Consider the following 142544-nt stretch of genomic DNA (forward strand, 5'->3'; position numbering starts at 1 on the left):
TCTAGTTGCTCTATTTCCTTGGTATTTTCAGTCTTTTAAATTTTAGTCATCCTGATAGTGATAGTGAAAGTCACTCAGTCATGTCCGACTCTTTTCGAACCCATGGACTATACAGTCCATGGAATTCTCCAGGTCAGAATACTGGAGTAAGTAGCCGTTCCCTTCTTCAGCGGATCTTCCCGACCCAGGAATCGAATCAAAGGCAGGCGGGTTCTTTACCAGCTGAGCTACCAGCAAAGCCCTGGTCATCCAGGAGGCTGTATAATAAAAATAATTTTAGTCCAGCATATCTGAACCCTGAGATTTATCAACTGACCTCTATCCAAGGTGAATTGAATTAAAGGCTCTTGGTAAGCAAGGAGACTGAATGTTGACATTTTGCCTCAGATGCTCTATGAGAAAAGTCCGGTGGAAGGGGATTTACCCAGACTGGTTCCCCCACCAGTAAGCCACTGGATGACTTCTCTAGGCCTGAGCTTCCATATCCATCAAATGAGAGCGTTAGAGTCAGTGCCCTCCAATGGTCTTCTCAGCTAGTCCTAGAGTTTCCTGTGAGGACCGCTGTTGTGGGCCCCTCTCTCCATGGGAAATACAGTAAAAAAAAAACAAAAAAAGTAGAAATGGGGAAGGGAAAGAGTAGCAGCCAGGTGTAAAAGATAGCAGAGGGGGTAAAAAGGCAGAGCAGGAGTAGCCCTGCCAAGCTGAATTAGGAAGGCCGAGGGTTTTATGATAATGCCAGGCAAATGCAAATGCAAATGAAGCATGGTCTGTGCTCTACTTTCCAGGCGAGCCTCCCCAGCCGCCTTTGGCCCAGGGTCACCCCTCCCTCCTCTGGCCACCAGAAGCATTTGCTGAGGGCTTTCTGCGGCTGAAGCACACGGTGGTAGTGGTGTCGTTGCTCAGTCGTGTCCGACTCTCGTGACTCCATGGACTGCAGCCTGCCAGGCGCCTCTGTCCATGGGATTCTCAAGGCAGAATACTGGAGTGGCTTGCCTTTTCCTTCTCCTGGGGATGGAGCATATTCTCAGTACATAAATCTGTACTCCTGCCTTTGGCAAGTCATCACACACATTCTCCTTGTCCAGCGTTTTACAGAAGCTTTTGATATCTATAAGATACTTTGGAAAATGAACTATTGAATTTGGCTGTGCTGTGCCTCACCCAGGATCACCCAACCAGATATCCTTAACCGAAATCAGGTTACTCTATGTAGATGGCACAAAGTTGAGAGGGGAGAGACTGAGTGATCAGCCCAGGCATCTCCTGGGCAACCTGTGCACCCAGTTCATATCCCTGTAACCTCTTAACTATGCCAAGAAGAGGGTGGTGAGCATTGCAGCCAATCATTGCTATAAAAACCTTCCCCTCAACCTGTCAATCCCCAGTTCAGATGACTGGGCAGAGATGCCTCTTTCCTTGAGTGTGGGGAGTGGCCTTTGCACCCTGTCAGTTTGACCTACCTGGTAAGTCTTGGCTTTCTGGGCTGCTCATATGGTTGCTAGGAAGACAGTTGGTGTGCTACCATTTATGGAAAAATAATGGGGTGGAGAGAGGAATACTGCATTTACATGTAAGCATTTGTTTATGGGCAAACCTAGGCAAACTCCAAGAGATGGTGAGGGACAGGGAGGCCTGGCATGCTGCAGTCCATGGGGGTTGGAAAGAGACCGAGACAACTTGTGACTGAACAACAATAAATGTGTGTATTGGGTTGGCCAAAAAGTTCATTCGGGCTTTTCTGTAAGCTGTCACAGAAGAATTTTTGGCCAAGTCAATATCATAAAATGGGCTTCCCAGGTGACCCAGTGGTAAAGAATCCGCCTGCAATGCAAGAGACACGAGATCAATCCCTGGGTCAGGAAGATCCCCTGTCGGAGAAAATGGCAACCCGCCCCAGTATCCTTGCCAGGGAAATCTCGTGGATAGGGGAACCTGGTGGGCTACAGTCCATGGGGTCTCAAAAAAGAGTCTGATACATACACACATTAAAATATTACATAGAAAGTATATGCAAGAATCTAATAACCTCAGTTTCTTGTGGGGAGGGAAACAGTGACTGAAAGACCAGCAGAGGAGAATATTTTTACTATATACCCTTTTATTCAAAAAATTAAACATGAAAATAAAATTAACTGAAAAGGCTCCTTTTTGTTATGGCAGCTTGGTTTGCACTATGCCTCCAAAAGGTACAAAATATAGAGGAAGTGGAAAAACAATCTCTAACCCATCGGATACAATGTAGTCAACTGCTATTACATGCTTGTGATCTATTTCCTCAACTAGGTCAGGGGTCCCCAGTCTTTTTGGTACCAGGGATGGATTTCATGGAAGACAGTTTTTCTACAGACAGGGCAGATGGTTGGGGGATGATTCAATCGCGTTACATTTATTGTGCACTTTATTTCTAATCTAATGCTTTTGATCTGACAGGAGGTACCAGTCCATGGTCCAGAGGCTGGGGACCTCTGAACTAGGTTGCAAACCTCCCTGCAACACAGATTGTCTCCTTTTGGTATCCTGTAGCATCTAGTACAATGTTTTAGAAAGTAAATGCTTAAAATGTGCATGTTGATGATAATGCCCGGTGCTAGAAAAGTTTTAGTGAAATTGGCACACTCATGCTGAGTGTAGCTAAGGGCAATGTGAATTCATGGCATCATTTTGAAAGGCAATTTTGCAAGAGGTAGCAAGAAAAATGGAGATGTTTATGCTGGTTGGCTTTTTAATTACCCTTTGGAGATTTTATTCTAAGACAATAATTTCAAGGAAGAAAGATATATATATATGAAGATGTTTTCAGTGTTACATAGAAAAACATTGGGACTTAAGAATGACCAAATGAATTGTGGTATGACAATTCAGTAGAAAAACTATACAGCCGTAAAATAATAAGAAACTAGCAGTATTGAAAACGTTTATGATAAAAGATAAAAAAATTTTGATTACAACTTTATATAGTGGTAAGATACTAGGGAGTAACTTGTGTTTTTGTTTTCTTCCTTTTTAACCCTTGATCCTTCCCAATAGAGGGAGCTAGCATGAAGCAACCATTGCTTTCTGGGAGTTGTAACTTTGGGGTTAGAAAACAAAGACATCAGATTCTTCTCTTTCAACATCAGTTGAACATTCAAGACAGAAAATATTTGGAGTAATATGCAGACTAAATAAAAATTTTCAGGGCACTCTTTCTGCCACCTCCTGATGTCTATGTCAGAAGCTTTCTCTATCTCCTTTTATACTTTAATAAAACTTTATTAAAAAATTTCCAAGTATAAGAGGGAGGAGAATGTTTACAGATGAGAGAAATAAAAAGAGAGGCCTGATATCCGTCTGTTAGTAAGGAGAGGATCCAGGATGGGAACCCAGGACTGCCTGACTCCAGAAATCCGGGCTCTGACCCATGAGTACCTGAGCAAAAGTACCACTGCCTGAAGATCATGGACTGGTAGATGCAGAAGGACTGGGAGACAGGTTGGTCTCTGAGAGGCCCAGTGTGAAAAGGGGTCAGGTTTTCTAGAACATGAGGTCAGAACTGCAGGTGTTCTCAGTCATGTCCAACTCTTTGTGACCTCCTGGACTGCAGCCTCCCAGGTTTCTCTGTCCATGGAATTTTCCAGGCAAGAATACTGGAGTGGGTGGCTATTTTAGGGGTTCTTCCTGACCCAGGGAAGAACCTACCTCAGGGGAAATAGTTTATTACCTACTTCAGGGTTCTTCCAGGAATCGAACCCTTGTCTCCTGCTTTGCTGGCAGATTATTCCCACTGAGCCACCTGGGAAGCCCAGACTTATGTATGAGGAATTGATTACCTCAAATAGACATGGATTTCAAGATGCAGTCCAGAGACTTCCCTAGTGGCCCAGGGGTTAAGAATCTACTTTCCAGTGCAGGGGACACAAGTTCTATCCCTGTTCTGGGAATAAGATCCTATAAAAGAGGCAAGAGGGGTGCTCGCTTCGGCAGCACATATACTAAAATTGGAATGATACAGAGAAAATTAGCATGGCCCCTGCGCAAGGATGACACGCAAATTCGTGAAGCGTTCCATATTTTTAAGTTTATGGCCTAAATTTGTTAAATAAAACACACAAACTCAAAAAAAAAAAAAAAGAGGCAAGAGGGGCTACTGAACCCCTGTGCTTCTGAACCACAACTAGAAAGAAGGCCACAGGCCACAAGGGGGAAAAAAAAAAGATCCTCCAGGCTGCCGCTAATACCTAACCAACTGATATCTGATGTAGCTAAATTTAAATTTAAAAAAAAATTTTTTTAAGTCACAGCCAGGGTTCCCTGGGAAGGGTTCTCACTTGGCCTTACCACTCTAGCTTTGACTCACACTTACCTGCCTGCTGTCCATTATGTCAGAATATGATTGTTTTATGATGCTTTTTGATTTGTTTTGATCAGCAAGGGTGGATTTGTATCAGCCCCACCATGCTATTTATTCAGACCCTGTGTGCTAGATAACTTGCCTTTTCCTGAGGCGTTTCTAGAGTGTGGCCTACTATGATATAGTTAAGTAGGCTTTGTCAAGCACACACACACAGGTTTGGCAAGGCCCAGACCTGACTGATTCAGCCAGTAAATATACAAGGAGCTAGTTTAGGGACTTCCCTGGCAGTCCAATGGTTAAGAATCCACCCTTCCAAGGCAGGGGTATGTGAGTTCAATTCCTGGCCGGGAAACTAAGATCCCACATGCCATGTGGCATGGTCAAAAAAAAAAAAAAAAAGGGCAAGGAGCCAGTTTAGCCTCAGACGGTTTATTACTTCATATACCACAAAGGGAAGAATGCATCAAGGTGCCAGCTGCCAGGGATCCTTATCCCACATATGAAAAAGTACACTCCTGAAACAAAAGGGGTCAGGTGACCGCAATGTAGGTTCTGGGATAACTGCCTGCTGAGGAGCCAGTTCTAGGCTGCAGCTAAGAGGTTTTTATATTCTCAGCTCTATTCTGGGGGGCTGGGGGGGATAGGGCAGAAAGTCTACAGGGGGGACAAGGTCTTCAGAGGCTTCTGGTCCTCTCCAGTTTCAGAAAAGTCACAAAGCATCCTGCTACAACTCAGGTAAGTATCGGTTTGACCCTTTTACCTGGGAGGGAGGCCTTTGTGGTTACATACAAGGTGGCCAGGGTTCACGAAGATGTTTGCCCACAACTTTCTCAGGGTTAGCGGCTTTTTAAGCCTGCCACGTGTATGTATGCTTAGTCACTCAGTCATGTCCAACTCTTTGCAACCCTTTGGACTGTATCCCACCAGGCTTCTCTGTCCATGGAATTTTCCAGGCAAGAATACTGGAATGGGTTGCTATTTCTTGCTCCAAGGGTCTTCCTGACCCAGGGACTGAACCCTTGTCTCCTGTGTCTCCTGCATTGCAGGCAGATTCTTTACCCACTGAGCCACGAGGGGAGCCTTAACCCTGCCACAGAAAGAGAAAATAAGACTGAAAACAAGAAATCTGAATTCAAATCTAGTTCAGTCCATCATTAGCCATATGACTTCAGAAAATCTTTTACCTCTCTGGAGTGCGTTTGTTTGTTTTGAGGGGGTTGGTGTTTTTCTTTTCTCTGAGCTTTACTGTTAATTTCTTTTCTTTTCTTTTTTTTTACTTTATATTGATATAGTTGATTAACAATGCTGCGTTACTTTCAGGTCTATAGCAAAGTTATACACATACATGTTTCTATCCCTTTTCAAGTCATTTTCCCATATAGCTTATTAAAGAGTATTAAGCAGGGTTCCCTGTGCTACACAGTAGGTCCTTGTTGGTTATCTATTGGAGCTTGTTTTTTTTTTTAATCAATGAAATTATATAGTTTTTGTTTGCTTTTGAGGAGATCTTTGTCCTCTTATTTGAAGGTAAACTGCACAAAGTCCAGGATTTTGCCTACTTTACTCACTATTACAGCCTCAGTGCTTGGAACAGTGGCAGGCACGTGGCGGGGATTCAGTAAACATTTTTGTTATTGTTCAGTCGCTCAGTCATGTCTGACTCTTTGCGACCCCATGGACTGCAGGCAGCTTCCCTGTCCTTCACGATCTTCTGGAGTTTGCTCAAACTCATGTCCACTGAGTTAATGATGCCATCCAACCATCTCATCCTCTGTTGCCCCCTTCTTGTCCTGACCTCAGTCTTCCCCAGCATCAGGGTCTTTTCCATTGAGTAGGCTCTTCACAGCAGGTGGCCAAAGGACTGGAGCTTCAGCATCAGTCCTTCCAGTGAATATTCAGGGTTGATTTCCTTTAGGATTGACTGGTTTGATCTCTTTGCTGTCCAAGGAACTCTCTAGAGTCTTCCCCAGGACCACAGTTCAAAAGCATCAATTCTTTGGCGCTCAGTCTTCTCTATGGTCCAATTCTCACATCCCATGACTACCGCAAAAACCATAGCTTTGGCTATATGGACCTTTGTTGGCAAAGTGATGTCTCTGCTTTTAAATACGCTGTCTAGGTTCATCATGGCTTTTCTTCCAAGGAGCAAGCATCTTTTAATTTCATGGCTGTCCGAAGTGATTTTGGAGCCCAAAAATATAAAGTCTCTCACTGTTTGCATTTTTCCCCCATCTATCTACCATGAAGTGATGGGACTGGATGCCATGATATCTTAGTTATATGAATGTTTAGTTTAAAGTCAGCTTTTTCACTAATGAAATGAAGATGTTTTGTTTATCTTGTTAGCATGTGCATTCAAAGTCCTTTCAGGTGTTTTGTGTTTGTTTTAATTTTTTTGCACAAAATTCATAGAGGAGTCCAGTGAAAAAATGGCTATACTTTTAGGGGAACAACTGAAAAAAAAACTCTGAGTGAACTCACATTTAAGTTCAGGGAGAATAATTATACTGAGGAGTAGAACATGGCACCCAAATGGATCTTTTATTAGGGCTATTACAATAAACCCTCATGACACCTCTGACAAATGGTTCCTTGCAATAATAGAAAATAGGGAAGTCCCAACTTGTCCACTGTTGCATTCTACACCTAGCACTTTCCCAGTCATCTCCCAAGGCTCCCTTTTCCTCTTTCAGCCAATGTGTAGTGCAGAATAGAAAATAAATTACCTGCCAAGAGACCTGCCTCTGGTTCTGCTAAGAGCAAGATCACTCACTTCCCTGCCCTAAGCCCCAGTTTCTTCATCTTTATGTATCTGCATGACACACATGGTTTTCCTTAATTGTAATAAGTGATGGTAGTATATCACTTTCACAGATTAAGAAACCATGGCTCAAAGAGACTAACCCGCTGAAGGTCATTAATTAGTACCAGAGCCAAGCTGTCTGACTCCAAGTTCAGATTTCTTTGTGTGTCGGTTGCTCAGTCGAGTGTCCGACTCTTTGCGATGCCATGGACTGTAGCCCACGGGGCTCCTGTGTCCATGGAATTCTCCAGGCAAGAATACCGGAGTGGGTTGCCATTTCCTTCTCCAGGGGAATCTTTCCAACCCAGGGATCGAACCCAGGTCTCTCACATTGCAGGCGGATTCTCTACCATCCGAGCCACCAGGGACGTCTTTTCAGGTTTCTCTGCACCATACAATGAGACACCTAGAAATCCCCAGGCGGAGGTCCCTTCCGTCTCCATGCCTTCTCCATGAAGGGGCAGGGATTTTTGCCTGACTTGGTCCCTGTTCTAATCTCAGCGTCTACAATTCCGCCTGGCACATAAGAGGCACTCAATATGTATTTGTCGAAAGCAAAAAAAAAAAAAAAAGATGAGACGTGCCACAATTCTTCCTGTAATTTCCTGCAAGTTACTGCCGCTTTCTGGATTTGCTCTGTCCCCCACTCTCGCCGTTTCTTTCCCGCCCCTCGTTCGCTCCTCTGGCCACTAGACGGCACTGTCGGAAGCGAACCCCGTCTAACAGAGAGCGGCGCCCTTCTTGGCCCCGTTGCGCCTTCCCCGGTCGGAGGGCAGCACGCAAGAAACCGGAAGTGCCGGAGCCGCCGCCGCCGCCGTCTTTAAGTGCAGTGTTCACCCCTTCGGTTACTGCGGGCGCCGTCGCCAAGGAAGCCGCTGCAGCCGGGTCTGGAGTGGAGGCGGCGCGGCATGAAGCGGCGCAGGCCCGCTCCTTAGCGCGCGTCAGGACGGTCCGGGCGGGGCCGGGGAGGGGGGAAGGTGCAGTATCCGCCCTCTCTCCTTCCCCTTCGCCCGCGAGGCCTGCGCCCCTGCCCACTCGGGCCTCTCCGCCTCTCGGAGGAGCTGCCCGGCGCATTCTCCCGGTTAGCTCGCTCTGCGGTTTACCCGGCGCGCCGCCCTGCGCGGGCCACAGCCGGTGGTAGAGCCCCAGTTGCCGGAACAGGAAGCCGAGGCGCTCAGATTCCGAGTCAGCCAACGTTCAGTGGGCGCCCCCTGAGCGCTGGGTGCTGGCCGCCGGACTTCCACGTCCGTTATCTTAATTGAGCCTTGCTGGGGTTGGGAGCCGGGTGTTGTCCAGGCTTACAGATGAGAAGCGGAAGTCCTCAGAGGCAAAGGGATTTGCCTAAAGTCCGACTGTGGCAGACCGGATTCGGACTGAGATTTTCTGGTTTCCTAGCTGGTGTTCTTTCTACTGCCCCATTTCTAGGTCGATTCCCTTCCTCCTTGTTCACTGGCCCCTTCTCATTCTATTTCACCCACCAGGGCAGGATAAGTTCTTTTCTTTCCTATTTCAAACCTGTCCGCTCACACATTTTTCTTCTTAAGTCTTGGCACCTTCCCAAGTCCCTTTAATATTCTCTGCTACACTTCTGCTCTTCTTCATTCTAGCTCTCAAGGTCTTTGCCCACTTTGTGATAATAAACCTCTCAACTAGCTGTGGATCCTGGCGAGTGAAATAACTGGGCTTCAGTGAGGCTTGGGGTGTTTTAAGTGGACAAACTGGCGCCTGGATTAAAAGTTAAGGAATGATATTTGAGTGGGCCCAGATTAAAGAGTCCTGTTTTCTAACCTGACATGCTCTTCTCTGAATGAGAGTCTTAGTGCATGAGAAGGTGTCTTGACCTCTTGGTCCTGTTGTTGGCAGCGTTAGCCGAACTTCACTTTTTCCCCTCCCATTTGTCAGTGACCCACAAGTCTCTCCATCACCGGTCAGGGCTATGAAAGCCTCTGATTAAAACCTATAACCAAATAACGGGTGTAATCACAGACTCTGCTGTTTTTCTTTTACTAAGCCAGAATTTCGACAAACTTACCACATCCCTTTTTCAGAGAAGTTACCTAATTCAGTTATCAATATTTTCGGAGTATACATGGAAAGGAAAGAAGCGAAAATGGAGTGCACTGAAAATGGATAGTACATTCTTTATCTTGTGAAAATCTTGATGTTAACAGCATGTTCTCTTTCCACAGAAGTATCCTATTGTTGTATTAATAGTTCTTACTGGTTATTATACTGAATCTGTTCTGGCTCCAATCTGCTAAATATGAATTCTGTAAAATAATACAAATTGATTATTATGTAAAAGACAGAAAAACAGGACCAGGCACAGAGAAATAAATTTTATTATCCATTATCTATCATTTTTAAGAATTTGTAATAGCCACTGAGTAATCTCACATCTGTATGCCTTTTATACTTTTTTTTGTTTTATACTTTTAAAAGAATTTCTATAATTTACCTTTTAATATGTATCCAGATGTCAGGATTAAACTACTGTGTAGATAGTCTTTGGAGTAAATTCAGCTGTACATTTCTAAAGTAAAATCATTTTATAATTTTCAGAAAATGCAGATACAAAATAATCCAGGCATTGTATATTATGTCAAAAAGAATATCAGTTCTAAGTACTATTTGAGACTTTAGGTTTAGTATTTTGGGGGCACATATGATCCATTTTGATAACGATCAACAGGCTTATATCTTATTTCATTATCCTGGTGAGCAGGATTGGATGGTGAGAAAAGGAAAGACTCCTGTGAGAAGAGAACAGGATGAGCAGAGGGATCTATGCTTGAAGTTGAGTCACTTGAAAAAGATCTCTTTGAATGTGGAAGAGATCTGAACAGATGAAAATACAATCAGGTAGGCACCAGGGAAGGGCCTCAAGTGAAGAGGTAGGTGGGGCAGTGAAATAAATGCACAGTACTGAGAATGTGTACTGACCTATTTTCTAATTGTTGAAATTAGAAAACTCTGGTCACATATTTTGAGAATGTATACATAAGGTGTTATGGAAATATGGAAATTAGTTACACATTTGTATATATTACTAAAATCATGTAATCAGGTCTATGCAAGGAAATGCAGAATATACAGTCACCATAAAATGCAGAGGAGTAGTGTCCTTTGAACTGTAGAATGTGTGTGTATGTGAGAGAGAGAGGAGAAAGAAACAGTGAGTGTGGGCTTCTAGTACAATTTAGGAATATCTGATAGTTACACTTAAGTGCAAGGTAATGTAAGTTTTACGTACAAGAGATGTCAGTAGCTCAAGAAGCTGGGCGGTGAGCTTGGGAAGTCTGCTGAGCTTCCCTGTTCGATCCCCATGCTCTATTGTTTAAAGCAGTGATTTGGAGAGGAAGTTCCAAATTTAACACAAGGAGTGGACAAGAATGAGGCCGGTTTGTATATCTCCTTGTTTAACCTGTCCCTCACACTCTTAGGAATCAAACTAGATCCATTTATATATTTGATAGAAAACAGACCTCCACCAGCTTTTAGATGGGCAAACAGCCACTACTGTCATATACTGCTACTTAACATCAGTGTGCTGAGTACCAGCTGAGCTGAATGACTTTTTATTGAGCTGTGTGGATTTTAATCATTAGAGGTAAATGCCCAGTTGTAATAATGTTCCAAGTTGTATACCTATAAAACTCTCAAAATAGGTTTTCTGACTGCGGTTGCTACTGTTATATTGAAAATGGCAGTGTAATTCACTGTAACTTGAAAAAAGACACAGTATCCTAGCCATCCAGTTCTGTTCATGTCACCACCCACCATACCTGATGGAGTAATTCACAGCCTACACCTGCTAGTCTTTTTCTCTGTGGTTGGTCGTTTTTTTACCATGAACTCCTGTTAACCTGTGAAATTAAACCTTAAAAAAGATGTTAAATTTACAGCTGTGTATTGACTTTTGTTGTAGAAGTGGTTAATAATTATGTGAATTGGTTACACAAATGCAGTGTAGTTTATCTCCCAGGTCCTCATGTTTTTGACATTTATTAGTTCAAAAAGAGCAGGTTGCCCCAAATTTTTATGTTGCTTCTTTCTGGTAGTGTTATAAATAATGCATGTCAGAATATCTTAACAGTGGCTTATAATAACACTTCTAGTTATTTTCTCTGATACTTTGCACCTGTTACATCTAAATATTGAACTGGATAGAGAAGAAAATCTTCTGGATTTGTAAAATGAAAGAAACATCATTAGTAGATGAAATGTTAATATTGTTTTGGGGTTGAACTGGTAAATTGGGTTCAGACTTTTGTCAAAATATTGATAGTACAAACATTAAATGTTTTCTGCATAAATTACAACTAAAGCCACTTTCTTCTCTTATTTAACCATGAGAGTAAAAGTTGTGTAATCTGTAATAAGAGTATAAAGTTACACAAGGGATGGTAAAATAATGCTATCTAGGCAAGAGCAAAAGACAAGAAAAACATACCAATCAGTTAGGTCTTTTGGTGTTTGGAGTTCCCATTTAAAAGGAAACTTGGGTAAATGCTCCAGGAAGATAATACAAGTACATTTTTTGCAACAATTTTATTAGTGTTCTAATTGATTGTGATTATTTCTGTTAGCTGAAGAAGTCCACAATTTATCAAATGTATTACTTTTTTAAAGTGCAAAAACACTTCACTCCCTTGGCACATTTAGCTTCACTATTGACATGCTCTTTGAAGGAACATGGCAGCCAATTTGCATATGGCCTGTTTCCTTCCAGTGTGGGAAAGAAGAAGGAATTTTGGCAAGAGATACCTAGGGAGAGCCTTTTATAAAAGTTCCCAAAGAGATTTATAGTCACTGTGAAATAGACATGACCTCAATTTTTTTTTAAATCTCAGTTTCAAACTGAACACAGAGAAGGGGGAGCTATTGCTTTTCTTACTAAGTTTCATTGCAACTGTACTGAAAAGCATTTTTTCCCTCTTTTTGGGGTGGTAGGGGGACCCTAATCAGGCTGTCATTCTGATTAACTAGTAAGAGAGGACAGACCTGTGAACTTCATGTGGCTTATTTATTTATTTATTTTAGGAAAATGCAACATGGCAGCAGCGATGGAAACAGAACAGCTGGGTGTTGAGATCTTTGAAACCGCAGAGTGTGAGGAGAATATTGAATCACAGGATCGGCCTAAATTGGAGCCATTTTATGTCGAGCGATATTCCTGGAGTCAGCTTAAAAAGCTGCTTGCTGATACCAGAAAATATCATGGCTACATGATGGCTAAGGCACCACATGATTTTATGTTTGTGAAGAGGAATGACCCAGATGGGCCTCATTCAGACAGGATCTATTACCTTGGTGAGTATGAAGTCATAGTTTCTGAAAAGAAATGCTTTCTTAATTGAAAATTAGAGGCTAGATGCAACTGGCACTCAAATTTTGACGAATAAATAAGTGAATCAGTGATGGTTCCACTAAAGAGAAAAAAACAATTTGAAGAACTTCAGTTTTGGTACTGTTTTAATTTTTTGTCCCATTAATTTTGTTTTTATTTGCTGATAACAAATCATCTGTTGATCATGATCTTACTTTCAAAGTAAAGATGCCAGATATTACTTCTTCCTAAAGCTAATTTAAAATGACTTTCCTTCAGAATGGTCAGATTCTTTAGGAATGGTGGAAGAGGAACACAAATAATAAAACCAGTAGTTTGTTCCCACTCTCAACAGCTGCTGCTTTCATTTTTTAAAGTCAAGGCTGGTCTTGGTCTCTTCTTTCTGAGCCCATTCAGTCCAGATTTAAGATCTGTCGACATTAAGTATATTATATCACTGATTGACTTTTTTTGTTTCTTTTTTGTTTATACACCTTAAATGCTTTACTAAGATGTTGTGGTAAAAGGAATAGGTAGTAAAGACAGCACCAAGCTTGCTTAGGCACAGCTGATAGCCCAGCTGCTAAAGAATCTGCCTGCAGTGCAGGAGACCCTGGTTCGATTCTTGGGTTGGAAACATCCCCCTGGAGAAGGGGTAGGCTACCCACTCCAGTATTCTTGCCTGGAGAATCCCCAAGGACAGAGGAGCCTGGTAGGCTGCAGTCCGTGGGGTTGCAAAGAATCGGACACAACTGAGCGACTCAGCACAGCACAGCACTGAGAGAGATGACTGATCTTCACACACACAGACCAGGCAGTGGGTGAGGAGGCCACCTCGGCGTCACACACAGAGACCCAGGCAGTGGGTGAGGAGGCCACCTCGGCGTCACACACAAAGACGCAGGCAGTGGGTGAGGAGGCCACCTTGGCGTCACACACAGAGACGCAGGCAGTGGGTGAGGAGGCCACCTTGGCGTCACACACAGAGACCCAGGCAGTGGGTGAGGAGGCCACCTTGGCGTCACACACAGAGACCCAGGCAGTGGGTGAGGAGGCCACCTTGGCGTCACACACAGAGACCCAGGCAGTGGGTGAGGAGGCCACCTTGGCGTCACACACAGAGACCCAGGCAGTGGGTGAGGAGGCCACCTTGGCGTCAGAAGCCCAGGCTCTGGTATCAGCTCCATGGCTGACTTACTGACCTTGTGGGTCTCAGTTTCCTCATCTGTCAGACAAGGATTAATATCGATCTCATAGGATTGTCTTAAGTGTTGAGTTGACCAAAAAGTTTGTTCGGGTTTTTGTATGCTCATATGGAAAAACATGAATGAACTTTTTGGCCAACCCCAGTTTAAACAAATGTTAATAAACACAATACTGTTCTTGTACAACCAAAACAAATTTTACTACGGCTAGTCTGAAGAAGAAAACTAAAAAGGAAAAGAAAAGAAAATTTTTTGTTATGCAATCTCCCAAGCAGTTGTCTGCACTACAGTGTTATTTTTTAGGATTAGAAATAACAGTTGTAAAAAATACATTAAAAAAAAAAGAATAGTTGTAAATTACAGTATGCTACCTGGTATTCACCAACTGGTAATTATTATTTGTACTATTATTAGCTTAAGTCCCAAGAGCCCTTTGATTCGTTCATTGTCAATCATTGAATACATTTATTGAGAGATGGTGCTGAAATATTTAGGTAAGTCATAAGAGTGAAAGTGAAAGTCTTTCAGTCATGCCTGCTGTTTGTGATCCCACGGGCTATAGCCCAAGAATACTGGTGTGGGTAGCCATTCCTTTTTCCAGGGGATTTTCCCAACCCAGGGATCAAACCCACGTCTCCTGCATTGCAGGCAGATTCTTTACCATCTGAGACACAAGGGAAGCCCAAGTCATCTGAGTAGGAAATACATATATATCTTTCTCAAGAAACTTATGCTATGGCTTTATTGGAAGCAGAAAATCAGACTTTCCTTTGATTGGAGAAGCAGTATAAGAAAAGCTCATCCATAATTGCTAAATCAGGCAATTTGGTTGGAAGAGAGTTTGGGCAAAATTAGAGGAGAAGGCCTTATATTTTGTATAGTATTTAAAAATTTTAGCCATACTGACTGTAATTCTTAACAGTAAACAAATGTCTCACAAAACTTTTTATGAATTACCATTAAAAGTGCTTACCAAAAGGGATTTCACCCCTAGTACAGTAGTTGAAATGGGATCCCAAGCCCATAAATTTTGGAGTTCCTTCATGTAGTCCTGCTATGCTATTTCATTTTCCTAAGCCACAGCCTGAGGGAATGGATGTCTGGTTGGTGTTGGTTGGTAGAGTGAGAAAGAAAAGAATGTCAGCGATGAGAACTCTGAAGGAACAGAGGCCCCCGAGTAAACCCCCACAGCTGAGAGTTGGGTGGGAAAGGAAGGGCTGAGGTGAGTCTGAGGGCACTGACCTCCTGATGTGCCTTTGTTTACTAAGTTTTTAAAAATAGGTCTCCTGCCCTCCTCCAAAACCGTTTTTTTTTTTTTTTTAAAGAGATATTCTCTGCATGAGTCCACATTAGTAATTACAGATTTTTTTTAAAAGCAATTTCAGAGTATTCCATTATATAATTGTGCCATATTTTACTTTGAAAGTGAAAGAAAGTGAAAGTGAAGTCGCTCAGTTGTGTCCAACTCTTTGTGACCCCATGGACTGTAGCCCACCAGGCTCCTCTGTCCATGGGATTCTCCAGGCAAGAATACTGGAGTGGGTTGCCATTTCCTTCTCCAGGGAATCTTCCCGACCCAGGGATAGAACCCAGGTCTCCCTCATTGCAGGCAGGCGCTTTAACCTCTGAGTCACCAGGGAAGCCCGACTCAGGCCCCTAATAATGGACATTTAGGTCTTTCTATTGGTATTACAAAAAATGAGGGAGCAAATATCACTGTAGATCATTTTGAACATGTGTGAATTTACTTACTAGGAGTAATTGCAAAGAGTGGAATTACTAGGACAAAAGGTGTACAGGTTCTGAATTCTTATTGATATTGCCAAATTACCCCTCCATGGAGGTTGTAGAGTTTACATCCCTGTCAGCATTGTCTCAGAGTATGTATTTCTCTACCTGTACCAATAGTGAGTGAGCAGACTTTTATCTTTCCCAATCTAATTGGTGAACAGCAATCCCTCACTGTAACTTTTTTAATTTCTTATTTTTTTAATCGAAGTATAATTGACATATTAGTTTCATGTGTACAACATAATGATTCAATATTTGTATACATTGTGAAATGACCATTACAGTAAGTCGAATTAACATCTGTCACATACAGTTAATAAAAAAAATTTTTTCCTTGTGATAAGAACTATTACGACTTATTCTCTTAGCAACTTTCAAATATGCAATATGGTATTATTAATTATAGGCATCATGCTGTACATTATACCTCCATGTTTCATTGTAGTTTTATTCATATTTCTCCTATGAGTGAAGTTGAGCATCCTTTCACATATTTAAAAGGCATTTGTGGTTTTTTCCTGTAACTGATCTGTTTGTAATCACTGTCTATTTTTTATTGGGTTGTGGGTACTTTTCTTGTCAACTTAAAGCATTTTTTGGTACAGTGAGGGAATTAATCCATTGTGATATTTTTCCCTGAAGTTGAATGTTTTTTACCTTTGGTGCCTTTTGCCCTTTTGTAGAGATTTGTGGGGTTTTTTTTTTTTTTGGTAGTTAAATTTTTACTTTTTATGTAGCTTTGTATCCCATCTAGACATCTAGAAAGGCTATCTCAACTCCAGATTGTATTTTTTTAAATCTTTATGTACTTTGGACTTTGTTTTGCTCCATTGATCCGTCTGTCAAATCAAGTGCCAATACTGTGCTACTTTTACTATTATCACTATAACTTTAGATGTTTTACTGTTTGATAGTAAACAAACAGTACTTTTCATTACTCCTTTTCATATTTGTCCTGATTATTTTTGTTTGCTTGTTTTTCTGTGAGAACTTTAAATTAGCTTAAAGCTCCTTTCTCTCAATCCTACTTAAACTGTGTTAGGATTGCATTGTATTTATGGATGAAGTTAGGAAAATGGACAGTCTTTAAAAATCTATTTATTTTTGGCTGTGCTGGGTCATGATTTCTGGGCTTCCTCTAGTTGCAGTGAGCGGGGGTTATTCCTCTTTGCTGTTGTGCTCAGGCTTCTCATTGCAGTGACTTCTCTTATGCGGAGCACAGACTAGTGCTCCTGGCGTCAGTAGCTGCCGAGCGTGGGCTCCGGGGTGCGATGCACGTGTTCAGTTGCCCTGTGATATGTGGAATCTTCCTGGACCACGGATCGAAACCGTGTCCTCTGCACTGGCAGGCTGATTCTTAACCACTGGAGCACCAGAGAAGTCCTCTTTAAAATAATGAGCTTTTCAAGAAAGTTGTATGCCATTTTATTTGCTCAAGTGTTTTATATCTACCTGAATATTAATTTTTTCCATATAAGTTTGTTTAAAAAAAAATTAATATACTTCAGACACCAGTAAGTACTGTTGTGTCAACAAGGAAGAAACAATGGGAAAAGGTCATTCTGTGTTACACAGAACTGGAGTGTGTGTACTTTAGAAGTTTTGTTGGTCTCGGTTGAATCCTGGAAGACATGAAACAGTAGCAGTTTCAAGAGGGGAATGTGAAGGGATTGTGGGCAGTGACTCTCACTGAGGATAGATGCTGCTGCTGCTGCTACTAAGTCGCTTCAGTCGTGTCCGACTCTGTGCGACCCCGTAGACGACAGCCCACTAGGCTTCCCCGTCCCTGGGATTCTCCAGGCAAGAACACTGGAGTGGGTTGCCATTTCCTTCTCCAATGCAGAAAGTGAAAAGTGAAAAGTGAAAGTGAAGTCGCTCAGTCGTGTCCAACTCTTAGCGACCCCAGGTACAGCAGTGGGTTGCCATTGCCTTCTCCGGAGGATAGATGAGAACCAGCTTTATCCTAGTTGCATACTGAAAGCTGTTAGAAGGGAAAGGCTTAAGGAGGATATGATCATATTTTGTAAGATTATGAATAGTACGAATAGGTGGCTACTGTCTTAAGAAATATGTAACAAAGTAACTCTGGAATGTGCAAAGTAGATTTAAGGCAAAACTAAGTGCTGGGTTGGGAAGATCCCCTGGAGAAGGAAGTGGCAACCCACTCCAGTATTTTTGCCTGGAGAGTCCCATGGTCAGAGGAGCCTAGCAGGCTACAGTCCATGGGGTCACAAAAGAGTCAGCCACAACTGAGCGACTAACATTCCCACAAATGCTGAAATAAGTATCAGCTGATAACTAACTTTTTACTCCAAAAGGCAAGACAGACTAAGAAAGGTTTAAGTAAAATTTAGGATAATAAAGGGATACAGGAAGCTGTGGATCTTTGGGGACTCATTCCCAGTCCTTGCAAGGGTTAGCATGGAAGTTAGCATGTCCTTCCACAGACTACCTTCTCTGCTAGTATCAGAAACACAAGGCTGAAGATTTATTCCTCTAGAGAGAGTTTTTGTTCTTCCTGTGTTATTTACTTTCTCTTTCACTCTCCCCTAGCTTTTTTTTGAAAGTGATACCTTTCTGGTAGAGTAGAAGGACTTTATTTTACTATGAGTTTTCTTTGGTTCACCTCTTCATAACCATGTTGCATTTCTGTTACTTCTCTCTGTTATGTAATTTATTCCACACTGCTGTGGTCTTCCTGTTCAGTTAGCGTATGATTTCACAGGATGGACCCGTCTTCTGCTCAGTGTAGACCTGTTTCTTTCACAGTTCCTGAATAAAGGATAGAGACTTTTAGCAGATCAGATATCAGATTCTGTGTTGTTTTACTGTGAATGTCCTTTCATTTGAAACTTATTAGTGATTATAGTGATAGAATATTTATAATGAAGAAAAACTCAAGTTCAGTTAGACCTATGTATATCTCTAAATGAATACTGTAAATGATTCAGAAAAAGAAGCTTAATCATTTGAAGTTGTCACAAAGCACCCCCATTTGAAATCTAGTAAAGTCTGTTGCCAATTTGTAAGACACTAACAATTAAAAAAAACTAAAAATGACACTTACCCTTACAACATCTTATACACTTTTTATGTTTGCTTTGAGAAGGACTAAAATTTGAATATTTTCTGGGAGCCTGGGTTTTATTGAAGAAAATTGCCATGGCGTATGGCATGCGCGTCTCTGCCTTGTTAATATGCATTATAGGTCCCACACAGTACAGCACCCTGCAGTAGGTAAGAGGCATGTGTACTTACTGCTGTGATTGTAGGAAACAGATCGCCAGTTTTTAAAGTAACAAAATATGATTGTCTTCTTTTATAGCTATGTCTGGTGAGAACAGAGAAAATACACTGTTTTATTCTGAAATTCCCAAAACCATCAACAGAGCAGCAGTCTTAATGCTCTCTTGGAAGCCTCTTTTGGATCTTTTTCAGGTAGGATTAAGTGTTGTTATTATTATGATTTTGTGTATGTTTTTAGTATTGCATTTATTTAGGGGCAGAAATTCAATTGGGATCTTATATTTGAAGTAGATATGAATCAAAAGGAATTATGATATATGTTAAAGTAATAATAAAAAATAATTTTAGAAGACCAATAAGCCATAATATAAAAAAAAGAATTAAAACATTTTTATGTTTTTCCATGTATGACCCTGAAATTTCATTTAATTCTCAATATCTGAGACTAGGGATATTAGATGTTATCAATATAATTCAGGTTTTCTTTTTGGCTACCCAGTGTGATGCAGCATGTAGGACCTTAGTTCCCCCACCGCGGATCAAACCCACGCCCCCTGCATTGGAAGCACGGACTCTTTAACTGCTAGGCCACCAGGAAAGTTCCCAGATTTTTTTTTTTTAACTACCTTCTCCCTGTTTAACCACCTTTCCCTTCTGTAAGCTTGCTAGTTACATGGTTCTCACATTTCGGGAGAGAATTGTTCACATAAAAGAAGTAATATATATTTCCTGAAAGCGTTTGTTTAAATCTTTAAATTGAATTTGTAGTTCTAATATTTAGTAACAGTACTAACATAAAGATTAAATAAAGGTAATAAGTCCAGTTTTTGTTTCTGAATAGCATGATTCAATTTAGGGAAAATAAAAGGTTAAGTTTTTTTCCTTCAATATTTTGTCCTTACACAAAATGTAAATGGTTGAAAATATCATAAGAACAAGATCATAGTTTGGGTACAATTGTTTGCCTTTTAGGTTCTCACTTAATATTTTTACATTGAATATTATTGAATGGCATATTTGGGCTAAATGAAGCAAAATGTGATATTTCTCTTAGGAATTAAAAAAAAATAGCTTCCATGACAGCTAACCATTTTGACTATAACTGTTTATCAGGGATCTTGTTTTTCACATTGGTTTGTGACTTTTCTTTAAACAGAAACATTTCTTACTCTAAGAACAGTGTGTTGAACTAAAATAATGGTAGTTTTCATATGGAATAGGTTGTAAATTAGTGAGTCAGAGGTTTTTGTGGTTTTTTTTTTTGAGGTCTATTATGGGAAATTTCAAACCATACAAAAGTAGAATCCTATGTGAACTAGTTTTAACTATGATCACATCTTGGCCATCAGCGTTTCATTACAACTTACCAATCCCCACCCCACTTTTCAGATTATTTTGAAAGAGTTCCCAAATATATCATTTCACTCCTAAATAGATCACGTCTCTAAAGAATAAATATTCTTTTTAGACATTACCACAGTATCATCATATCTTAAAAAAATCATTGATCATTTCTTCATATAAAATGTTCAAATTTTCTTGATTTTTAGATAAATGTTCTCTTTTTTTTTACACTTGATTTGTTAAATAGGGTTGAAATAAGTTTCATATGTTACATTTGATTGTTAGGTTTCTTAAGTTTCTCTTACTTTTAATCCTCTGATTTTCTTTCTGTCCTTTTCTCCCCATTGCGGTTTATCTATTGAAGAAAGAGGATCTGTTCTGCTGATTGTATTCCTATGGTGTTATTTGATACATTCTTCAGTTTCCTGTATTTTCTGTAGATAGAAATAGGTAGTCAGATCTAGAAGCTTGATTAGACACAGGTTTGCTTCCCCTCCCCGCCCAGGAATAGTTTACAGATCAAAAAAGTTGAAAGCAAGGTCTTGAACAAATAATTCTACACCGTGTCCATAGCAGCATTATTCATAATAGCCAAAGTGTCCATGGACAGATGAATGAATAAACAAAATCTGGCATATATATGTGATAGAATATTATTCAACTTTAAAAAGGAAAGAAATTATGACATGCTACAACATCGAGGAACCATGAAGACATTATGTTAAGTGAAATAAGCTAATCAGGAAAGGACAAACGCTGTTTGACTCCACTTATATGGGATGCCTGAAGTAGTCAAATAGACTACCAGAATGGTAGTTGCCAGGGACTGAGGGAAAGAAAAGTGAGGAGGTGCTGTTTAATAAGTTTAATGGATATAGAGTTTCAGTTTTGCAAAATGGTGAAGTTCTGGAGATGGGTTGCACAACAATGTGAATATAATTAACAGTACTGACCAGTACACTTAAAAAACTTGTTAAGGTGGTAAATTATATGTTATATGTATTTACATGTATATATATATATTTGTACAACAATTAAAAAAGTAAAGAATACTTCATCGATAATGTTGTATGCCCCCATCAAAAGTCATATAGAGCTTTAGTTTCTTGTGATGATAGCATTGTTTGATCATTACCTAGATCTATTATAAAACAGTGATTTTTATCATTCCTTCTTCATTAACTGAGAGATTTCTAGAAAGAGAAAAGTGCTATTCAACAATTACTCAGTTATCCTGAGGAGGAGTTCACAATAGAAAGGCAGGATGTTTCTTTCCTTTATTTCCCATTTTTCAAACACAGTCTTCTATGTGTGATAAATTAGGAATTTTGGAGGGTATTTTGTTTTCATTTTTGTATCTTATAAAGTTACAGTGTAAGCCTGTTTGGTATCTTTTGATCCATTGACAGTTGTTGTTCTTATTGTACAAATTATCTTATTTTTGACTGTTAGAATCCCCATCAACTTGACTTATCAAATCGTTTTGACACGATCCTGGTAGTTGGTAGTTCTCTTACTTGGTGGTATGGCGATGTTTCATGATCATCTTTCACCTTGCTTTTCCCATGCTTGGAATCAGCCGTATCTGTCTGCTTCCTTTAGAGAAAAGTGGTATTAAGAGACTTTGATCTGGGTACTAGAGACTGAGGGACAAGCCGTATACATAAGCTTTATTTGTTTTTACATCTCTGTTGTGTTGTACAGACAAATCATATTCAACCAGTTCCCTCTTGATGGACATTTTAGTTATTTTCAATCTCTGTATTATAAATAGTACTGCAGTAAAATGGCTTGGGCATACAACTTTTTACATTTTGCCAGTGTATCTTTAAACTAGATTCCTAGAGCTGAAATCTTTGGACCAAATGGTACATGGTTTTGTAATTTTGCTAGGCATCACATTTCCTTCCATAGGACTTGTGCCATTATGAATTTCCATCAGCAAGGAATAATTGTATCTGTTTTCCCATAGATTCTCCAACACAGTTTGTAGTCAGACATTTGGATTTTTTGCAAATCTGATAGAAATACTATCCCAATTGTAGTTTAATTTGCTATTCTTTTGTATGCAGAATTGATCATCTTTTTATCTATAAACCATTTTTATGTAACGTGGTTCTTTTTTCATTTTTAGAAGCCTTTTATTTCCTGGAGATATTAACCCTTTGTGATATAGTTTCAGATGTTTTCATGAAGTTGTAATTTGTGTTTTTACTTTCTTTATGGTGTGTATGTGTGTGTGTGCGTGCATGTGCTCACACACCACATGAAAGATTTTTGTATGATAAAATGTATCCTTTTAATATTGCTTCCAGAATTTGTCTTCTGTCATAGGACAGTTTTTCTACACTCAGGTTATAAAAGAATTTACCCATGTTTTCATCTAGTGCTTTATATGGTTTCACTTTTTAAAGGTTTATTGAGGTATAATTGCCATATAAAAATTGCAAGTATTCAAGTGTATGGTTTACTAGATTTGGCTATGCATTTATACTTTTATTTATTTTTTTCATTAAAAATGATTTTTTAAAGCAATTTTAGGCTTACCATAAAGTTGAGAGGAAAATACAAAGATTTCAATCCATATGATTATTTTATTACATTTTTATTAGAGTGTAGTTGGCTTACAGTGTTATCTTAGTTTCAGGTATACAGCAGAGTGAATCAGTTATACATTTACACATGCATGCTTTTGTAGCTTATTGTCTCATATAGGCCATTACAGAATATTGAGTGAGTTTCCTGTGGTATAGAGTAGGTCCTTATCAGTTATCTACTTTATACATGATAGTCTGTGTATGTCAGTCCCAATCTCCCAATTTATCCCTCCTCCCACTTACTTGGTATCTATATTTATTTTTAGATTCCACATATAAGCAGTATATATGATATTTGTCTTCGACTTCACTCAATGTGGCAGTCTCTGGGTCCATTCATATTGCTGCAAATGGCATTATTTCATCCTTTTTTGTGGCTGAGTGATATTCGGTTGTACATATGTACCATATCTTTTTTGTTTATTCTTCTGTTGATGGACATTTAGGTTGCTTCCATGTCCTGGCTACTGTAAATAGTGCTGCAATGCATGTTGGGGTGCATGTATCTTTTTAAATTATGTGTTTTTCCAGATATATAAACTTGACTACTTTTAAAGTATTAGTCCTTGAGACGTCCCTGATGGTCCAGTGATTGGGACTCCATGCTTCCACTGTGGGAGACCAAAGTTTGATTGGGAAACTCAAATCCTGCAAGCTGTGGCATGGCTAAATAAAATAAAATAAAGTAATTACTCCTTGATCGCAGAAACCATGTCTGTTTCCCTTATTTATCCCTTTATTTATCATAAAGAGCTCTTAGGGAAGATGTGGATATAAATTCTTTAAACTAGCACTTATTAAATTTGTTTTCTTTATATTTCTTCTTATACATATGAAATTATATATATATATATATCTCAAATAATACTTTTAGTTTGGGAAGGCCCCCTCATCATCATCAGTCATTAATTACAAATATTCTTTGAGGGAGATTTTAACTGTTGCTTTAGGTGGTAAAACAAAATAAGACAGATTCTGCTCTCAAGGTTTTTTTAATTCATTTACTGAAAGACAGTGAAAAACAAAACTATAGCCAAATGAGTAAAAGAGATAGTAACTCTTATATAAATATCAGGAAGCTTTCCTGGCCAGAGTTAAGTTAGGGCTGAGGTTTTGGGATAGCAGTAAAACTCACATGGATAGAAAGAAAAATGGCCTCTCGGTGTGAAGGCAAATGGAACAAAGGCCAGGAGCCAAAACACCACATACTGGGTTTCACATCAGTGATGCGATGGGCCTGACCTGAGGTTTTATTAGAGTAGTGTTAGTGGAGAAGGCAATGCACCCCACTCCAGTACTCTTGCCTGGAAAATCCCATGGGCGGAGGAGCCTGGTAGGCTGCAGTCCATGGGGTCGCGAAGAGTCAGACACGACTGAGCGACTTCACTTTCACTTTTCATTTTCATGCATTGGAGAAGGAAATGGCAGCCCACTCCAGTGTTCCTGCCTGGAGAATCCCAGGGACAGCGGAGCCTGGTGGGCTGCCGTCTGAGGGGTCACACAGAGTCAGACACGACTGAAGCGACTTAGCAGCAGCAGCAGCGAATGTAGTGGAAAGGTGCTGATGTTTGAGAACTTTGCTCTGTCCCAGTCACTGTGCTCATAAACATTTTCCATGCTTTTATCTAAGGTAATCTTCACAGTGCTGAAGTAGGTAGTTTATTACTGCTCTGAAAGCAAAGAAAACTAGTTTTGAAGAAATTAAACTACTTCAGAGTCTCGTCTTAAACGCACGCGGAGCTGCTGCGTTATGTTTAAGTTGCAGGAGATCTTGGGTGCCAAGTCAGAGGGATGGAGCTTAACTCTTGCTCTCTAATGTACGCAGTGTTCATCTAGGGACCTTTTACCAAATTTTTCAGCAGACTTCCCGAAATTAATCTGTTTAAAGCTGTAACAAATTTTGGGCCACTCAAAATGTAAATTCAGTAATACTGTAGATGCTAGAATTTCAGTGCTATTAATAAAAGCAAAAAGCCCGCTTTCAGAAAACCGGAATAGGAGACCTCTCTCTTTCTGCATTAGGCAACACTGGACTATGGAATGTATTCTCGAGAAGAAGAACTATTACGGGAAAGAAAACGCATTGGAACAGTTGGAATTGCTTCTTATGATTATCACCAAGGAAGTGGAACATTTCTATTTCAAGCTGGTAGTGGAATTTACCATGTAAAAGATGGAGGGCCACAAGGATTTACTGTAAGTTGATTTTACTACTTGATAAACTGTTAGGTGTCTTAAAATTATTTGTGTCCAAATCAGAAAGATAGTTAAACTAAAAAGTTCTGCTTACCAGTTATTTACCACTAACTTAGTAGTAAAGAAAATAGGAAATATGGGTATTAATTTCCAAGTTTTAGCTAATAATTTTTCAGTGACATTAGTTATATAATTTTTAAAATACTGAAAACACTTGTTATGTAGGAAGAGTTAGTAAAGGGAATCCGTGTGCCATTTTTTCTGTAATTGCTAAGTTGGATTTTCAAAGATGATGGTATCACAAGACAATCCCTTTTTGGTTCTTCTAAAAGCTTAATTCATCCCAATAAATAGTTTTATTTATTTTTTTATTTATTTTTTTAATTTTTTGTGTAATAAAGTTTTATTAAAGTATAAAGGAGATAGAGAAAGCTTCTGACATAGGCATCAGAAGGGGGCAAAAGAGGACCCCTTTGCTAGTGTTAGCAATGGAGTTATATACTCTCCAATGAATCCAAAGAATGTCTGGAGGTTGCAAAGACCTCACCAGACCCACTCCCATAATTTACATTTTAAGATAACAGAGTTGGCTAGAAGGTTTAATCCAAAGATTGTCCTCAGGCAGGATACATCCTTGTAAAGACCAGACCTACTCCCATAATTTACATTTTAAGATAACAGAATTAGCCAGAGGGTTTAATCCAAAGACTGTCCTCAGGCAGGATACATTATTGTTATATAATCCTAAGGAATGTAGAGGAAAAAAAGTAAAAAAGTTTGTCCTTTCTTCCTCCTTGAATATCCCAGACCTCTCTCTCCTTGGGGACCCCTAGACTTCTTATCAGCCTGCCTAGGAAATGACTCTCTCATTCCCCCCTTTTCTTTTAGGAGAATTATGTTGCCTAGGGAAAAGGGGCGTTCTCATTCCATAACTGCTTCCGAGCTGACAAGGGGCGTTGTCCCTAAATTGGTGAGGCAACATATTCTCCTAATCCTCATAGTGAGGATGTCTGATCCAGGGGCTCCAAGTAATAGTTGGAGGAGGCTGTGGCACTCATAGGAGCTCGGACAACTATCTGTAAATAAAAAGCTTTTAGACGGTTAGAAAACCCCATTATACAGTTACAGATGTAAGGCAAAATAGTCATTAAACCAAGTTAAAATCAAAATGAAAAGTCACATTATGTCCATAGTTACATCAGTCCATCTTAAGGTTGTTAGATGTCATCAGTTTAAGAAGAGGCATCACATGCGATTGTTGAAGGTATTTGCAGACTTGGAGAAAGTCCTTTCCTTGAAGTGGAGATGTCCACCATGGGACGCCTTCCACTGATGAAGAGGGGAGTGCTCCGCAGACCCAGCAGTTAGACCGATTGTGGAATGCACCATAGGAGTGAGCCCAGGACAGGAAGGCGTTGTCTTGAGGATCAAACGGCAGACTCAGGATTTCTGGAGTCAGCAGAAGTAGGCTCACATAGATTATCAGGCCCATCTTGTCCTGAAGGATCCCGGACGAGCCCCCAAGGTGAAAGGTTGTTACTGAACGATGAGATGCGGGATTCTTGGCCTCCGGAGGAGATGAATTCAATCCGGGGCCAGAGACCAGGCTGGATCGCTCAGAGCTTTTGTGTAATAAAGTTTTATTAAAGTATAAAGGAGATAGAGAAAGCTTCTGACACAGGCATCAGAAGGGGGCAAAAGAGTACCCCCTAAATAGTTTTAAATTTTGATTTTATTCCTGGCAGTTTTTCATTTGATATTAGAACTATTCTTCTGATAGAATTGTGATGCTTCTAGCTTTCATTACAATTTTATGAACAAATTATTTTATACTGATAAAATTAAATGGAAACATTTAATAAGTGAAATAGGCATATAAGTTTAATAAAAGTATACAACAAATGATAATTACTCTATTTAACAGGTCTGGTCAACAAAATTTATGAGGTGCTGTTATATTGTCTTTATTTCCGTTCCTGTTATGCTTAGCTTATTAATTCATAGGAAAAAAATGATTCATTTCTTATAAGTTAAGGCATATAAGTTAAGTACAGTTTTCTGGAGAGGAGTTATCCTAGTTGATATTATACTTTGGGATTATTATTCATTTTATAGGAAAGGTGCTGGTAAACACCCAGTATTATATGTATGTAAATACATACGTGTAACCCTGATACTTGCCTTTAAATGTTGTTTACTTTTCTAGCAACAACCCTTACGGCCCAATTTAGTGGAGACTAGTTGTCCCAACATTCGGATGGATCCAAAACTATGCCCAGCTGATCCGGACTGGATCGCTTTTATACACAGCAGTGATATTTGGATATCAAACATTGTGACGAGAGAAGAAAGGAGGCTCACTTACGTGCACAACGGTAATTCAGGTTCTTCAAATCAGTTTTCCTGAAAAGTGTTTTTAAAATTTAATTTGCTTTTGCTTACATTTTGAAATCAAAGCATGCTGGGTGATCTTTATATTTTAAATTTAAATCTTTAAAATTAAAAAAGAAATACAACTTTTTTTATAAACTTGTATGTATCACCTATATAATGCTACTTGTTTTTTTTGAAGTTGATGGCTATGTTTAATGTCTTGATTTTGCTGATATTATAGGTGTCTTCACATGTCCAAAATAATCAAGTATATATTCAATGCATGCACTTTTAATATCAACTATACCTCAGTAACCCTTAGAAAAGGTGATAGTGAAGCTTAAACAACAAAAAGAATACAAGTTTCTGAGAACATTAGATTACATAAAATTTCCAATGGGGGAAAAGAAAGAACTACCTCTACCACCACCAAAAATGAAATAACAGAAACAAAAAGAAGCATTGTAATGCTGGCTTGTTTCAGTGGTTATTTTCGGACAGCACAACAGTAGCACTTCTCTGATTGAAATAAAATTTAATTTAAAAAGTCTTGTTTTTAGGAAAACAAACAAAAACTCAATACACACTGTAAGAACTACTTAAAAATTTATTGTCCCTTTTTGGAGAGCCTGCTTAGTTATTGGAAAAATAAACCTTTCTATGTTGTGGAAATATTTAATTTTTATTGAAGTGACATTAATCATGCTAAGCACTACTAAAAGGGCTTCCCTTGTGGCTCAGCTGGTAAAGAATCCTCCTGCAATGCAGGAGACCTGGGTTCGATCCCTGGGTTAGGCTGATCCCCTGGAGAAGGGAAAGGCTACCTATTCCACTATTCTGGCCTAGAGAATTCCTTGGGCTGTATTGTCCATGGGGTCACGAAGAGTCAGACATGACTGAGCCACTTTCACTAAAAGCACAGAAATGATGTGGATTTTTTCCTTTTTCCTCTGAAGCTTTTATATAAATGAAAGAATGGAAATGGTGTATTTTTTTTTAACATGGAAACAGACCTTACGGTTAAGCTCCATGGTGAAGGACAGTCGCTCTAAAAATTTATTGTCCAACTTTCCCATAATTTGATGGTCACGAAACTGATTTATTGGGCATGGGCATCTTCCTTAGTAAATTATTTTAGAACATCATAATGTATTGGCAACAGTTTTTTCATCATTAGGATAGTCAGTGTTATAGAAGAAGCCTTTTCCCGAACAACTTACACTGATTTAAAAAAGCACTGAATTAGAAGTCAAGAAATCTGTTCTAACCATTGTCAGTCAACAAAGATATATCAAGTTCCTGTGTGCCAGACAATGTGGCAGGAACTAAGAATACAGAATTGAATAAGACATAGTCCTGGCCCTAAAGGAAACTTTATAGAGAGAGAGCAAAACAGAATGATAAGCAGCAAGCATTGGGCGTTAAAAGAGTACAAGCAAGGGTAGTGGTCCCAGAAGGTTACCTGGAGAGATGAGACTTGAACTGCTCTCAGATAGTGACTGTACATTAGCCAGCACACTCCAGGCAAGGGGGCAGCCTGGAAAGGCCTTGATGCAGAAGGCACCACAGTCTGTATGGATTAGAAGCAGGCTTAGGCTCCCAAAGCATGAGGTATGAGTCCAGATACAGAGGAAGGTGAAGCTGGCACATACGGGCAAGGAGAAGGGTGGACTATTTCTTATGTAAATGAATATGGCCTTCAATCATGATGGGGGGTTCACTGGAAAAAGTTTTTAGCAGTTGTATAGTGTGGTCAGAGTCATATTGTAGATAAATTGTTCTGAATACTTTGTAAAAGTTATATTTGAGAAGTGCACATCTAGAGACAGGGCAAAGCTTAACTAGTGTAAATACTGTAAATACCCAGGTCTTAACAACCTAAAACTAGAGTGTAGAATAGAGAAAAGGGGGTGGAGTAGGGAAATTTTTAAGTAAAATGTCCATATTTTGGTGTTTAGTGAGTCTTCATCTGGAGTCAGGAAATCAGGACAGCTACCACTGGCAAAGCAAAGTTTAGGTTAATAGTTAGTAAATCTGGGATGCAAATCCTAGCCATTTGTTCATGGTTTCAACAAACGTTAGAGACTGACTATGTACTAGTTATTGTGCTTGAGGCTGGGACTGCTTTGACAGTGACTTTAGAAATAAGGCATGTTTTTAGTCTGTATATTCTTTCTTTTGGTAGAATTGTTTTCCATAAAGGATTATTGTGAAAATTGGCAGAATTTAAAGTAGAAACCACTGAAATCCTGCTTGATGTGTGTGTGTGCTGGTTGTGTGTGTGTGTTGGAATTTATTCTATCAATCTGTGAAGTGATTCTCTTGTGTGACGTTTTCCTTTGTGACAATTTTATTTCTGTCTGGCTGTGCTGGGTCTTGGTTGCTGCGGAGGCTTTTCTCTGGTTGCGGCGAGTGCCGTGTGGAGGCTGCTTAGTGTGGAGGCTCTTCTGTTGCAGAGCAAGGGCTGCGGGCACGCGGGCTCGTATTTGGGGCTCACGGGCTCTAGAGCAGACTCAGTAGTTGTGGTGCGCAGACTTAGCTGCTCCGTGGCGTGTGGGATCTTCCCAGACCGGGGATTGAGCTTGTGTCTCCTGCATTGGCAGGCAGATTCTTTACCACTGAGCCACCAGGGAAGCCCGCTGTAATACTGTTTTTATTCATTTCTTTTCTGTGCATGTAGGTATGTTGTTTATTTTCAGGGTTAGTGTAGTAGTTAAAAATACAGTCTAGAACTGGAGTATCTAGATTTGAGTCTCATCTACTGTTTTTTACTTCTGTTCCTTTGAGTAAGTTGTTTAACCTATCTTTGTTTTCATATCTCTAGAAAGGTAAATGAATAGTATGTCATCATAAGGTTGTTATTGAAGTTTTAATATTTGCGAAGTGTTTTAGACAGGGTCTGAAACACAGTAAGTACTGTTTAATTTGTTTACTTAGAAAAGTAGGTAGAGAGTAAGCATCATCACTTTTATTTCTCTTATCACAGTAAGTTTCCAAGTGAAAGTCTTGTTTTGCATGGGTTTATTAGTTGCTCAGCATGTGCATTTGCTTATTCTCCACCTTGTGTAAGAGAGAGACTTAATGTAATACCGACCTTTACTCTCAAAGGACATATCTTATTGGGAGAACAAGGTGATACCATTTATTCATCTAATTAATCTTAGTAATTGAGGTCATCACCAGAGATGCCTGTAATAAGTGATAGAGAGATATAAATGAGTGATATGTATTCTCACATCTACAGGAGAACAAAATATAAAACAGAATGGGAGGTATAACTTGGGAGTCGTTGACCGATCCAAGAAAACTGAGCACTGATGGCTACATCTTTAATTACAAAATTCAGAAACCCTGAAAACGGAGCTTAGTTTTGATTAAGTTGGTGCTAAAACTTCTTTGGTGGCAAGATGTGACCTGAACTGACCTGAGGATATTTATAGTCTTAGTCCTACTTAGTTTGCCTATTCCTAAATTTGCTGCAAGAATATTAGTGTATTTGATTACAAGGTATTTGATTACCCTGCTGTGGAGATATGACATAATTGTGTGTTGATATATAAACATGAAAAGAATTCCCCAGATTCTGTGTTTTGAACACTTCTGGACTCAAAATTTTGTTGTTGTTTTCTAACTTGATTTTTATTTTATATTATAGTTGATTTACAGTGTTGTGTTAGTTTTAGGTGTATTGCAGTGATTCGGTTATATCTATTCTTTTTCAAATGATTTTCCCATTTAGATTATTACACAATATTGAGTAGAGTTCCCTGTGATTTACAGTAAGACCTTTTGGGTTATCTAATATTTTATATATAGTAGTTTATTTGTGTTAAGAGTGCCAATTTCTTTTCTTTTACATATGTGTATAGAAACCAATATTTGTTGTTTAGTCACTAGTGATATCCAACTCTTTTGCCATTTCCTTCTCAAAATTTTTTGGTAAGTGGCAATTGGTTCATATTACACATTCTTTTCAGGCAATATATAGAAAATATAGATAAGAAAAAATAATACATTGAAACTTACCTATAAAATTAAAATCACTGTGAAATATCACTATACACCCATTAGAACACCAAATATTGGAGAAGAATTTTCATACATTGCTGGTAAGTGTATAAAATAATACAGATACTTTGAAAAACTTATGTGGCAGTTTCTTATAAATTTAAACATAAAATTATCACACTACCCAAGCATTCCACGCCTAGGTTTTTATTCAAAGAAATGAAAACACATGTTCACAAAGATTTTTATACAAGAATGATTTCTGTTGAGCTCTTAGAGATTTTGGTCTGTTGGCTAAATGCACATAGCTTAGCTAACTGTTAGAATTGGATGAAACCTATGAATATAATAAATATCAGAAGACGTATAAGTATTTAACCTATCATTGTATATCAGAGTTTCCATCGGGATAATTCAAACTTCTGTCAGTGTCCTGACTGATCAGAAAACTTGAATGAAAATCAGAAATCTCAGGGAAAAACACAAAAACCTTTTCTGCACAGTAAACTTTAAACATCAAATAAGATTAGACTAAAATCTTATATTTTTGTAAATTGATAAATGACATTTTAAAATAAATAGTTTGCTTCAGATAAATTTTTTCTGAGCAAATGTGAGTTTCAGAATTGAAAATAAAATTCTTAGCTAAAACTGATGTATCAAACTTCTGTTTTGTATGTAAGATCAGGTTTCGTAGAAACTACAAGAATATATTTACTTGCACCAAAGTTTTTGAGATGGAGAGATAACTTGAATTCTGTGAACACCCCAATAAATGTGACTAATATCAGAAAAATAAAAGAATGATTTTAGCATCTTGATTCATAATAGCAACTAGAAGCTGTTCAGATGTCCAATAACAGATGAATGGATAAAAGAATTGTGATATACAATGGATTATCATTCAGTAACAAACATAAAGTATGTCTGTATGATTTCACTTACATGAAAGTCTGGAATATGTAAGACTAACCTTTGGTGATAGAAATCAGATCGGTGGTGCATCTGAGGTAGGAATGGACATTGACTGGGAAGGGACAAGAGAATGGAAATATTCTATGTCTTGATAGGGTTAGGAGAGTACATGTCGCCGTGACCCTGCAAAGACATGTATTCTTTTCGCCAGGGTCCTAGCTAAATGGGAAGATAAAAACTGACATTTTGGTTTAGGCTTTGTTGTAAGTACTTTATGTAAAATAGCTCATTTAATCCTTATAACAACCATATAAGGTAGGGTCTTATTCCCATTTACAAATGGGACACTGCAACAGAATGTGATCGGGTGATTTGCCTAGGATCAGTCATTTGGTGGATGATGGAATCCAGATTTGAAGTCCATTTGGCTTCACAGTTCACCATGGTACTATAGCTGCCTTTCAAAATAAATGGATCATTCTGCTTTGTACCTGTGAAGAGATGAGAACTTCTGTGAAAATTTTGCCTTTATGTTTGTCTAGAGCTAGCCAACATGGAGGAGGATCCCAGATCAGCCGGAGTTGCTACCTTTGTTCTTCAAGAAGAATTTGATAGATACTCTGGTTATTGGTGGTGTCCAGAAGCTGAAACAAGTAAGAGGGTTCAATATACTATAAGTCAGTTAAAGTATTATGAGGTTCAGCTACCAGTTAACTGCACAGATTCTTAATTCTGAATAGTAGATTCTTAAATGATGAAGGTTGGATCTTACCAGTAGTTGCTGTGAATATTCAGGCTGTATATCACCATAATGAATTCTCATAAAAAACAATTAGTTGTATTATGGTTCAGTGCCCCAGGTCCTTCAACTCTCCTTGCCAGTTTTTCTTTTTTTTCCTTTCTTTTTTTAATTTTTTTTTTTCCCCATTTTTAATTTTTTGGCTGCACCATGCAGCATATGGGATCATATGGGATCTTCCTCAATCAGGGATCGAACCTATGCCCCCTGCCTTGGAAGCACAGAGTCTCAACCACTGGACCACCATGGAAGTCCTGCCAGTTTTTCATCTAGAAGCTGGTTGGTGGCAACATTGGTAGCAAAATACAAAATACCACCCTTTAGTGGGAGTTGCTGTAAAACTATAGGATTGCCTAGAGAGTCTGCATGAACAGATGGCCAAATTAGTATATGAATGGATCAGGGAAAAAAAGGCAAAAATTCCTTCTTTTTCTTTGTAAATTCACACGTATTTCACTAGCTGAGAAACAGCTCTCTAAAGCAGTAGCTTTCAAACTTTTTGACTGTGATCTGGTTAGAAATTTGCTTTACATCCTAGCCTAATACATTGTACATATATTCTACATAAAACTGAAAACAAATTTCATGAAGCAATGCTTAATCTTATATATAATGTGTTCATTTTTTTTTTTTGCTTGTCCTATTTTTTAAATGCTGATTATGACCAACTAAAAGATTTCATGACCCACTAATGGATTGCACGTAGCATTCTGAACACATCTCTAAGGGACCCTGAAAGATATTTATATTTAAGCCATATCTTAGATTTGGACATTTTAAGATGTAAAATGTTTTGCCATAACTATGTTCTTAGAACAAGATTATGACATGAATTAGAGAAACCATTAAAAAAACCTGGACTCCTTTAAAGTGGGATTTATTTTGTTATAGAAAATATTGTAAGTGTAATAATTCCTGAAAGGAATGCATTTTAAGGTATGCAGGAACTGAAATACTTCACAAGTGTGTTTCTTCCATTTTATGTGTGTGTGTATGTGTGTGTGATGATCTTCAATTTTTATCTCCAAGAGTAGTAACCTTTAACCAATAAAAGTGAATTAGCAGTAACTCACCTTGCTACTGCAAAGATTAGTAGTATTTTCATACATGAAAGGCAGTATATTTTATACATAAACTATTTTTTACTATGGGAAATAGAATATTAGAGGGAATGGTCAATGGTGATAATTTTCTGGCATAATACTCCCAAATTTTCAATATTTAATTTCCTTTTAAGCTCCCAGTGGCAGTAAAATTCTTAGAATTCTTTATGAAGAAAATGATGAATCTGAGGTGGAAATTATTCATGTTACATCCCCCATGTTGGAAACAAGGAGAGCAGATTCATTCCGTTATCCTAAAACAGGTACTACATTCCATTGACGTTTATATACACTCATTCCTACTTTTCAAACAAGATTCTTTTGCATTCGTTCAAAAGTTTGGTTAACATTGATCCTTTACAGACTGAAGGATAGATTGTTAAGTGTCTCTGAAGTAAATTTTTTAAATTATAGGCTGATCCTTTTAAATTATTTCAAAGGTAGGGAAGTGCACAAAACTGATTATTTCAAGGAACGGATAAAGAAGTATCTTTGCTACAAAATAAAAGATTTTTAAGGGATTATGTTCTTAATAAATTAGCCATTTTTTCCCCATATTGCTATTTATAGCATTTCAGTTGTGAAATGATGTAGGATTCCCCTTCATTACCTACTGACTCCTGATGTTTTTTGGCACCTTCTTTTATAGTCATATTGAAAATTATGAATTTGGGATAGAATTTTGAGTTTTTTATGTAATAAAGCCCTGACTAAATGCAATATTCCTTATTTGACTAAAAAGGATTCATCTGGTAAAATTAGTTTGAATAGCTTTATATTACTGTTTGTTTATATCTCTTCCTAAAGGCACAGCAAATCCAAAAGTCACTTTTAAGATGTCAGAAATACTGATTGATGCTGAAGGAAGGGTAAGTATAAAATGCTGAGTTAACTTTTTGTGTCATTTTGTCCGTCAACAGAGATTGTAGATGTGCTTTCTTATATTTTGGACTTGTGGAACTTGCTGAGACATCTGTAGATCATGATTTCAGGTTGACCTCATTTTCTACTTTGAAAACTTTCTTACTGGTTCCCAAGTTAGGAATATGGGGAGATGCATATTTACCACTCCTTTCCAGTAGTTTTTCCTCTTTGCCTATGTTAATTCTCCAGATCAGTATTTCTTAAATAGTGGTTATTGACTGATGAGTTATCCTCTGTGTTGAATAGTTGTCTGTCTTAGATTAATTATCCCTCATGTTTTTATGCTGCTGCTTTCCATAGTCAGATGCCTATAAGCTTAATGTACACATAATTAAAAAAAACTTCTCTGCTAGACTTTTTAAAAACAGCTTTATTGAAGTATAATTCACATACAATATAATTCACTCATTTAAAGTTTAAAATGGCTTTTAGTATATTCTCAAGATTTGTGCAGCTATCACCACAGTCAATTTTAGAACATTTTCCTTACTCCTAAAGGAAATTCACATTCCTTAGTCATCACCCCCAAACCTCTCCATGCCCCCAGCCATAGGCAGCTGCTAATCTATTTTCTGTCTATGGATTTACCTGTTCTGGACATTTCATATAAATGGAATCATACAGTATCTAGTCTGTTCTTTCACTTAACATCTTGTTTTCAAGCACTAATCCTGTGGCACCAAGTAACAGCACTTCATTACTTTTTATCACCTAAAAATACTCTATTGTGTGGATATATACCACATTTTATTTATCCACTCATCAGTTTTAGACATTTGGGTTCTTCCAGATTTTGGTTTCTAAACGTAATGCTACCAATAATGTGGATGTACAAGTTTTTGTACGGTCATACATTTTCATTTCTCTTGGTTAGATACCTAGGAGTGAAATTGTTGGGTCATATTATAATTCTGTGTTTTAACCTTTTGAGGAACTTCCAAATGGTTTTTGCAGTGGCTGCACTATTTTATATTTCCACCAGCAGTGTATGAGGTTTCCAGCTTATCCACATCTTCATCAACTCTGGTTATTATTTGTCTTATAGGCATCTTAGGGGATTTGAAGTTGCATCTTATTGTGGTTTTGATTTACATTTTTCTAATGATTAATGTTATTGAGCATCTTTTCGTGTGCTTATTGGCCATTTGTATATCTTCTTTGGAGAGCAATCTATTCAGATCCTTTTGTTCATTTTTAGAAATGTATATTTTAAAGTGTGTTAGCCAGACTATTTAGGGAAAAAAGTTTGCTTACTCAAGATCATTTCACTAATGTATTATACATATAGTATTTTAAACTAAAATGTAAGGAACTAGAGACTACTATTTTTCTTAGATACTAGAGTCTATAAAGTGATTAAAATCTGATTTTACCAGTTACAATCAAGAGTTCTATTAGTATAAACTAATGGAAAAAAACTTTTAGACTATGCTGATTCTTTTAGTTAGAACTTTCTTAGACATAAAGAACACCAATAAAGGTAACCCATGACTTACTGCTGGTTTTGCTATATCCTGTGTACCTAAGACTGAACAAGTGTCACGCTGTTAAAGATAGTGCTTTAAGTAGCCCAGTATCAGTCTTCTATAACTAGATTCCTTTTTTCTTTTTTAATAGATTATAGATGTCATAGATAAGGAACTAATTCAGCCTTTTGAGATTCTGTTTGAAGGAGTTGAATATATTGCCAGAGCTGGATGGACTCCAGAGGGAAAATAGTGCGTATGTTAAATTGTCACTTCTTTACAAATAATTTAGGACCCAGAACTGTCTGTGCTATTAGGCTCTTCCTTTCCTTTGGAGCTGTTTTCACATGTAAATTTGCCATGTAGTTAGTTCTGCACAAAGAATTTTTCCTGAACTAAGTGCACTTGTAATCCCATAAGCATAGGTGCATTGCATTTTATTTCTGTCTCTCACTTAGCCAGTGACAGTTTCACAGTGTTATTTGTGGTTAAAGTAGGACTTTCAGGCTCATATGTAAGTATATATATATTTTTTTAATTGTATAATTTAAGCAGAAATATTTGTACAGCCTCATGTGAAGATGATTACATGTATTTCCTGTGTCTGATGTGGACAAAAGAGTTTTCATGGGGCTGGCATTTGTTGGCATTAAAGGGAGAAAATAATTTCAAAGGCCATCTGTGATTTTGGAAATTTAAAGAAAACTACTTTTAAAACCTCTACTCAAGCTTAACTTTAAAAAAATAAGTGCAATATGTATACCTATGGCTGATCCATGTTGATGTAAGGCAGAAACCAACACTATATTTTAATTATCCTTCAATTAAAAATAAATTTAAAAAAATAAGTGTAGAATGAACTAATACTTTTCATTAGCTGTTTGTAAGTGATAATTTAACATATACTAAAGCAATACTGTCACTGTGGTTACAGAAATAACTGATGGGTGCTAGGGGAAAGATTAGTGGAATATTCATTTTCTGAAAGTGAGCTTTATTCTGTGCTTTTCTTTTGTTTATTTAAATAGTGCGTGGGCCATCCTACTAGATCGCTCTCAAACTCGCCTACAGATAGTGTTGATCTCACCTGAATTATTTATCCCAGTAGAAGATGATGCCATGGAAAGACAGAGATTCATCGAGTCAGTGCCTGACTCTGTGACACCACTGATTATCTATGAAGAAACAACAGACATCTGGATAAATGTATACATGTTTTCTTGTAATACTTGGTTTAAATATTTTCTCAGAATGTTAAAGTAAATGAAGCTTGATAGCAAACTATCAAAAGGAATTTTTTAAGTTCACAGTAATTTTGAATGTTATTTGCTTAGTTTGAACATTTCAAACTGGAATGTTGGTTCCAAAATGGGGAACGGTTTGTGGATAAAAGGTCGATGCCATTGCAATGACATCTCCCTGGATGCAGAATTGCCCTTGTTTCTGGACACATCAGATATTCAAAACACAACCTCTCCAGTGCCTCTGAGAGGACCACGAGAATCCTGACTAGAAAAGACTTTCTCTTTTAAGTTGGTAAACTATCCCAAAATATACCAGTTTGGGATTGAATTTTTCATTTTCCAGTTTAATGGAAAAAACTTACACAAGATACAAAATAAATAAAGCCAGTTCACTCTCTGGCTGCATATAGGCTTCATGTGATTCACCTAACAGATAACATCTGTTTTCCCTTGAATTGTTAGAATATTTCTCTCTGGAAAAGAAAAGTAGAAAAACATTTTTTTCGTCATAATTCTTGTAATAAGATTTATATCATTAAATAAACTTCATGCCATTTTTCAAAGAATTGCAGAGATGGTGAATAAGAAACAGCTTTTGGTTCTATTTTTCATTTTTCTCCATTTGGAAACATTTATTTCTCAGTAGATGACGTCTTTGACTAAAGTAGGATAAAAATATGAAAGGCCCAGGCAAAATCTGTAATAGTACATATACCATACCTCGTAATCTGACAAGTTACTTACATTTCAGAAAATGTTTATCAAGTAATTCTTCTTTCTCTCTGGCTTAGTCAAATTGTTTGTGTAGTATTCTCATTAATGTATATAGTAAATTAATCTATTTATTTTACAGATCCATGACATCTTTCATGTTTTTCCCCAAAGTCATGAAGATGAAATTGAATTTATTTTTGCCTCTGAATGCAAAACAGGTTTCCGTCATTTATATAAAGTCACATCCATTTTAAAGGAGAGCAAATATAAACGATCCAGTGGTGGGCTGCCTGCCCCAAGTAAGAAGTTATTTTCTATTAAAAAAAGGCAGAAGGTGGGAGGGTCAGGGCAATGTAAAGTCTCTTTTGTGTACTTTATAAGCATAGGACAAAGTTTTTGAAGGATACATAATAAACTATGAATATTGGGTAATATTTGGGTATTACTTATTTTTGCTTTCTGTTTTTGCCTTGAATATACTTTTTGTTTCAAGTGAGCTCATGTAATTTTTAGATTTAAAAAGCTACTTTTAAAATGTTACAAAGTTATTAGATACTTGTATGTACTAGACTTTTTTTTTCCATTTATTTTTATTAGTTGGAGGCTAACTACTTTACAATATTGTAGTGGTTTTTGCCATACATTGACATGAATCAGCCATGGATTTACTGTAGTAGATTTTTTTATACCATCTGCACCTGCGGTGAAGTTGATTTATAGGTATAGCTCTTCATATGATATAATTGTTTTCCAAAGTAAAATTAAATATTATGTCAGCTGAAATTAATTTCTTTTTTTAAAGTGTTGGGTTTCCTTCTGGGAAATGTAAAACAGATGAATGGGTAAACAAAATGTGTTTACACATACAATGGAATATTATTCAACCTTAAAAAGGCAGGACATCTGACACTTTTCTACAATCCAGACGAACCTTGAAGACACTGTACTAAATGAAATAACCCAGTCATTAAAGGACACATACTGTGTGATTCCATGTATATGAGGTAGCTAGAGCAGTCAAGTTCATAAACATAGAAAGTGGCTGCCGGGGGCTGAAAGGAGAATGTGTAAGCCTAGAAAAAATGAAATAGTGCATTGAATACTTCTGTGTTTTAAAAAAGACTGAGTTATGGTTTTCTACTTTAGTAATACAGTTTGTTTTAGAATACTAGACATTTAATGATGTTATGTTATATGCTTTACTGCCATTTATAACTTAATAGACTCAACATAGCCAGTTTTTAAAAATTGTGGTAAAATATGCATAACAAAATTTAAGTGTGTGGTTTCATGGCATTAAGTATATTTCCCTACTATTCTGCAACCGTCACCACCATCCATCTCCAGAATTTTTTTCATCTTCCAGAACTGATTCTGCCAATAAGTAATATCCAGTTTAGTGGTAAATAATAACTTCTCATTCCTTCCTCCTCTCAGCCTCCCGCAGCCACTTTCTATGTTTATGAACTTGACTGCTCTAGCTACCTCATATACATGGAATCCCACAGTATGTGTCCTTTAATGACTGGGTTATTTCATTTAGTATAGTGTCTTCAAGGTTCTTTCGGATTGTAGAAAGTGTCAGATGTCCTGCCTTTTTAAGGCTGAATAATATTCTATTGTCGGAGCAGGCAATGGCACCCCACTCCAGTACTCTTGCCTGGAAAATCCCATGGATGGAGGGGCCTGGTGGCTGCAGTCCATGGGGTCGCTAAGAGTCAGACACGACTGAGCGACTTCACTTTCAGTCTTCACTTTCATGCACTGGAGAAGGATATGGCAACCCACTCCGGTCTTCTTGCCTAGAGAATCCCAGGGACAGTGGAGCCTGGTGGGCTGCTGTCTATGGGGTCTCACAGAGTTGGCCATGACTGAAGTGACTTAGCAGCAGCAGCAACATTCCATTGTACGTGTAAACACATTTTGTTTACCTGTTCATCTGTCTTTTAACAGTGAGGTTACTTCTACCTTTTGACCGTTATAAATAATGCTGTAAGGAGCGTGGGTGGGCAAATACCAGTTTGAAACCCTGCTTTCAATTCTTTTGGGTATATATCCAGAAGTGAAATTGCTTGGTATTTTAATTCTTTAAAGTTTTTTGAGGAACCACCATACTCTTTCAATAGCAGCTGCACCTTAATACACCTTAATACATTCCTATTAGAAAGTGCACAGAAGTTCCAGTTTCTCTACATCCCTGCTGACGCTTGTTGTTTTCTGGGTGTAGTTCTTTTTTTGTTTGTTTTGTTTTGGTTTTGGCTTTGTGGTGGGGTTTTGGTAAGAGCCATGCTAATGGATATGCAGTGGTATATCATTGTGCTTTTGATTTGCATTTTCCTAGTATTTAGTAATATCATATTACTTAGCCAGTTTGTATCTCTTTAGAGAAATGTCTATTTGAATCCTTTGTGGACTTTTTAATTGGATTATTTGTTTTTCTCAACATACCCTTTAACATCATTCTTATTTGGGAAACACTGACCTATAATTTCAGACAGCAGGGTAAATACTCCCTATGACTTGCTCCTTCTCTTAGCATGATTTTTTTTTTTTTTAAATCAGACTAGATCTTGTATATCCAAGATAGAGATTTCTTCCCTAAGAGCCTTAGTTTAATTTTACCCTTGGTGTGAAATTGCTCTTACCTGTTCCTCTGTTGTTTAGACATTAAATCTACTTACATATTCCGGAAAGTTTAATGATGAAGACTGGTCAAAGAGCTATGAATAGTAATTCACGAAAACAACATTCTTGGGACAGGGATTAAAAGATAACTTAAAATTGTATACTCCTATTGAGGAATAGGAGGCAGTGTCGCCTCGGCTAACATTCTTTTCGGAACACCTAGCCCCTGTCCCCTCTCGGTGTCTGCTTCTGGACCCTTCAGCTGGTCTACCTCTTTCCATTTCCCTCCTTTTTACTTAGACTTTCTTTCTCCAGATCTTCGTCCTTTTCCTTGATGTCCATTTTGTTTTCCTCTTCCCTCCTCTTTTCTTCCGTAAGTGGCTATAATATGTAACAATTAGCATTTGTCATACATTAAATAATACTTATTTTAACTGGTGATAAAATTTAAAGTACTAAGTTAAATTTTTGTATCTAAGAAAAAGAAAATGAGTATTTTTTTAACTTGAGTAGAACCCTACTTAAAATCCTATATCATCTTAGCCTATTCTCAGCGATCATTTTCAGAGCCAGAGCTGGCAGCAGCTAGGCAGAGAGCAGGGGTTTCTTTCTTTTTTTTTTTTTTAACCTTCTCCTTAGGCCACTGACAGAGCCTCATCTACCAAGACAGAATCTTACAAAGATAAATGGAACATGTTGCTATTGACTATGGTTGTTTTTCGCAATAATATGGTTTTGTTTTTTGCAATAATAAACAGTTGTATTAAAATTTTACTTCTCTGGCTTAAGTAGTTTGTTGCATTTCTAGAAGAAATGCCTCATTGACGCATTAGATTGTTTTTGTCTGTCTAACCAAAGGTCTCGGAATGCAAGTGCTTTTGAGTTCTTTTCTGTCTTTACCGTAAGAGTCTATTTTGCTGTTTTAACTTTAGTTATATGGATCATTCCATTACTATTAAGAAGGCTCATAACTTGGAATTTTTTTTAACTGTAGACTTTATGTTGAGGTGAAATTCACATGACATTAACCTTTTTAAAGGGAACATTTAGAGTGAACGGTGGCATTTAGTACATTCGGTGTTGGGCAGCTACCACCTCTCTTTAGTTCCAAAGGATTTTCGTTATTCTAGACATAACTTTGAATTTTTAGTGTTCCGTTTTTGAAAAAGAGAGTTTAGAATACTGTTTTTCATTGTTTCATTTGCTTATAGTCTGATATAAAGTACTGAATTATAATTATATTTATCTTTAGGTGATTTCAAGTGTCCTATCAAAGAGGAAATAGCAATTACCAGTGGTGAATGGGAAGTTCTTGGCCGGCATGGATCTAATGTATGTTCTTTTATTCTACTGATATGTTTAGTCAACATCAGCTGTGTGTATGCAGTACTGAGAATCAGCAGTGCAACTTCACATGACCCCAGTGTTTTGAGAATACTGCTAGGGCCTCAAAGAACCCAAGTTGTTGGAAAGGGAGAATCTTAGTTTAAATTCTAAATCTCACCCATTTAATAACGCTGATATTAGATGTGTTCTAGTTACTAAAGGTCACCATTTTCAGATGGAGTGTTGCGTCTTAGTAAGGAAAAGGCTGGTCCATACTTTCCAAGTCTTGCAAAAGTGAGTGAGGATATAGTTTGAAAACGATTTCTGAGTCTCTTGTAGACTACTTGTGTCGTTTCTGCATTGGTGCGTTTATAGTTCCTGAGACAGTGATGCTCTTTCATTAGCCTGTTTATCTCATCTCACACATTTAAAGTTTCATATAACACTTGCGAATTATATTGGACGTTTATACAGAGCATAGAGGGATAAGGAAAGGGAGGAAGTCCACCCTCTGCTTCACTGTTGGCATGTGGCTTGCTATAGCAACTCAGTGAATCCTAATTTTTTTCTTTTGCCTTTCATAGTACCTTGTATTTGTTTCAATTTTCAGTTAGATGGTCAGTTTCATGAGATCTCTAAGAGCTCCATCCTTTATATGTGTGATCCATAAAGTTAAGTTGAGGTATGCTACCAGGATTTAGTGAAGGCCTATGATTTCCTCAAATTGATCCAGAAATTTATTGAAGAATTATGTATACTGGCTACTATAGAAGTCACTCGTAGTTCCTTAGGTGATTAAGGAGAAAGAATGAAGATAACAGGCCCCAGGTTTGTTTTTGTTGGTGATAACTTTAGAAAATAACAGGCGACCTTTAAAGTCTCATTGCCACTGACAGTGTCAGTTGGCCTTCTGGTTATATACTCAGTATATTTTTTTCTGTTTAGGGATCCTTAAGTGTTACTGTCAGATGTTAGTGGAATTCTTAAGTTCTGTAAAGTTAAGTATATTTACACTAATATAAGCTTCATGCTGTGTAATGGTTGGATAATACTGAGGGAAACCCCACAATTATACAAAGCTGAACCTTATTTGGGCGACCTAAATGTCTTTCTATTACTTGCTATAATGTGCATCAGTCCTTTTCTGTCACAAATATTGATATATTTGTCTCTCTTTCTTACTCTTCTGTTTTCCCTCTAGTCTTGCTTTTTTTTTTTTTTTTAAAGTTATCTTCCCATTTTCTACTTTTGCAGCTGACCTGTTCACCCAGAGATTTTTAATGCCAGTAATTGAGTAAATCTTTGAGGCTTTTAAGTCTGTTAGCCATTTAGGGTTCTCAGAGTGTGTGCTCTTGACCACAAAGGGTCAATGTCACCTGGAAACTTTAGAACTGCTAGGCCCATCCTAGACCGCTTGAATCGAGAAGGTTGTCTGGAGGTGGGATCCAGCAATCTGTTTTACAAGCCCCTCCTATAAAGTTGTTACAGGAAACAAAGAAAAAGGAATAAGGAATTAACTATTTATTTAGTTTTGAAAGGCCTGACTTCTAACTGCTAAATCAAGAGCAGAACCAGTCCTGACCTTTTACACAGATTAACACATACCTGTGAAGCTTCATGAAAGTTTGTTCTGCCATCTCTTATCCTTTGTATCCTTTCTGTCTGTGTCATATAGGCCTTACTTAATGTCAATTCTGTTTATTTCTGTATCCATGCATGCTAAAATATGTTTGCAATGATTGAGAAGCTTCTTGAAGAAAATGTGGCATCTAAAAATATTTGCTTTTAGAAATACAACTTTGTTTTCTGTATAAAAGTTTGAATTTTATTAAACATTATTTGAGTAGGCTGCTAGAAGATTTTGAAAAGGAACAATAAAAGCCATTTATTTAGAATCTCACTGTAATTTGGGAGGACTATTAAGTGAATTCAGCTGTGAGTGTACTTGGAGGTTTTTTTTGTGTTCTGAATGAAGACTTAAAGATTTCCTTCATACTTATTTATAAACTATGCCAGTATTGAAACTGATTGAGTGATTGAGTAGAGGTATTCCCCGACCCAGTAGATAAACCATTTTTGCAAATTTGTCCAAAAGAGCAAAAAGAACACTGCCTGAGATGCTGCCGCACTAACAGAAGCAGGAGCTCCCGCCTCACCGAGGCACAGACGGGGCGCTGAAAGCAGACTCTCGGTGCGCAGGAATGGCGGGCCTGAGCTGTAATGCAGATACTTTCCTCTGTGAAGGCTAGTTGTTTTAATGAAATAATTTTGTATTTTAAGAAATGCACATATTTTACCATATTGAAAATTAGCAGCAGCATGTAACTCGGGCGTCCTTTTAAATTTCCAAACAGGATCTATTAAGACATGAACAAAACCAACTCAAGCATATTAACATTAGTGACAAACTTTTAAAGAGAGGCACAAGTCAGAGTGTGACTCAAATGATTCTGAGTAAAATTGACTGGTCTTGCCAAGGTCATACTAGCACTGAATTTTATGTTGTTATTTTGACAGATCCAGGTTGACGAAGTCAGAAAGCTGGTATATTTTGAAGGCACCAAAGACTCTCCTTTAGAACATCACCTGTATGTGGTCAGTTATGTAAATCCTGGAGAGGTGACGAGGCTGACTGACCGTGGTTATTCGCATTCTTGCTGCATCAGCCGGGTATTAAGTCCCTGTTTGAAAAGGGTTTCCTGTCATATAAAAACCTCTGCTCGTGTAATACTCCTTTTTAGTAACATGAAGAGTGAAACAGCCTGTAAAACCTTAGCCTCAACTTTAGCACTGTGTATTCACATAACTGGTCAGACTGTTACCGCACTCCTGCTATAGCATCAGTGCAGATTTAGCAACAGATAGCCTTTCTTACTTTTCCCTGGGGGAAAAAATAATTGTTTTTCCTTTCTCTAGCATTGTGACTTCTTTATAAGTAAATATAGTAACCAGAAGAATCCACACTGTGTGTCCCTTTACAAGCTGGCAAGTCCTGACGGTGACCCAACCTGCAAAACAAAAGAATTCTGGGCCACTATCTTGGATTCAGCAGGTACTCATTTTCCTGAACCCGATCTTAAGTAAGATTAGTACATTAGTACTCTACACCTGTGTCGTAGGTCCACATTTCCTGAACAGAGCCTTCCCACCTCTCACCACTGCCTGTCCTTCGGCTGCTGATTGATCCCATCCCTCCTACTCTATCAATTATCAAATAAGGCTGGTTACCTCCTACTCCAGGCAGGAGCAAACTGGAAGGCCTTTTTGAAAATAAGATTAAAATAATCAAGATAACAGCTAGGAAGTGATTTATTCACATGTTTGGATGATTTCCCAGGTAAACAACTGAACTCGAACGTCATACAGACTGAACTAGTAATATTCTTGAGCAGGGAAGCTGCAGCTTTAAGGAATACCCAGCTGATAGCTTTCTTAAACTTCTACCAGCACTTGCAATGGCCATCTTAATAGAAGATAAATCCTCATTTTGTATGGGAGTGAAGAGCACTGTGATTACCTGAATTTAAAATGCTTGATTTCTTAAATATAAACAGTGGACTAATATTTTATATTTTCTAACTCATTTTATACCCAAATCCTTTTTTCTGTTAGGTATTTTCACCCATAAATAACTCCTAAAGGGTTAAGAAATTAGTGCAAAACCACAAGGTATGGGTATGTTCTGATGTCCACAATTAGAATTGCTAATACGCTGATCTCTGCTTCGACTGGAACATCATCCAGTATACATAGACCCAGGAGAGGTCTGTGTAGCTTTGTAAAACCAAACACTGATCATGATTTTTTTTTCTGGGTTCTGATTAGGCTTATTCTCTAATGATCATAAAGAAATGTTTTTTGAGCACCTGCTGTGAGCAAGTTAAGTTAATTCATGCTTTCAGTTTCTCATCAGGTATATGGCTTAACCATCAATAAGTTATACAAGCTGAGTGCAAAGAATTTGTGTTCTGCATGTAAATACCTCCTGGGCTCCAAGGATTATTGATAATACTTTGTGTCTGCTTCTGAAATAGATAATTTGATATGTTCATTAGATTTCCTTTCTTAAATATATCTATTTGTGTTTAATTTCTTGCTTATCATCTAAAGGAGAGATAGTTAGTTATTAGGGTAGTGGGTTTGTGGTATTTTTTCCTTGCTCTCAGATTGCCAAGCCCCCATAAGAACTTTACAGAATGTGTTACCTCCTCCAGGTCCTCTTCCTGACTATACCCCTCCAGAAATTTTTTCTTTTGAAAGCACTACTGGATTTACATTGTATGGGATGCTGTACAAACCTCATGATCTACAACCTGGAAAGAAATACCCCACTGTGCTGTTTATATATGGTGGTCCTCAGGTAGGCATATTTATGTACATATGTGTGTGTGTTTTTATTTTCTTCTTTTTAGATAATTTGTTATTTAAATGTCTGGTCAGTTGCTTAAGATTTGAGCATTGCTGAGCCTCTGCTATTACTGACTGTGGCTTATGCCCTTATTACCCAGTTTAGGAGTTTAGGAAGCTGGGTTTTGTTAGGTAGCAAATTTGAAAATCAGTGTCACTTTCTTTTTTTTGGCCATGCTGCTTTGCTGGTGGGATCTTAGTTCCCCAACCAGGGATTGAACCAGGGCCCTTGGCAGTGAAAGTGCAGAGTCTTAACCACTGGCTGCTGCTAAGTCGCTTCAGTCGTGTCCGACTCTGTGCGATCCCATAGATGGCAGCCCACCAGGCTTCCCCGTCCCTGGGATTCTCCAGGCAAGAACACTGGAGTGGTTGCCATTTCCTTCTCCAATGCATGAAAGTGAAAAGTGAAAGTGAAGTTGCTCAGTCATGTCCGACTCTTAGCGACCCCATGGACTGCAGCCTACCAGGCTCCTCCGACCATGGGATTTTCCAGGCAAGAGTACTGGAGTGGGTTGCCATTGCCTTCTCGGAATGCCTGGGAATTCCCTCAATGTCAATTTCTTAATTCACGGTGAGGACTATAACTGTCACGGGGAATGTAATAGTCATGTCGGTTAGTAAATATGTTGTATTCTAGGTAGAGAACTTGTTTGGAAAATGATATTAAATAATTAAATGTCTTGGTTATAAAAGAGTCTTAACAGATATTTTTGAAACCTTTGGTATCCTAATGAATTCCCCCTCTTCATTCTAAGGCCAGATCTCTCAAGCAAGCTATAATACTTTTATCAGCTAGTTAAGGCAGCTGCTGGAGAAGAAGATGGCAGCCCATTCCAGTACTCTTGCCTGGAGAATCCTGTGCACAGAGGAGCCTGGTGGGCTGCTGTCATAGGGTCTCACAGAGTCAGACACGACTGAAGCGACTTAGCATGCATGCATGCATTGGAGAGGAAATGGCACCCCACTCCGGTATTCTTGCCTGGAGAATCCCAGGGACAGAGGAGCCTGGTGGGCTGCCATCTGTGGGGTTGCACAGAGTCGGAATGACTGAAGTGACTTAGCAGCAGCAGCAAGGCAGCTGCTAAATGGCACGAGTCCACATGTCACACAGCTTTTACATAGAGAAGCTGGAATTTAAACCCAGGGCTTCCCAGGTGGAATTAGTGGTAAAGAATCTGCCTGCCAATGCAGGAGACCCAAGACATGCAGTTTGATCCCTGGGTTGGAAAGATCCCCTTGAAGAGGACATGGCAACCCACTCTAGTATTCTTGCCTGGAGAACCCCATGGACAGAGGAACCTGGTGGGCTACACCAGTAGCAGTAACTGAAGCAGCTTAATACCCCACATACTATTCTTCAGCACTGCAAGTTTATACCTTGATTTTCTTTTTTTTCTGCATTAAATATTAGCATGTGAATATTAAGGAAATTTTACTATCAGAGTAAAGTGTTTTGGGTAGGCTAGTTGGTTAACTGGTAATTTTTTTTTAAAGTTTAATCTTGGTTATATACCTCACATTGAGTCCCTAAAGAAGTTAGAAGTACACTATTTTTGTCCTAATATAACTCTCTCTCTTTTTTAAGGTTAATTTATTTTTGATGGTGCTGGGTCTCTGTTGCTGCACTCAGGCCTTCTGCAGGTCTGGCCAGCAGGGGCTCCTCTTTGCTGCGGTTGCGCAGGCTTCTGGCTGTGATGGCTCCTCTGGCCGCAGAGCACAGGTCTAGGTGCGCAGGCTCCCCAGCTCCAGGAATCGCGGCTCCTGGGCTCTGGAGCACGGGCTGAGGAGTTGTGGCACATGGACTTGCACCATGGCGTGTGGGGTCTTCCCAGACCAGGGATTGAACCTGTGACTCCCGCATTGGCAGATGGATTCCTATCTACTGCACCATCAGGGAGGTCCAATTACAGCTCTAGAATTCAGTAAATACCCTATTTCATAGTTACATCCAGTTATTCAGATCTGGAAGTGTATCTAGGTCAAGTTATCCAAAACATAAAAGGTAGCTACATAAGCCATAACATCTCAGCAATGATGATCATATATCAACTTAAATCACTTTGCCATTGTTTAATGTGTTTTACAAACAAAACGTGATTTGCATTTACATAGTAGTTATCTACACATCAATTATGAATGAGTTAAATGAAACTTCTCTTAAAAACTTGGAAGCCAGATCTTTGTGAACTTAAAAAAAGGTATAATACAAAGAAATTCAGAGAAATTACAGGACATTCTTAAAAGCTTTACATGTTCTATTATTTAAGAAGGATGTTTCTTCTTCCCAATGAAGAAATGATATATGAGATATGTGAAAAACATACTATAAAAACTAGCTGGTTATCTAGATTTTTAAGACTAAAGGACTCCTTATATTAGTGAAGTGAAGTGAAGTTGCTCAGTCATGTCCGACTCTATGACCCCATGGACTGTAGCCTGCCAAACTCCTCAGTCCATGGGATTTTCCAGGCTAGAGTTCTGGAGTGGGTTGCCATTTCCTTCTCCAGGGGATCTTCCCGACCCAGGGATTGAACCTGGGTCTCCCACATTGTAGGCAGACGCTTTACCAGGGAATCCCCCCTTATATTAGTAATTAAGTTTAAAAAGTCTAAGCCATATGGAAAGATAGTGTCACTAATCATTAGGGAAATGCAAATCAAAACCACAATGAGATAGCACTTCATACCCTTTAGAACAGCTCTTTTTTTTAATAAAAGGGAAAATAATAAATGTTGGTGAGGATGTAGGAAAACTGGAGCTCTACTTTGCTGATGGGAATGTAAAATGGTGCAGCTGCTGCGAAAAACAATATAGCAGCACTTCACAAATTTACACACAGAGTTACAGTCTGACCCAGCAGTCCCATCAGGCCACACACCCAAAGGGATTGGAAGCAGAGACTCAGATACGTGTTTGAGTTACAGGTATGCAGTGTCAGTTGCAACATCATTCACAATAGCCAAAAGATGGAAGCAACCCAGGGTCCATTGATAGACGAATGGGTAAACAAAATGTGGTATATAAAGGAATATTATGCAGCCTTTAAAAAGGTTGAAATTCTGACTTATGCTACATGGATGAACCTTGAGGACATTATGCTAAGTGAAGTAAGCCAGGCACAAAAGGATAAATATTGTATTATTCCACTGGTGTGAGATACCCAGAAGAAGCAAATTCATAGAGATAGAAAGTAGAATAGAACTTGTCAGGGGCTGGGGGAGGGATAGGAAATTATTGTTTAAAGATTTGAAGTTTCTGTTTGAGATGATGAAAAGGCTCTGTAAATCAGTAGTGGTGGTGGTTGTACAACAGTGTGAATGTACTTAATACCACTAAAATAGAGCTGTTTGTTTCTCAACGTGTTGTTTGGATGCATTCAAATTTGGTGAGCCCACAGGAAAATCTGGTATTCAGTCTGCAGGGAGATTTCACTCTTAAGACTTTGAGTGATAGGTTGGCACTTCAACCCATTGGGAGATCATTCATCCTTGTGTTTGATAATAATTTTGATTAGTTATGAGAGACTCCTTAATGTAAGACCAGATCTTTCTACTAGCCCACAGTAACCTTGCAAAATTTGATTAAATCCTAAAAGTGATCCAAGCCTTTTTTTTTTTTCTTCCCTTGGTAGGTATTCAGATCAAAGTGGGAGTCTTTTTAAATAGGAACAGTGTCTCAATTCATAACATGAAAGGAATTACTTCCTGATTAAATTTGCAATGCCTGCAGTAGGATATAAGTGAAACCAAGGAAAGCAACAAATAATTCTATTTGAAGTTAAGACTTACTGCTTTAAACTTTTTATTGATAACAGTAGTGTTGTTTAAAAATGTTTATTTAACAAATACTTATGAGACTTCCTATGTGTCGGACACTGTTCTGCAAACATAAATGCATAAGAGAGGTTAAAATAGCAGAATACAGGTTTTAAAGAATTGATACTGAAGAAAACTTTCAAATTCTTGGTGCTAAAGGGCATTGTGTTTAAGTACCTTCTTCTAAGAAGAAGCAGGCCTTGAGGCTGCAAAGGCAGAAATACTGGCTCTGGGGGAAAATGTTCTTATCAGGCAACTGAGGCCATCTTCGGTGATTTACAGCAGGCAAAGAAGTGAGTTAATTTTCTTACATGTTCGTATTTGTGTTCTTCTAGGCTTACTACTTCTTTTTGCAGCTACCTTCCTTTAAAAACAAGCACCTTTGCCCACCAAACACCTCTTCCCAAGGTAGAAAGGAAAACCATCATTCTCTATTTTTCATTCATTCATTCAGCAAATAGTCACTGAGCACCTATTATGTACCAAGCAGTATTCTAGGCAAAGAGGATAACCACAGTGAACAAGTCAGACTAATGCCCCACCCTCATGAAGATTAATGAGGAAAATAAGATAAATTATGTAACTTCATATAATGGAAGTGTTATGAGTAATTGTTGAGAAGGAAGATAACAAAGTGACTAAAATGAGGGTTCTGATCGGAAGGTCAAGGAAGCTCTCGAGGTTGCAGAGGATGAGAAGGGATGAGCCATGTTAAAATTGCTGAGGGAAGAGCCAGTCTCAAGGTCCCGGGGTGAGAACCAACTCGATATAGTCGGTAGGAAGACTAGAATACAGTGCTCAAGGGGGAGAAATGGTGTGAGATGAGGCGAGAGAGAAGAGCCAAGGACTAAGTAATGTAGGGTCTCGAAGGCAGTGGTAAGGAGTTTAGATCTTACTCTGATCTAAATGCCCTGCCATTAGAAGGAGCCAAGATATAAAGTCATACCTGATTTACATTTTTAAAACATTGTTCTGTTACTGTGAGAATAGACTATATGGAGGACAAGTATAGAAACAGAAAGACCTGTTTGGCAGTTGTTACAGTGGTAACTAAACATCCAGAAGTTCAAAAGGAAGATTTTTTTGTACATGCCCACCTCCAGTCTAGCCCAGTAAATGATCAGTAGATGTTTATTGAGTGAAGATAGCATCAATTCTTATTTTAATTCCTGACTAACTTGGTTTTCCCAATTGTTTCCACCAGAGAATGCTTTCTCAATTTTGCCAGAATCCATTTTTTGTTTATTATCTGTCTTTGTTGTTGCGGTTTAGTCCCCCAGTTGTGTCTGACTCTTTGCGACCCCATGGATTGCAGCACGCCAGGCCTCCCTGTCCCTCACCATCTCCTGGAGTTTGCCCAAGTTCATGTTCATTGTATCGGTGATGCCTTCCAGCCGTCTCTTCCTCTGATGCCCTCTTCTCCTTCTGCCCTCAATCTTTCCCAGCATCAGGGACTTTTCCAGTGAGTCATCTGTTTGCGTCAAATGGCCAGAATACTGGAGCTTCAGCTTCAGTCCTTCCAGTGAATATTCAGGGTTGATTTTCCTTAAGATTGACTGGTTTGTCCCAGCTTCTGGCACCAAGAAACGGAACAAAACAAAAGATTGGTTTGATCTCTTGCTGTCCAAGGGTCTTCTCCAGCACCGCAGTTGAAGGCATCAGTTCTTTGGCATTCTACCTTCTTTATGGTCCAGCTCTCACAATCGTACGTGACCCCTGGGAAGACCATAGCCTTGACTGTACGGACCTTTGTCGGCAGAGTAATGTCCCTGCTTTTCAACACGCTGTCTAGGTTTGTCATAGCTTTCCTGCCAAGAAGCAACTGTCTTATGGTTCCATGGCTGCAGTCACCGTCTGCAGTGATTTTGGAGCCCAAGAAGAGGAAATCTGTCACTGCCTCCACCTTTTCCCCTTCTGTTTACCGTGCAGTAATGGGTCTGGATGCCATGATCTTAGTTTTTTAAATATTTAATCTTAAGCCAGCTCTTATTCTCTCCTCCTTCACCCTCATCAAGAGGCTCTTTAGTTCCTCTTTGCTCTTAGTGTCCACCAAAACCTTAAGCTTCTGTAGTTTTTTGCCCATTAGTTAAAGTCTTCTTTTCACTGGAGAGTTTACTTCTGTTGAAGCACTAAACTGCATTTAATTTCTCAGTCATTTTGAAGTATAGTTTCTAGGGTGCTAAAGTTTTTTAAGAATTATCTTACCTTTTGCACTGATCTGTGTAACAGGAAAAAGTAAGCTGACTGGTCACAGTATTTTATTAAAGTACTTAAGTTTTCCCTCTACTGGTCAGAGACAATCCCGGAAGATACAACTAGGGAGAAAAAAAAAATGGTCCTTCTGTCATTTGAAGGGTGCATTTCTTTCTCAAGGTAGAAGTAATCATTTTAGTAACTTTTTTTATGGAATAGACTAAATCATTTATCTTATAGTAGTTAATATCTAGATTATAATTTTGAAGTCTGTAATTGTTCATTAATCCTCTGAACTTTGCATGTGAAGTTAAGAAAGAAAAGAAATAGCATAAACATGAAAAGATTTAAGTTAATTTAAAAATATATCAGGGAAGGGGAAAGAGGGAGTTTAAACAGTGACCATAAAAAAAAATCTGCATTATGCAAGATGAATAAGTTCTAGAGATCTGCTGTGCAAAATTGTCCTGTATGATTAACAAAACAGTATTGCACACTTAAATTTTTAGGAGGGTCCATTTTATGTGTTCTTGCCACAAGAAAATAATTTCATTTTATAGGCAAAATAATACTTAAAATGTAAGCTTTCTGTTTTTAGCAGCATCCTGCCTCTCTAATTTGCTTTTGTGTGCTACCATAGAATACATTTCACTGAAGTTGTTCTTCTTCCTCAGGTGCAGTTGGTGAATAATCGGTTTAAAGGAGTGAAGTACTTCCGACTGAACACCCTGGCCTCTCTGGGCTATGTGGTTGTGGTGATAGACAACAGGGGGTCCTGTCACCGAGGGCTTAAATTTGAAGGCGCCTTTAAGTATAAAATGGTGTGTGAGCATACCAGCGTTTCTCTTTTACAGACGTTTGCATTTTTTGGTGCTTTGTTTGATGTGAAACCCCAGAGACAGAAACGGGGGAAGGGGCTGTGCGTTAGTGTGCACCTGCACATGTGTGAGCCTGTGTCTGGGGGTGGGAGGGAAGGTGCCACCCGATGCTCACTAGGCGATTCCAGCCTACCTATGTGTAGCTTTGTGGAGCTGAGATAGAGCCACTTTTACATAGAAACCCCCTCTCTTTCTATTTTTTATGTCCAGTTTAGCCAGAAGGCATCACATTTAGTTTTCAGCATCCTGTACACTATTAAGAGGAATAATTGAGATTTGTTCTGTCCTCTGTGAAGAGAGAAACCAACTGGTTAGTGCCTTCCTTGTGACAAGCCTCTTTCTCTCTACAGGAAGCTTTAAATGCTACCTTTTAGAGATGCCCAATGTCCTTTCTGCTGCTTTGGGAAATGATGAGAATCCGATGTTCCTTTTGCACAGTAAGGCAGTTACTGTGTTTGCCAGTGTATTGGACATGCTGAGTAAGACATGGGGATTTTCTCCCACAGCCAGTTCTTTGACCTTATGTTGTATTCTCATGTAAGTTTTTGTTTTTATTTTTGTTTTTGGCTCAGTGAAGTGAGATTGTGTGCACTGGCAGGCCTAGTAATACAGATAGGGTGGTGGTGATAGGAATTAGGACTATATAGGACTTTAAAGAAATTTTATGTTCAATTCCTAGAGGTATATAATGGGGAAAGAGGAGGACAAGACCTTAAGAGTGATTCCTTCCACTTTATTGCATTCAATTTAAAGAGAAGTAAAATTAGTCATCCACCTAAGGGGGCTAATTTTTCATCTTTGGGTATAGGAAGGCTTGTTACAAGGAAGATGCTGACCTCTTAGCAGACAACAGAACAAATGGAAATGGGAAATACCCATATGACAAAGGACATTTTGGGTTGCAGTAGGAAAGAACTTTGTGACTAAGGGGTAACTAAACTCTAGGACAGGCTAGCAACAGAAGCTGTAGACTCCTATCTCTAAATAGAGTTAAAAAATTTTTTTCCAAGCCACAGAATCTCAATCAATAATAAGTTCTTTTGTAAAAAATAAAAAACCACAGGTGTTTTTAGTAAGAACTTCTGTCAGCTTTCAAAACACTCTTATAATGAGATTTTTATTTTATCAGAATCAGTGAAATGTTCTCCCTTTTTTGACAGGGTCAAATAGAAATTGACGATCAAGTGGAAGGACTCCAGTATCTTGCCTCTCAATATGATTTCATTGACTTAGATCGTGTGGGCATCCATGGCTGGTCCTATGGAGGATACCTGTCCCTAATGGCGTTAATGCAGAGGTCAGATATCTTCAGGGTATGTGATTTCCTATGGTATTTCTTTTGCAATAAGGGTAGAATTTTCTATAAATTGAGATACAAGAAAAGAACCAATTTTCTGAAGTTGACAGTATTATGAAATGTTAGGGTTTGTGTGTTTAACAGCCATGAGAAATAATAGGCTTGTCAACTTGTGGGATATATATTTATATTTCTTCATCTGTATATATCTGTATAAAATACTTGTCAGCTTGATCAGTTATTAGCTATTAACAGACGTATGCCAGATATTACGGGAGATAGTCATGATTAGTAAAACCCACATTCGTATTGGGTTGTGCTTATTTGTTTAATTATTGGGCTACAACCTCTGAGGGCAGGGATCTATCTGCCCTATACTGTATCCTCAGAGCCAAGCACAATGCTTGGTGCATAGTAGGTCCTAAGTAAATCTGTACCAGATGAATAAACTACTAAATATATAAGCAGTGATTACAACTTTATAAACAATGTCTTAGAAAAATATGTTAGAAAAAAGATGCTAAAAACTGTTAAGAAAATGGAAATAATGAGTAGTGTTTTTCTTATTTCATTAACATGATTTTTACAGTGGAAATTATTTATTTTTAGAAATAAAAGTGATAGGGTTTTTGTATATTCAGATAATCTTTGTTTATAATAACCACAGAACGAACTCTGAATACTGCCATAATTTCCCCAGGCTTGCAAGAAAGTAATTACTTGTCAAGAAAGTAATTACAATATTTAAATATAAAACTGTTTGGGAGCCTTAAAATGAGACAAGTGTTTAGTACGTAAATATATTTCATTCATTGTTTTAAATTCTGTACTGCCAACAGAAGCTAAAAAAACAAAAAAGAAGAAAATGACTGCTCTCCCTATGCAAAGCCGACACTTGCCCCGTATTTTTTCCCCAGCTTATACTGAGGCGTTCCTATGTTCTAGTTCACCTCCTCTTCTAGTGGAGACTCTCATGTTTATGTTTCATCCGGCCCAGGTTAAGGATTTAGTGTGTGGCACCTCTGGAACATGAAGCTAGCTGACTCATTAAGTATCAAGTTCTTGACCTTGGCATTCCCCTTTGATTTTCTGAGTTGCCTGAGACCATAATTGTGAGGCTAAAGCCTAAAGATAATTTTAGCCTATAAATTTGCAGTTACAGACTCTCAGTGTTAACCATTCTTTTCTGAACCACACTTGACTGTCACTGTTATCTTATGTAGGTTGCTATTGCTGGGGCCCCAGTCACTCTGTGGATCTTCTATGATACAGGCTACACGGAACGTTATATGGGTCACCCTGACCAGAATGAACAGGGCTATTACTTAGGATCTGTGGCCATGCAAGCAGAAAAATTCCCCTCTGAGTAAGTTCAAGCTTTAAAATTAAAATTATAAATTTAAAATAGTATTTTTTAAGATTGTCTTTAATAATAAGGAAAGCTACAAATATGACAAAAATAAAACTAATATTTTATGGATTACTGGAAGGCATGGCTGTTTTCTTAAAGCTGAATTATAGGCCAGTTCATATAATTTGGGTTTTTTAGCAAGTTATATTTGAAGCAATTGCTGAAGTGCTAAAAGAAGCTTATTAATTAAGTATACCACTGTTTCCCTGGAGGAGGGCATGGCAACCCACTCCAGTATCCTTGCCTAGAGAATGTCCGTGGACAGAGGAGCCTGGCGGGCTACAGTCCATGGGGTCGCAAAGAGTTGGACACAACTGAGCGACTAACCACAGCACAGCACCGCTGTTTCCCAGTGGAGAAAATCCCGCTGCTGCTTACATGTATTTTACAAAGAGCACATGTGATTGTTCTTTTTCTAGGGACATGCTATAATTATTGATGTATGCTAATATCTTAATAGGAAATTGAACACATGATTTACTTTTTTTCATTACATGTAGCATCTGGTTAATATATTACTAATTTAATGTTGAAATGTTGAATCCTTATTCTAACATTACAGTATAAGGAAGTTATTGTAGTAGGTTATGGTTAGTTTTAACAAGTTTAGTAGTTTTCCCAAATACTCTATTTTACCTCATCCTCTGATATTTCCATTTCTCCAGACCAAATCGTTTACTACTCTTACATGGGTTCTTGGATGAGAATGTTCATTTTGCACACACCAGTATATTACTGAGTTTTTTAGTGAGGGCTGGAAAGCCATATGATTTACAGGTGAGTTCTTTTAATTTTCTGATTAAAATAGTCATCATTCATGATTAGTTACTTTGGAATATAATAAACGATGGAATGAAGTTGAATTTTCAGCTGTGGCCACTCTCTGCTTAAGAGAACTAAAATAATAGGCATAGTTAGCAGTGCCTCTAGCTGGATAAAAGTTAAGATTCTGTTGAAGTCAGGATGAAGATTGGCCTGTCCGATTACATGACTTGTGTATCTGTATCTGCTTTCAGTTTGTAATCGTGGACAAGATGACAGGAGTCCATTCACTATCCTCCTTTGCTTTTCTTCTTCCCCTTGGAAGGGTGAGGAAATGCTACTTGATTTCATTGTTGTAAAGAATTTTTAGGACCTGGGTATATGGTCTTTTAATTTTCTTCTATTTTATATTGACACTGGCTCAGAAACCAAAAGTTACCCACCTCCATTGCTCCATTATTAAAAAAAAAAAAAGCTTTTAAGAGAAACTGTTCTTCCTTTTCTTCCTTGTTTCTTCTCCTTACATGGATTATATGCTCATAAGAAATGAAAAATAATTACTTTTCCTTCTTTTATGTTTCAGTTGACATTTATGTAGGTAAACTATGAGATATTTAGCTATAACATCAGTTTTCAAGGGTCTCAGGACCCTTTTATATACCAAAAAGTTTTTGTTTACATGAGTTATGTCTATGAGTATTGCTGCTATATTGACTAAGAAAATCTTAAAATATTTATTTAGTTAACAATGATAAACTATTATTACATGTTAGCACAGATCACATTTTTTTTATGGGTGAAAAACAATTTAAAGTTTACTGAGAAAGTATTGTCTTACATATTTGTAAATCCCTTTAATATCTAGCTTAATAAGAAATACACCTCAATGCTCATATCTACTTCCATGTATAGTCTGTTGTGAAATGTTGTTTTGGCTAAAGTAGATGAAGAAATTTTGGCCTCACAAAATACCTAGCTAAGAAATGGAAGTAATATTTTAGCTTTTTCAGATCATAATGGCTATTCTTTGTTGCTACACTAAAACTGGACAAATGGTAGTTTGTTGAAGGTTAGTTATAGTGTGGAATCCGAAGCCATATCTGTAAACTTTTCATGCTCTGTTATAGTCTGCTGGATGGATCTTGTATTTCAGATGCATCTTTTATCCATGCATTGGTCATCTGGAAAACACTGGTTCACTTCTAAGTGTTGACTTATTTCATCATACAATATTTTTAAAATCACATACATTAATACTACCACTGATCCCAATAGTAAGTCTTCCAGGTATTGGGAAACTCATGAAATAGTAGTGGTAGATGCAAGTTTTCCAAAATTCTAATTTTCACTTAAAATCTTGAAATTTATCACTAGCAACAGATACTGTCAATGTTGACTTTGAAGTAGCCAGCTCACATTATTTTTGAGAAGATGTTTGCCAAGTAGTCAAGTCTGAATCACCATAGATGTCTTTTTTTCAAGTGAGAAAACAGAGTTCCATTTATAAGCTCAGTTTTAAAAACCCTGGCAATCCAGTGGTTAAGACGCCACACTTCCAGTGCAGGGGGCGTGGGTTCGATCCCCGGTTGGGGACTTAAGAGCTTGCATGCCTCAAGGCACAGATAAAAGAAAGAAAACTCAGTTGTACAAGTCTTTTCCTTCAGACATCCTGTAGCAGAAGTGCATTATGCATTCTGCCCATTTTATCACCACATAATATAAAAAGACCTCTGATCAAGGGTTGCAATTTAATAAAATTCTAAATTTTACTTCTACTTAAATGAAGCTGGCATTTTTCCTCATTTACTAAAGTGTATGTCACTGATTTGATTCATGCTGAGGCACCAGCAGTTTATCCACCATTGCCTTTCATTATCAGTGCAGATGCCAACACAGTGAATAAAGCCTTATTCTTTAATGTCTTAGTTTTGTTCTGAAAGTAGTTTTGACCCTGTGTATCCCTTGAAAGGGTTTCTGAAGACTCCAGGAGTCTGCAAACCACACTTGGAGAAGCATTGATCCCTTCTGTAAGCTTAGTAGTACACAGGGAATTACAAAAAGAAGAGGGACTTCCGGCGGTTCAGTCAGTGGTTGAGATGCCCACTTCCAGTGCAGGGGGCGTGGGTTCCTACCTCGCACAGGAACTAAGAGCCTGTGCATTGTGGGGTGTGGCCAAAAAAGTTTTTTTTAATAATATTAAAAAAATTAAAGGAGAGGGCTCTTTACATTGGAGGTGTGTATGCAGTATCTTGGAGAAGCTCTACTCCGTGTTACTAATCCTGTTGAAAATCTCTGGAAAGCTTTGGAAGGAGATACTAAGTTCTTATTTTTTGTATTTTGATTTTGTTGTTTTTTAAGATCTATCCTCAGGAGAGACACAGCATAAGGGTTCCTGAATCTGGAGAACATTATGAACTGCATCTTTTGCACTACCTTCAAGAAAACCTTGGATCACGTATTGCTGCTCTGAAAGTGATATAATTTTGACCTGTGTAGAACTCTGGTATACACTGGCTGTTTAACCAAATGAGGAAGTTTAAATTTAATCAATAGAGAATTGATCATCACATTTTGGTACTTGCCACATAACATCTACTTCTGAAAGTATATCTGGTGCCATGCAGGTGTTTACAGCTTGTGGGTAGTAATCTAATACCTTAACCATACACACACACAATTAAATGACACATGTTTCTACGGGACCCAGCAATACCTTGAGAATCACTGAAAGAAATAAGACATTAGCACCATGTATTCATGCTACCTTATTTTCATTTTTAATAACATTATGAAACCTCATGGACTTAGTGTATTTTTACAGTATACTTCTGAGTTTGTTAAAATATGATGATATTAGTCATTGGCTTGGTTCAATTCCAGAATCTCTGACTAGTTACAGATTTGATAGCACTTAAATGTAATTGAATAGCTTCTGCTTCATTGCTTGGGGTGTATCCAGCATGTTATAAACTAATCACTATTAAACCTATGACTTAACCAATCATTAATGATTGTTCAAGGTTAAGTTAGTGGCCTCCTAAAGACACTTACTTTGTTTCATTCAAACTCTGACCAGTTTTTAGCCAATTTAAATTGTATCTAGTATAAATGGTTCTCTTTGATGATATGAACCAGTGGGTTTTTCTTTTCACATAAAGGCAAGTAACTGTATATGTAGCATGATTATAATATTGATAATTACAGGCAGGAAAATTTTAATCAGATAATTAGAGCTTAAATGTTTGCAGGCAGTTCCTTTCCCTTTGGGAAAAAAAAAATACACATTCACTCGTATTCTTCAGAAAATTTAGTGGTGCCATTTTCCATTGGGTATTTCCACGTTGAAATGTTCCAGAGTTTTAGGGCAATGGAAGGGAATTTTGGTGGAGTCGGGGAGACCAGGGTGTGGAGAATGGCAAGGAGAGTAGAAGGCAAGGGACTACTTAAGAACTAAGCAGAAGCATAATCTGACCAAAAATACTCATGAAAAAGTTTAAGAATTGAAATTTAAACTCCTAGAATATTAGCTAAGGAAACCAGAATTGAGAAATCACTCTCTTGCCAACAGTTACAGACTAACATTATTCAGGGGAAGAAAAGCTGCTTACAGTTACTTTTACATTTCTAATTCTAATTTTTTGTTATTTTCTTCTTAATTTTGGAAGCCTTACAAATTGAAACTTTCTCTAACCTTTATAAATTATTTGAGCATCATTTAAATATTGTGATCTTAAAATACAGAGGTTTCCAGACAACCTCTTTACTATAAACTGATCCCCAGCCAGCCATGACTCTCTTTTTCAGTGTTCAAAGCTGATAAGCGATTTCTTGAATGGTCATGACATTTTCCTGATTGAGCCCTCACGCTTGACTATTACGGGAGCTCATGGCGCTGATTGGTGCTGATTGGGATCTGTCACCCTAGAATCATAGGTGCTAGCTGGGTCACATTGGAGCTAGTGTCAGAGAAGGCACCCAAGAGTTTGACCCTTTTTAGCACAAGCCTCAATGTTTGGAAAGTCGTTATCAGTACTTCTAAACAGTGTTCCAAAAGAAAAAAATTTTACTCTCTCTCACCATTACAGAGTGAATAGATTCCTATCCTAGAGAGCACAGCCTCCATTAGTAAGGATAGCTGTGCTTGAGATGTGGACTTCATCTTTGAGGGCCACGTGGGAGGTGGGAGAGGTCCAGAGATGGCAGGGTGACCTGGTGGTTCTGTCCGTGGAGGGGGATTGGGTTTTGCTGTTTTTGTATTTATACTGTATTATAGATACCACACTTTTCCCTATGACTGTATATGTATTGATTTTCTTGTTTATGATATTTTCCCATGCTGAGATATGTTTATATTCTTTTCAATGTTAAATTAAATTGATTTGGGTAATATTCTTCCCCAAAAAAGTATTTTCCCCCATGACTAAAGTTTGTATCTGATTACTGAAGATGATTTTTGTTTGTGGACCTAGTTGGCCTCCGAGGATATATCCTTATATAACATGCAAAGTAGAAATGGTATATAGTAGCTTTTAGACAGCTGTTCATTTGAAACCTCTTACCCAGTATAGCTATGTTTTCAAAATGACATCTCGTATTTTACCAAAACAAACCTTAAAGGAACCTCATGGACTCTCAGATTCACAGGTATTTTCCTTTTGCATCTTGCCATCTGCTTTCCTCTCATCACAAGGAATGTTTCTGTTATCATTCCCTGTCAGTCAGTCAAAGGCCATTCTCCTTCTATAGAGGGGGGAAATACCTGACTGAATTTGCATGCAGAAAGACAACTTGACTGAATTTGATTTTTAAAATCAATGTGAAAAACATAGTCAATTCAGGCAATCTGTAGAAACTTCACTAAAACTATTTGTACCCTGTGTACGGGCAACAAACTAAAAGTCAAGAGTATAGCAGCAATTTTAGTGAGAACCAAAAACGCTAGGTTAAACACCAAGGGGGAGTTTTGCAGGTTTGATCATTGAGTGCACTTGAACAACCATCAGGTAGGTATGGTTGCTTGTGTGTTGAGCAGTGAGACTCTTGAACCTCACTCTTAGAAATTTGGATTTGGTTGATTAAGTGAAGACCAGGAATCTGTATTTCTAACAAGCGTTCCAGGTGACTCTAAAGCAAGTCATTTGTGGGGCTATTTTAAGAAGTAGGACTGAGTTGGATTAAGAAAATAATAGGTGATTTTTACACTGGACTGATTTTCAAGAACCTAAAACAATAGTCAAGATAGCTCCTCATACAATAATTATTGGCCATTTTTTCACTCTGAAAGAAGCAGAAGGTATCATTAACTGTATCTCCCCTTGGTCTGGAGATTAATTTTGGAATGAAGGTTTTTCCCTCTTGCTATTCCTGGCTTGTTTCCAGTGCCTCATACATAAGAGGAAGAAGTCACAATGCATGCATGATTTTTCAAAAGAATGAGGTAATAGATACTGATGCTTACTTTTACTTGTTTTATTTCTTAAAGAAAAGTGTATCCCACCTCTCTGTAACATTGTTCTCTCTTTAGGTGGAATGATTCCTATGAGATCTCTCATTATAGAATTACAGAACTTTCAAGCTATTATATCTTTGATATAATCTGATGTTCTCATTTTTTAGAGGAGGAACCTCCATATAGAGAGGAGAAAATACGCCCATGGCCACACAGCCCCTTAGTTAGTGCTCCATCCAGATATTCCAACTCATGGTAGTTAAATGATATGTAGAAAAGGCAAATTTTTAAAGAAGTATTTATTAATATATTCCTATGAAACATTTTAAAGATAACATAAAATGGTTAATTCTTCCATTCTGAAGTAAATGCTAAGCATGCTTATTAATGAAGCAGTACTTCTAATTAGTATACGACATTCTGAAGTTAATTAAAATTGTTACACTCAACGTGTCTTCCTCGGTGTAGTGGGAGGCTTGGGGCTTGGGATATAAAGTGCTTGTTTAAGCCTAGGAACCCAAATTAGAGCCATTTAAAGTAAGCAAAGCAACATGGCCATATCTAAACTAAGATACGGAAGCTGAGTGTCCGTTCCCAGCAGACATAGGAGACTTTTCTGACTTTCACCTTCCCACAGCGCAACCTCGCCTATCCATCTTGCAGCCTAAAATGTGGAGGCATGTTAGTGCAAGGTGCTGGCTCCAGTTTTTTCTTACTTTGTCAAAAGACAGTTCTAGGTAATCATTTAAGAAGTCCCTCACAGAGAGAGAGAAGTAGTGTTTGTATGTTTGTTTTTAAATAACCCAAATACAAATTTATGTTGTATTCAGCACAATTGGAGTTTAGGTCTTTAATTTTAGAACATAAAGTGCCTGCTGTTTTAAGCATTGACTTGTATAAAAAGAACTGCATGTCTCACTCCAGTAAGTTTATGGGTTTTCTCATTTTCAGCTACATGGCTTTTAATCATGTAAAGTGAAACATTAGTTTTGTTGCATTTTATTACAGGTTCTTTGTTGCAATAAAGATGCTGCTAAAATTAATTGATGTAAATGTCCCTTTTTTGCCCATTCCACATTTGTACATGCTTGCCTTGACTAGTGGCAACCGTGACTGGTTAAAACACACAAACAAGATCATGTGCTTGCAGTGGAGAATGGAGACTGCAAGGTGATTGATTACATGTCGGTTTCTAGTATAGATACTAACCAAAGATACATCCAGGCTTCCTTGATAGTTCAGTTGGTAATCTGCCTGCAATGCAGGAGACCCTGGTTCAATTCCTGGGTCAGGAAGATCCCCTGGAGAAGGGATAGGCTACCCACTCCAGTATTCTTGGGCTTCCCTTGTGGCTCAGCTGGTAAAGAATCCGCCTACAGTGCAGGAGACCTGGGTTCGATTCCTGGGTTGGGAAGATCCCCTGGAGAAGGGAGAAGCTACCCACTTCAGTATTCTGGCCTGGAGAATTCTATGGACTGAGCAACTTTCACTTTAAAAGATGCATCCACACACAGAAGGAGGTGTGCTTTGTATGTGTAAGTGGTTCCCAACACCCAGAGCTGGTACTGCAAGGGTGGGCGATGCTTGGAGCCAGTGAGTAGCATCTCCTCCCTGAGCAGCTGGCAGTTTCTCTGGAATACCTCTTGGAGTTGACAGTGGTTTCTGCATGCTCCCTAGGAAGTTACAAGGGAGTTCAGTGTAGTACTTTCCTCAGAGATTTCTTTGGCAATTCTCTGGTCTTTAGAGGCTGAACTAGAGAAAGGGTGGAGGAAAGCAGCAGATGAACCCTTCTAAAAATAGTAAATTTGGATTTGTCTCATAATTCTTCCAGAACAGACCTTCAGTTTGGATTCTATAGCTCTCTTGAAGTTGTATGCAAAATACTGCATGAATGAGTGGAGGTGCATTCTGGGGAACAGGGCTTTGGCATCAGATTCTCAAAGGGATAATGTGTTTTGTTTTGTTTTAATGCTATGTTCTATATTAGGGTCTTTAAACTTTTATATATAAAAATTTAGAAATAAAAGATTAAACATCATACTGCCATAGACCTATCCTTTTTACCTCATGATGTATTAAAAAAAAAAGAAAAAAAGATATATAAATGACTTGGATAAATTAAGGTACACTGGGTTAACCTGTTGAGGTTACTTTTAGCCAGAAATGATCAGCCAGACCCACCCAAACTAAAAAGATTTAATGCCTCAGCATACATAGAATTTATGGCACTCCAGGTGAGAAACTTATAGACTGGGATCTCTTTAATTTAGCCAGGATTATTGCTAATCAAAAATCAGTTTTCAGCCTGGCCATAGTCATCCCACAAAGATGGCTGGCGGTGCGGACTTGCCAGAGGCTCTTGGGCTCCAGGGTCCTGTCAGGGCAAGCGTATGATGGCCCTCTGGCCTGACCTCACCCATGCAGTGGTTATGAGAAATAAGGATTGATCCCTTGGTGCTTTGGAGGGGAGCAGAGTTTAAACAACTGCAGTATAAGGATCTCATAACCATAATTTTATTTGGGGCTTGGAGCAGTTTGGGGAATTAGCAGGATTTAAATAATCAGCCTAGTTCTGTCCACAGATATGGTGCCCTGGCCATGCCACCCTGGATGGGGGTGAGCTCTCACTGAAATGGATTACATGGGGTCAACTCTGACACGGGGAATGAGATTTCAGAGTTTGTGTGCTCCTTACTGAAAGATACACCTTCTAAACTGGCTCCCTACTTGAGTTCTTGAAATAGAAGTTTGGGAACAGGACAGTTGTCCTTAGCCAGTTTCAGGAATCCACTCCCTGCCACGCCCCCACCTGCACTTCTTCCCTGGAAAAGCGCTCTGCAGAAGGGCATAGTTTAGCGTTCTTCTCAGACTTCCCTGGTGGCTCAGATGGTAAAGAACCTGCCTACAATGCAGTTCGATCCCTGGGTTGGAAAGATCCCCTAGAAAAGGAAGTGGCAACCCACTCCAGTATTCCTGCCTGGAGAATCCCACAGACAGAGGAGCCTGGCGGGCTACAGTCCCTGGGGTCGCAAAGAGTTTGATGTGACTGAGTGACTAACACTATCACTTTTAGCTTTCTTCTCACAAGTGACAGTTATTTGCAGGAAGGTCGTCTGGCCAGAAGGTTCTGGAAACCACGGTGCTCTTCTGTGAGATGGACTCTGCACATTGGCTCGGTTTCTGGGCACATGTATGGCCGCAGTGCTATCCCTCAGCAGGCATGTGAATGCCACCCTCTCTACTTAATGCACTTGGGTACTTAATGGTGTGTTGCCGGCCAGGTAATTGTTTGTCGTTGTCTCCGCTGTCCGTCCTCATTCCTGTCTCTGCTTCTGCCTCAGTCTAGGACCTGTAATGTCATGCTGGGTTGGAGGAGAAAGTAAAGATAAAGAATTCCACCTGGAGATGGAAATGGCAGCCCACTCCAGTGTTCTTGCCTGGGAAATCCCATGGACAGAGGGGCCTGGCGGGCTACAGTCCATGGGGTCGCAAAGAGTCGGACATGGCTTAGCAACTAAAACAACAAAATAACAAGTGGCATCTGAAGTTTCTACACCCAAGGTCATCTGTGAGAAGAGATCTGACGTTTCACTGGTCCCCTCATATGGAGTCAAGTGTTGATAAAAAAAAAAGCATTAAGGATGCTTTAGGACTGCCCATCACTCAGAGGGCAACTATCCATATTCCAGGCTCTGAGTTCTTTGCTTTTGTAAAACCGTATAGACTATTAGCTATTTGAAGTGAGTGTGTAATTGTTCAGAACATGTGGGTTTCATGTACTTGAGCTCCTGTCCAGTTGCTGTCAGTTTTTCTTCTGCTGCCAACTTGTGACTGATGAACAACTAGGAGCTCTTGTTCTTTGATTTCAGGGGCTGTTCCAGGACTTATCAGTAACTTGATTATTACAAGGTGCTAAGTATGTTGGTAACCATATTGCAATACACCTCAAGGAAAGGGTTCAGATTTTTATTTTTAAAATATTTTCATTTCCTTCTCTTTTGAATTTTATATCCATGTATCCACTCAGGCACACCTAGCCTATAGATGGGGATATTTATTATGAAATGGGCATTTTTTTGAAGAGAATATTTTGCTTGAAAGGCAAAGGACTGAAAGAGATTTGTAAGTTGTTGATTTTGTTACTTCATACTGGAACTTTTAAGAAGTTTTCATCAAAGTTTTGTTTTCTACTTAAAAAAAAAGTGACTTTCTTCAAAGAAGGAGAAATATCGTATGACATCCCTTATAGGTGGAATCTAAAAAGAAATGATACGAAGAACCTACTTATAAGACAGAGACACACAGCCTTTGAAAATGATCTTATGGTGGCCAGGGGAAAGGAATAGTTAGGGAGTTTGGGATTGACACGTACCCACGGCTATATTTAAAATGGATAACCAGCAAGGACCTACAGTATAGCACATGAAACTCTGCTCAATGTTATGTGGCAGCCTGAATGGGAGGGGAGTTTGGAGGAGAGTGGATACATTTATATGTGTGGCTGAGTCCCTTCCGTGTTTTGAAACTGGCACAACATTGTTAATTGGTTTATACCCCAATACAAAATAAAAAGTTAAAAAGAGTTCCAAGTGACTTCAAAGAAGCAGTTCACAGCTTCACTCAGCAAACATAGTAACAATCATGTGCCAGGCCTGTGTAGACCATGAGGAAACAAAGATGAAGAGGACACAGCCCTTGACCTCAATAGGTTCTCAGGACCAACTTCACCTCCCACGTCAACTAGTACACTAGGCAGAACACTGCCACCTTCTTAAAGGCATGATGAATTCACATCTTCTCACTCCTGTCCCTAATCAAATCCAAGTTGTACTCGACACTCAAAGCCCTGTGTCACCTCACATTCCTTCACGTGGTCTCTTCTCTCACCCACAAGCATCTGGAAAGTTTCCTCTTTTCTTCTTTTAATTAGTAGAACACATGCTTTGAGGCCAGACCCAGGTTCCTCTTCGTACCCTACAGACCTTATATGAGAGTCTCCCAACTGACATAGGTGATATTGCAAGATGGTACAAGCATCAGCTTTGGAGCCTGGCTTCAACCCTTGCCTCTGCTACTTGCTATCTTTATGGGCTTGTGCATGTTTACATAACACTCTGATCCTTGGTTTCCTTAAGTGAGAAGTAGGAATAGTAGCAGAACCCTCGTCAATGGGTTATTGTGAGGATTAAATTCGTTTAATATACAAGAAGGCACTTGGTGCCTGGCATGCAATAAAAAAGTGCTCAATAAAAATTATCTTAGATTTAGCACTTTATTTTATACCATACTGTTTGCCTCTGATTTTGTTTCTGCACTTAGATTGGAGACTGTTAGACTAGGCACTGTATTATACTTGGTTAACTCTCCCCATCATATCTACTATAGTCAGGTAGGAATCACTTATTAGATACTTGAATATGAAAAAATTTTTAATGAAAAAATTATTTTGACCTCGCCTATATGGGATCATCTAATTGATAGGTTATAGGTTCCTGAATACCCATCCACCAATCTATTTGTAAGACTGCAAAAGAAAATTCTCCCAGATTTCAGCTTTTAAGACTCCTCTGAAATGTCATTGGAATTTCTATTCTTTGTCCCCCACTGAGGCTTTAGGTCTGGTGGAGGGATACTTCTGAGCCCTGCTTGCGGTCACAATTGCCAGGGGAGCTTATAAAAAAGGCGGATGTCTGAGTCTTTCCTGGGGTCAGTTACATCAACATGGTGGGTGGGGGAGGAGGTCAGCTGTATTTTAATAATTTTTGATAAGCTCCCTAGGTGATACTAATGTACAACCAGAGTAATGTAGAACCTTTGAGACAGAGCAATGGAAGACCGCATTCATGGAATGTCAGAGCCAGAACAGAGTCTTGGAAGTCATCTTGAACTTCCCTGGTGGTCCAGTGGTTAAGAATCCGCTTGCCAGTGCAGGGACACGGGTTTGACCCCTAGTCCGGGAAGATCCCACATGCCACGGAGCCACTAATCCTGTGTGCCACAACTACTGAGCCTGCGTGCCTTAGAGCCTGTGCGCCACGAGAGAAGCCGTCACAGTGAAAAGACCGCATACTGCAACTAGAGAAAGCCCAGGCACAGCAGTGAAGACCCAGCACAGCCAAAAATTTACATAAATACATAAAATCAGTGACCCCTCCAATCATTTTGGAGATGAGGAAACTGAATCCCAGAGAGGACCACAGAGCCACATAGCTGTCAAGCGGCAGAGCTGGTGCCAAAAATCAGGCCAACCCCCTGAGGTACAGGCAAGTAAAATAACAAAGGCACAAAGGCACAGAACCAGTTGGTAACTGAACAGAGACACTTGAATGCGGTCCCCAGGACGCCTTCTAAATTTCCTAAAATCTGATGTTATCATTTTTATGATCTTCATATCAGAAACATAAAACTGAATAAGAATACATCTTAGAATCAAGGAAATATGGAGTTTGGCTGAAATCTGAGTTCCTTTGGGGGCTGAGTTCATGCTGAGCTCAGAAAGCCTGTACTGGGTGGGTCTTGGATATGAATCTCCCTGAACTTGCCCAGAGAAAGAAGGGGGATCATAAGAAAGACTAGCATATTTGAAATCTGATAGACTTGTGTTCGAGTCCAGCAGTTGTGCTCTTGAGCAAGCCCTTGGCTTCTGTAACCTTGGACTCCACAGTGGGGTTCTAATACCCTCTTCATGGAGTTGCAGTGAGGTCAGCGTGTTGGAAGTGATTTATGAAGTTCAAGTTGGCACTTCTGCCGTTGATCTGACCTCATCTACTCTAAGGAGTGAAGGGCTGCCAAGGGGAGCAGTCTGCTTTCCAAGACCTGAGCTGTCAGACCCAAGCCCTGGGGAGAAGTTAGATGCTGGGTGGGGAGGGGAACATGAGTCAGCCCCAGAGACCTTGGGAGAAGACCAGGTCCCAGGACGAGTAAGGAGGGTGGGGACAGAAGCCTCCCATGGGGGTGACCAGGCTCTGCCTTGACCTCAGATACTTCTCAACGGCTTGACTGAAGGCTGATCTTCCAGAATTACACATTAACTTGGATGAAGGTATCATTAACTGTAAGACCCTTGTTAGCATAACATGTTTTACCTGTGAGCAGTTGACACATTTCCCTCTGAATACCAGCTGCATACTAAGTTGCTTCAGTCATGTCTGACTCTGCGACCATATGGACTGTAGCCCGCCAGGCTCCTCTGTCCATGGAGGTTCTCCAGGCAAGAATACTGGAGTGGGTTGCCACGTCCTTCTCCAGGGATCTTTCTGACTCACGGATCAAACCCGTATCTCTCATGTCTCCTGCACTGGTACCTTGGTTCTTTACCACTGGGCCACCAAGGAAACCCTGGATATCGACTGCTAGCACCTAAATGGTGAGTGCCCCATCGTTTACACCATATTTCCTCATAACAGCATCATGTTCAATTTGATCTTCATAGTAAGCTAAGATTGGTTACGCAGCATTAATACCCTCCACCCACCACACTGCTTTTTTTTTTTTTTCTTCCTCCAGAGAAAGAAATGAGAGCTCAGGGAGGTTGTATGCCTTGTCCAAGGTCGCAGTGCAGAAGCAGAATGCTATTCCTGGCTTCACTCACCCTTGAGCAAGCGACATGAGTTGAACAGCTGCCATGGCCTGGCTCATGCTGAAGGATTCAGGGATCTGGGAATGCTCAGAGGAGCCAGTCTGCTCTCCAGGGGTTCTCAATCCAGAAGTGGAGATAGATGTATAAACGAAAGAGGGTCAGTACAAAGAGAGATGTTGAGTCTTGTGTGAGCCCCGCCTCCCCCCCCAGGAGGCAGGGAAGAACAGCAGTTAGAACAATGGGATTTGACCTAGAGAGTCTGTCTTCCTGTCTCCCACCGAATCACTTCCTACTGTGTGACCTTGGGCAAGTCACTTAACCTCTCTGCTTCAGCCACCTCTTCTATAACGTAGAGTTATTAATGGTACTACTTCATGGAGTTGCTGTGAGCTTCAGTATGAAAAAAATGCATGCAGAATTCCTAGTATCTGACACACAGTCCTCAACAAATATGAGTGACTGTTTTCTCTGGGCAGTGGAAAAGAGAATGGTCAGGGCTTCCCAGTGGTTAAGAATCCAGCTTGCTGTACAGGGGACACTGGTTCAATCCCTGGTCTGGGAAGATCTCATATGACTTGGAACAAATAAGCCTGTGCCCCCTAGAGCCCAGAAGCTGCAACAAGAGAAGCCACGACAATGAGAAGTCCACCCTCCACAATGAAGAGGAGCCCCCGCTCACCACAACTAGAGAAAGCTCGCACACAGCAATGAAGGCCCATGGCAGCCAAAAAGAAATACATAAATAAAACTTTTTTAAAAAAGAAAAGAGGATGGTCAATTAGGGCTGCACAGAGGAGGTGGCATTTGGATTAGGTGTCAAGGAATGAGTTTCTCCAGGTGAGAGTAAGTCATTCTAGGCAAAGAATCCTTTCCTCACAGGCATGAAGCGGGTAAAATTTGGGAGCCGGCACTCTGGAAGGCAGGAAGCTGAGTGTGGGCCGGGGAGGGCTCTGATAGGGAAGGGGAGTGCTGGGATGGGGTGTGAGGGCTGTGAACAGTGAGAGCCCACGGGGTTGTACATCTGCCCCCCGCCCCTCTCCTGCTGGCTGCACCTAAACAGGTTTAGTTTGTCTGAGAGACCAGAAGAGAAGGTGGGTCATGAGCAGATATACTTTAACTTCATTGACTTACTTTTGCCCTTGCTGGGTCTTGCAGAGCAAGAGCTCTAGGGCCCACTAGCTTTGGTAATTACGGCACAAGCTCTAGGGTGCACAAGCTTTGCTAATTACGGCCCGTGGGCTCAGCAGTTGCCCTTCCTGGGCTCTAGAGAATAGGCTGGACAGTTATGGCACACGGGCTTAGCTGCCCTGAGGCATGTTGGATCTTCGCAGGTCAGGGATGGAACCTGTGTTTCCTGCATTGGCAGGTGAACTCTTTACCACTGAGCCACTGGGGAAGCCCCTGAGACATATATACTTTAATGGGGAAAGTGGAGAGGAAAAAGTCTATTAGGTAGGACAGGACCTGGGGAGGACTCGGGCCCCCAGGGGCTGAGGGAGGCCACAGTCTCCAGCACGGAGGGTGCAGCTTCCAAAGACGGGTGGACAGTGTGACCAGCATCACCTACCCTCAGTTCTGCAGAAGGCAGGGCTTCCATCCTGCCACAGTCAGTACATCCAGCTACAGGCGGAGCTTCCAGAGGCCTCGGGAGACAGCTGGTCTCAGCCCACTGTGTTGGGTGTACAGAGGCCCCACACAAGGGGACAGAAAGAGTCACTGCAAACCCAGGCCTGCAGGGGCAAGGTGGCCTTAGGCACAAGTGGGTGTCCAAGAGCAGTGATTCCAGCAGGAATCAGCTGCTGGGCTCAGCAAGGTGGTATAGAAAGCTGTGGAGGAAGGATGACTCAGGGCAGGAGGGCCACCGTGTGAACAATACTTGTATCATGTTCTCTTTTTTTAGGTTTTAATTCTATCATAGTTACATAGCCACATAGCTTAAAGAGTCAAGTTCTAAAATCTCTAAATAACATGTTTGAATGTTACTCTGTGAGTCTTTTTTCTAGTTTTATTTCATTATCTAGTGGTGTCCCACTACAAAAGATTAGAATTTAGCTGTTTTCCCTCCCATTTCCACCAAACACACACACTGCTTACCCCCCTCCTCATCTTTTCAATAGAGCAGTTCTACTGCAGTTTTATTTGGATCAATATTCAGTGTTTACATCATTATAACTATGTAAATGTACTCAGAGATGAGTCATGTAATAAACTTTGAATCATTTTCATTCATGCAGAACTTTGTTTTATCTACATAATTATCTTTTTTTTTTTTTTTAAAAAAAAAAAGGGCTTCCCTGGTGGCTCAGTGGTAAAGAATCTGCCTGTCAGTGCAGGAGACACGGATTCGATCCCTGGTCTGGGAAGATCCTACATGCCACGGAGCAACTAAGCCTGTGGGCCACAACTACTGAGCCTGTGCTCTGGAGTCCGGGAGCTGCAACTGCTGAAGCCCACTCACCCTAGAGCCTGTGCTTTGCAAGAGAAGCCACTGCAATGAGAAGCCTGCTCATAGCAACTAGAGAGTAGCCTCTGCTCAACATAACTGGAGAAAAGTCTATGCAGCAATGAAGACCTAGAACTGCCAAAAGTAAATAAAATGATTTTTTAAAATAGTAATTTTTAAAAAGTGTATGTATTTATTACAAATTCAATCCCAAACTGGTCACCCTTTCCACTGATATTTTTTTTTTTTTACCGAGGGACACTTGGCTCCACTGATATTTTTTTGTTTTAATTGCTAACATTTCCAATGTTTTTAAAGTACACTTTCATTGCCAATATACAGCATTTCAGATATTTAATGAGTTTAGTAGGTTTGGACTGGTGAGATCTAGAAGGTAACCCTGAAGGAGCTGAGACTCAAGTCGAGTTTTACAGGATTGTATATATTTTTCTATTGTGGTAAACTATACATAACAAAATTCACCATTTCAGACATTTCAGGTGTACAGTTCAGCGGCATTCCGTACGTTCACTGTTGTTCACCTATTACCACTATTTATCTCCAGAACTTTTTCATCTTCCTTAACTGATGTGTTTTTTCTTTAGTTAGTTAGGAAATAGTTTCCTTATTTCTGTTTACAAAAATAATATGTGCTCAATGTAGACAATTTGGCAAAAAAATGCCAGAAAAGCACAAAGAAAAAATTAAAATTCCCATAATTCCACAAATCTGTTAGCATCTGTTGATAAGAAAGAAAGGTGAGAAAGTGAGAAGACCCACCCATGCCCCTGGCTCAGAGGATATGAGCAGAGGCGTCGGGAAGATGGTTTTGAATGTGAAGAGTGAAGATATTCTAAACATATGTACCTTTTGTATCTTCCTCAAAAGGGGATGAATGAAAGAAGCAGAGAGTGGTTCTAGTAGTGAACCCAAGCCAGTAAAGACTCTAGCATGTGTTCTCGTTATCGTAATATATACCAAACCATCCCCAAATTAATGGTGCAAAACAACGACAACAACCACGTGTTACTATTTCTCACAGTGCTGGGGGTTAACTGGTCTCCGGATCTCCTGTGTGGTGCGGCTGGTCAGACAGGAGCTGGGGGTGGACATTGGGAAGGTTTCCTCACACCATTGGCTCCTGGGCTGGAACAACTGGGGCTCCTCCAGCATCTCCATCTCCATAAGGTCTCCCCACATGGTCTCTCCAGCATGGCAACTTCAAGGTGGCCAGACTTCTTACCTGATGGCTCAGGGATCCAAAGGCACGTGTTGTCTGGAGAAAGCCAGGTGGGAGCTGCATCTTTTTCTGGACACATCTCAGAAGCCAGGTAGTGCCACCTTCACCACGTTCAGTGCTGTAGAAATGAGTCACTAAGGTCACTATATTCAAAGGCAGGGGAAGGAGATTACCTGAAGGGAGGGATGTCAAGGAACTGGCGTAACTCTCCATACCTGTGGGTTCCATATCTGCAGATTCAACCAACCACAGATGAAAATTAAAAAAAAAAGTTCCAGAAAGATCCAAGAAACAAAACTTGAATTTGCCACCCATTGCCAACTATTCACATAGCATTTACATTGTATTTAAAATGATTTATATAGCATTTATATTGTACTAGACATTACAAGTAATCTAGAAATGATTTAAAGTGCATGGGATGTTATATGTAAATTATATGCAAATCCTCCCCCACTTTATATAAGAGACTTGAGCATCCACGGACTTTGGTATCCATGGAGGGTTCTGGAACTAATCCCCCACAGATACTGAGAGACAGGGATGACTGTATTTTAAAAATCACCATCGACTCTGGTATTTATTCTAGAATGATGTGAATGCCACAGATCCCCACTGCTGGTCCTACAGAGCAAGTGTTCCATAAATTATTAATTTAGGATCATAGAACCTACTGAGATCTTAGAGATTACTCAGGCAAATGCTTGCCAATGCTTTTTGATGCTCAAATCCCTTTCACAGTAATATGCTCTCTTGACAACTTCCTTAGTGATTTAAAACTCTCGTCATTTTTGCATAGTAAATGACAAAAGAGTAACTTTTTTAAAGCATTCACTTAAGAAACATTCACTGGGGTCTTACTACAGGCTGCACTCTGTGCTGGATCCCAGGAAAATAACAAGATATGTACGGTTCCTGCCACAATGAACTTACTGTATGGCAGTAGAGCCAGACCACTTAATGAAGTATATTATAGTAAAGTGTGTTAGATGCACTGATAGAAGTACCAGCTCACAAAATAATTTCTCTGGTTCTGATCTCTCTGCTCAGATCAAAACAGAGTTTCCAAGATTTTAAAATTTTTCACTTGGATGCCAGGCCATGAAAGCTCCTCACACTCAAGATGTTAAAAAACAAATTATCTCCTCTATCCAGATCTTCCCTCTGTTCTCTTTATTTAATAACATTCCACCCAACTTGCCAAATTAATAGAAACTATGGTCTTCTAGCCTTTTCCCAGTCTCTAGTCCCCTACACTGACCTGTCCCCACAATGTTATCTCTGTCACACTGTCTCAAGAAAGTTATTTTAAGAAAAAAAGAATTGTAACAGTATATTGTTAAGACAATGTTAAAGTACTTAAGTAAACTGATGATTAAAAAAACACTCTTCCCTATCGAAGAAGTGATGGGCGCTAGTTTTAAATTAATTGCAAAAATGTATGACCTATCAACAAACAAGATGATATATAAAATTTGGGGACCAAATGTACATTGAAATTTAATCATACGTTATAGGATCAAAAATAGATAAATATTGCTTTCATCTGATGATTGTATTTTGTGCTAAAGTGAAAAAAGCAAATTTTGAGTTTTATTTCTGAAATGTGAAAGAAAAGATTTTAGGATCTATTGGGAAGTACTTCTCCACAAATAACATAGATAAAATCCATGTGCCATTTCCCATGCCCTCATGCAATAGGGCCTCTGTTCCTCCCCCACCACGGCTGTTCCTCCCCCACCACGGCTGTTCCTCCCCCACCAAGGTTGTACCCTCCTTAAACTGTCAAGACCTAGGTCAAACATCCGCAACAATCAAAATTCTGTGAAGGCTTTTCCCTCAACTACTCCCCAGCCCCTCACCACAACTACTCCCTAGTCCCTCCTTCTCGTATTCCCATTCTCCTGGCCACTCCAATGCCACTTAGGACACAGCTGTCTCTGTGGGCAGTGACTTGTATCTTTTATCCTGGCCCCCTGGCATCTACATAGTGTCAGATACTGGTTCACTGCTTAGAATTCAGCAGTGAACCCAGTCCGCGAAAATCCTTGTCCTCACAAAGCCCACACTCTGGTTGGGAGGACAAACTATAAATAAAATCAGTAAAACAGAGGATGTTAGAGGGGCTTCCCAAGTGGGTCAGGGATAAAGTATTTGCCTGCAATACAGGAGATGCAGGGCATGGAGATAAGATTCCTGGAGGAGGGCATGGCAATCCACTCCAGTATTCTTGTCTGGAGAATCCCATGAACAGAGGAGACTGGTGGGCTACAGTCCATAGGATCGCAAAGAGTAGGACACAACTGAAGTGACTTAGGACGTACAGAGCATGTTAGAAAAACGGGGGACACAGGCAGAGTGGGGGGACTTGTGAGGATATGAGATGTGGGGAACAGAGCTCCAGACCTGCACCAGCTGAGTAAAGGTCTAGAGGCTGGAGGGAGGGGACTGGCTTTGATCAAGTTACAGCAAGGAGGCTGGTGTGACTGGAGAGGCAGTGAGCTGGGGGACGGCATTGGATGGGAGGTCAGAGAGGCAGAAAAGCCTTCCAGATCAGATAGGCTTTCCTATCATATGAAGGACTTCAGCTTTTGCTCTGAGCTAGGAGGCACTGGTGGGTTTTGAGCAGAGAAGCGACATGATCTCATTCCCATTTTATTTTATTATATTTTTTCTCATCCCCATTTTAATAAGATCACTCTGGATGCTATACTGAGAAAAGACTGAAGGGGGACAAGGACAGAAACAAGTGAGAGGGCTATTGTGACAATTTAGCGAGAGATGATGATGCTTGGTTGAAGGTAGTAGCATGAAAGTGAAATGTGAAAGATGTGATAGTGAAGAGTCAAGGATGGCTCCAAGGCTTTTGACCTGAGCATCAGGAACGATGAAGCCGCTAGGAACTGAGATGGGGAGACTGGGGGAGAAGCAGATTCAATAGGGAAGGTCAGAGCTCCGTTTTAGGCATGTTAAATTTGTTGCTGTTGTTGTTGTTTTAATCCTTGTGGTTTGCAGGGATCTTAGTGCCCCCCACCAGGGATTGGATCTGTGCTCCTGGCAATGAAAGCACAGAATCCTAACCACTAAACCACCAGGGAATTCCCTGGACACGTTAAAAGTGAGATGCGCATTGGCCAATGGAAATGTTGAGCAGGTAGCTGGATACGCAAGTCTGAAGTTCAAGGGAGACGGTGCAGGCTGGGATATAAATGTAGGCATCTTCAGCATAAAGATTTAATTTACAGTTTTGATGACCAGATGAGATCACTAAGAGAAACAAGTAGGAGTGATGGGCTAAGTCAAATGCTGCTGATGGGCTTGGCAATGAATGAATAAATGCTAAATTCCACTGGACCTGCAAAGTGCTGGTTGTTATTAAGGGTTAATTAGCAACAGATGGGTATGGTACATACTGGGTACAGAGACAAAACAGCTCTAAGTCATGGAGACAGAGGAGGTGAAGAACCAGGGCATCTTGGTCTTAGAAATGACCGTAAATAGGTCATTCTGTCTGTACTTCACTCCCTACCCTAGCCTGACCATTGAATCCCTGGCTTTAGAGAAAGAAGTGTTTGGGATACTAAGACAACCAGTCTAGCTAGGACAGTAAGCACAGTTGAAATTGTGAGTGGGAAATGACCTTCTGGAATCAGAAAACCAGAGTTCAGGTCTTGTATCTGCTACTCCCTGGCCTCATTTCCTTAGGCAAGTTACTTAGCCTCTTCCAGCCTCAGTTTCCCTACATGTAAGATGAGAGCAATCAAACCTTCTTTGTCTCTCCCAGGGCCACAGAGAGGTCCAGGTATGGCAGTGCTTGCATGTTCATGGGTGCTAAGTCGCTTCAGTCCTGTCGGACTCTTAGTGACTCTATGGACTGTAGCCCACAAGGCTCCTCTGTCCATGGGATTCTCCAGGCAGGAAAACGAGTGGGCTGCCAGGCCCTCCTGCAGGGGATCTTCCTGACCCAGGGATTGAACCAGCATCTCTTGCACTGCAGGCAGATTCTTTACCCACTGAGTCACCTGGGAAGCCTGTGGCAGTGCTTGGAGTAGAGTAAAGGGTGCTGGGCTGGTTATTCCAAGACCAAAAGAAGGAGGTCAACAGAAGCCATCAGTTTGTTATGGCAGTGGAAATGGAGATGAGGAGGGAACCGTCATGTCCCCAGAGGGTCTGTCGGTGGAGAAGCTAAGGAGGATTTAGGCCAGGACCTGGGCTGGAATGGACTGGCTCAAATGGCAAGATGGGGTTATCAGGACAGAAACCAAGGCCTTGAATCTATCTCCACTGAGCCTGGAACCCAGACGTTGGAGACGCTGAGGCAGCGGCAGAGAAAAGAAATAGAGACATCGAGGCAGAAAGAGATCCCGAGACAGAGACGAAGAGACAAACAGACCCAGAAACCAATTGTCCAAATGGGGGGGCCCATGGCGACCCGCAGCCGGCGAGGCACACGCGCGCAGACCCCAGCAGGGCGGAGCACCCGCGAGGCGCAGGTCACAGCACGGGGCCAGGGTCCCTGGCGGGGCTCGACCGGCCGCGCTCGCCTGGCGCCCCCGCCTGGGCGGCTCGCCCAAGATGGCGATGGAGGGGCGGGCGAGGCGGCAGCAGCCCCGGCCCCCGCGCCGGCCCCCGCTCAGGCCCGGGCCCCCGAGGCCGCGCCCCCGCCCGCGGCGCCGCGCCTCCCCGGGCCACTGACGCCCGGCGCGCCCTCCCCCGGCGGCGGCGGCGGCGGCGGCGGCCGAGGCGCGGGGAGGCGGCGGCGGCGGCGGCAGCCCGGGCCCGGCCCCATGTCGCGGGGGGCCGCTGGCCGCGGCAGCGGGCTCATCGCGCTGACCTTCTGCCTGCTGACCGCGCGCGGTAAGGGCGGGCGCCCAGGCAGCTGCGGGAGCGCCTGCGGGGTGACTGTGCGCCCCGGGTTGCGCGGGGCTGTGGGGCCGCCGCGCCCCGAGTCCCGAGCGAATGGGGACCGTGCGGCGCCGGCTGCGCGCCCTTGTGCCAGTGATGCCTGCGCTCCGGGGTCCGCGAGCCGCGGCGGGTGGCGTTCGCGGCGCGTACTTGTCCGTAGGGGGTGTGTATGTCCTCGGTTTGCGGAGTCCGGAGTGAGTGTACGAGTGTGTGTGTGTGTGTGTGTGTGTGTGTGTGTGTGTGTGTGCGCGCGCGCGCGCGCGCGCAGAGGGTGGGGAGGGGGCTTCTGCCGGGCGCACAGGTCCGCAGTGCGTGGCCGATCGCTGCGTGGCATCGCTGGCAGTGGCTGCGTTGCCGGTGGTCTGTGCGGGGCGGGTACTGCCGTGTACTCGCGCGTCTCCGGGTTGGGAGTGTGAGAGAGGAGGGGTGTGTGTCTACACCTCCATTTGTGTGTTGAGATTGTGTGTAATTGTGTTCATGGCACTGAGCTAATATTTGGCCTTGGCTTTTGGGGAGTGTCCTTGCCCTTGGTGGGGGGACAGGAGTAGGAGATTCCGGATTGACTGGGGATAGTTGTGATAAAATACTCAACTTTGTCCAGTGGGTGTGGTCCCTGAGGCTGGTTGTGAGGGGGAGCGGGGGCCTGTGGCCTCCCCCCCAAACCCGAGGCCCGGAGTAGGCTGGGGGAGGGGGCAGGAACCAGTTGCTTTCGTGGACGAGTCCAGTACTCGCTGTCGGGATGGGACGCATGTCACTTCTGCCCCAGGGACACATCTGAGGAGCGTTGACGAGGTCAGCAAGGCCTCCTCCAGCCCCCCAGCACAGTGCGCATTGGGGGTAGGTAACTCTCCAGAGTTGTCCTAGCTGGAGAAAGGGCTGGGGATGGGGTGACGAAGTCCCAAGTGTCTATGCTTAAGGGAGCCTTTTCCCACCCCGGCCCGCTCCCTCTCGGTCCTGTGTGCGTTTCGGGGGCGGCCCAGGGGGAAGGTGGTTGGGAGCGCGGGGGAGGGGGATGGGCCGCCCGCTTTGTTCCCTAGTCCTCGCCTCCCCTGCCGAGCGGGGAGCTGAGGATGTGTCCGGGGCTAGTCGGGGAGGGACTTGGCGGTGGGGGTGGGGAGGGGGATTTCTCTCCAGCTGCTGCGGCTTTCCAGAGAGACTCAGCCAGGCCACGTGGGAGGGAGGCAGGGACGGCGGAGGGGGGAAGGAGCCTCCGCCTGGCCCGCCCCGGCCCTTCTCCAGGAAACCCAAACAGCGGGTGGGAAAGTATCGGGAACTACTCGGACCCCCTCGCTCCCTACAAAGACACGCCCCTCTTCAGACCCGACTGCGGCCCGGCAGGGGGCCGCCTGGGGGCGGGGTCCCGGCCGCCGGGCCAGGGTAGTGGGGGCGTCTGGGGTTGTCAGGTGGGGGGCGGGGAAGTGCCAGAGAGGCGGCTGTGCTTCTGGAGGCCAAGGGATTAACGGAGAGTTGTGCCCACCCTCTTCTCAGAGCTCCCGACCGGGGTCGGGATCATCCAGCCAAGCGGAGTCAGGGCCGGGAACTGCACTCGATCGAGCATTATGGAGTAGCGGTGAGGCCTCCCGCCGGGGGCTGTTTGCCTCGGAGACCTGGCCTCTCCCGGCTCCGGGTGCACAAGGCCGAGCTGGGACTCCCTTGGCAGCAGTATGCTTGGCTGAAGCTGCGGCGCTGCCGGTTCACAGTGCTAAATCCTTCGAGTGTGCAAATCTCAGTCCTGGGGACACTCCCCAGGCTAGAGTTCGGACTAGCCAGCCCCATCTGGATGGAGGTCATTTATTCATTCATTCAACAAATATTTACTGAGTACTCGTTTTGGCTAGCATGTGACCGGTGCCTGGATATAGTAAATAAGGAGGAGACTGACAGGTACTCAGCAGAGGCTTCCTTCAGGAAGTAGTGAATACTAGAGCTCTGCGCAGAGGGTCAGTTAGCACCGCAGGAGAGCGATGGTGGGGAGAGTTTTGCAGAGAGAACTGCACGTGCAAACGCTCAGAAGTGACTTTCTTTAGACCATCGAATGAAGCTAAGTTTGGCTGGAGTTTAGAGTGCAAGGCATGAGGGTGGGGCAGGTTAGGGAGGAATGGGCCAGGGGCCACAGAGTGTCAAAAAGAGAAGGCTGAAAATGGAGCTGGATCCAACTCATGAAGGGGCTTATAAGCCCCACCAAGGTTTCTGGCCTGAGAGCCCAAATGAGTCCTTGGGGTTTTGTTTGTTTGTTTTTCTTTTTAAATATTTACTTATTTTTGGACGCCCTGGGTCTTCCTTGCTGCTTGTGGGCTTTCTCTAGTTCCGGAGGTTGGGGGCTCTTCTCTAGCTGTTGTGTGTGGGCTTCTCACTGCCAGGGCTTCTCTTGTTGTGGAGCATGTGGGCTCTTCTCTTGGCATGTGGACTCAGTAGTTGCAGCTCGCTGGCTCCAGCGCGCAGACTCAGTAGTTGTGGCCCCTTGGCATGTGGGATCTTTCTGAACCAGGGATGGAACTGGTGTCCCCTGCATTGCAGGGCAGATTCTTAACCACCAGAGCATCAGGGAAACCCTGGAGGGTTTTGAGATCTGTTTTGCATCAACTCACTCCAACCGAGGTAGAGAATGATTGCATGGGTCGGAGGCAGGAAGCTGCAACTTCTTGGGAGACTGTGGTAGTAATCCAGAAGAGAGGGTGGTGGTAACTAAAGTAGTGGCAATTGGAATGGCCAAGTAGCTGGATTCTAGAGATATTTAGGAGGTAGAATTAGCATGATAGTTTGAGGGAGTTTGTAGAGAGTGAGGGAGGGAGAAGTAAAAAATAGTAGACACTTCAGCCACCTTGACATGTTGGAGTCAAGAGTGTGACTGCCCGTCTCTCCAGCACACTTCTGGTCAGGGGTTGGGAACTGGGGAGATGTTGATGTGAATGGGATCCTACCTGGGAGTGGTGGTGGGATGCCCAGTGCTCTGTTTTCACCACAAGCGAGAAGTGGGGCTCTCCCTTATGCCCAAGCAGGATTTAGGGGGTGGTGATGCAAGCGGTCAGTAGAAGGAGGGCTGTAAGTATAGGTGAGTTGCTTTCTTCTCACCAGGAAACTCCCACCTCCCATCCTTTTCTCAGTCCAGAGGCTCGGAGGCCAACCTCAGTCAGTTGGAGTGTTGGGGTGGCCCTTTCTGACCTCATCTTGGGGGTTAGGAACTAGGTCAAACACAGTCTCTATTTTTTTTCAAGATTTTTTTATTTTGATGTGGACCATTTTTAAAAAATGTCTTTATTGAGTTTGTTACAGTATTGTTTCCGGTCTGTATTTTGTCTTTTTGGCCAAGAGGAATGTGGAATCTTAGCTCCCATACCACTGACATTGGAACAGGACATATTAACCACTGGACTGCCAGCAAGTCCCAAACATAATCTCTATTAATAGTGAATCTAAACAATCCAGTTAAACCTTCATTGATCTTGTATGTATTTTCATGGCTCAGTTAATCATAAATTTCAAGTTGATTAATCTCACAATGAGTCTTCAAAGGGCAGCACTAAGGAGAACTTAGAAATAATTTTAGCATGAACTCATTTTGCAGTTGAGAAAACTGAATGACTTCCCAGTTACATGGAGACTGAACTGGGACCATAACCAATCTCCTGGCTATTGGAGTAGCCATACCTTCCCGGGTTTCAGTACACATTAACCGGAGTTCAGTCTCTCTTCACCCCTCCCCCTCACATGAGAAGTTATCAGCAACTTGGGGCTTAGCCCCCCTCACTTCGTGTGTCTGGGCCTGGGCCCTGGAATCCACTCTTCCCCACCCACCCCCACCCACTGCCTCCTGTTCTGCCTCCACTCTTTCTGAGGTGCAGGAACCAGACTTGACACAGAATTCCAGATGCAGAACAGATGTTATTGCCAAGCAGGCCTAGGGGCTCCCAGCTCCCCGGGTCACAGGGGAGGAAGAGAAAGAGTGGCTCTGATGGGGGAGGACCCCAGCTGCAGCCTGGTCAGAGATGGGGGATGGCAGCTGGGGGGAGAGAAGAAAACCAGAGAGAGGATGATCTGGGCCTGCCATGCAAAGAAACGGAATCCTTGTGCTTGGGGCTGGCTGGGCTGCCAGCTACTACTGCCTCACTGCTGAGGCATCTTCTGGATTTGAGGGGCTGTGGGGTCCCTGGGGTTGGGAAGCAGAGGCTCAGGAAGCCGTCTCTCAGGTACAAACCTGAACACGCAAGCTGGTGCAGAGTCAAGACTTCTGGAAGGCTCCATAAGGGGCTCGCTTACCTTGCACATGCTTGGAGCTCTGGCAAATGAATGGGGCATAAGAGAGACAAAGGTGGGCACACAGGAAGGTATTTTTATTTATTTATTTTTATTTTTTTTTTAAGGAAGGTATTTTTAATCAGGCCTTCCATATAGCAGCAGAGTAATGAGCTCCCCAGTCCTGGTTAATGTTTAAGTACAAAATTTCTTTGAATGTGAGTTTGCTGTCCTGTCTTAGGGCTTAGGGGTTTTTTTTTTTTTTTTTGGCTGCACCTGACAGCTTGCACGATCTTAGTCCTTAGTTCCTTGATCAGGGATGAAACTCTGGCCCACGGCAGTGAAAGCACAGAGTCCTAACCCCTGGACCGCCAGGGAATTCCCTGCCTTGGTGCATTTTCAGCATTTTGTTGGTTATCTCACAGGTGCCGCATACTATGCTAGGCATTTTCCCACATGTATTATTCACATCATCCCCAGCCCTGAAGGGAGTTCCTATAATTTTTCCAGATAAGGAAATGGATGTTTGGAAAAGCAAAAGGGGCTCTGTGTCTTGGTCTTTTGAGTGTGTCTCCGCATGTCCTCTCGTCTGTTCAAGGACTATTTATTGAGCTCCTGCTGTGTGCCAGACAGTGTTTTAGGTCCTAGGGAAGGCTGACCAGGATGATAATCTCAAACTTGTTGCCCTGCTGGGGAGATAGGCAAGTCAGAAATCTGCCATGCTAACTGCAATGACCCAGGTACCCAGGGTCCTATGGGGCAGAAAAAGGAGCGGCGTGGCAGTCAGACCCTGGGCTGGCCCAGCTACTGGGGGGAGAGTAGCAGCGGTGCTTTCAGAGAACAGGAAGTGGTTTGGCCTGGTGGGGACTCGGTGTGACAGGAAGCAGGAGGTGGGCAAGTCAAGCCGAGTGTGGCTTTGCTGTCAAGCCTGCTGGGGCCGAGCCTGACTCCGCAGGATCACAGATGAAGGGAATGCTGCCTTCCTCGTGTCCCAGGCAACCGTCCCAAGCTCTCCTTCCAGCTGTTGTGGGAGGGGCTGAGCGTGTGGTATGGGAGGTGGCCACGGTGGGGGAGTGGGGAAGGAGGTTTCTGGGAGATACTGACTTGTGTCTCCTGGGAAAGAGTGGTGATGGTGTCGTGGAGAATTGCCCTTGTAGACTGAAAACAAGTTATAAATCTGCTGGGCCTTGAAATTCAAAAATGACAAGGCATTGATGTTTGTGGCAAGTTCTTGCCTTAACAAAGGCGGCATCTCGGCTTTGTCCCCCTTCTTCCCCCCAGGCCCCCCATCCTCTTTTCTGAGAGTCCACTGGAGAACGGAACCCTGGCCTATGCCAGGCCCCCACAGATCCTGCAGAACAGCGCAGAGCTGGCCCCAGGGCTCAGCAGCGAATCTCCTTTCTGTCTGGGTCCTAATTGGCCTCAGGAAATCTAATTTATCCTGCAAGCGGGTAAAATAATGCCAGAAAAAGGAGACTGAGAGATGGTCCTGGGGCTTCTGAGCATAGAAGCTCTGTGTCTCAAGCAGGGTCCCCCCTCCCCACCCGGGAGAGCAAGGAGAAGGGCTTGTGGGAGACGGAGACCCCCTTGAGGCAGAAAGCTGGCCACAGCAAGTGTCCAGTTTGTCCGCCCTGGCCTGAGAGGGAGGGCTGAGAAGTGCTCGCGGGAGGGGCTGGGGGTGGTGGGAAAGGGGGGGCCATGAAACCACTGGGCAAATACTCTCCAGAGCATCACTTATGCAGAAAGATTTGGTGGTGTAGGAGCCACACTTACATGAAAGCAAACACTTCTGTGTAACAGAATAGCATGCAAAATAGGCCAGAGGTTTCAAAATAAAAGGATTTCAGGTGGTCAGCAAGCCTCCTGAGTCTGCTTTCCTCTACTGCTGGGAGAATTTTGGTGAAAATGAGAACAGTGGCAGCTCTTTAGTTTAAAACTAGGGAAACGGAACCTGAAAGGAGGAAAACCGACCCAAGGTCATACAACACACGATGCGCCTAGACTCTGACTCTAGGCCAAGGCTGGTCCCACCACATCCCGTGGTTCGTCTTAGGCAAGAGGAAGGATGGGTAAGGGACCTCTGAGTGGCTCCATGCTGTGAGACCCAGGAAGAACCTTCCTTGGAGGGGACAGGGGCAGCTTCATGGAAGGATGTGGCACCTGAGCTGAGCCCCTAAGGATGCACGTGTCCTGGGCACAGAAGTTGGGCTGGGCCCTGAGGCAGAGAGAACCTCCTCTTATTCGGGAGCAGCTCTCTCCTTGATGCTGGGTTCACCCCTGGGATGTCCAAGAAGGATAATTTCCCCAGACTGTCTCCCAGAGAGGTGAGATCCTCCCCTGTTGGGCCTCAGTTTCCCCGTCTGTAAAATGAGCAGTCTCGGGCTCTGCACACATTTCCATTAATGTGAGCTGACCTGAACTCCTGGCATAGCCCTGTATCCCCCGGGAACCCCGAGTTCTCCCCACATCTACATCCCTGTTGGTTTCCCCTGCCGCCTGGCCTTGCTGGGTGCTGAGCTCCTCTGAGGTGGGGCAGCCAGACATCTGCTGATCCATGAATATTCAGGAAGGAATTGGAGCCTTCTCTGGACTCCCCAGCCAGCCACGGCCCCTCTGGCCGCCATCCTGCCCGCCCGAGCCCAGGCTGCTGACAGACCCAGCAGCTGCTCTGGGCCCCAACTGTTCACATTGTTTGTTCACCACGGCGGGGGATTTTCCAAGCCTCCGACATGCTTTGGGGGGCAGGGAGGCTGGGCTGCCGGAGGGCTCAGGGATTCGAGTCATGTGGGGCTTTTCTCCCCTGAAACTCAAACCGACTGCTCGGTGGCGTCTGGAATGGAAGCCGCTGGGCTGAGAGCCCAGGCTGGCCTTGCCCCCACTGCGTTTGCATCAGAATCTAGGGCCTCAGATGGACAAGGGACTGGATGTTGAGAATAGTGATTTGCATTTGTACATCCCCTTCCAGTTTATGAAGTCAAAGTATTAGTCGTTCAGCCGTGTCCAACTCTTTGCAACCCCATGGACTGTAGCCCACCAGGCTCCTCTGTCCCTGGAATTCTCCAGGCAAGAATACTGGAGTGGGCTGCCATTCCCTTCCCCAGGGGATCTTCCCACGCCAGGGATCGAACCTGGGTTTCCTGCATTGCAGGCAGATTCTTTACCATCTGAGCCACCAGTGAGATCTCCAGTTTATGAAGTGCCTCTAAAGAATGAGTTCCCATTCCTTGACTGATGCCTGTTAGGCTTTGCACTGGCGCCCTGCCCTCCATCATCTGGTTTAATCCTCACAGGCTCCGTAGTATCACCTTCATTTTACAGATGTGGAAACTGAGGCCCAGAGAGGTGAAGTGGCTTGTCACATAGCTGATAGGTGGAAGCATGATTGGAACCTTGATCTTCTGCCCCAGGATCAGGTGCCCTGGGTGGTTTCCTTCCCCAGTTTGCCTGGAAACAAGGTGAGGGCAAGTGCTGCCTTCTCCTGGCTGCACCCCTAGAACTGCTGAAGCCAGTTGTGTAGTTGGAGGTGCCTTTAAGAAAGGCAGAGAGGCCCGTTCAGACCCTCTCTGTCTGCCTGTCTTCCCACTGCGGTGTCCTGGCTCCTGCCCCGGCCTCCGTATCTCAACCTGTCAGGACTCCTCCCTCAGTCTTGATCCGATTCAGGGCTTTAAGTGCTGGCATATATGTGTCTAGGTGTTGATGAGTGTAGCAGAGATTCGTGTGCACCTGTTTAGGTGTGAAAGCTATCTATAGTTTTTTGTGTGTGTCTAGATGATCCAGGCTTCCCAGATGGCTCAATGAGTAAAGAATCCGCCTACAATGCAGGAGATACAGAAGGCACAGGTTCGATCCCTGGGTCGAGAAGATGCCCTGGAAGAGGTCTTGGCAACCCACTCCAGTATTCTTGTCTGAAAACTTCCAGGGACCCAGGAGCCTGGTGGGCTACAGTCCATGGGGTCGCAAAGAGTCGGACACGAGTCGTGTGTGTGCTGAATCACAGCACAGCTAGATGGTTCTCTACGTCAGTTTAGGGATGGGTGTGTCCGGGTCACTGAATAATGCTGCCGTGGTCGAATCTCAGCCATCACCTGCTACGTTTGAGTAAACAAGAGCCGGGGGGGTGGGGGGTGGGCAAGAAACTCCCAAGGCCACACAGCTAGACTGTGACAGGTCCAGGTCTAGAACTGAGGGTCACCTGTGTGCTTCACCGTTGTGCTTTCTGCATGCCCCTGACGGGGCTCTGTCAGCCCTGGCCTGCCTGGTAATGAGTATGGTCCTCACCTCTGTCCCTGACTCACTCTCAGACACACCGTGGTGCCTTTAAGCAAGGTGTCAGGCCAGAGGATACAAGGGGACCTTCAGCCTTGGAGCGTCTATGGGACAAGGAGGCAGCAGGCCAACCTTGCGGGAGATACAACGGGGAGAACCAACCATTTCCCTGTGAATAATGGTTACTGGCCTGGCTGAGATGTTGCTTAAAATGATAAACATTGGCATTTGGGTGTTTTTGCCTTGACCCAGGATGGCATTCCCTGCCTCTGTTGTCCTGCTGCTTCACCTCCTGCTCCCTTCCTCCAACTGTCCACCTTTGCGGCCAGGGTGGTGTTGGAGCTGCGGGCTCTCCCGGGGCGTCTGCAGAGGGTCGGGGGCCTGGGTTCTGTGCTGGCTTACTGTGCGGCTCTGGAGGAATCGGCTGCGGGGAGGAGAGCTTAATTCTTGCGGTCGCTGCAGCAGAAGTGGGCTGGACAACCACGCTTGAGGCGATCTGCAGGACTCCAGGCGAGGGAATGACATTGCTGGGCCAGGTCAGCCACTGTGCCGCTCTCCCTCACCACACAGCATCTCACTGACCGCTCACGGCAGCCTTTTGAAGAACGAATGACTGTGTCTTTTGAAATTGAGGGGCAATTCACATGCCACAAAATTCACCATTTAAAGGGGACAAATCAGTGGGTTAAGTTTATTCACAAAGTCATGCAACCATCACCACTATCTAATTCTAGAAACATTTTCAGCACCCAAAAAAGAAACCTTAGATCCCTTAGCCATCTCTGTTCATTCTTCGCTCTCCCCAGTCCCTGGCAACCATGAATTTATGGTCTTGTCTCTATGGATGTGCCTATTCTGGACATTTCATAGAAATGAGATCACATTATACAATATGTGGCGTTTCATAACTGGCTTCTTTGACTTTGCATGAAGTGCTCTGAGGCAAATGTCAGTACTGCATTTCTTTTGATAGCTGAGTAATATATTTATCCATTCATCAAGTGATTGGGCTTCCCAGGTAGTGCTAGAGGTAAAGAATCCGCCTGCCAGTGCAGGAGGCATGAGACTCAGGTTTGATCCTTGGGCTGGGAAGATCCCCCTGGAGGAGGGCATGGCAACCCATCCCAGTGTTCTTGCCTGGAGAATCCCCATGGACAGAGGAGTCTGGTGGGCCATAGAGTCTCACAGAGTTGAACACGACTGAAGCGACTTAGCACGCACGCACACACAGGTGATTGGGCATTTGAGTTGCGTCCACTTTTTTGCCAAGAACTGTGTTACTTTGTGGATGAGGCAGTTGAATGGGGCTGAGGGGCGGGCACGACGGGCACGAAGCTCAGCCATTGGCCCAAGATCACAGTCAGAGGCAGAGCTGGGGTCCAAACACAGGTTTCCTCATGAGCCTCTTTCTCCGAGGTTTGTCCCCAACCCTGGTGCATGTGACTCAGGAGCTGGAGGCTGTGGGATGTAGAAGGACACGCTCTGATGGCCCTGGTGTCCCTCCTCTATGCAGGGGAGCAGCCGTTGCCCCAGGAGACGACCGTGTCGCTGAGCTGTGGAGCAGGGCCGCTGCAAGTAATCCTGGGCCCAGAGCAAGCCCTGGTGCTGGACTGCAGTCTGGGGGCGGCTGCCACCGGACCCCCCACCAGCGTCACGTGGAGCAAGGATGGAGGCACCCTCCCTCAGCACGAGCACCTTCGCCTGCTGCCCAATGGCTCCCTATGGCTGTCCCAGCTGCCAACAGTAGATGGCGCTGACGAGGCAGACCCTGGGGCTTCAGAGGTCATTGAGGGCAGCTATTCCTGCCTGGCCCATGGCCCCCTCGGGGTGATGGCCAGCCAGGCTGCAGTGGTCAAGCTCGCCAGTAAGTGCTACATCTGGGGCTGAGCTGAGACCCACACGACGTGGGGTGTGGGAACTGGGATCCGCCACTAGTTACTTGCACAAAGGCTTGTCTCTGAGCCACGCCCCCTTTCCCTGCCTCCTGCCCTGCTCAGCGGGTCCCTTCCTGCTATTATCTGTCTCACCGTTCAATAGTCTCACTTCTTCCCCACTCTTCTGCTGCTCCTCTTTTTCCTTCCCTGTGGCTTTGAGAGTCTAGACTTGTCCTTTCCTCCAGGAAGCCTACCGGAGAGGCTTGTAAGAGTGTCAGGAGCACAAAGGTGCTCCCCAGGCCCATAGCAGGCGGAGTGTGTGGAGCCGAGCTGCACTGCCCAGCCACCCCTTGAGCGGGGGCTCTTAGGAGGCATAGATCACCATGAAGTAATTTTGAGGCCAGAGGAGACACTGTCGTCTGACATAAGGAAGGCCGGGGGACTCCTCTGACCGGTCATCAGCACTTATCCTTGGACTGCCTGTCTCCGTCGCGCTGCATTTTCTCTGCCCGGGTGTCTGTCGCCGTGGGCCCCACTGTGTCCGTGTGCGTGTGTGCATTTCGCCGTCCGTGCTCGCCCTGGGCCCCTCTGTGTCCGTGTGCGTGTGTGCGTTTCGCCGCCCGTGCTCGCCCTGGGCCCCTCTGTGTCCGTGTGCGTGTGTGCATTTCGCCGTCCGTGCTCGCCGTGGCCTGCTCTCTCGTGTCCCTCTCCTGTCGCTGTGTTCCTCACTGTTCTCACCCCCAGCCCTCGCAGGCTTCTCCCTGCACCCAGAGTCGCAGACTGTGGAGGAGAACGGGACCGCTCGCTTCCAGTGCCAGATCGAAGGAGTACCAGCACCCGTCATCACGTGGGAGAAGGACCAGGTGACGCTGCCTGAGGAGCCTCGGTGAGTGTCCTGTAGGGGAGTGGGGAGTGGGTCCCGGAGGGCAGGTAGGTTGGGCTCTGCGACGTTCTTGGAAACTGGGGTCCTTAGAGTCAAGGTGGCTGCATTGGCCCAAACTGACTTAGGAGCCAGCCACCACCGGATGCTCAGCTCATTTCTGGTCCCAAAGAGAAATCAGGCCGGAGGTGTTTGCTCCCTGGGCGAAAAGCCACCTACCAAGCTATGGGGCTTGGGTAAAGAGCAGTGATCAAGTACTTCAGAGCATATGTAGCCCAACCACTTGTTTTATCGAGGCGGAGACCAAGGGCCAGAGAGGAGCTGTGTTTTATCCAGGCCACACAGTGAGGCATTGGCTGCATGTTTGTTGTTTGCTCAGGGCCAGGAGGCTGCTGGGAGGGTTTCCTTTTGCATGTTCCTCTGAAGTTTCTACCCTAGATACATAATTTCTCTTCTTCCCTCAGTTCCATCCAGTGGGGTGCAACATCTGATAACTGGATTGTGGGGGTCTTTTCTGTTTCACCCTCCTCTCTTCCCATAAAAGCAATGGAGCAATCCCAGGGAATGGTGTCTAGGGCAGAGGAGAAGCAGAGGCTAGACCCAGGCCCTGATTGCTCCTGTGGCTTCCTGGGAAGGCCCAAACGTACACAGAGCATGTCCAGAAGGCATGAGGCTGGTTTGCATCCCTGGGCTTGGAATTGGTCTCGTGACTTGGCTGCCACCCCATAGATTCTTTTTTGATCGATGCACTGGGTCTTTGTTGCTGCATGTGGGCTTTCTCTATTTGTGATGAGCCGGGGCTGCTGTCTGGTTGCGGCACGTGGGTTTCTTATTTTGGAGGCTTCTTTTGTGGCTGAGGGCACAGGCTCTTTAGCATCCTGGTTACAGCAGTTGCGGCTCCCAGGTTCAGTAGTTGCAGCACATGAGCTTAGTTGCTCTGAGGCATGTGGAATCTTCCTGGACCAGGGATCGAACCTGTATCCTCTGCGTTGGCAGGTGGATTCTTAACCACTGTGCCACCAGGGAAGTCCCACCCCACGGATTCTTACGTTTTGGAAAGGTTTCTCCAAAGGCCTTTCCCAGCTGCCCTGCCCTCCTTTCCATGCGTCTCTCTGGCTGTAGTTACCAGCCCACTCTCTCCTCTCCCAGTTGAGGTGAGATATCTCAGGCTCAGAAATACTGGTTTCCAGATCTCTCTGCCCTGGAACTAACCTGTCTTCAGAGTATTGAGTTGGCCCAGCTCCTCTGACTTTTGCCCATGTCTCAGTAGGGGTGAAAGTGTGAGAGAAACTTCTAGATAGAAAAGCCACAGGCCACATCTCTGCAACAGTTGGAAGGGAGGAAGAAGGGTGAGAAGTCAAGATGTAAGTGATCCTGTGATTCTGGTGATCAGTCAGCCCCACTGGTCCAATGGGTTGGACTTGATCGTGGTTTCCAAAGTGAGATTCTTTTAGAAAATAGTCTCTAAAGATGATTCTTGGGAGGAAAAAAAAAAAGTATTCCATGGTCAAATAAGACCAGGAAAGTGCCTATAAATCTCCCTCTTGGAGTTGACAAGTCCCCTGAGAAGCCCCGTGCTGAGAAACCTGTTTAACTTGTTTAACCACCTCTTAGAGTCATTTGCTCAATAGTGTCAGTGGCTGAGTTGTGTTCAACTCTTTGCTAATCCATGGACTGTAGCCTGCCAGGTTCCTCTGTCCATAGGGTTCTCTAGGCAAGAATACTGGAGTGGGTTGTCATGCCCTTCTAATATCCCAAGAATGAGCATTCTAGGGAGGGGACCTTGGGATTGCTAACCCAGCCTTCCCAGCACTGACATTTTAAGTTCTGTGCCTTCCACATGTGGTGCTTGTCACTGTGAGGGTGGACGCTTCCAGGTAGTTGCTGGGTGAGAATCAAGTGAGAGGTGGGCGAGGGCAGAAAACTCTCCCCGCGTTAAAAGTCACAAGAGGCTCTGCTTCATGAGAGCGGTGTTTTCTCACTTAATCCCTCCCGTCATCCTTCAAGCTAAGGGTTTCTTATTTTTTCACATTTTTCTCTATTTACTTTGTTTATATTCCTATTAGATCCATTTTTCAAATTCATATAAACAGAGAAGAAGAAACAAAAATGACTCATCTTCTTAACCACCCATGGAAAGCCTCTGTTAGTTTTGATGTCTATCCTCAGGACTTTTCCCCTATATGTTTATAAATATTAAAAATTTTGGATTATCTATACTGGGTATTTTTATTCAGTCTTTTTTATAGAAAACGAAAATGGGATTATGTTGCAATTTCTGCTTTTTTTTTTTTCACTTAATGCATTCAGAACCCCCTTCCAGGTCTGTCTGTGTGGCTGTGGCAGATACTCTTTGAATTGTGAAAGGAGGGAGCTGAGGATCAGAGACACAAGTCACTTGCCTCAGGTCACACAGCTGCTGCCAAGAGTATCTGACGTTGGAGCCCTGGGGTGGATGATTTGGTGGTTGGGGTTGGGAAACCGCAGGGTCTGAAGAAGCTCCTGTTGTAGGTGGGCTTAGAGATGGACCCAGTTATGCTCAGAGTAGAGAAGTTACTTCCTCAGTGTTTCTCCACAAACAGAGGAGTTCCCGCACCTCCCGCCATCTAGTTAGGCCTCTCCCAGGAGGCTGGAGCTGCCAGTTCCTGGACTCTGGAAGTGTTTGCCCCCAAGTCCTCTGAAAATTGATCCTCATCTATAAATAAGCCAGGCTCATATGTCCCAGCACATTGTGTGTGGGGTGGGGGATAAAGAAATACCTAAAACAGCAACTTGATTATGCCCAAGGTATGTATTTTTACACATGCCCAGATAGAGTTCATGTACAAATATGCTATTCATAAACTCAGCTCAGAGGTTTGAAGGAGACCATATGCCCAGGTGTAGGCTGTGCACATGTGCAGTTAATAAGCACACTCTGTCAGGGTCTGTATGCATATTTTGGGCACTGATGGCGAAGTCTAGACCCTAAGGCAATTGCCTGATACTTAACACTAATTTCTAATGAGAGGGGATCGTTTTTCTTCCGTGGGAACCAATAATCACCAAGAGCAGCGTTTCCCAAATCACAGGCGTTCACAAACTCTTGTCATAATCTTGGCCATCCCTAAGCCATTTATTCAATCACTCACTTTATACATTTCTTCAAATCGACTCTCTCTTTTGTAACTTATGCGTGTGCGTGCTACGTCGCTTCAGTCATGTCCGAGTCTTTGCGACCCTATGGACTGTAGCCTGCCAGGCTCACCTGTCCGTGGGATTCTCCAAGCAAGAATCCTGGAGTGGGTTGCCATTTCCTTCTCCAGAGGATCTGCTGTACTCACACTTTAAAAGAATGGATTTAACTCCTGCAGGATCCCGGTCCAGTCCTCTGCCCTGCCCGTCTCCCAGGGTCCCTCTTGTGTCAGCCTCGTGTGACCCTCAGCTCCTGCCCCTTTTCCTGGGCTGGCTCTCAGAAGGGCGCTGGGTGGGGTGCCTTGGCCCTCAGGAAATTCAGAACAGCTCTGTCATTTCTTCTCTGCTCTTGAATCCTGGGGGTCAAGTGTCCTTTTGCAGGTACAGGAAGCAGGCTAAGGCTTGGAAAGAGAATGGTCCCTCCCGTTTAGATAGAGGTTGCTTTCATTCTATAAGTAGCTATTTTATTTGAAGTCATTTTAAAACTATAAAATATACTAACTTAAAGGAGAAATAGTCACCTACAAACTGACCACAGATAGCTAGTACCATGATCTTATGTGAGCTTAAAACACATTGACAGGGTCAGGGGTGTGAAATAGGTAGGAATTATGAAGCCCGTTTTTCAGATGAGAAGTCTGAGGCCTGGACACTGGATGTCACTTGCTAAAAATCACATATATTGGAATCAATTCTCTCCACTATGCCACAGCTGCTTTTATTCCAGAGCCAGGAGTTACAAAACAAAGTGTACAAGGGCACATGCTTTTTTCCATTTAAATTTTCTTAAGTGTTATATTCCCAAACTAATAAATAAATGTTCACTGTAACTAAGAAATTTAAAAACAGAACAAAGAAGAGCCCCCCAGTAATCCCCCTTGCTGAGAAAACCTCCACGAATGACGTGAGTTTTACCACCCTTGACTTTTTCTGCGCATATCCTAGCATATCATTTATCTATTTTCCAAAAATAGCATTGCTTCGTAAACACTGTTTTGTGATTTCCCCTCCCCCCCAACTAACCACTGTGTCTTGGACATCCTTCCAAGGACAGAGCTTTGGAAACCACATTTTTAACAAAGCAGAAAAGATATTAAATGAACATTAAAAGTGGTTCCATCTCACTTCTTTGGCTGTAGCAAATGCAGCAAAAGCACCACACCCAAGGAAAGGTATCCATTCCTCTGTTCACTGATTCATTCAACACATAATTAAGGCAGTATTACTTGTCAAAGGAGGTATTAGCTCTTGGATTGTTGTTTTTGTTGTTTAGTCACTAAGTTGTGTGTTTTGCGACCCCACAGACTGTAGCCCTCCAGGTTCCTCTGTCTGGGATTTCCCAGGCAAGAATACTGGAGTGTGTTGCCATTTCCTCCTCCTGGGGATCTTCCCGACCCAGAGACCAAACCCGTGTCTTCTGCATTGGCAGGCGGATTCTTTACCACTGAGCCACCAGGGAAACTCTTGGATACCTGGAGCAACATTTCCCTGGAAAGACCGGGAACCTTTGGGGTCAGGACGTGTGGGCAGCTATTGAGACTGAGGAAGGAGGAAAGGTCTTAAAGAATATAAGGTGGAGGAGACCGGGATGGGGGTGGGGGCTTTGTTTTCTAAATGGGTCCTTGTCTTTCCCATAGAACTCTCCGTGGTGGCAAGCTGGGCCCCGGCCCAGGATTTAGCTCTAGACACCCTGCGCCTCCTCATCACCTCTCCCCTGCTGGCCCCAGCACTGCTGCAGGCAGCTCTTGGAGCTGAGGATAAGACTCTGGGGGCAGAGTTGAGTCTGCCTGTGGGGTGAGGGAAGGAGTGATGAAGGTTTATGTTTTTGTTCTAAGTCTTTGGGCCACAGCAGATTTCTAGGCTTATGGCCAGAGTTCTCTCCCAATACCCTTGAGCTCGTGCTTTTCTCCTGTGTTTAAATTTTCTCATACCCTGCTTTCCCCACGAGCCAAGGGATCTTCGCATGCACAGCTGCCCCATTCCCTCCCTGACCTTGGCCTAGCCTGCATCCACAGTGAGAAACTAGAACTCTCACCCTCGAGCTGACCCTGCAGAGATCACAGCTAGAAGATTCAGGAAGACCCACTCCCTCCCTGCTGGGGCCAGAGCCCATTCTGCTTCCCACCACCCAGGCCCCCATGGACACTTCTCTGCCTGGGATTGCACTGTCTCTAAGCAAGATCTCTGGGCTCTTCTAGCCCAGATTGCTTTCCAGCCCTCACCAAAAGGGCAGACAACACCACCCTCATCCATCCTGCCCCTCCTCAGTAATGTACTGGTGGGCGGGGGCATTGCTGGGACCACATCCCTTCCACTGGCGTTGTTAGCCATCTAATGGCTGCTAAGACAGGCAGATGGAAAGAACATGGGATCTGGCACCAGGAGATGTGGGTTCCAATTTTAACTCTGCTTTAACTGTGGGACCTTGGAAAAATACCCTCCTCCCTCCAAGACTTGGTTTTGTCACCAATAAAATGAAGGCTATGATCCCTTCTATCTCTTAGGCTTGTTTCAAGGTTCAGATTGAGATCATGTGACTAGAAGGGATTTTTATCAGAGAGAGAAGGTAATACAGGCAGTAGGTAAACAAATTCAAACTTTTCAGAAGGTTATTTAATGAAAATAAAGTCTCCTACTGAGAGCTCCCCGGATCACAGGTCCCCTCCCAAGACAACCACTATGACCAGGAACATTCTGTGCAAAAGCATATAAGTGTACATGTCCTCCACACACTGTTCTGTACCGTACATATTTTGGAGATGGTCTTGTATCAGCACACAAGGAGCTGCCTCCTTTTAACAGCTGCCTAGCATTCCATTCTATGAATGTACCCAAACCAGTTTAGCTAGTTCCCACCCTACAGATGGACACTTGGATTGTTGCCAGTCTTTCGCTATGGTAGACAGGGTTGGGGTGAACATTGTTAAACATACGTTTTGTGTATGTGTGTACCTGTGGGATGAAGTCCTTGCAGTGATGTTCCTGGGTCTAAAAGGTGCGTGCAGGTTTGATAAAATACTTATTTGGCTGTGTTGGGTCTTAGTTGCAGCATAGTTGTGGCTTGCAGGCCCCGAGAGTGTGGGCTCGGTAGTTGGAGAGCGCAGGCTTAGTTACCCCGTGACATGTGGGATCTTAGTTCTCTGACCAGGCGCAGAACCCAGGTCCCCCGCATTGGAAGGCGGATCCTTAGCCACTGGACCACCAGGGAAGTTCCAGTATCTTGTGGTTTTAATTTGCATTTATTACCAGTGAGCTTGTAGTCAGCCACAGTAGGTGTTTCAGGAAGGAGGGGGGGGTGGGCTCAGGACAGTGGGGGCACCGCCACCCTCCCTGTGGAGCTCCTGTCCGCCTCACAGGTACCCTCTGTCCCTTCCCAAGGCTCATCACCCTTCCCAACGGGGTCCTCCAGATCCTGGATGTACAGGAGGGCGACGCAGGCTCCTATCGCTGTGTGGCCACCAACTCAGCACGCCAGCGCTTCAGCCAGGAGGCCCTGCTCCGCGTGGCCCACAGAGGTAAGGCGGCTGGCCGGGTGGGGCAGTCAGCCAGCTCGGAGCTGGGAGGGGCCTCAATGGTCCAAGACCTGCCTTCAAATAGGTGACAGATGAGGCCATGAAGCCCAAAGAAGGCCGTGCCACCCAAGTCAGAGATAGCACTTGGGGCAGGAACCCAAGACGCCTGGTCCAGGGCTCCCTTCCTGCTGAGACTGTGTCCGTGGGTGGAGTGTCCAGGGCTGGGTGCGGGTGCAGGGGGGTGAGGTGTCTGTGGAGAGGGTGCGTGCCTGCTCCTGCCCTGGGGGAGCCGCCCCTGCTGCTTGCTGTGCGTCTGGCTCCTAATGGTCTGGGACTGTTCTTTGCATTTCTCTGAAAATCTCCCGTCCAGAGTGACGCGGTAGAAAGGACACAGGCTTTGGGGTCAGGACAACCTGGTTTGAATCCTGGCTTCTCTGCTCACCATCTGTGTGACCCTGGGCTCCTTATCAAATGTCCAGCTGGGGGAGGTGGTGAGAGTCGCTGAGATAGGAACGGGAAGTGCCTGGTGCCTGGCAGCTGTTCGGTAGATCTCACTTCAGGCCTCCCGCAAAGGCCTCTATCTTGCCTTCCTTTGCCAAGGCAGCTCCCCTGGACCCTCACCCCTCCGCTCATCTCTTCCCATCGCCCTCTCATCCCGTCCACTTTCACTCCCACCCTACTTCCTGGGGCTTAGCTGATGAGCTGAGTCTGGTTTGCTGCCCCTTCAGTGCCCGGGGTCTCTGCCTCCACCTGCTGGACAAACCGGGTATTTATCATGCTGACCCAGGGCCCCGGGGTCATGCTGAGAACTTGGCAGGAATTGGGTGCTCCGGGTGCCACCAAGCTGGCAGAAACTCGAGCCCGTCCCCTGCCTTTCCCACATGGGAACTGAGGCGCTCCAGAGAAGAGACTTGCCAGAACTGGAAACTCCAACTCTTGACTTCAAGTCCAGACTGCAAGTCTACTCTTGACTCTGCTGGTTCTCTGCCTTGAGGGTGGGTTCCATCCAGCAGGAAGAATGGGGGTGCTGTGTTGGGGCCCGGTTATTCCTCTCTGGCTCCCAGAGAAAGACCTCTGAGTTCCTGTCCCAGCTCTGCTTTCCCATCTATCCGACGGAACCCTGGCTGCCCCGCCTGTCTCACCAGGTGACTGTGAGCATCAGGTAAGGGGCTGAATGTGAAGATGCCTGATGGTAAGGCTACCTCTCTCCAGGGTCCCTGGCATCCGCAGGGGGGCAGGACGTGGTCATCGTGGCAGCCCCGGAGAATACCACCGTGGTGTCTGGCCAGAGTGTGGTGATGGAGTGTGTGGCCTCGGCTGACCCCACCCCTTTTGTGTCCTGGGTCCGACAGGGTAAGTGGAGGGAAGGGATCTGAGGGCATGGGAGAGGAAGGGGGTGGCATTGCACACATCCCCAAGTCAAGGGTCTAGAAGGGTGACCACAGTATGGTCACCAACCTTTGGTGTGGTAGGAACTAACTTCTGTCCCAGGGTGGAGTGTGGGTAGAGGAGCCTGGACCAAAGGAATCAATCTGTATAGCAAGTTTCCTTTATGAAGCCCGCTCAATCTGCCACTCACAAAACCACTCTTGAGGCCTTTCTCGGGGGTGGGCACTGGGCTTTGTTCTCCACCTTCTTTGTTTCCAGTCCTTACAACTGAGTGCGGGCCCAGTGAGTCAGGTCGCACTTGGACTCTCTGCTGGCCTAACTACACAGCCCCTCCTGGCCCACCCAGTCTGCTGTGGCCTTTGTGTGCCTGGCTTCACGCTGGGCACAGTGAGTGAAAGACCCAGGTGAGAGAGATGGGGCCCCTGTGCTCTGATCTCCCAGTCTGTGTAAGGGAGATAAACGCATATCCATGAAGAGAGACTTGATGATATCAGGCAGCAAGTGATGAGTGCCAAGTGGGGCTGCATTACAGAAGATGCTGTCAGGGTGATGAGAGCGCCTGGCCAACATCCCCTTGTAGTCTGCTGAGCACGAAACCCACCCTCCTGCCGGAGCCTCCTAGAGCTGTTGGAAGAAGTTAAGGGCCAGGGCTGTTATTTCTGGTGGGCAGATGAGGAAACTAAAGCTCAGAAAGGCAGGTGGAAAGCCAGGACCCAAACTTTAGAGCCTGTTCCTTTTCCGGTACACCACCCCCTACAGCCCTGTATGGAAGAAAAGCAAGGATTACTTGTTGCCATTTGTCAACAAGAAGTGACATGTCCCAAGTTGCTGGCAGAAGTAAGTCTTAAATCCAGCTCTCTTTACCCTTCTTCCCCGGTTCAGTCCATGACCCCACAATCCCCTTTTTGTAAGTTTGTATCTCACATTCAAGACTATATAATGATGACTACATAGAGTTTAAAGAAAAATAATAACCCAAGATGACTGTGTACCCCCACCGAGCTGATGAGAAAGAACGGTGCTGGTTATCTGTGCCTCCCTGACCTACCCAACCTCACTGGACTCATGACACTTGCCTAGTTAGGGGGAATCCTAGGCCAGCAGGACCCTGTTAGTATTATTGGGGTAAGCCTGTGATGTCTCCCAGTTCTATCATTAGTGTTTCTCAAATCCTGACCAGGCATCAGGATGACCCAGGGAGCTTCTTCAAACTGCAGACTCCCTCCCTTCACGCCTGAAGGATCATGACCCCGGATTCTTAATGTTTAACAAGTTCCTAAGGTCCTTCTACTGAAAGTGTGGTCTTTACCTACCTCTTGGGCAAAGTTAGAAATGCAGAATCTAGGGTGCCTGATGCCTCTGCAGCATCTTAACCAGGTCTCTTGTGATTCTGTGATTTGTTTGCACAGTGGGGATTTGAGAATTGCTGTCCTAGAGGGTCTGGGCACTGTGGTTCTGGGATTTCACTTGGAGAAACTCTGCTAGTAGCAATCTTAGAAGACAGAGACTGGCTTCACTCCTGACCCTGGGCGCTGTTCCTTTTCCAGTAACTTACTCCACTAAGTCTGGAGAAGGAAGTGGCAACCCACTCCAGTATTGTTGCCTGGAGAATCCCATGGACAGAGGAGCCTGGTGGGTTACAGTCCATGGGGTTGCAAAGAGTCGGACACAACTGAGCGACTCACACAATACAACAACTCCACTAAGTCAGGGGAGGGGCATGGCTTTTTTGTTTTGTTTTGTTTTCTTCTGATGGCAAAAGTTGTACATGTTCATTATAGAAAACTAAGGAAAAGCAGAAACAGTAAACATCCCACCACTCAGAGATTAAATTGCTAACATATGAGTGTGTTTTCTTCCAGAGTTTTTTTCTATGCACATGTATATTCCCCCCCCCCCCAAATAAAAGCATGCTGTATTTACAGTTCCAAGTCTTGTTTTCATTCAACAGTCTACCATAAGTATCTCCCCATCTTTATTTTATTTATTTTTGGCCACACCATGCTGATTGTGGGATCTTCGTTCCTTGACCAGGGATTGAACCCGTATCTCCTACAGTGGAAGCTCAGAGTCCTACCTACTGGACTGCTAGGGGATTCCCTGTCCATCTTTTAAAAGGTTTTTCAAAAAATAATTTTAATAACTGAGAGTCCATCATTTGAGTATAGCCAGAATTTACTTTTTGAAGTCTTTCCCACTGTTAGAGTTAACACAGGTGGTCAGCACTGTTAACAGCTCCCCACTACAGGGTGCCCACAAGTGGAATCCTGGCTTCAGGGTCAAGCTGGAGCCCCTGTGTAGCCCTATCTGCATTTACCCTTTCTCAGGCATTGCAACGTACTGTCTTTAAAAACTTTCCCACTTTAATAGGTGAAAATGAACATCTGTGTTTTGACGTGCATTTCTTTGGTTTTGTGATTGTAGAATAGTTTTTTTTTTTTATTTCTCGGCGGTTTGCATTTCAACTCCTGACTGTAAGGCAAGGACTTTCAAAATGATTCTCACTTCACATCAAAATAAGTCTCAGGTATTCAGGTCTCTGGTTATGGTGCAGACCTTCCCAGCCATATCTTCATCATAGCCCTGGGCTGAGATCATATGGCGGGAAGGTGTCCTTGAGAGAAATGAATTTAACAGGAATGGTAATAATTGTAACTGAGTAGTGTTCAGAGTACCTATTGATGTGCCTGCATTGTGTGGGCCAGTCTCACAGACCTTACTGGTTCCACCCTCAGAACAGCCCTTCCAGCGAGGGACTATCCCCCCATTTTACAGAGAGAGACACTAGGGCTCAGAGGGGATCATTGGTCTAGCAAGTGGAGGAACTGAGATCCCAACCAGAGACTCAGGTTCTCTTAACCCGGGTGGAGAGGGCGCCCCCACCCGAGGTCCGAGGCCCGGAGAGTGGATGGAGGGGCAGCCGGCAGCTCCCCGCTCCAGCACTCTCCCTCCTCCCGCAGACGGGAAGCCCATCTCCACCGATGTCATCGTCCTGGGCCGCACCAACCTACTCATCCACAGCGCGCAGCCCCGCCACTCTGGCGTCTACGTCTGCAGAGCTAACAAGCCCCGCACGCGGGACTTCGCCACCGCAGCCGCCGAGCTCCGCGTGCTGGGTGAGGAGGGGTGGAGGGTGAGAAGGGCCATAAGACCGGGGAGCCGGTGCAGGGGGAGACTGCATTGGGGCGGGTTAGCTGGGGCTGAGCGAAAGAGGAATAGGAAGTGGGAAAACGGACAAGTGGGCATGTCAGAGGCGGTGGTGGAGAATGAATAGGGAAGAGAAGGTTGAGGGGGGCAGGAGCCCAGCACCTGGGGAGGAGTCCTTCGTAAGGGGGTGGGGTACCTTGGAGGGGACAGACTAGGTAATTAGAGGAGACAAGTGTGGGAGGAGATTGGAGGATGGAGTTGAGGAAGAGGAGAGGGGTGATAAAGGGCATTGCTTGGGTTATTGGAGAGGGTCTGGGTGGGACCCGGGTAACGTGGGGAGGGATGAGAGTGAGGTTATTGCGGGGGGGGGGTACATCTGATAGGTGTGGGGTCCTGGGAGGTAGGGGAGACGGAATAAGTGCGGGAGAAGGGTTAGATCCTGGAGAAGCCAGGGTATTTGGGGAGGCCGAGGAGGCCTGGAGAGAATGGTCAATGTAGGGCCGGTGTAGAAAGAGGAAGTGAGCTAGAGCTGCGCTGCTGAGGGTATTCTGGGGGGACGGGTGAATCAGGGAGAGGTGAGAATGAGTGAGGGGCTGCGGGAATCCCTTGGGTATTTGGAGGCGGGGGCAGGCCTCTAGCGGCGGGAGCGCGCAGTCAGCGTCCCCCTCCGGTCCCCCAGCCGCTCCAGTCATCTCTCAGGCGCCGGAGGCGCTGTCGCGGACGCGGGCCAGCACCGCGCGCTTCGTGTGCCGCGCGTCCGGCGAGCCGCGGCCGTGGCTGCGCTGGCTGCACGACGGGGCGCCGCTGAGGCCCAACGGGCGCGTCAAGGTGCAGGGCGGCGGCGGCAGCCTGGTCATCACGCAGATCCGCCTGCAGGACGCCGGCTACTACCAGTGCGTGGCCGAGAACGGCGCGGGAACGGCGTGCGCCGCGGCGCCGCTGGCGGTCGTGGTGCGCGAGGGGCTCCCCAGCGCCCCCACGCGGGTCACCGCCACGCCGCTAAGCAGCTCCGCCGTGCTGGTGGCCTGGGAGCGGCCCGAGCTCCACAGCGAGCAGATCATTGGCTTCTCCCTTCACTACCAGAAGGCACGGGGTGCGTCTGCCCGGTGCTAAGACACCCCAGCGAAGACCTACTGCAGGGGGTGCCTTCGGGGGGCGGGGGAAGGGACGCGGCACAGCCTGGATGGTTGAAGTGTTGCCTTTGGGGATAGGATGGGATGGGGTGGGAGACCTGTGTGTAGATATGGGTTAGCGCATTTCCCCTTCAGCCACAGTTTAAAAGAGTAGTTAGAGGATACTACTCCCAGGGAAAATGCCTTGGCATTCCTGGAGCCAGCTTGTTAATTGCATCAGGAGTCACTTCAGTTACACGATAGAAAAGACTTCATAACTAGTGGGAGGAACTAATACAGTGGGACTAGAAGTCAGGGGAGTTTATATGCTCCTACTCAGATTATCTGGAATGATTTAGCTAGAAAGAGGCTATTCCGGGGACTGGACAACATGAAGGATCCATAGACAGCTTCAAGCAGGGAAGCCTCTGGTGGTGGCCCTGTGACAGACACTTTGTCCCCTAACCCACTCAGGCGTGGACAACGTGGAATACCAGTTTGCAGTGAACAATGACACCACTGAGCTACAGGTTCGAGACCTGGAACCCAACACAGACTACGAGTTCTACGTGGTGGCCTACTCGCAGCTGGGGGCCAGCCGTACCTCCTCCCCAGCACTGGTCCACACTCTGGATGATGGTAGGGCCTCTGCACCTCCTGTGGGCACCTGGGGGCCCAGGGAATTCCCGGAGGATGGTAGCTTAGTTTCTCCTTACTCCTATGCCAAGGCACTTTTACCTGCCTTGTGCCATCTTTTGTGCCCTATAAAGGAGTGGGCAAGGGTTCATCTCCCTAATTTACAGTTGGGGAAACTGAGGCCCAGAAAGTGAGTGACTTGCCCAAGGTCAATAGTGCAGCTGCAGCTTGAGCCCAGGTTTCATGACTGCCTGTAATCAGGTGGCCCTTCTCCGCTGCACCCAGGTACCATCCAGTCAGACAGGAGCCAGTGACAGTCCGCTGGATGTAGAAGACTGTGCTGGGGGCATGTCCCGGGAAGGCTGTCCCATCCTCTCCAGCTTGGGGCTCCCCTGAGAGGCTCCCTTTCCTCCCTCAGATCCTGGTCCTGGGCCTCCTTCTGACTTGCCGTGTGACCTGGGCAAGTCTCTGACCGCTCCTGGGCCTCACCTTCCACGTCGGTGGAGCAGAACTCACGCTGATGTTCTTCTGTCTCAGCCCCCAGTGCAGCGCCCCAGCTCTCCCTGTCCAGCCCCAACCCCTCGGACATCAGGGTGGCGTGGCTGCCCCTGCCTCCCGGCCTGAGCAACGGGCAGGTGGTGAAGTACAAGATAGAGTACGGTTTGGGAAAGGAAGGTGAGTGGGGGCAGGAATCAGTGAGAGCGGCTGGTGGGGTGGGGCAAGGTGAACCTAGAAAAGGGGACGGGGGGCTGGGGGTTGGGAGGGCAGGAGTGGAAGGGAAGGCTCAGTCAGAGGGCTCGCTCAAGACAGGGGTAGGGCTGGGGGCTAGCCTCACCTTCGCACCACTGTGGTGCGTCATCCGACAGTCGCTACCACAGGCTCCTTGTCTGCGAAGTGAGGCAGGTGACCTAGGTAATCCCAGGGGTCCCTTCCAGCTCAGAAGGGATAGGGAGGTGCAGGGTTTGCTTGTGGGATTGAGGGAAATGAGGCATGGGTGGGGTATTAGGACAGATGTCAAGAATCTCGGGGAGGAGGAATGAAATTGATGAAGACACAGGAGAAGGCAATTGGCTGGGGGCCAGGGGGCCAGGGCGAGGAGGGGGCATGGGGGGCGACAGGGCTCTGGAAGAGGCGGTGCTTGGCGGTTTCACAGCCAGCCCCTTATGCCCACGCCCTGGTGGTGTGTGGGCTGGCTCCCAGGGCCAGTGGGGAGCGTGTGCCCTGACTCTCCCCACTGTGAGCCCAAGCTCATGGCTGGCATCAGCCAGGGCCAGAGGCCTGGGCATTCACTGAAGCATAGAGTCCATCCAGGCACTGAGGGGTCAGTGTTGGGAGGGCCTCGGGCTCTGATGGCACTGAGGAGCCGGGCCCAGAGTGGAAGAGTCAGTGTAGGGGGGTTAGGGGTTCTTAAGGCGGCCACCCAAAGCCGGTGTCTTCTGTCCCAGCAGATCAGATTTTCTCTACCGAGGTGCCGGGGAATGAGACGCAGTTTACGCTGAACTCGCTTCAGCCCAACAAGGTGTATCGAGTGCGGATTTCAGCTGGCACAGGGGCTGGCTACGGGGCCCCCTCCCCGTGGATGCAGCACAGGACGCCCAGTGTGCACAACCAGAGCCATGGTACGGGGTCAGAGGGGACAGGTGGGGTGATGTGAGTGACTGTGGGCGTTTGGGAGCCCTGGGAGCCCAGACCCAACCACCCCCTCCACGAGAGATCTACCATGGCTGCCCCTGCTCGATGGGGGAAGAGGCGAAGGGCTGGCGTGTGCAGACACCCCTGGGCTCATGTATCCCTCCCATCTGCCGTGTGACCTTGGACAGACCATTCACAGCTCTAAGACTTCACTTACTACTGCCAGGTGTATCGTGAAGATTAGTTAATATAAACAAAAGTTCAATACATAGTTAGAACTGGTTAAGTAGTAGCCAACAGGGGACTTCCCTGGCAGTCCAGTGGTTAAGAAGCCATGCCTCCACAGCAGGAGGCACAGGTTCAATCCCTGGTTGGGGAACTAAGATTCCCATGTGCCGCACAGCATGGCTGGGGAAAAATAAATAAATAAATAGTAGCTGCTTCTGTGACTATGACTGTTGTGGGTTTTGTTGAGAGGCCCAATAGTAGAGTGGTTAATGAAGACAAAACCTGGCACGCATACTATCTGTGTCATCTTGGGCAAGTTACTGGACTTCTCTGAGCCTCAGTTTTCTTATCTGTAAAATAGGGACACTAGTATTTATGCTATTTTGTAGGGTTGTGAGAATAAAGTTAAAATACACACTATGAAGTGCTTAGAGCAGCATCAGACACACAGTGAGCCAACCCAGCCTCAGGCTCTAAGTAGGTCTCCCCACTCTGGTGGCTCCATCCCTCCTTCCTGGCTTCAGCAACCCCTCTCATCCCCTTGCCTGCCGATGCCCATGCCTTCATCCCTTCAGAAGATTTATAGAGCCCTCCTCTAAGGCAGGTACTGTCAGCCCTGCCCCAGAAGTGCTCTATGCTAACCTCTTTGCAAATACCCAGGAGACGTCCCGGCGTTCTCAGCACTCTGGGCTTATGGAATAGTGAGTTCTCCTCTAGACCCAGCCTGGGCCTGACCCTTAGGCTGTGGCTGAGTGGTGAGATATATTGGGAGAACTCTGGCAAGGGCCCTACTCGATGCTGTCTTCCTGCTTTCTGCTTCCTCATGCTTCTTCCCTCCTCCCTTCCCTGGCCTCCCCCTCTTCCTTCTCCTTCACTCTCTTACTCCTCCTCCCTTCCTGCTCCTCTGCCCCCAGTCCCTTTTGCACCCACAGAGCTGAAGGTACGGGCAAGGATGGAGTCCCTGGTCGTGTCCTGGCAGCCACCCCCGCACCCCGCCCAGATCTCTGGCTACAAACTGTACTGGCGAGAGGTGGGAACGGAAGAGGAGGAGATGGATGGTGAGAGCCCTCCAGGAGGCCATGGAGACCAGGCGTGGGATGTGGGGCCCGTCCGGCTCAAGAAGAAAGTGAAGCAGTATGAATTGACCCAGCTAGGTGAGGAGGGCCGCCCGGGAGGGGATGAGATAGACATAGGTCCAGCAGGGGACTGGACAAGCTGGGCTGGTGGTTGGAGATGGAGTCTCTCAGGGAATACGAGAATGACCCCGGAGGTTCCTCTAACCAGTGAGTGACCCCCGTGACCTTCCCCAGTCCCTGGCCGGCTGTACGAGGTGAAGCTCGTGGCGTTCAACAAACACGAGGATGGCTATGCGGCAGTGTGGAAGGGCAAGACGGAGAAGGCTCCCACCCCAGGTGAGGAGCTGGGGAAGCGGGGGAGGAGGGCTCAGTCAGCAGGTCTGTGCCTGGCCTCCTTTCCCTCTCCTCCGGGCTGGCCCTGGTGGGCAGGCCGTCTGGAAGTTTCAGCCACCTGCAAACCTGTTCTACTGGCCCTTCTAGATCACAGAGAGAAGCTCCTGCTTCTGTCTTATAGGCCCTTGTTTTCATTATCCATGAGCAGTGCTAATTTGGAAGGTTTGGACAGAGAGAAACCCCATGGTCCATCAGTGACTTCTGACCCCAAGTTTGACCTTTAAAGAATTTTTAAGATGACCCACTTTCATCACACTATCTCTCAGATTATTCCTCTGCTCTAGGCAGGGAGGGTATCCCTATGTGGGCCCACCAGGAAACTGAGGCTCAGAGTCGGTTCAGGCTACTGTAACAAAACACCATAGCCTGGGTAGCTTACACAGCCAACATTTACTTCTCACTGCTTTGGAGGCTGGGAAATCCAGGATCAAGGCCTAGCCAAGTCAGTGTCTGGTGAAGACCCGATTCCTGATTCATAGACCATAGGCTGTCTTCTCGCTGTGTCCTCACAGGGCAGAAAGAGGTCTAGAGAGTTCCCTAGGGTGTCTTTTATAAGGGCACTGTTATGTACAAAAAATCTGTGTCCCCTTTCTTCTTCTTCGTGAAAACACCAAATGGCGGATGACGCCGGTGCTGCGGGAGGGCCCGGAGGCCCGGGGGGCCCTGGAATGGGAGGCCGCGGTGGCTTCCGCGGAGGCTTCGGTAGTGGCGTCCGGGGCCGGGGTCGTGGCCGCGGTCGGGGCCGGGGCAGAGGCCGCGGAGCTCGCGGAGGCAAGGCCGAGGACAAGGAGTGGCTCCCCGTTACCAAGCTGGGCCGCCTGGTCAAGGACATGAAGATCAAGTCCCTGGAGGAGATCTACCTTTTCTCTCTGCCCATCAAGGAGTCTGAGATTATTGACTTTTTTCTGGGAGCGTCCCTCAAGGATGAAGTTTTGAAGATTATGCCCGTGCAAAAGCAGACCCGTGCTGGCCAGCGGACCAGGTTCAAGGCATTTGTTGCCATCGGGGATTACAATGGACATGTCGGTCTGGGTGTCAAGTGCTCCAAGGAAGTAGCCACTGCCATCCGTGGGGCCATCATCCTGGCTAAGCTGTCCATCGTCCCCGTGCGAAGGGGCTACTGGGGGAACAAGATCGGCAAGCCCCACACGGTTCCTTGCAAGGTGACTGGCCGCTGTGGCTCCGTGCTGGTGCGCCTCATCCCTGCCCCCAGAGGCACTGGCATCGTCTCCGCCCCTGTGCCCAAGAAGCTGCTGATGATGGCCGGCATCGACGACTGCTACACTTCTGCCAGGGGCTGCACCGCCACCCTGGGCAACTTCGCCAAGGCCACTTTTGATGCCATTTCCAAGACCTACAGTTACCTCACTCCTGACCTCTGGAAAGAGACGGTGTTCACCAAGTCTCCATATCAGGAATTTACTGACCATCTTGTGAAGACCCACACCAGAGTCTCCGTGCAGAGGACCCAGGCCCCAGCTGTAGCCACCACATAATTTTATAACATAATTTTACAAAGAGAATAATAAAGTGAATGAAACCGGAAAAAAAAAAAAAAAAAAAAATCTGTGTCCCCCAGAATTCATACATTGGAACCCTACCCTCCAGTGTGATGTATTAGGAGGTAATTAGGATTAGATGATGTCATGAGGGTGGAACCCTCATGAATGGGATTTGTACTGTTTTAAGTCACACAAAAGAGCTTTCCTCCCTTTTCTGCCCTGAAGACACAATGAAAAGTTGATAGTCTATAACCCAGTAGAGGACCTTCACCAAAACTTGATCTCAGACTCTGAAATTTCTATTGTTTACCACCCAGTCTGTGGTTGTTATAAACAGGTTGTTATAAACAGACAGGACTCCACCATATGTTCAAATTTCAACATAGGAACTTTGTGGGGGGACACAAACATTCACTCCATAACACTTCCATATACTTTACAAATATTAACTAATTTAATCCTCATAACCACCCTATGAAATGTAGGTACTATTATTAGCCCCACTGACGGAATAGGGAATGGAAACACAGAGAGGTTGATTAACTTCTCCATAGTCACACAGCTAGTACATGGCAGAGTTGGAATTTGAATCAGGACAGCCTGGCTCCAGAATCTATGCTCATAATTACCATGACTCGCTGTCTCCCTCTCTTACATTCTTACATACTAGTGTTCCATATTCTGCTCGCTGTATGCCCTTGGCCAAAATCACTTAAATCCTTGGGGGCCTCAGTTTCCTCATCTGTGAAGTGGAAATAAAGCATTATTCCCAACTCACAGGATCACAAGAGAAGGGTAAAAGAAAGGGCCTTGGGAACTGCAAACCACGGTATGTATTTCCAGATGAGTATCCTCACTCCCTTCCTACACTCTAATTTTCACCCTCCAGACCTGCCCATCCAGAGGGGGCCACCCTTGCCCCCTGCCCATGTCCATGCGGAATCAAACAGCTCTACCTCCATTTGGCTTCGGTGGAAAAAGCCAGACTTCACCACAGTCAAGATTGTCAACTACACCGTGCGCTTCAGCCCGTGGGGGCTCAGGAACGCCTCCCTGGTCACTTATTACACCAGGTGGGACGCGGGGCTGTGCAGGGGCGGGGTGGAAGGGAGGAAGGCAGCAGGGGGTGGTGAAGAGAGGGGCCTGAGGCGGCAGGGCGTTTCATGACTCGTGTTAAACGGGGGGCGCATTGAGAGTCTGATGGCCTGATGGTGGCAGATGGGAAAGGAGAGCCCATCCAGTCCTGTCCCCTCACCAGAGGGCCTTCTGCTCAACCCAGGGAGACATCATGCAGGACAGACCTATTTCTTCACTCTCAGGTGATGGGGAAGAGACAGCCCAGCTGCTGTCCTGAGAGGCCCCCCTTGTTGGATGGGGATTCAGAGACCTGTTGGTCTCTGTTGGTTTGGCAGACAAGACAAAGCATAAAAAGTAATAGATACATATTAATACAGTTGCAGCTAAAGGAAAATTATGCATCAAGGAAAAGTTATGCATTAAGGAAAAGTTATGCATCTTTTCCTTTAAGTCAAGGAAAAGAAGCATCAGAGAGGGTTCTTTGGGTGGAGAGTGACATGGATTAACCCAGGAATATTTCTTGGAAGAGGGGGCCTGGCTTGGGGATTGGACATGGAATCTCATATACACATCCATCCATCCACATCTCTCTGCAGGTCCTCTGGATGGTGTTAGAGGCCCCAGTGTCAGGGAGCAGATTCCCTGCCCAAGGCAGGGGTTGGGGCTGGGTTGGGGGAGGAGACTTAAAGGGGCCCGAGAGTCCTAGTTGCATTACTTACCTCGGCAGCTCTGGAGAAGACATCCTCATTGGCGGGCTGAAGCCATTCACCAAATACGAGTTTGCAGTACAGTCTCATGGTGTGGACATGGACGGGCCTTTCGGCTCCGTGGTAGAGCGCTCCACCCTGCCTGACCGTGAGTGGCCCCTCAGCCCCTTGACCGAACTCCTTGCCCCAGCAGCCCTCTTCTGAAATGCCCCTCTGAGCCCCGTAAGTTCCTGTCAGTCGCTATGCATTTATGCTGGCAATCCAGTGCTGGTCTTAACCATTTACTCACAGGCATGATCACATAAGATTTAGAGGAGGGGTTTCTTTTAAGAGGCTGTGCCAAGACCTCACTGAGCTGTGAAGAGGGCTGGCTCTGGAGGCAGGCATCCCGGACTCTGCATTTGGGTCCCCGTTGTGCCCCTGACACCCAGGGAGACTAGGCAGGCCCCTTCCCCAGCAGGGCTTCTGTGTCCTCATCTGTAAGAGGGGATGGGACCATGGGACCCATGGGACCATGAGCTCTGCAGGTCTGTGACTCTGGAACCCTCTGGAAATGCATCTGGAGACAAGTGGTTCTTTGTCCTCACAGCACAGCCTCTTAGGTTCTGCTGACCCTGAGACAGTTCCCCTTTCTATCAGCAGACCTTTGTTCCTGATCTGAAATAAGAAGACGTGTGTACGGTTTGGGGGGGGGGAGGGCCATGCACCCTCATGAATGCACTTTAAAAAAAAATGCTTACAAATTGTTTCTCACACACTCATGACCTCAGCTCAAGTGGTGTTGTTAGTCACTCAGCCATGTCCAACTCTTTGCTCTCCATGGACAGAGGAGCCTGGCCATGGAATTCTCCAGGCAAGAATATTGGAGTGGGTTGCCATTTCCTTCTCCGAGGGATCTTCCTGGTCCAGAGATCGGACCCGGATCCCCTGCACTGCAGGCAGTCTCTTGACTGTCTGAGCCACCATGGAGGCCAGGAGCTCCGTTTATCCATGGAGTTTAGGGAGACTCAGTGTTTTCTCAAGGGAGACTCTCTGACACGGAATCCCCAGCTCAACTGACCTGATTTCAGAGCGGGGAGTATTTTCTCCTTTCACAGATGCGGAGACTAGCACCTGAGAAGTGGGGAGTCACCTCGGGCCAGTGAGGGTTCTGACTGCCCATGGTGCTGTGGCTTCTTTATGCCTTCTAGTCCTGGGTCCCCATCTCACCCTCTGTTGGGCCTTGAAAACCTGAGCCCCCAAATTTCTGTTGTTTCCCCACCTTTTGTCCCTCCTTTCTCCCCTCCCTTCCTCATGTACTCCTGCCCCCCTCCTGCCCTTTCAACTTCTCTGAAAACAAAACACAAAGCCTTTCAAGGTGGTACTCCTCGAATGGGGATTCCTGTGACTGTAAGGTCCTGGGCCCGAGCAGGTGGAGATGGAGGCTATATAGGGCATCAACAAATTTTACTTGAAGATTTGGGGTGGCGAGGGGAGTTAGGAACTTTAAATAAAAAATCATTTCAAACACTACTTATATATTAAATGTTACCATGGAAGAGATGACTTTAAATGACATATAAGCCTTCCAAAAACTTTTGCGCTCTGCCCCCAGGTCCCCTGAGGACCAGACAACCATCCTCAGTCCTTGGAAGCATTTGGGTGTGGAGATTTGAGGAGCTCTGCTCCAAAGAGTGGAAAAGAGTTTCTAAGAGGGCAGGAATGGTGGCAAAGCCCCCCTCCCTAACTGTTTTCTGGAAATTCCCGGGTGAGAGACCCGACCTCATTTTGCTTCGTGCTTTGTGGTTTGTTCCAGTAAAGGCGGAAGCAAGGAGGCCATGCCTTCATGCCCTGGCTCCCAGCTGTGCCCACAGCTGGGGCTGTCAGCGACCCTGCCTCTCCCTGTCTCCTCCTCTGACACCCAGGGCCCTCGACACCCCCATCCGACCTGCGCCTGAGCCCCCTGACACCGTCCACCGTCCGGCTGCACTGGTGCCCCCCCACGGAGCCCAACGGGGAGATCGTGGAGTATCTGATTCTCTACAGCAACAACCACACCCAGCCCGAGCACCAGTGGACCCTGCTCACCACGGAAGGTGAGTGCCCTCACCCAGGACCTCTGAGCAAGCGTTTCCCCCCACCCCTTTCCAGCCTCCTCAGTGGCTGGGTTAGTACTGAGACGGCCACAGAGGTTTGTTCTAGGAGGAGCAGGCAGAAGCTGCTGCCTGGGTGGGAGCAGCAGGTTTTCCCAGGGCCACTTCCCAGCCCAACCCTGCAGGCCACCCCGACCTGGTTCACCAACCCTGCTCTCTCTGGCTCCCCTGCCCCCCAGGAAACATCTTCAGTGCTGAGGTCCATGGCCTCGAGAGCGACACTAGGTACTTCTTCAAGATGGGGGCACGCACAGAGGTGGGGCCTGGGCCCTTCTCTGGCCTGCAGGATGTCATTACTCTCCAGGAGAAGCTCTCAGGTAAGAGGTGGAAAGGGAGGAAGGGGTGGGCTCCATCCTGGGGCAGCCCAAGCTCCCCAGAGGCCCCCAGAGCTGACTTCTAATTCTGAAGTCATCTCCTCCAAGGCCTTGCCTTCAGGCATATGTTGTTGGACAGCTGCCCTCTTTATTTGGTGTGAAAGTGAAAGTCTCAGTTGCTCGCTCATGTCCAAGTTTTTGTGACGTCATGGACTGTGGGCTCCTCTGTCCATGGAATTCTCCAGGCAAGAATACTGGAGTGGGTAGCTATTCCCTTCTCCAGGGGATCTTCTTGACCCAGGGATCGAACCCAGTACTTCCGCATTGCAGGCAGACTCTTTACCGTCTGAGCTACCAGGGAAGCCTGGTGTGGAGAGGATAAATTTGAAGGGGAAATGGGTGAGGTTCTGTGGTAATTCAGTCGAAAGGTCAGATTTGTGGGAGACCAGCTTGGTTTCTCTGGGAGCTTACTTTCACTGGAGAACTGGCTTGAAGAGGTGATGAGCTTTATACAGGGGAAGTCTCAGGCCATGAGACTGTCTACACCATAATTCGCAGGGCCCCGTGTGAAAGGAAAATGTGGGACCCCTTATTGAAAAATGAAGAAGACAGACTTCCCTGGCAGTCTAGTGGCTAAGACTCCACACTCCCACTGGAGGGGGCAAGTTAGATCCTGGTCAGGGAACTAAGATCCCACATGCTACACAGCAGCCACAAAAGAAAAAAATATCCTGTGTGCCACAACTAAGACTAGCATAGCCACATAAATACATTTTTAAAAAAATGAGCAAGAATTTCAAGGTGGTGACAGCAGAGCATGAAACCAAGCCCAGAGCCCTTCTCAACACAGGCCACGGGCCACTGCACGTGTTGCACTCCTGTGAAACCAGCCCTGTTAGGCAGGCAAGAGGCGTGTTTCACTGAAAGGCCAGGTTGATGGGGAGGAACTTCAGCTTCCAGATGTCCAGTGGGGCAGACAGTTGGAGAGAGAGGTAGTGGTGGTCCCTGTGAGTCTCTGGGGCCCTCTGATCCTTGCATCAGAGATTTCACATGTCCAGAGGAAGAGATTCAGGCCAGTGGCCTCCGGAGGAAGCCCCAGGATGTCCTGGTCTATGAACCTCGGGTTTTCTCCTGTCCTTGATCTGTTCTGTTCCCTGCCTCTCCCCTGCCAGACTCTCTGGACGTGCACTCGGTCACGGGCATCATCGTGGGCGTCTGCCTGGGCCTCCTCTGCCTCCTGGCCTGCATGTGTGCTGGCCTGCGCCGCAGCCCCCACAGGTGGGTGGGAGGACCAGTCTGACCACAGAGAGGAGCAACTTCCAGAAGGGCTGCAGGGAAGAGAGAGCGGGGAAAGTGGCCGTGACTTGCTCTAGCCCCTCCTGGGGGCCCCATGGAAGTTGTCTGGGATGAACGGGTTGGGGTGAGGTCCTCGTGAGAGTGGGGAGTGGAGTGGGTTTAGGGAAGCCCCCAGCGTACCGCTCAGTCAGGGCTGGCATAACCTAGCTGCCTGTCGCCTGCTTCCTTGGTGGCGGTTATTCAGTTGCTTGGTCGTGTCTAACTCTTTGTGACCTCATGGACTTCCTTGGTAGCTGCCAGCCTCTTGCAAAGAGGGCCCCCAAATCTCCAGATGCCCAGAGCCCCGGGAGGAAGGATCTCAGGGCAGTGTCACAGCTGTTGTGAACAGTCACAGAATTTCTTATCCATTGCACAGACAGTGAAATTAAGTCTCAGAGATGGGTAGGAACCTGCCCAGGGGCATAGGCTGGACTAATCCCAATCCCACCCCTGCCCCTCCCTTTGACCACTGTGTCTGTTCCCCATCTTTCCTTACAGAGAAGCCCTCCCGGGCCTGTCCTCCTCGGCCACTGCTGGGAACCCGGCACTGTACTCCCGAGCCCGCCTGGCACCCCCCAGCCCCCCAGCTGTCCATGAACTGGAGTCCCTTGTGCATCCTCGTCCCCAGGACTGGTCCCCACCGCCCTCCGACATCGAGGACAGGGCTGAAGTGCACAGCCTTATGGGTGGCGGGGCTTCTGCTGGCCGGGGCCACTCCAAGAGAAAGGTGAGCCCGGAGCCCGGGGAGGGCCGAGCCCCACACTGCGGTTCATTCCCAAATCGGACACTAGGGGGCGCAAGAGCACGCTGTGTCCCGGCGAGGTGAGCGCTCCCCTCTCCCCTCCCTGGACCAGCTGCAGAAGAAAAGACTCTCCCTCCTCTTTGAAAGGGTTGGCAAGGCAGGGAAGCAGATGGGCCTCCATCTCTGGCAGAATAGGTCAGCCTGGTTCTCAGGAAGGAGCGGAGAGCCCCCGAGGGGCTGTTGGCGGGTGACTCAAGGTGGCCAGAACGCGCCTCATCCTGGGAGCTGGGGAGAGCTCTAAGACCCAGTACTCCCTCGCGTGGGGGAAGGAGGCTGGTCAGGCTGGCTGTGGCCAGGTAGGACCGGGATCCAGATAAGGTGCATCCACGCAGGGCGGGTCCTGTCCATCCTGGCAGCCGTGGCTCATCCTGAATTCTCTGACCAGCCAGCTTGAACCGCTGAGTCCTTTCTCACCCTCTCCCTGCCTCTGTGGCGAAGGAGAACTTGGCTGGTTCAGAAACTCCTGGGCTGTTCTGCAGGAGCATCTTTCTATCCTCAGATTCACCCCCGGACTCTCAGATTCTGAGCCTGTCCCCACTGCGTTGGGGAGAGATGTAGAAAGGGGGCCGAGAGTCTGCGGAGGGCCTCCAGCCGTTTCCTGGTATATCCCCAGCCCAGGCCTCAGCTCCTGCTTCTTTCCCTGTGCAGATCTCCTGGGCTCAGCCCGGTGGGCCCAGCTGGGCAGGCTCCTGGGCAGGCTGTGAGCTGCCCCAGGCAGGCCCCATGCCCTCTCTGACCCGGGCCCTGCTGCCCCCTGCTGGAACTGGGCAGACACTGCTGCTGCAGGCTCTGGTGTACGAGGCCATCAAGGTCAGTGTCCTGGGAAGAAACGGGGAGGGAAGGAGAGAAGGGTCCCGTGCTTGTTAAAAGCAAGTAGTGAATCCTCTGAAGACCCCTGGTGGTAACGTCCCTGGGGGTAAAAGTCGAGCCTGGAGACCCCCGGAGGCTGTAAAGTGAATAGGTGGAGGGCAGGCCAGTGTTTGAGAAGACAGCCCCTCCTCGAGCGAGGCATAAGTGGGCCACGGCTGAATTCCCATGGATCTGAGGGTGCACCAGTCTGACTGCATTCAGCCCTTCTTCGTGTGCACTGAGCCCGCCTGTGTCTGGTATTTCTGAAATTCTGTGACAAGGGCAGATCGTAGTGTTCCCCTGCCTGCCCATGGATCTGACCATCATCTCCGGGAGGACAGTCACTGTGCTTCCTTTACCAACTCCCGCAGAACACATAATGGGCTCTAGGCTGGGGGTCAGCCTCACTCCATCCCGAGAATGATAGTCATTCTTCTGATGGTCACTCTCAGTGATGGTTTCTGTGTTCTCTGCTCTGACCAGGGCAACGGGAGGAAGAAGCCTCCCTCAGCCTGCAGGAACCAGGTGGAGGCCGAAGTCATTGTCCACTCTGACTTTAGTGCATCCAATGGGACCCCTGACCTCCACCTCCAAGACCTGGAACCTGAGGATTCCCTGCCTTCAGAGGCTCCTGACCTCACTTCGAGTGTTGTGGATCTCGATCAAGGGGAAGACTGGCTGGACAGGGAGCCAGGAGGGTGTGAGCAAGCAGCCCCTGGGCCAGACAGACTCACCTGCCTGCCAGAGGCAGCCAGCGATTCTTGCCCCTACTCGGACCTCCAGTCCAGGGAGGCTCTGGAGGAGGCCCCTGGGAACAACTGCCAGCCAAAGGCCCCCTGCCCTCCAGGAGCCAGTCCAAGCCTGCCCAAAGCCCCAGTACCCTCCTCCTCTACTTAGCTCCCCTAGAGGGCACAGTTTGGGACAGGCTGGTTTGGATCATGCGACATGACACGTGTGGCTACACATGTACGCGTCTCTGCCCGAAAGTCATCAAGCCACTTGGAGCCTCCTGGGGTGCTTTGGCTCGGGGAGAGGAAGGATTGGATTATTCACTCCCCCCATACTCTGTGACACATGTGATATGTGAGACACATGACGCACAGTTACATGTGATATGCACATGTGTGAAGCACATGTGTGTGTGCTGGTTGGTGAGCTGGGAAGCTCTGGGCCAGGCAGTGATCACTATGGCCTAATTGATCCTCCAGGTCAGGACACTGCCCCAGAGTGGCCTGCCCCCAGCCCTGCGGGCCCCTACTCTGTCACCCAGCCTTTTATTACGCACTCTGAGAGTGTCTCCAATGCCTTGTCTGACAAAGACAGCCCCGGCCCACTTTCCGGTTGGGCTGGGCTGAGTGCAAGTAGGCTCTGAATGCCCGACACTTTAGTGGCATCACCTCCCATCTGCCATGTGCCCCGGGCCCAGATTGAGAGGGTGACTCCAGCTCCCCTCAGAGCAAGTCTGCACCTGGTTTTGTAACTGGGGAAGTGCCTGGTTTTGCAAATCTGCTTTCTGTTGCTCTCCCTTCTCTCCTCCCCGCTCAGTCCTCTAGTGTCTTGTCCTGTCCCCCCGTTCTTCCAACCTCAGCGCCCTTCTCTTCTGTCCTGGGACTCGGTCCTTTCCTCTCCGTGGCTTCTGTCTGTCTCTGCTCTCGCCTCTCCCACACTATCATGTGGTTCTCCTGCCTGGGTTCAGTCTCAGCATCCTTCCCTCACAACATGACTACCTCATGTCTGTTTGAGGCCGTGATGGGACTCCCGTGTCCGCCGTCCACTTCAGCCATCGTCCTCCTGCCCCTGCTTCTCCGTGCCTCTGTAGACCCCATCCCCAGGCAGACTGCACACCCCCAGTGCAGGTTTGGAGAAGACCTTTCAGCTTCCCTTGCATCTTTCTCCCTGGGATTGAGACTGGAGGGTTCTCCTTAGAGGGGATGAATGCAAGTCAGACTTGGGGGTTTTGAGACAGGGATACAATTATTCCCTCCCTTCCATGCGGTAAGTCTGGTTTGCTGGGCAGAGGCGTTTGAGGCACCTTCCTTCCCAGCTGGAGCTTGAAAGGGAGAAGGGGGTGGGAATTAGAGGCTGGGGAGCCCCTTCGCTTCCCACTCTCTGCCCCTTGACCAGGAACTGATGGGTGGGGCTGGGAGGGATCTCATCCTCTAGGGTGTTGGAAGTAGAGTCTTCGCACAGGACAAGGGTGATGGGCTCATCTCATTTTGCTCTTTCTTTAAATTCAATCCTGAAGTCATTTTTTGTTGACCACCCCCACCACACACACACAGGGACAAGCCTGACTTGTTTCGTTTATTTGATTTTTGCACCTCAGCCTCTCATAGGAGCATTTAGTACTCGGTCTCTTCTCCCTGAATTCATCTTTTTTCACTGAGCAGCAAGTACATCAAGGGTTAACTCTGGCTTCTGAGCCAAATTAGAAATAACCAGTCTATCTTTCCTTTTTTTTTTAATGGTGAAATGTCTCTCAGCGGAGCTGCAGCTTCCTCAGACCCTTTCAGCATCTGTGTTTATTACACGCGGGTGTCACTCAGGTTTGACATCCGCACCTACATTTCCTCCTCCTCCCCCTTCAGGCAGCCTATGATAACACTAAAGATTATTAATGTTGGTTTTGTATCTCGTTAAGGACAGATCTGTCATTTGTACTATTTCTGTAGCATTCAGCATTGCTGTGGCTAACACTACTGTATATGTTTCATCACTGCTCTGAAGGTCAAAAGCCTCATTTTATTTTGCTGGTTTTTTTCTTTTTTTTTCCAAAGGGAAAAAAAAACTGTCCTGAATTAAATGGCTGTTTTAACAGTAGGCTCTTAGCATTACACCACATAGTCATTTTTCATGTTCTTGTTTAACAGGCACTGAGGTTCTGGTTTAAATTAAATAGCTGCAAATGAGACAATTTATAACCCATTAGGTTGGGTGGAAAATTGTTTCTCAAAAGCAAATAAGTAATAAATCTGGTATCTGCCTATAACTCACAGTTGATAAGAACGTGGCCATTACTCACTAGCATTATATATGATTTGGGCTCTGGGTAATTTGGAAGTGTTAGGTTTGTGTCTTTGTAGCAGTATTTTTATTAGAAAAGAGTCCATTGGCCTTTTACAGGGTATTAATCCTTTTGTCACCTACCATGGATGCCTTATGGTTTTTGAGTCTCATTTAAAAACCTTTTCTTGATGCATGACAAGTATAATCGGTACCTGCTCATTTATTTGTCTGTAGTTTTGCTGTATTATTTAATTATTTTTCCAGCATTTTTTCTCCTTACAATTATCATATTCTTTAGTGTTAAGCCAATGCATTGATCATATATCTGTCCCTGTAATGAATTAATAAACTATTTTCCAAAAATGTTCTTGTTTGTGGAACCAAGTGACTAGAACTTCTTCAGCCTTTCTGCCCTAGAGAATGTATTTCTTACCAGGATGGGAAATGTTGAGTTTTGAGCAGAAGAGCAGGTGGTTATAAGAAAGAACTGGACTTTCTCTAAAGAAGAGGGAACCTTTGTACACAGTTGATGGGAATGTAAATTGGTGCAGTCACTGTGGAAAACAGTAAGGAGGTTTCTCAAAAAACTAAAAATGGAACCACCATATGACCCAGCATTTCCACTCCTGGGTATATAACAAAATAAAAACACTAATTTGAGAAGATACGTGCATGTCAGTGTTCACAGCAGCATTATTTTCAATTGCCAAGATATGGAAGCATCCTAAATGTTCATCAACAGATGAGTGGAGAAAGACAATGTGGTCTGGTTAAGCAATGGAATACTACTCAGCCATAAAAGAGAAGGAAGTTTTGCCATTTGAAACAACATGGATGGATTTGGAGGGTATCATGCTAAGTGAAATAAGTTAAAGACAAATACTATATAATATTACTTATATGTGGAATCTAAAAAATACAACAAACTAGTGAATATAAAAAAAAAAGAAACAGACTCAGTGATATAGAAAACAAACTAGTGGTTACTGTGGGGAGAGGGGAAGGAGCAAGACAGGGGTAGGTCTATACTACTATGTATAAAATAAGCTCCACGGATATGTTGTGAAACACAGGGAATAGAGCCAAAATTTTATAACTATAAATGGAGTATAACCCTTAAAAATTATGAATCACTGTATTGTACACTTGTAACTTATATAATATTGTATATCAACTATATTTCAATAAAGTAAAAAAATTGGTTACTCAGACTCCTAGGATAGGAACTCCTCTCCCCACCTCAAAAAAGGAGCTGAACCATCTCCCTCCCTCAACAGGCACTTAGAAAAAACACCTAAACTTAGGAAAGATGCTTTCTTTGATGTCATTCTTTTAGGTTCTTCAGGGATCTCTTTTCATCTAGACACACATTTTTTTAACTTTGTGGGATGCAAGGGAGGAGTGAACCACCAAACTCCAGAGATTGGGTTCGACAAATCTTCTGTATAAATCTGGCTTCCAAAATTGCCCGTGACGCCCGTTCACACATATGGGCACAGTGCCTATGAGCTCAGAGACCCACGCATGGAACCCTCACCTTCACAATCATGCTGGTGTCCATTAACTCAAACCTAGGCACAGCAGTCATACACCAGACCCCACGCTTACACCTCACACACATCTCAGGATTACAGTTGGCAACGGCTCTGCTAGGATCTTTATAGTGCCTAGACCACAGGTGTTTTTCTATTGCTGGGAACCAAGAACCAGAGGGCTTCCTGCCCAAGACCACCCCCAAAGTAGCTGGTGAGTCAGCCCTGAGTTAATTGACACATTGAAGGGGGAGATACTGCACATTTTGCATGCAGGAGAATAGCCATTATTTGCATATCACTCTCAGACCAAGCGTTGTGATAAAGAAGAATTAAACACTTGTCAAAATGAATTTAAAATGACAGCAACTCAGGACACCAATTTGACCTCTCCTGAGTCTAGGACAAGCCAAGAAGGGGTGGTTGAGAATTCAGACCCTGCAGGAGGGAGTTCCAGGCCTTTCGGCCCAGAGAGGGCCCCCACCCCTCCCTTTCCTATGGCCAGTAGAGGCTCATCCTTCCTGCCCTTCCTTGTAAAGAAATTGGCTTGGGACTTCAGTGTGTTCCCTGACCCTGAATTTCTCCATTGCTTCCTATTGCTTGCTCATATGTCTCAAGTCCTGTTCATCTTCCAATCGCTACTACAGAGTCCCTGGGCTGCACAAACCCCATCACTAGTAAACTTACCTGATTTCTGGAGGCCCTTTTTAACCTATCTGCATCAGTTAGTTTTATATATGTTAACACTTCTGCTCTGCAATTCCAGAGTTGGTATCAAAAGAGAGATGTAATTACTCCTCTTCCTGACCAATTCAATGCCAATAGCTGAGTGAGGCAGAGACTGCTCTCTTTAAACCTCCTGCTCCTCGAACTTAGTAGAGGCTCAGTAATTTTGATGGACTAGCACATCATGCTGAACTCAACAGAAGATCATTTAATAGCGAGTGGCCAAGACTGATGATCTCTGCAGGCTAACGTGGGGCTGTATCTCCTAAGAGGCATGCCTATCTCCCATAACAATCCTTACCTGAGACTGATGTTGTCTCCTTTTACGTTCTGACATGAAACATTGAGTATTTGTGGCATAGAAGTGTTATTGGGAATTTTAACTTCCAGTGTGCTATTCCAGTTATCAGGTCATTTGTCGTGACCTGTATCCTTTACATTTCCTTCAAAGTGAGCAGGGGAGATGGGATATCTTTATCTTTCAGATGAGCTCTGAGAGTGACTGCCTGGGTTTGCTGAACTAAACAGCAGGGAGAAGTGGGGCCAGAATCCGGTTTACTTTAGCGTTCTCATTGTCCTGTTAGGTCTGCTTTCCCAGGGCCCTGGACGAAGCCGCCTTCCTACTCTTCCTCCCTCCTGTCCACCCAAGCGCCAGAACTCTTCGGTCTAAACAGGCCAGTCTTGCAGCTAAACGTCCTAACCTTTGGGTGAAAGAACTAGACACCCATGGAAAACCGAATCTTTGACAACTTTGTGCAGCTTTTAGGGAATTATCTCGACAATACAGACTTGGACACGGTGCAGGAGGACAGCAGAAAGAGTGGGTAGGAGAGGATCCGACAGCTTTGCGTGTTTCTCTGCAACCCGGACCTACTCCGCAGTCCACTGGGTTTCCACTCCCCCAGCCCCCCAAGTCCGGAGCTGGTCCGTGGGGAGGGGTCCGGGGCTGCAGCTCTGGATGGCGCCCGCCGCTCCGGCCCCAGTTCAAAGCGCAGGGGGCGCGTCCGCCGCGCAGCCGGGAATGTCCGGCCGCTTAAAGCGCTCGCCGGCTCTTTTGTTCCCCAGACCCGGCCTCCGGGGAGAGGGGGCTGGGGGAGGGGACCGGGAGGGGAAGGAAGAGGGGCGGCGGGCGGCGGGAGGAGGGCGGGGCGGGTGGTGCGAGTGCGGAGCGCGCACCCCGGGCGAGGCTGACAGATCGCCCGGGTGGGTGCAAGATGGCGCAAGCGGCCGCACTCGCCCTGCGCCCCTGGCGCTCCTAGGCAGGCATGTGGCCCCAGCCCCCAGCCGCCCGGGCTCGGCCCCGGCCGAAGCCCCGGCCCCGGCCCCGGCGCCGGCCCCGCGGGACACTGTGAGCCGCGAGAGGCCCCAGAGCCGCGCGTCGCCGATCCGAGCGGACCGCGAGCCCCATGGCTGCCTCGCGCGCCGCGCCCCCGCGCCGCCGGCCCCGGCTCCTGCTGCAGCTGCTGCCGCTGCTACTGTTGCCTGCGCCAAGCGACGGTGAGCGAGGGCGCCCGCGGTGCGGCTGCTGGGACCGAGCCCCGGGAAGGGCGAGAAGGGAGTCAGCGGGCGCGAGGGGCGGACCTGCCGGCGGACCGCGGGCTGGAGGGACTTGCCCCAGAAGGGGAGACGAGCGGGACGGGGCGGAGCCGGGGGACGGGGCACGGAGGCCCGGCTGCCGGGGACGCGGAGCCAGAAGATGCTGAGGATGGAGCCCCCAGGAGAGAGACCCGCATTCAGTCCGCTGCGGCTCCGAGACTCGGTAGTGTCCGAGCCCGGGCCAAGCGGCAAGGAGCGCGGCAAAGCAGGAGATCGGCGGGCAGGCTGGAGTTGGGGAGAGGGGGGAACGAGCCTTGGGAGACCCCAGGGCTGAGTGCGGTCCGAGGGGCGAGTTGGGGAGTGCGGAGCCCGAGGGTGGGCACAGAGTGGCCCGCGGTGGCCGAGGTTAGGAGACCGCCGACCCCGGGGGCGGAGTCCGGGACTGAGCGGGCTGCGATGGGTGAAGAGAGCGCATCGTGGATTTGGAGAGGGACTGGGACGCGGAGTGCGAGGGAGCCATCGAGGAAGAGGGAGGTCCCCGGCTGGCCGCGCGTGGGGAGGGGGAGACACCCTGCGAGCTGAGGAAAGGAAAGAGAAGCCGACCGAGGGCGAGAGAGCGGCGGGGATGCCCACGTGCCCGCCCTGCCCGGGAGGGTGCACACGCAGAGCTCGGGGTCTGCCGGCTTTTCTGCCCGGAGCTCCGTCACCACCACCCTGTTCCCTCAGGGACTGTAAGGGGCCCATTTCACGCGAGAGAGGTGAAAATCTAGTCGCTTCTTCTCCCACCCCAAGTTCTCAACAGATGCTCCTCTGGACAGTATTCTCTCCCCTCTTAGCTCCGGAGACGCAGGATGTCGCAAGCGTATCTAGTAGAAAGTTTATCCATCCCCCAGTTGCTATTAAAATACCGGGTTTGGGGTGCGGAGCCGAGGCAGCTGAAACGCAAGTCTTAGGAAGGATGGGTAGGGATCTGAAGGGGCGTGACCCTCAAATATCTTAAAGTACGAATTACTTGTCCCTGAGGGTGGGGGGAAACGCCCCTAACCGCAGCGCTCCTCCTTCTCCTTTCTCCCCCTCACTGCCCCGTCTCCCCGCCGCCAGGGAGGGCGCTGGACTGTGAAGGGAGGGGCCCGCTCCCGTATCACTAGTTGCCCTGAAATGTGGAGGGGTCTGTGGCTGCCTTCTCAGCCCAGGTGGGCTCATTTCTCTAGGATTGAAGTTATAACTGGTCTAGGAAGTTGCTGGCTGGAGAAGCAGGAGACTTGGCATCATGCCTGGGACTGGAGCTCTCGGCCCTCCTCTCCCACTTCTGATTCCCTGATCACCCTCGTCTTCTCCCTTCTCTTCTTCCCCCTCGTCTTCCCCTTTTCCAGTTCCTTTCTCTTCTGCAAGAGTGCAGAGGTTGCTGGGAGAAAGGTTCTAGGGGCCTCCTTCTTTCTGAATTTTGAGAAATCTGAGTAATGTTTGGTATCCCTCATCCTCATTATGACAAAAGCAAAACAAACGGAACTGCCAAACACCAGAGCATCCTAGGGGTGGGGCCGTGGAGCTGGACCTTAACCTAGCCTGTACCCAGTCCTGGACCCACACACCCTTCTCCCTGTTCAGATGGTGTTGTCAGCAAAAAGAAGCAGCGATTTATTACTATCTCACTTTATATTTGTTTAGAAATTTTAACTTTTCATACTGCCTTTACATCTGTAGGTCATATTTAACATAGGGCTTCCCTGGTGGCTCAGTGGTAAAGAACCCACCTGCCAATGCAGGAGACATAAGGGACGTGGGTTTGATCCCAGGTTGGGAAGGCCCCCTAGAGGAGGGCATGGCAACCGTCTCCAGTATTCTTGCTTGGAGAATTCCATGGACAGAGGAACCTGGCAGGCCACAAGTCATGGGGTTGGGAAGAGTTGGACTGAAGTGACTGAATGACTGAAGTGACTTAGCATGCACACAAGCCATATTGTTGTTGCTTAATTAAACAAACGAGGATGGAGAAGCCAGGGAAGATTGAATACTTTACCTGAGGTCACACTCTGAAAGCCTGTGGGGCTTCAGTGTTTAACCAGGTGGCCACAGAAGTGGCAGCAGCTATGCTGGAATCAGTCTTGCTTTTAGGTCCCAGATTTGTAACTATTAACTCTGAGGTCTCGGACAAGTTGTTTAACATCTCTGGGCTTCAGTTTCCTTTTCTGTGAAAGATATAAAGGCCTTGTGCCACAATTAAAAAGTCCATGCACCACAATGAAGATCTTGCGTGCTGCAATGCAGCCAAGTAAATAAATATTTTTTAAAACATACAAATAAAAGAAAGGTGGTAGAAATACTATCCATCTCTCTGAGACGGTCTGTTGATTAAGTAACTGTACTGAATGAGATGACCCTTCATAATGCAGAAATTTCTATATATTAATAGAGATTCCAATTAGTATCGCAGAATGATGGGGATGGGGCACTCAGATCCAGAGAACTTGGAAGCCCTGTGTTTTCAAGTTCATTCCACACTAACTTCTCCTTTTACTCTCTCTTCCCCTCCTGATGCAGGTCTTGGCCACTCTGCTGAACTGGCATTTGCCGTGGAGCCGAGCGATGACGTTGCAGTCCCTGGGCAGCCCGTGATGCTGGGCTGCAAGGTGGAGGGGACCCCTCCAGTGCGAATCACCTGGAGGAAGAATGGGGTGGAGCTGGCAAACAGTACCCACTCCACTGTGCTGGCTAATGGGTCCTTGATGATCCGCCACTTCCTGCTGGATGGCGGAGGCGGCCATTCAGATGAGGGGGACTATGAGTGCGTGGCCCAGAACCGCTTTGGGCTGGTGGTCAGTCGGAAGGCTCGAATCCAGGCTGCAAGTAAGTGGGTGCCCTTACTTTTTTTTTCCCTCAGGTCATGGAGGGATAAAGGGAGCAGTTCCATCTTATGTAGCTTCTGGAGAACTAATGTCTCAGCATGGGTCAGTTGAGAGGAGCATAGCAGCAATTTGCAGTGGTGGAATTATATCATTTACACATTTACCTGGTTGGAATGCAATTTGACAAGAATGTAGCCAAACACTGTTGTAGGAAGAGGGAGGGAGAAAGCCAGCTTTATTCAGCTCTTGGTTTGGTGTGTCTTAGCTTCCAGATGCCTGTATATTATGAGCATCCCAGTCTTTTGAGTATGATTTTTGTGTTTAAAGATAAACTTTGGGGGTGATTTAAGAGGATTTTGAAGGGTAATTTTGATGACGTGCAGTTTTTAATTACGTGCTGACTTTCAAACCTTTAGGGTAGAATAAACCTCACTGTACCAGTGATAACATTCTGAAGCTTCAGCGATTTGCTTTACAAAAAATATGATAGAATAATTTCAGGGTTAACATAGTAATGACATTCCTCTCACTCACCTTCCTGCTGGTGTACTTAAAAAAAAATTTCAGCTTTACTGAGGTGTAATTGATAATAAAATTATAAGATATTTCAAGCGTACATTGTGATGACTTGATACTTGGTATGCTTTTTTGATTGGGAGAGAAGAGGTGTTTCATCTCTAGAACTGTGCTTAGCTGATGGACCATCAGTCATTGTGGTGATGAAATGATGGTCGTGCTCTCCTGCTCTGTCCTACCAGAAGTCTGCTGTTGCTGTTTAATCTGTGTACACTCATAGGTATTACCACATAAACCAAAATTATTTATGTATCTTGGGAAGGTGGCAAGCTATGAGGGTGGGAAGACTTCTGGTTCTTTCTTCTTTTTTTTTTTTTGGCTATGTTGCACAGCATGTGGAATCTTAGTTCCCTGACCAGGGATCAAACCTAAGTCTCCTGCATTAGAAGCAGGGAGTCTTAACCACAGGACTGTCAGGGAAGTCCCAAGAACCACTGCTTTCGAGAAAGAGTAAAAGTTTTGCCAAGTGGAAAATGTTCCGAATCCCATAATCTCTGTACTTCTGGGTGGTGTCTTGAGGTGGTGTCCCTTAAAAAGGCTGCTTTAATTTTGGTTGGTAATCATTCAAACTAATGCTTATTAAACACTTGCTGCATACTGGGCACCCTGCCCAGGTGCTTTATATGAATTATCTTATTTAGTCATTGTGATCACACTGGAAGATCAGCAGTCATCATCCTTGTTTTACAGATGGGAACACTGAGACTCGGAGGTGAGCAGAGAAGCCAGGACTGCAGTTTAGGGATTCCGAATCCTGCATCCTCCCACTTAACCCTTGTGGCACGCTGCCTCTTCCCCGTCTGATCACTGACCAGTTTCTTCCTGGCTCCGAGGGCATTTGCACAGTTGCTCTGAACGGCTGGGGGGTGATGAATTGTTCTGAGGCAAGAGGGCTCTCGTTGGATTTAAGATGCCCCTTTGTTCTAAGGAAGGCTCCTCTAGGCCCCCATATGGAGCTCTCTGGGAAGCAGCCCTGGACCTTGAGACAGAATCACTTCTGGCTCAGCAACCCCTCATCCTCCGGCCCTCCTGGCAGGGTAGGGGAAGGCTGGTGCGCCCTCTGAGCAGATGGCTGGGTGTGGGAAGGAAAAGTGGGGACAGAGAGTGGGGACCCAAGGAAGCTTGTCGGACAGGAGAGAAGAGACTTCTCAGGGAGCTCGCCCTGGCCTGTGTCAACTCTGAGGGTTCGATGGCTCCTGCATCACCAGCCTAGACTTCTGGGAGATAAATCCCCAGGTGTTTATATAGAGCTAATTGTAAATGTGCTTTTTCTATAAATGGTAATACCTTCAAGATGTTCAGCCTCCTTAAACTCCTAACAATATAAGCAGTTGAGCTGTGGGCTCTGGCTGCAGGGAGGCCCAGTGGGTGCGGTCGGCTTGGTTAAGCCTCTGGGGTCCTGGGGACAGCTGGGGGTTTGCCTCCAAACCCTGGCAGTCTGATACAGGCTCTCTCCCCAGCAAGGCTTGTGGCCCCTCAGGGAAGGCTTAGACGGTTGGATCCCCTTTCCTCACGTCGCAGGCTCATGTCCCTGTGAGGTTTTAGAAACCTCCAAAGCTGATTAGCCGCCTGGGTTCTCTCCTTTGGTAACAACGCCGTGCCCATGTGCCTGCCGGCCGGGCAGATGTCGTATGACATGGGAGGAGGCCTTCTGAAAAGGTGTGAGGTGCCCTCCAGAGCCCCTGCTTCTCCTGCCTGCTCCACGGGGGCTGACAGGGCCGGAGGATGCTAAGCACCCCTCACAGACACAGAGTCCACCCAGTGCAGCCAGTGAGGCAGATCGGTGTGGGGCCGATGGCTGGGAATGCCTCCTCTTCCATCCAAGTGGGCCTGGATGCTGTCATTGAAAGATGGCCTGACTATGTTGGACTAGAGTCCAGGCCCATTCCTTGGGGGCTTCAGTGGAAAATGTCTCCTGTCTGGGATGGAGTGGCTTAGGGTCCTAAGAATATTCATGCTTCCAGCATGTCTGGTTTCTCTGCCTTGCTCTTCCATGTGTTTATAGTTTGGGGGCTGAAAATTGCGACACTTGTGACGGAAGAGATCCTAGACAAGTTAATCTCTCCATGGCCCAGTGTCCTCACCTGTGAAAAGTACATATAATCCTACTTTGTGGGATGGTGGTAAGGACTAACACACTCCACGCTTTGCCTGGCACAGAGCTGGTACTCAGTAGTGGAGTCAGTCCTCTTTGCTTCTTTTAAAGGCGATTCCAGTCTTGTGGCTCAGCTGGTAAAGAATCTGCCTGCAATGCAGGAGACCTGGGTTCGATCCCCCTGGGAAGATCCCCTGGAGAAGGGAAAGGCCACCCACTCCAGTATTCTGGTCTGGAGAATTCCATGGACTATACAGTCCATGGGGTCACAAAGAGTTGGACACGACCGAGCAGCTTTCACTCCCAGTGACTTTGCCAGCAAAAGCAGACTCCTTAATCCACTCCCAGCCCTCAACTTTCTCCCGCACTGGGATTCAGTTAGGGAGTACTCCGGGGAAATCTCTCAGGGAGTGAATCTCTCACTTCAGAGCTGGAGTGCAATGTGTTCTGTTTTAACCCCTTCCTGGGAGGGTCTGGGGATTCTCCCAAGCCTTTGGGCATCTTCTAAAGCTTGGCTGCCTTGTGAGACCCTCTACCATCCCCCTGGAGAGGCTCCAGGAAGGGCATGTGGGACACCTGATCCAGTGGGAATAGGCAGTGACTCACACCTGTTGAGATCTGTGTGCCTGGATGACTCCAAAGAGGGATGGGCTGGCTACAAGGAGGGGAGATAAGTGGGGGGACCCACCCCAGCTCCCCTCCACCCCCAGCCCCCCTCCACCCCCATCCCACTTCAGGCAGATTCTCTTAGTTCCTGCTGCTCACTTTCTGGCCTCAGTTCCTGGTCTCGAGGCCTTTGGGAGATGGAGTAAAGAGCTAGATGATCTGGAGCACAATTTGTCAGACTTTGCTGTGCCCATGAATTTGCCTGGGGATCTCGATAAAATTCCGATTTTGAATCAGTAGGTCTAGGCCAAGGCCTGGGGGTTCTGCAGGTCTAACGAGACCCCTGGTGATGCCGACAGTGCTGGTCGATAGGTGTGAGAGGAGAGCCCCCTCCCACATCACAGTTGCTGGTGTAGGGGCGTCTGTGGGCAGCACAGTGAAGTCTGGGGAACATGGGCTTCAGGGTCACATCTGGGTGGGTTTGAACCCCACCTCTGCCACTCACAGATGCCACATCCTTCGCACCAGTTACTCTAACTCTCTTGAGTCAAATGAGTCTGTGCCTTCATTTGAAAAGAAAAAGAAAAAGCATAATCCCATCATCCTGTCAGGGCTGTTTGGAGAGTTAAATGAGATGATGGATGGAAAGTATCTGGCCCTGGGCTTGGCCTCTAGAAATGCTCATTAAGTATTATTGTTAGTATTAGGTTTTCTGTTGCTGTTGTTTAGTCACTAAGTTGTGTCCGACTGTTTGCAACCCCATGGACTGTAGCCCTCCAGGCTCCTCTGTCCATGGGATTCTCCAGGCAAAAATACTGGAGTGGGTTGCCATTTCCCTCTCTAGGGGATCTTCCTGACCCAGGGATCAAACCCACGTCTCCTGCATTGGCAGGCATATTCTTTACTCTGAGTCACCTGGGAAGCCCCTAGTGATAGGTATTGAGCGCTGATTTAGGATGAAGACAAGCCTGTTCCAATGCAGGTAAGATTCTCAAAGTGCCAGGATTGCCTCCCCCGCAGCCCGGAGACATCCTGACTGGGGTGCCCAATGATGGTTATGAGCGTAGGCTGTGGAGGGAAACAGACCCTCAGCTGGATGGACTTGGGTAAGTCACCGGAATCCCTGAGTCTCAGTTTCCTCATCTTTAAACTGGAGGAAACAATACTTAGCAAGGAGGATCCCTCACGACAATACGTGTAAAGAACTTAGCAGTGCAGGGCACACAGAGAATGTTCCTTAGATACTGTTATTATTCTGGGGTGATACCAAAGGTGACACATGTGAAGTTCTAAGCTTCTTTAGGTATGGTGGTTCCAGGAGGGTCCCTGGAGAGCCTGGACTCCTGGTAAGAGGCAGTGGGGTGTGGTGAGAGGGAGGGAAGTCCAGGTCTAGTCCCCCGCTGTCTCCACCTTAAGGCCCTCAGTCACCCGCTCCTGAAGTCTGAACCATTCTCAACCTGTCTGAGCAAGGGCAGTTTCGCCAGCTACTCTGAAATCCCTTCCAGCAGCAAGATCCATCCACATCCTGTGTGGATGTGGGGGCAGGGTCTCAGCACAGATCCGTGGAGCCAGGTCTAGGTGGACAGGTTGGGAAAACTGTGGGCTGGAGCTGCTGAGTGGCACAGCTTGTGGGGTGGGCTCAGTATATTTAGGGGACCCCGGCAGTGTCTCAATGTAGGGCAGCGGGTTGTGCAGGGGAGTGGTTCCTGGCACACTGGCTGGTGACCCTGGCAGCCTGGTATGTGGAACCCAAGCCTTTCTCTTCTCTTTGAGGGGCAGCTCAGCCAAAGTGGATGTTGTTCAGTCACTCAGTTGTGTCCAACTCTTTGTGACCCCATGGACTGCAGCACGCCAGGCTTCCCTGACCTTCACCATCTCCCAGAGCTTGCTCAAACTCATGTCCATCAAGTCGGTGATACCATCCAACTGTCTTGTCCTCTGTCGTCCCCTTCTCCTCCTGCCTTCAGTCTTTCCCAGCATCAGGGTCTTTTCTAATGAGTCAGCTCTTCGCATCAGGTGGCCAAAGTATTGGAGTTTCAGCTTCAGCATCAGTCCTTCCAGTGAATATTCAGGACTGATTTCCTTTAGGATGGACTGGTTGGATCTCCTTGCAGTCCAGGGGACTCTCTCCAAAGTAACCCTGAGGAAATCTCCCCTCTGCCCCTCACATGCGTCCGCCTACCTGTTAGAGCAGAAAGCAGGTGCTGCTGCTGAGGTGTCACCAGTGTGATGAGCGATGGCCATTCAAGGCCTGCTCTCACACCAGGCGGGTCACCCGTGAGTACGCCAGGGCGCAGAGGTAGGTGGAGATCACGACTCCACAGCCTGACCTCTTCTGATGCTCCTGAGAAGCTGTGAGGTGTGGTGGAAAGGCCCTTGCCTGGACGCTGGGGTCCTGTAACTCTGGGCAAGTCAGTCCCGCTCCGGGCCTTGCCTTTCTGATTCTAATATTGAGTCGTTGGGCTGACATTCATCTCTGTGCTGCTGTATTAAGGCTTCCTTTCCGTCCAGTTAGTCCTTGCGACTGCCTGCCTTTCTGAGCCTTTTCCCAGTCTATTCTTGCCCCTGCTCATCCCTTACCCGATCCCTCCCCAAAGACCACTTAATTCACAGTAATTTCTTCCTCACCCTCCTAAGGCAGGGAGTACTTGTGGTCTGTGGCATTCAGGCTCAGCCTTCATCTCAGTGGGGGCTGCCTGCATTGTTAAGTAACTGTTCTGTGGCTGGATATTCCATCTGTTTCCTTAACTCGATTTTAAGCTCCTGAAGGGCTTCTCTCTCTTTTGTATTTCTCACGCCCTCCGCCTGTGGAGCCCGATGAAAACTAAATGAACATGTGGCCTTGTAGGTGCAAAGCTCCATCTCTTTTTGCTTCTCTTTGACTTTCTCTGTTTCTCCTTATCTCGTAAATGATAGCATAGCTCAAAGGAACGGAAGCTGGTGAATGGGGAATATAAGACACTAGGGGCAAAATCTTGGGGTGGCTGTGGCTGCGTGTTTTTCTCTAGAGGAGCTGAGACTCCCTTCCTCGGCAGATGGCGTGCGAATCAGAAGCCGCATTGCTCGGGAGCCCTCATGCCCGGGCGTTGCAGTCTCCTGCCTTGGACTGTATTCCCTGGCTGGATAAAGGCTGTGTCCCCAGGCCTGCTGGCCTCAGCTGTAGTGGGAGGGCCGCCCCTCACCCCACCCGCAGGACTTGAGTGTGGAGGTTGAGAGCTTCTGGTTCCCACACCTTGGCTGCGCTGTCGCAGGCAGCCAGCTGGCCCCTTGAACACAATGTGCAGATCTTCTCTGTTCCAGTTCCCGGCATTGTCCATGGCCCGGCGCCTTGGCTGGGAATGCGCGCCGGTGAATAGCGGAGGCATTTGCAGCCTGCAAATGAAACAGGCCCCCAGCCCCCCTTAGCCCCCCATTCCCTCCCCACCCCCCGGGAGAAAGGACTTTTTCACTTCTGGCCTTCTTGTATTGCCTTCCCCTCTCCTCTCCAGAGTCCCTGCAGGCGTGTGTGTGTATGTGTATGTGTGTGTGTGTGTAAGAGACTTTTCACAGCAGCTTGAAGGCTGTTCAACACAGCCTTCAAAAAAAAGTAGAATGGAACAGAAGGGCACGCAGGATGGAAAACCAAACAGCTCACTGCTGTCTCTGTTTAAACTGGACCGAGTGGTTCCAAAAATGTCTGCCTGTGTAACCAACCTATGGCTCCCTGAGATCTCTGGCCCTGGCCTTGTTGCAACAAGAAATGCAGAGACTGGTGCTAGTGCTAAGTCACTTCAGGCGTGTCCGACTCTTTGTGACCCCATGGACTGTAGCCCGCCAGGCTCCTCGTCCATGGGATTTTCAGGGCAAGAATACTGGAGTGGGTTGCCATTTCCTTCTCCAGGGGATGTTCCCAACTCAGGGACCGAACCTGCGTCTTCTACATTGGCAGGCAGTTTCTTTTTTTTTTTTTGGCAGGCAGTTTCTTTACCAGCCCAGTAATGTGTGTGTGTTGGCACGTGGGCCTCTGTGGGCACCTGAGCATGCAGGCGCTTGCCGAAGAAGGTGCAAGGGGCTCAGGATGAGGGTCCAGCTTTCAAAGGACTCTCCTGTGGGAATCCCCCCTCCCTGATCAGTGTGACCAGGCTAGAGATCTAGAATAGACAGAACTGGTGCAGGGCAAGAGTGGGTGGTGGATCATTTTATTAGGTCCTTTAGCTGAAGTGAGGAAGGAGGGAAAGCTAGCGTTAGGTCACTGGCAGAGGGTGGGGCTTACATGATGGGCATGGGGGCCTGGCCATAGTAACTCTGGGAATCCAGGCCGTAGTTTTCTTATTTATTAGGCGAGTGCCAGCAATCTGGCTGCAATCCGAGCCTGCTGGCCTGGGCTGCTCGTGTGCCCACCTCCCCCCACCCCCACCCCCACCAAAGGACCATTCTTTGATGTCTGAGCTTGCTTCCCCTGCCCCCAGCTTTGTTCACCCTGTTTCAAGAAAGGCTGACCCTTTCTGACTGCCCTCAAAGGTAAGGGAGGAACAGAGGAGAGAATGTTCTCTGATGTGATGCAACAAGGCTAGGGCCAGAGATCTTAGGGAGCCATAGGTTAGTTACAGGTGATGATGTGACCTATGGAAGGGCAAAGACAGGGGCCCAGCAAGGACCTGAAGAAGGGCAAGCAAGGAGTGCCAGGCCAGACCCCAGACCACAGGCAGACGGAGGGGATGGAAGTGTGGGCTTAATCCAGGCCAGCTCACCACCTGATTCAGGCAGAGGGAGGACAATTCGATGCAGAGGACTCCCAGCCCACCCTCACCATCTCTTCCCTGGATCTTAGCCTCGAGGCTCCTCAGTCTTTGACACCCCCCCACACACACACTCTGCCCCCCACCTCTGCCCTCCTGTGAGGCCACGTTCAGGGTCTTTCTCTTTAGCATTCCTCCTGCCTCCTTATTTCTCCTGCCTTCCCTTCTTCCTGTCTCCAGCTCTCTTTATTGTTCTGTGTTTCCTCCTGCCTCTGGCTCCAGTGGTAGCAATTCCTATGTCCACCCTCTGCTGCTGTGCTTGGAGGGAGACACCGTTGCAAAAGTAGGTGAGCTCAGGCCTCGGCACAAAGAGATGGGAAGAGGGGAGTCAGAGAGGATGAGGTGCAAAGAGGACCCCAAAGGAAGGCGTTCATGGCCTCCCCAGCAAGTCAGAGTCTCCTTGGGGCACACCTTCCCCGGGAGAGGAATCTGAGAACACTGGCCCCTGCTTGGGCCCTGTCTCTGAGCCTGGACACTGACCACGGTGGGTGGTGGGGGCAGCCCCAGGCTGTTCTCTGGAATGCTGGTGTTGGGTTGCAGTGCAGATGCAAGCAGTGATAATGGGCAGGAACTGGACTTTCTGGTCTGGCTGCTGCCCCCAAGGCCATTGGAATGTGAGGGGGGACTAGCAAGAGGCCCCAGGGACTTGGAGTGGGCAGATGGAGACCAGACCACCTTAATGGAGAGGAGGGGGCAGACCACCAAGAGAGAGGACCAAGTTCTAGCCCTTTCACTGAGTTGCAGGCTACAGTCAAACAAGCCTAAAATTCCTGGTCCATCTAGGACCTTGCAGGTCTGCCCAGCCCCGCAGTGGGATCACAGGCATCCAGACTGCATCCATTTGGACCTTGCCTGGTCCCACCTCCTCGTTTTACAGAGGTGAAAACTGAGGCCCTGAGGAGTTGTCCTGCCCAAGGATGGGATTGATCCTCCAGCCTGGGGAGGTTGGAGAGCCCCTTGAGTCCCTCCTGCCGCTTGCCCTGCCCAGCACCTCACCGCTTTCTGGTTGGGGATGGGGGAGATCTTTTTATATCCCCTCTAGGGCAGACTGGCACATATATTTCCATTTTTCTCCTGGTCTACCCCCACCCAGGCTCTGTCTGTGGGGGTAGTTCTGAATGTGAGTGTCAGCCAGTGGGTATGGGCTCCTGACATCCATGGCACATCTCAGAGTCTGAGTTTCCAGAGCACCCTGGATGCTGAGCTGAGTGGTATGAGGGCTACCTCTGAGCTGGCTCTGGTGGGGAACCTGTAGGAGTAGCAGGAATCATCCTAGTCTAAGGGGGCTACACTGTCCTAAGCCCTTTGTGTGTTAATTTACTTAATTCCCACGGGTTTCCATTAGTAGGCGTTACTAGTCCTATTTTACAGATGAGTAAACAGAAGCCCAGACTGGTTAATTAACTTGCCCAAGGGTACACAGTAAGTAGAGAAGCTGGGCTTTAAACCTCCTCTGCCTGACTCAAAATTCAATGGCCTGAGTGTCCTTAAAGGGGGCTAGAGTCCCTTGAGAAGGTAATCAGTATTTTTGCCTAAGAAATATTAATAGAGCCACGCTCCTGTGTGGGAGTATTGGGAGCGAGCAACTTAGAACCCTGGTCAAAGTGGGAGCCACTTCTGGGTGTGCCAGATGGGGCTATATGGTCCCCACCCCCAGCTGCTGCGGGAGGTCTGGGGAGAATCTGGAGGGCAGTTAGGCTGGGTGCTCTGCTGGGATGCTCTGCAGAGAAAAGTTGTCCTACCTGAGAGGCTGGGCTGAGTGGCTGGATACAGGTTCCCAGCAGAAGTCCAGAGGGTGTTGGGCTGTAGGTGTGGGAATTGCTTGTTTCAAGGAGGAAAGACAAGTTCCCCTCCCCCGGGGCCCCTCATCTCCCTTTCCCTTTCTTGTTTCCCCCGCATAATGATGCTGATTGCTCCACATCTGTCATAATTACTCTTTGTTTGAAAATTCAGAACAAATCACAGGAGAGGAACTGGTGTGGCTTGAGTAGGATCCGTCTCCCTAGGGGTTCCGGGGGTGGGGGCTGGGTAGTAGGGAAGAGACATAATCAGCCTTGGAAGATGGAGAAGCCAGGCTGCTGATTGTCCTTTTGCTGTCCCCTTGCCTGGGCAAGGTGGCTTAAGGCCTCGTGGAGTTACGTGGCCCCCACCCCTGACCACAGTCCCTGCCCGCTGTAAAGTTTCGGCTACTACCCCAACCTGGGTGAGTGGTCGAGGTGAGGCCGCTGCCCTCTCGGCTCCGCCCCTGCCCTCTCGGCTCCGCCCCTGCCCTCTCGGCTCCGCCCCTGCCCTCTCGGCTCCGCCCCTGCCCTCGGCTCCGCCCCTGCCCTCTCCACCCCACTGAGTAGTGTGTTGGACCGCAGGCTCCGTGGTCAACCCAGCAGCAGTGCAGGGAGGGGCGGGCTGTGCTGCTGGGAGGGCGCAGGGCGGGGGCTTTACTGGCCAGGGGGAGGGGGCCAGTTGCAGCTGGGATCCCTAGAACCGGGCAAACTTTGGGTCTCTTGAGTGTGAACCGGTAATGGGGGTGGGGAGGGAGCACCAAATCCCAGCCCTTCTCCGGATACCGCGGCAGCCCTGGGTGCTCTGCGTTTCTTCACCCCCGCTCTCAGCAACCTGACTTCTGGGGAGGGTCCTGGTTCCTGCCCCCATCCCTACCTGAAAGCCTTGGTTTGGGGGGCTGATGATTCCTGGGGTATATGCCCTGACCTGGGGCCCTGCCTGCCGTGGAGCTGCCTGCATGTCTTGCTCCCAGTCTGGGAAAGTGTCTGCAGACACTGCGTACTGGGCGGGGCCTGGACCTTACATAGACGTCATCATTACTTCTGTGTCCTCCTTGACTCCCACTTCAACCAGAAGCTGCTTGTAATATATAAATATTCAACTCATCCCCAGGTGGTTTTGGACCCACAAAACCCAAAGTTCACTTCCCTGGACCTCAGTTTCCCCATAGATGGAAGGGAGTGTGAAGAGGACCACATTAGAAGGTTCTCAAAGTCCCTTCTCACTTCTAAAATTCGGAGAGGCTGACTCCTTTTGTCTTGAAGGCAGTTTCCCCCCTCCCCAACTCTTCCTCTCTACCTACCTCTCCCCAGGCTGGTCCGAGCTCTCTCCTCCATCTCCCTCTCCCACTCTCTCTCCCGTCTGGGCTTGGCTTCCTCCTTTTTGAACTGTCAAGATCACAGTTCTACAGCAAAGCTCTCTAGTCATCCTCACCCTCTGTCGCTGCCCCCACCTGGGCGATTGCGCCCTGGTGGCTCCGGGCAGCGCACCTATCCGAAGCGGGGCGACTGAGTCCCTGGGATTGGGGTGTGGCGCGGGCGCTCAAACCCCTGCGCAGGGACTGGCTCCTCGCCCCGCGGCAAGCGCGGTGTGAAGTGAGTGGACCGGGAGGAGCCGCGCTCCGAAAACGACTCGTTTTCCTTGCATCGGGGAAGAGGGATGTCCCCAACCCTCAGCACAAAGCGGGCTGCTTCTCGCCGAGGCGGGGCCGGGCCGGTTGGCCGACAAGGCAGAATCGATGTGCCTTCAATTAACGCGCGCCGCGCAGTCGCGGGGCTGTCAAGTCACCGCGCCCTGTGTCTCTGTGGATGTGAGAACATGTGACCATGTGTGCGTGTGTGAGTGTATCTGCGTCTGCGAATGCGCCTGTGTCCTCCTTGGAGCTCCTGTATGGTCCACTACTTCCCTGGCCTTCACCTGGTAACTCGGGAACTGGCTCCCACCGACTGGAGGCCTCTTACTGGCCTTGGGGAGCAAAATGGACCAGGAGAGTGGAGGTCTAGGGCTCCCAGCCTCCTTCCTCCCGATTGGCTTGGAGTGCAGGCCAGGGATTGCTGACAAGGGGCGGGAGCTAGACAAAAGTTTGTAGGCCAACCTTTGAACAGGAAGCAGAGTGGGTCCCAGAAGCTTCACAGAAGGCAGCTTGAACAGAGATGTGTGCTTGTGGCCCTGACAGTGCTTGGGAGTGTGCTCCCCTCAGGGGCAGGCAGGAATGGGGAGAAGGGACCTTCCCAGGTTTCGCTGATGCGCCCTCACCCTCCACTGCCCTGTCCTGCGGTCTCTTGCCCATGTTTCTCACATCACTGCTGTGGGAGCTGAGACCCAGGGAGCAAGCCTTGCCCCAAGTCCTGGGTGTACAGAACTGGGACAGAAAGCATTCAGGCATTCTTTCCAATGAGCTGACTGGCCAAATGGGATTTGGGATTCTAACTTCAGAGCCGGGATCTTAGAACACTGAAACCCAGTATTTGCTTGTGATGAACAATTCCTGGATCTTTTCCTGCCATCTTCACATCTGGCTCTGTTTTTCCTCACCTCCCCCGCTCTTCGTGGGTTATTTTTGTTTTGCCTATTACATCCCAGCTTATATGGAATGTCACTCTCTGCAGTAGTTCCCTTCACCCTAATTTTTTAGAGGTCTCTTAAAATTGTAGGCTGGGCTTCCCTAGTGCCTCAGTGGTAAAGAATCTGCTTGCCAATGCAAGAGACATGGGTTCAATCTCTGGGTCGGGAAGATCCCCTAGAGAAGGAAATGGCAACCCACTCCAGTATTCTTGCCTGGGTAATCTCATGGACAGAGGACCCTAACGGGCTAGTCCATGGGGTCACAAGAAGTTGGATACGACTTAGCAACTGAACACCATCACCACCACGAAAATTGTATGCCAAACCTCTAATACCTTAGAGAAATCCTATCTTAAGTTAGTCCCACTGGAAGAATGGGTTAGAATATCCTTGATTCCACTATATCAGAAGACCAATAATGATATATCATAGAATGAGTCTCAAGGATTGAGACTGTTTGATATTCCTGCTCTCTTGTGTTTCTGATTTTGCCTCTCAAATCAGTCATTTTCCCATTGAACCGTGACAAAATCAAGATCATTACAAGCAAGGCTGGTAAGTATAAGGTTGATGGGATCAAGGCTTCCCTGAAATAAAGCCATATACCTTTTATTGCATCAATTCGGGAAGGAGTCATTGAACTGTATGCCCAGCTTTGCTTTTTGAGGGTGAGGAGAATCAGAAGACACCCCAGTCTGTTCTGGGACAGTGAGTATAAAGCTTGTTCCTCCCACTGGTTTGCAAAGTCCTTAAGGGGTGGACGCTCAGCTCCTCTGAGCATCCTCAGCACTAAACAGAGGGTGGTGCCTGGGAAGGCTGAGAATGGAGAGCTGTGGGCATATGAAAGGGAGGGTGGGAACACGTCCTGCCTGCTGTGGTCAGCACACTCTTCCTCTGGAGCTCTACAGCCTGGACTTGGGGGAGGCAACGAAGGCTGAGTTTGGATATCACTCGAGGGCCTGCAGGGTACTTTCACTGAAGCCATTCTCCGCAGGCTTCTGAGTCCCTTACTGTCAGGAGCCGAGAGCAGCCTTGTCTGCATCTAACTGTATCACCAGTCTCCTAAACCAGTTTCTTCTAGTCTTAAGAGGCACCCCTGTCTCCCTCTTCAGTTCCCTTCCTTGAAACAGCCTTCTTCCAAGGTCCCACTGCTGGCCACTTGGGGGAGGATGGAGACTGGACTAAGCGGCAGGTGAGGTGATTGAGTACTGAGGGGGAAAGGGTTGGCCTGGTGAATTCAGACCTCAGTTTACCAGGAGAGGTGGCTACCGATACTCAGTCACCTCAGGGTGGGACACCCTTCCAGACAAGCTATAGAAAGTCTGAGGATGCCAGACCATTGGCCTCACCCCCAGAATGGCTGACAGGCTAGCTCCATGCTGGGAAGCGTCCCTCTCCCCTTGTGCTTCATGTGCAGCCTTTTGGGAAGGACTGTCCTTGCATATGTACATGCCTATCTTCCTGTTATCTTGAAAAGTCATAACCATGATAACAAAACCTCCTGTGAATGCATGTTGCTGTGGGAATGGATAAGAGGAAAAGAAACACACTCTCGTTATTATACTCATTATCTTCTTATCAAAATATTCACCCATGGAGCATTATTTTTAAAGTTACTTAATGGTCTTGGGTTTTGGGAAAGAAGAGATGTGAGAAGAAACAGGCTTCCTTTAAAATGCACTTTTTTAGTTAAAAGTGTTGAATCTCCAGTTTGGGCTTGGAGGTGCCTCATGTTTTTTGAATAGTGGATCATTTCCCAAGTGTAATTTTCTGGGGATTAGACATTCAGGCACTCTTGTTGAAATCTGGGCAAACTATAAAGACACATGTATAGTGCTATGTAATAACAATTATAGTTTCTGTTTGAATGGTCATTTTAGTCTTGTAAAATGAAGCTAGTGGCCTGTATGGCATTAGAATGATCTCTGATCTACTACAAACTAACTGTTGCTTCCTTGGATAGGTCCTTTTTTTCTCTAGATGAAGGGACTTTAAGCATCATTCTTTACGGTCCTTAGGTTTGTGAAGGGGCTCAGGGACTGGAGATGAGGGAAAGATAAGTCAGATTGGTGGAGCTTCAGGCTTCGTATATTTACCATATCCACACCAGTTCTACATTACCTTTTTGTTTTGGAGTTCTTTAGACCAACTAACTAGGTAGATGAGCTAACTAGGCCTAAGCAGAGGAGTAGTTCAGCAGGTGCTGGGATACCAAATAGGCTTAAGATTCTAGAGCCTTAGGCAGAAGAAACATGACTCTGAGATGAAGATTTAGGAGAATTATAAAGAAAAACATTATGATCATATTGGCAGTTATGACCAGGTTAAATTAGACCTTGATTGAGAACTGGGTTAGAAAAATAATGACCTATACTTAGATTTTTCTCTCCTTTAAAAAGCATAATTTTTTATGTATCACCAGTGCTCAGTAATGTTAGATGTGGTTGATCAGTCAAAACAAGGAACCATTTTGGCTGTTGTTTAGTCTCTCAATAAGTGTTGTCCAGTCTTTAATTTTATTCTCAAATAAATGGATGGATGAAATGGCAACTCACTCCAGTACTCTTGCCTGGAAAATCCAATGGATGGAGGAGACTACTAGGCTACAGTCCATGGGGTTGCAAAGAATCGGACACAACTGAGCGATTTCACTTTATGGGTGGTTCTGTTTCAGAGTCTAGTTATCGGCTGTACACGAAGGGTTCATAATCTCGTTGTGGTAACATGGACATTAGAACATTAGAAAAGATTGCTGCCTTAGAAAGAGCCCAGTAATATGCATCATAAATGATGCTAACCGAGGGCTACTGGGTCAGCCCAACAGCCTACTGTTGATCTGAGCAATGGACCTTTTTATCAGTTGAGAAGCCTGAAAGGACACTGGATCTTACGTATGTTCTTCCTTTAGGCAGACATAACCTAGAGCCCATCAGAAGGGATTAGGAAGTACGTGCTTACAGGAAAAAGATACTGGAACTGAAGGATATTAAAGCAGGTTAGTTATCAAATCAACCAATCTCTATGAGCATCTCTCCTACACCTACCTGCCTCCAAGCTGAGGACTCTGAGGGACAGAAAGATAAGACACCTCCTGATCTTGAAGAATGTGAGCTCCTCTTCCTGCCTGGCCAGAAAGCAACCATAACTGGTGGTGATGGTGAAGAGAGAAGACAGCCTGATAAACCACAGAATCTGTTGAATTCATAAACATTGTGATTGTCAGCCTGTCCGTCTGCATCTCAATTTTCCTTTAGTGCTAATTTCTAAGCTAAGCCTCTCACATCCTTATATAGGAAGAAAAGGGAAGTGCCTCAGGCTAGTCCAGTTCCTGATAAAGAGTCGGTTTTCACAGGCAAGTGGTTGAAACTCCAGTCCTTCCGTCCCATCCACCATTCTCATCAAGGGGACCTTTCTTGGATCAAAGCAGTGGCCTTTGATGGGGGTGATGGGGGTATCACATCCCCATCCTGAACCCTGGCTCAGACCTGACTCTTTGGACCTCCCCTTTCCAGCCATTCCGTCTTCCTGCCAGAACATGCCAGTCCATTCCTCAGCCCCCACAGCTCTCCATCTTCCTGCCTCGTCTTTTCGGAGCCCTGTTCCTCTCCTCACATCTCTCCCAGCCATTCTCTGAACGTCTCCAGCCCTTTCAGCTGGTGGCACACAGTTGGGCACTGAAGAATATAAATCCTCAACTCTTCCCATTGTTTCATGTGTTCCCAGCGAAATCTAATTAGGCTGTGAAGGCAGGGCCCTGCTTGGTTTTTCTCCGAACCGGGCTATCAGAGGAGGTGCCCCCAAGAACCCACTGGTGTAGAGGGGAGCCCCGGGCCAGTCTCGTAGCCCCCGCCAGGCTTCCACGGGTCGGGGAGCGCTGAGGGCTTCTTCCGTGGGGAGGCGGGACCTGCTTCCTCAGTTTCCCCGGGCCGGCCGGGTCCACCCGCTCGCAGCTGGGGCATTTGCCCCGCTGGGGGGAGGGGGTGGCGGGAAATGGTGCCTCGCTCGCCCCAGCGACATCAAACCCTCGTTTGGCGTGCGAGGACAATGGTTGTCTTATTTTCTCCATTCGCCGCGCACAATGCCGGATTCTCTCATTCACCCGCGGCGGTGCGAGCGAGGTAATTAGCCAGCGCCATTCAGCGCGGACACTATTGCTATGCGGGGGGGCGAGGACGCCCGCGTCGGCGGGGATTAGCCGCGGCTCGGGGTGCGCAGCTGCGGCCACTTCAAAGGGGCCCGACGGCCTGGCCGGCTGTGGGAACCGGCGCCGCCTCCCTCGGGAGCCGCCCCGCCGGCTCGGCCCCGGGCCCGGCCGGCCGGACGCGGCTGCTCCTCCCCGGCCCGCAGCCGCCCGCCGCGCGCTCTCCGCCGGCGCAGGCTCCGCACTGCCCGGCCCCGAGCTCCGGTGTCCCTCCCCATCACACTCCCACTTTCATCAGGACCTCAAGGGCTTTTTTTTTTTTTTCCCCCCTTTTGAGTCCCGGGAGTCAAAGGGCAAAGAGAGGAAGGTGGAGGGAGGAGCGAGGGGGGAGGGGAGCTTGACACAAAGCGCTGACCTCTGCCGAGCGGAGCAGATGGTCCCACTTACTCCTGCCGCCGAGCGAGCGGCTCTCAGGGCCCCAGGCTCGGGGGCCCTGACCCCGCCCGGCAGCCGAATGCCAGCACTGGGGGCCCCGCGGGGGCCGGGCTCCCACATGCTCCTGCACCCGCCCCGCTGCCGGCTCCTGGCATTGGAGTCAGACTGCCTGGACTAGCTAGCTGGCCTCGTTGCTGGAGGGGTTGAATGGTGGATGGGGTTGGGGTGCCGGGCTGAGAATCTGCCCTTTTCGGATGCTGGAACTCGGGGGACGATAAGGATTCTCGAGAACCTGCCAGGCCAGGGGGTCCCAATTCTGGCCTTGCATATGTGACAGCCTCCTGCGCTTTCATAGGAATAATAGAGATTCCTGAGCACCGCGCCAGACCAAGGAAGTGGAGTCCGGAAATCTGCAGGGTTACGCAGCACCCTAGGTTATTCAGATACACAGTCAGGTTTGGGAAGAGGAGTGGGGGTGCTTAGTCCCAAGCCCTCCATTTCACTGAAGAAGCTGATACTCAAGGAAAGAAAGTAACTTGCCCCAAATAAACAATTAGTTATGGCAGGGTGGGGACTTTCGTGGAAGAGAAGATAATGTGTAATGACCCCCAAGATCATATGACCCTTAACGCTAGCGTTTAGGACACAATTAATGAGGACTTATTATTTACCTAGTATTTGTTCTAGGTGCTGGAGGTAGAAAGGCAAATTAGACCATTCTGGGCCCATAGGGACTCATAGGCTAGTAGGTGATTGATGTGTAAGCAACAGATTCTGATATGTTTTGTTAAAGGCTAGGAGAGAGGTACAAAGGCACCACATTCAAGGCAGGAATTAATTATGCCTCCTTTGGGGGCTGTAGAAGATGAGATGCTAGTAGAGAAAATGGCAAAAGAGTTCCAGGCAAATGGGGAAAGCAGAGGTAAAGAGAAG

At 45.7% G+C, this 142544-nt stretch overlaps 4 protein-coding genes and 1 non-coding gene across 15 annotated transcripts in view; all 5 read left to right on the forward strand.

The window, feature by feature from the left end:
* Window positions 1-3947: 3947 nt before the first annotated feature.
* Window positions 3948-4054, forward strand: LOC122705945. Its single transcript, XR_006344215.1, has one exon. It is a non-coding gene; the product is annotated as a U6 spliceosomal RNA (small nuclear RNA).
* A 3858-nt stretch (window positions 4055-7912) lies between these two features.
* On the forward strand, window positions 7913-63596 carry DPP8 (dipeptidyl peptidase 8). 7 transcript variants are annotated; one of them, XM_043919889.1, is made up of 22 exons: window positions 7913-8872; window positions 9862-9998; window positions 12180-12449; window positions 18787-18899; window positions 24671-24844; window positions 27051-27219; window positions 32683-32793; window positions 34177-34305; window positions 34850-34911; window positions 36584-36684; window positions 37461-37638; window positions 38530-38689; window positions 42268-42347; window positions 44859-45011; window positions 45258-45393; window positions 46556-46701; window positions 53431-53577; window positions 54795-54947; window positions 56155-56297; window positions 57008-57119; window positions 57359-57430; window positions 59463-63596. In XM_043919889.1, the coding sequence occupies exons 2-22, from the start codon at window positions 9962-9964 to the stop codon at window positions 59583-59585; spliced, it is 2769 nt and encodes a 922-aa protein (XP_043775824.1). In that variant the 5' UTR covers window positions 7913-8872; window positions 9862-9961; the 3' UTR covers window positions 59586-63596. The 7 variants fall into 7 exon arrangements, with proteins under 7 accessions (XP_043775824.1, XP_043775825.1, XP_043775823.1 ...); XM_043919890.1 differs by having other exon boundaries at window positions 7913-8561; XM_043919888.1 differs by having other exon boundaries at window positions 7913-8217.
* Window positions 63597-78425: 14829 nt separating this feature from the next.
* LOC122704837 (immunoglobulin superfamily DCC subclass member 4) lies at window positions 78426-118359 on the forward strand. Its single transcript, XM_043919895.1, has 20 exons — window positions 78426-78672; window positions 88733-89083; window positions 89838-89979; window positions 96526-96662; window positions 97872-98012; window positions 101009-101164; window positions 101875-102288; window positions 102782-102946; window positions 103481-103618; window positions 104392-104562; window positions 105718-105957; window positions 106114-106215; window positions 108664-108847; window positions 109579-109706; window positions 111463-111633; window positions 111870-112007; window positions 113177-113282; window positions 113838-114066; window positions 114790-114951; window positions 115474-118359. The coding sequence occupies exons 1-20, from the start codon at window positions 78603-78605 to the stop codon at window positions 115885-115887; spliced, it is 3759 nt and encodes a 1252-aa protein (XP_043775830.1). The 5' UTR covers window positions 78426-78602; the 3' UTR covers window positions 115888-118359.
* On the forward strand, window positions 106856-107835 carry LOC122704839 (40S ribosomal protein S2). Its single transcript, XM_043919896.1, has one exon. It carries the CDS (start codon window positions 106887-106889, stop codon window positions 107766-107768), a length of 882 nt encoding a protein of 293 aa, XP_043775831.1. The 5' UTR covers window positions 106856-106886; the 3' UTR covers window positions 107769-107835.
* Window positions 118360-121383: 3024 nt separating the features above from the next.
* Window positions 121384-142544, forward strand: part of IGDCC3 (immunoglobulin superfamily DCC subclass member 3) — a 42269-nt gene continuing 21108 nt past the window's right edge. For all 5 annotated transcript variants that reach the window (XM_043920945.1, XM_043920946.1, XM_043920947.1 and 2 more), the window contains exons 1-2: window positions 121384-121751; window positions 124332-124637. In XM_043920945.1, the coding sequence (XP_043776880.1) occupies window positions 121661-121751; window positions 124332-124637 (397 nt within the window). In that variant the 5' untranslated portion in view covers window positions 121384-121660. The remainder of the gene's footprint in view (window positions 121752-124331; window positions 124638-142544) is intronic.

This window comes from Cervus elaphus, chromosome 12 (genome assembly GCF_910594005.1).
Source record: "Cervus elaphus chromosome 12, mCerEla1.1, whole genome shotgun sequence".
Taxonomy (NCBI): Eukaryota; Metazoa; Chordata; class Mammalia; order Artiodactyla; family Cervidae; genus Cervus; species Cervus elaphus.

What these genes read in the sequence shown, in the direction of transcription:
- DPP8 (XM_043919889.1), top strand. Translation starts at nt 9,962, where the DNA reads ATGTGGAAGAGATCTGAACAGATGAAAATACAATCAG. An exon ending in CAACAGACATCTGGATAAAT is followed by an intron (nt 37,639 to 38,529) that starts GTATACATGTTT and finishes TTTATTTTACAG; the next exon opens with ATCCATGACATCTTTCATGT. An exon ending in GCAGAAAAATTCCCCTCTGA is followed by an intron (nt 56,298 to 57,007) that starts GTAAGTTCAAGC and finishes CCATTTCTCCAG; the next exon opens with ACCAAATCGTTTACTACTCT.
- LOC122704839 (XM_043919896.1), top strand. Translation starts at nt 106,887, where the DNA reads ATGGCGGATGACGCCGGTGCTGCGGGAGGGCCCGGAGGCCCGGGGGGC.
- LOC122704837 (XM_043919895.1), top strand. Translation starts at nt 78,603, where the DNA reads ATGTCGCGGGGGGCCGCTGGCCGCGGCAGCGGGCTCATCGCGCTGACC. An exon ending in TGCAGTGGTCAAGCTCGCCA is followed by an intron (nt 89,084 to 89,837) that starts GTAAGTGCTACA and finishes TCTCACCCCCAG; the next exon opens with CCCTCGCAGGCTTCTCCCTG. An exon ending in GGTCCACACTCTGGATGATG is followed by an intron (nt 102,947 to 103,480) that starts GTAGGGCCTCTG and finishes CTTCTGTCTCAG; the next exon opens with CCCCCAGTGCAGCGCCCCAG.